This window comes from Vipera berus, assembly GCF_964194415.1.
Source record: "Vipera berus genome assembly, chromosome: 3".
In the NCBI taxonomy this organism is placed as follows: domain Eukaryota; kingdom Metazoa; phylum Chordata; class Lepidosauria; order Squamata; family Viperidae; genus Vipera; species Vipera berus.
In genome coordinates this window covers 190563105-190707283 of record NC_138204.1, presented here as the reverse complement: position 1 = coordinate 190707283, position 144179 = coordinate 190563105, and the positions used below count along the sequence as shown (strand labels likewise).

The following is a 144179-nucleotide window of genomic DNA, read 5'->3' as shown; positions in this document are numbered from 1 at the left end:
GATGCCGGCAGCAGGTGTTCCCTTAGATAATCCAGACCCAAGCCATTTAGGGCTTTATAGGTCATTACCAGCACCTTGAATCTTACCCGGAGGGCAACCGGAAGCCAATGCAGCTCACGGAGAAGAGGTGTTACACGGGAGTATCGGGAAACTCCCATAACAACTCGCGCGGCTGCATTCTGCACCAGTTGAAGCCTCCGAGTGGTCCTCAAGGGCAGCCCCATGTAGAGAGCATTGCAGTAGTCTAGCCGGGAGGTCACGAGCGCATGGATGACTGTGCGTAGGGCATCTCAGTCCAGATAGGGCCGCAACTGGCACACCAGGCAAAGCTGGGCAGAAGCCCCCCTGGTCACGGCTCCTATATGGTCTTCAAAATTGAGCCGTGAATCCAAGAGGACGCCCAAGTTGCGAGCCCTATCGATGGGGGGTAACACCTCACCCCCCATCATTAATGATTGAATGGCCTGGCTAACCCGAGATGCCGGTTTGTTTTACTTTGCTATTTGGCAAATCCACCATGTATGATAAAATGTCCCTTCACATTTCCGACATTGATTAGAAATAGCTTTATCTGGTGTCATATACCAATGTACATCATTTTATTAAAGTTCTCTCTTAACACCGTGTGAATTTCAGTCCTTTTAGCCACATTGTCTCCACACTTTGAGAATCACCATGCTAAGGATTGCTAATAAGAAAAAGCTTACAAAGAATGGTATGCTATTAGAAAACAATTTGCATTGGGGCAATATTTTCTGATGTAGTATTTGGAGATTTGGCAAACTATCATAGCATCCAAACAAAGATATATCCAAGAAATCAAAATAAACTCAATCATATTCAGCATGGATTTTCCACATCTGGATCCAGATGCTGCTTTCTAGCCAATGCAAGCAGCTCTCTTCTGCTATAATGTTGAGGAATAGGTTACTGTCTCTGAAATTGAATGGACATGGAATACGCAATAGCTGTTGACAAATGTGTCTTCCTAGAACTTGCCTATTCCCACTTTTTTAACCATCTCATAATCAGGCAATATCCAACAACAAGACTTTTTTTAAGTGCAATATCTCCTTCTTGTTGTCAATTAATTTCATAGAATGATTGTAATACTGGATTCATTTTCTGCTTGGCCCATCATTAGCTCACCACTTCCTGAGTGTTGAAACTATTGCTATCTTCCTAATCTCAGTCTATTTCAAATGCACCTCAAAAGATGTTTGCTAGCTTTGATTCACAATTGCTGTTTTCTGAGCCAAGTTGTCCAAGTTGTCTTAAGCCTTTTTGTGAACATGGTCTCCAGTGCTTTGTCCCCTTCTTGTAGTAGATCTAGTTGGCACATCTCCTTCCCTTCAGCAGCTAGTTTTTAGACTGCTATTTTTTCTGCTGCTGGATATTTGCTAGTTCATTTAATTATTATCTTGAGGTTGACCAATGATGTATTGAGATCAAGCAAATTGACCTAGTGGCCTGAGAAATTTCAAGTTAATGACTATCATTGTTGTTGTTGTTGTTGTTGTTGTTGTTGTTGTTATTATTATTATTATTATTATTATTATTATTATTATTATTATTATTATTATTATTATTATTATTATTATAAAACACAGGAATCTGGTATGCAACAAACCAAAATGCCAGCCTCCAGCATACAATGATGTCCAAGTAGGCCTATGAAATTTAAATAGCCCCAAAGATATTTATAGTAAACACAGATAAATGCATTATGCAGAGCTTATCTATAGTGAAAAGGTTGGGAAACCACTAAATTAACCCATTCAATGCTAATTATAATTAAAATTAGCTTTAAGCAATTAATATTGTCACCACCACTCAGTGTAAATTTTATTTCATATAAAATGTTTACAATTCGTCATAAGTGATCTGCAGTGGGTTGCACTTAAGAAATAGGTAGAGCTTTGATCACACTAATGTGGCCGCCACCTTTCCTTTTTTTAATCATATCCTACATCCTCCCCTGATCTGGGAGCAACCTCTTGAGATGCAGGAGAATTTTTGTTCAGCCACTTTTGCTGCTCACCTACATTGGGATCAAGTAAATTGACTTGGTGGACTGAGAAATTTCAACTTCCACAGAGAAATTTCTCTGGATAGCAGTTAAACAGCAACAACAACATTGTAGGCACATTTTTTAAATGAAATAGTTCCTTCTATAACTTGTAGGCTAAAGAAGAGTTAAGGGTTTAATTGTAATACAGTTCCATTTGCAAGGGGAAAAAAAAGAGTGTCACTCAACCTTTGCTTGCTTGCCTTTGGTGAGCTGTAATTATAGGTTGACCTGCTGACTTACATGATATACCTGAGAAAAATAAGAGGAGTTACACATATCAAAATATGCCTTTATCCTTTATGTGCTGCTCAGTGTGAGATGGCAGGAGAATCATTATTCCGTGTCAGCCTTTGTTGACAATCCTGTTTGGAGTTCAGGTAATGGAAAACTATCACACTGATTTGCTTCAGTTTAACCTAATCTTCCTGTCACACTACAGAGCTTTTCCATTATGCAGAGCTTATCTATAGTGATAGGTAAACGATTTGATGAATTCTGACGCAATCTTTAAAATAGCATTCTTTGAGACTTGACAATAGCAGGGATGGGAAGGGGGAGTGGAAATGGCATCTGTCAAATGTCTATGGTAATTTCATCTTGCAAAAGTAACATGTGTTTGTGTGTGTGTGCGCACGCATACACATTACCAGTTGCAGGAGAAGCTATTTTTCAGCTTCAGGATTAAAATTGGGTGGGTTTAACATTTCCTATGTTTTAGCCTGTTGGAGGCATTTTTTTCACTCCTGTCGCAGAATGCTGAACTACCCCCAATCCAGCAGGGTTCTTCTTTAGTTGCCTCCTGTGCAGTTGGGTGTCAGCCCATTGAGGTAGACCAGATGAGGAAATCAACTCCACAGGAAGTCCAAAATTTGACTTTATTGAGATAGGCTATACAGTAACAAAATCTTGCAAGTGTGCTAATGCTTTTCCTCCCCCTACCAGTGACTCAGGGAGAAATCATCTTAAACGCCTCCCTCTCTCTCTTCCCAGAATTTAAGGAAGGCTTCTGTCCTTTGTTTACCTAAGGGTTTCTGAATATTTGCTTCAAGGATATCTCCCTGTTTCTCCATAGGCAGTTTGAATAGCCAATCGACATAAGATAAGATTTTCCCAAGCAGCGCGATTTTTAATGCCAGACCTGAAGATGAAAATATTATGCCCAGAGATGGTGGGGCACAATCCAAAACAAAGCTTTTGTGTAGAAGTTTCATTCAAATGAACTAAGAGTGAGGTGCTTCCATCCATCCTGAGTTGAAGAATCAGGAACACTAGAACTGCCTTTTAGATTTTAAATTTTAATGTCTGTACTGCTATATGTTCATAGAAATTTACTACAGAAACATAAACTGGAATTTAAAATATTAATAAGTTACTTTAAAGCAATTGACAATCAAAAAGCCGTTTTTGAAGTATTTTTAACCTCTTAAGAAAATCTGTTTCTTTGGTCAACAGTCTTCAAAATCTGGGATAGCTACAGAGCAGGCTCTTTCACAAGAAAATCCATGGCATTTGAAGAGAATTTTTCTTAATGCCTTCAGAGACCAACAGAATCATATAGAAAGGGGTATTTTTTAGATCAGGGCTTTTCAACCTTTTCACTCATTGTACCACTTTTAGGATATGGCAAAATCTGAGTACCACAGTCGCCTAGCAAGGTGTCAAAAACCTGATCACCCCCCCCAAAAAAAGGAAAAAAGTGATGAAGTACAGGTAGTCCTCTATTTACAACAGTTCGCTTAGTGACTATTTGAAGTTACAATGGCACTGAAAAAAGTTCCCCCCCAAGCCACAGCCAAGCAAGACACCTGCCCGCCTGCCTGGCGGCGCTCTTCCTCCTGTCTGAGGTTTTCATTGTTGTGAGCATTTCTGTTGAGGATTGGCAGTGGGGGTGTGGTGGGGGTGTGGTGTTTGGTTTTTATTCCCCCCCAATTGCTGGGTGGTTGCAGCAGGTTTTGATCACTTCACATGACCCTGGGACACTGTGACCGTCATAAATATGAATCAGTTGCCAAGCATCTGAATGTAAATCACAAGCCCCTGGAGATGCTGCAACGTTCCAGTTGATCGGTGCTTCTTCTAGGCTCAGAAGCACCAGGATCAGCGTCAAATTCCAGCTGGAGCCTGACACTGATCCTGGTGCTTCCCCTGAGCCCTGACAGCCCTGAGGAAGTGCTGATCCTCACGCTTCCACTGAGCCCTGACAGCCCTGCAGCTCCAGCCATCTCTCGCTCAGGCTTGTGCGGTGCTGCCACTGGTTCAGCTCATTCCCCTCCCCCGCTACCACTTTTCTAGGATGGTCATGTACCACCTGCCAGGTGCCAATGTACCACTGGTGGTACCCGTACCACTGGTTGAAAAGCCCTGTCTTAGATAATCAAGATTCAAACTTTCTAGGTTTTAAAGGTAAAAGCAAACATTTGTATTTGACTCAAAATAAAGTGGCAGTTAATGTAACACTTTTATCATAGGAAATTGTCTTCTCTGTATGCTTAGCCCAACAGAGCTACAGTTGGTCTTCAGACCTTGATTGCTTACATAGGATGCTAGAGGTGAATTGTATCAGGACAAAGCACATATTCTTGGGACTCATTCTTCTTTATAATAATAGAATTCTTGAAGACAGTTCCACATATGTTAACAAAATATTACTGCTTTTCTTGCCAAGAGAAGAATAAACGATGGATACTAACTGACATTGTCAGATAAGAGGGTTTTTGGAGGGTTCATTATTATTAGGTCCTAATCTGAAATTAAGAACTGCCAGTAGAAATTGTTATGTATTGGGATTTGGAGAAACACCTATTCACTGAGTTATTGGGAACTACAATTCTCCAGCACATGTACTGAACTTTAACAGTTTAAGTGGGAACCATAATAGCGGGAATAATGGGTTCAATCTGATTAGTTGTATGAAGGTATATAAAGAATGCATGTACACCCTAACCCGTCAGTACAGTTATGGTTATCAATAAAGCTGCTGTTTCTCTGTACTCATCTGTCTGGCATCTTTCATGATCATTCGAACCTGAAACACAACAGTGGCGACGAAGGTGGGATCCTGCTTCGCCATTGAGCTGAAGTCATGAGGGGGTGGCTGTACGTGCTGGAGGAAAGAGGCATCTTTCCCCTCCCCCTCTCTGTCGGCTGGCTAGTTCAGCATGCTAGCGGCTACATGCTCAGAATTGCCGTCTGAGCCTGCGGAGCAGGATCCAAATGCAGGAGGAAGAAGATGCCAAAAGTTGGCCAGCCCCATGAATTTGACATCTGCCACCCCGAGCAGTGGCCGTCGCACCTTGGGCAAGTTGAGAACTACTTATAGGCGAACCAGATTGCAGAAGATGGCTTAAAAGCAGCACCTGTACTCTGCATCAGCGGGCCTGTGACGTTCAACTTGGCTGAAAGTTTATTCGCCCCAACACCAATTGAATCCGTATCGTTCGCCGATCTCAAACAGAAGCTGAATGGACACTTCAAACCCAGAATGTCGGAGATGGCCTGGCGATTCAGATTCGACCAGAGGGTGCAACGCCCCGGGGAAACTGCATCAGAGTTCATCACGGCCTTACGCCAGGCCGCACACCTCTGCAGGTTTTCCAACCTGGATGAACGCCTTCGAGACCGGCTAGTATGCGGCCTTCGAGACAAGGCACTGCAGCAGAGACTTTTTGCAAGACCTAACTTAACGCTACTCGATGCGCAAGATGAAATAATGGCTGATGAAGCAGCCAGAGGTGTGGTCCAAGTAGTACAGACATCCAAAACCATCAAACCTGAAGAAACAATTCACCATGAAGCAGCTAAGTACAATGAAATCACAGTTGAGGAAGAAGCCGAAGAAGACAAACTTCAGAAGCTAGCTGGGACACAAGAGCGAGGACTGGATCACAAAGAGAACAACCATAAGGTAGTTCAGTTCCCTCGATGTTTGGGTTGCGGCGGCAACCACGCATGTGTGAATTGCAGGTTCCGGAAGGCCACGTGTCGGGCCTGCGGACGAACGGGACACATTGAAGTTGTATGCCGAGCTCGCTCCAGAGAAGGTCATCTCAAGCAACAGTCGGAGAACTCGACAAGGAGAGGTACTGGCACCCAGAGTCCAACCAGTGTGTTGGCTTTTTTTGAAAGCCAGAGAACTATTTGCCAAACTGGGGCTCGCCGCCCACTAAAGCCTAAACTAAGACTTGAAATTAATTTACAAGGCATTCCATGCAAGATGGAACTAGACTCTTGCTCAGTGGTCTCAATTATCTTGTACGAGACCTTTAAATTTGTTTGTGACTGCAGTAAACGGCGGGTATACTGACCGATTTCCAGAACAACAAGGTTAAAATTAAGGGGGAGGCCACCTTGTCTGTAGGTTTTAAAAAGTTTCATGGGCACCTGGATGTTGTCGTGGTAGAGGGCCAATGAACCAGTTTAATAGGGTTAGATTGGTTTGAGGCATTAGGAATTTTGATTACTGGCATTAACCGAACACATGGAGGTAACATTGAATCTGTCTGCGGAGAATTTGCAGACGTGTTTGATTCAAAGCTAGGAATGTACACAGGGCTTCCCATTTCATTTAAATTAGACCTGAATGTTATGCCCATTAGGATCAAACCCAGAAGAGTCCCATTCGCGTTGAAACATAAAATTGAAGCGGAATTGGACAAACTAGTTGAACAAGGAGTGCTGCAGCCTGTAGAAGGGAGGGAATGGGAGACCCCTATAGTTACACCACTTAAGTCTAATGGGGAAATCTGTATATGTGTGGATTATAAACACACCCTAAATAAGGCCTTAAATAAGCATGCTTACCCGGTCCCAATGGTCGGCCTTGTTCTCGCTTCCCTTCAGGGTGGCGCCATTTTCACAAAGCTTGATTTGGCGCAAGCGTACCAGCAGCTGCCTGTTAGCGTGGCTACAGCAGCAGCTCAAACTATTGTTATACATAAGGAAGCATTCAGAGTGAATCGTTTGCAATTTGGCATAAGTGTGGCACCAGGGATATTTCAGGAAATCATGGAAAGAACGTTGAAGGGCATCCAGGGCATGTGCCCATACTTTGATAATGTTCTCATCGCTGGTGAAACAGAAGACGTTTTAGCCAATAGACTCAGGGCTGTACTGAGTAGGCTTCATTCCACAGGTCTCAAATTAAAAAGAGATAAATGCAGCATAGGAGTTGATTCTACAGAATTTCTGGGATTCCGTATAGATGCAAACAGAATCCACCCTGCAGAATCTAAGATTAGGGTAATTAAAATGGCCCCCAGTCCTAAGAATAAGGCTGAACTGCAAGCATTTTTAGGCTTATTAAACTTTTACCATACTTTCCTACCTCACAAAGCTGCTATTGCTGAGCCATTACATAGGCTGCTTGATAAAAAAGCTGTGTGGAAGTGGACTAGCCTGCATGAGAAAAGCTTCCAGGACCTTAAGGGTCTGCTGTCTGACAAATCAACTGTCACTCACTACATTGAATCCAAGCCTGTCTGCATCGCTTGTGATGCTTCTCCCTATGGCGTGGGAGCTGTATTGAGCCACTTAGAGAAAAACGGGAAGCAAGTTCACATAGCATATTATTCCAGAACTTTATCAGTGGCTGAAAGAAATTATGCACAAATAGATAAGGAAGCCTTAGCCATAGTAGCAAGGATAAAAAAATTTCACGATTATCTTTATGGTAGAAAATTCACTGCGTTCACTGATCACAAGCCCCTCTTGGGCTTGTTCACAACAGAAAAGCAAACGCCCCACGTATTATCACCTAGAATGCTCAGGTGGTCCATATTTTTGTCTGCTTATGATTTTAAAATGATTCACAAACCTGGAAAAGAAATGGGCCATGCTGATGGCCTAAGTAGGCTTCCCCTACCATTTATTGAGCCTGACCCAGCCCCTGCTGCACAAATACTGTCTATACAAGAGTTACCTGAATTCCCCCTCCATGCAGGGGACATAGCTGCTGAGACTGCTTCAGATAAGATTCTAAGCAGAGTCCTGTTTTGGGTATTCACGGGATGGCAAGACAGAAGCCCTGGTCACGGCTCCTATATGGTCTTCAAAATTGAGCCGTGAATCCAAGAGGACGCCCAAGTTGCGAGCCCTATCGATGGGGGGTAACACCTCACCCCCCATCATTAATGATTGAATGGCCTGGCTAACCCGAGATGCCGGTTTGTTTTACTTTGCTATTTGGCAAATCCACCATGTATGATAAAATGTCCCTTCACATTTCCGACATTGATTAGAAATAGCTTTATCTGGTGTCATATACCAATGTACATCATTTTATTAAAGTTCTCTCTTAACACCGTGTGAATTTCAGTCCTTTTAGCCACATTGTCTCCACACTTTGAGAATCACCATGCTAAGGATTGCTAATAAGAAAAAGCTTACAAAGAATGGTATGCTATTAGAAAACAATTTGCATTGGGGCAATATTTTCTGATGTAGTATTTGGAGATTTGGCAAACTATCATAGCATCCAAACAAAGATATATCCAAGAAATCAAAATAAACTCAATCATATTCAGCATGGATTTTCCACATCTGGATCCAGATGCTGCTTTCTAGCCAATGCAAGCAGCTCTCTTCTGCTATAATGTTGAGGAATAGGTTACTGTCTCTGAAATTGAATGGACATGGAATACGCAATAGCTGTTGACAAATGTGTCTTCCTAGAACTTGCCTATTCCCACTTTTTTAACCATCTCATAATCAGGCAATATCCAACAACAAGACTTTTTTTAAGTGCAATATCTCCTTCTTGTTGTCAATTAATTTCATAGAATGATTGTAATACTGGATTCATTTTCTGCTTGGCCCATCATTAGCTCACCACTTCCTGAGTGTTGAAACTATTGCTATCTTCCTAATCTCAGTCTATTTCAAATGCACCTCAAAAGATGTTTGCTAGCTTTGATTCACAATTGCTGTTTTCTGAGCCAAGTTGTCCAAGTTGTCTTAAGCCTTTTTGTGAACATGGTCTCCAGTGCTTTGTCCCCTTCTTGTAGTAGATCTAGTTGGCACATCTCCTTCCCTTCAGCAGCTAGTTTTTAGACTGCTATTTTTTCTGCTGCTGGATATTTGCTAGTTCATTTAATTATTATCTTGAGGTTGACCAATGATGTATTGAGATCAAGCAAATTGACCTAGTGGCCTGAGAAATTTCAAGTTAATGACTATCATTGTTGTTGTTGTTGTTGTTGTTGTTGTTGTTATTATTATTATTATTATTATTATTATTATTATTATTATTATTATTATTATTATTATTATTATTATTATTATTATTATTATAAAACACAGGAATCTGGTATGCAACAAACCAAAATGCCAGCCTCCAGCATACAATGATGTCCAAGTAGGCCTATGAAATTTAAATAGCCCCAAAGATATTTATAGTAAACACAATTCTCCAGCACATGTACTGAACTTTAACAGTTTAAGTGGGAACCATAATAGCGGGAATAATGGGTTCAATCTGATTAGTTGTATGAAGGTATATAAAGAATGCATGTACACCCTAACCCGTCAGTACAGTTATGGTTATCAATAAAGCTGCTGTTTCTCTGTACTCATCTGTCTGGCATCTTTCATGATCATTCGAACCTGAAACACAACAGTGGCGACGAAGGTGGGATCCTGCTTCGCCATTGAGCTGAAGTCATGAGGGGGTGGCTGTACGTGCTGGAGGAAAGAGGCATCTTTCCCCTCCCCCTCTCTGTCGGCTGGCTAGTTCAGCATGCTAGCGGCTACATGCTCAGAATTGCCGTCTGAGCCTGCGGAGCAGGATCCAAATGCAGGAGGAAGAAGATGCCAAAAGTTGGCCAGCCCCATGAATTTGACATCTGCCACCCCGAGCAGTGGCCGTCGCACCTTGGGCAAGTTGAGAACTACTTATAGGCGAACCAGATTGCAGAAGATGGCTTAAAAGCAGCACCTGTACTCTGCATCAGCGGGCCTGTGACGTTCAACTTGGCTGAAAGTTTATTCGCCCCAACACCAATTGAATCCGTATCGTTCGCCGATCTCAAACAGAAGCTGAATGGACACTTCAAACCCAGAATGTCGGAGATGGCCTGGCGATTCAGATTCGACCAGAGGGTGCAACGCCCCGGGGAAACTGCATCAGAGTTCATCACGGCCTTACGCCAGGCCGCACACCTCTGCAGGTTTTCCAACCTGGATGAACGCCTTCGAGACCGGCTAGTATGCGGCCTTCGAGACAAGGCACTGCAGCAGAGACTTTTTGCAAGACCTAACTTAACGCTACTCGATGCGCAAGATGAAATAATGGCTGATGAAGCAGCCAGAGGTGTGGTCCAAGTAGTACAGACATCCAAAACCATCAAACCTGAAGAAACAATTCACCATGAAGCAGCTAAGTACAATGAAATCACAGTTGAGGAAGAAGCCGAAGAAGACAAACTTCAGAAGCTAGCTGGGACACAAGAGCGAGGACTGGATCACAAAGAGAACAACCATAAGGTAGTTCAGTTCCCTCGATGTTTGGGTTGCGGCGGCAACCACGCATGTGTGAATTGCAGGTTCCGGAAGGCCACGTGTCGGGCCTGCGGACGAACGGGACACATTGAAGTTGTATGCCGAGCTCGCTCCAGAGAAGGTCATCTCAAGCAACAGTCGGAGAACTCGACAAGGAGAGGTACTGGCACCCAGAGTCCAACCAGTGTGTTGGCTTTTTTTGAAAGCCAGAGAACTATTTGCCAAACTGGGGCTCGCCGCCCACTAAAGCCTAAACTAAGACTTGAAATTAATTTACAAGGCATTCCATGCAAGATGGAACTAGACTCTTGCTCAGTGGTCTCAATTATCTTGTACGAGACCTTTAAATTTGTTTGTGACTGCAGTAAACGGCGGGTATACTGACCGATTTCCAGAACAACAAGGTTAAAATTAAGGGGGAGGCCACCTTGTCTGTAGGTTTTAAAAAGTTTCATGGGCACCTGGATGTTGTCGTGGTAGAGGGCCAATGAACCAGTTTAATAGGGTTAGATTGGTTTGAGGCATTAGGAATTTTGATTACTGGCATTAACCGAACACATGGAGGTAACATTGAATCTGTCTGCGGAGAATTTGCAGACGTGTTTGATTCAAAGCTAGGAATGTACACAGGGCTTCCCATTTCATTTAAATTAGACCTGAATGTTATGCCCATTAGGATCAAACCCAGAAGAGTCCCATTCGCGTTGAAACATAAAATTGAAGCGGAATTGGACAAACTAGTTGAACAAGGAGTGCTGCAGCCTGTAGAAGGGAGGGAATGGGAGACCCCTATAGTTACACCACTTAAGTCTAATGGGGAAATCTGTATATGTGTGGATTATAAACACACCCTAAATAAGGCCTTAAATAAGCATGCTTACCCGGTCCCAATGGTCGGCCTTGTTCTCGCTTCCCTTCAGGGTGGCGCCATTTTCACAAAGCTTGATTTGGCGCAAGCGTACCAGCAGCTGCCTGTTAGCGTGGCTACAGCAGCAGCTCAAACTATTGTTATACATAAGGAAGCATTCAGAGTGAATCGTTTGCAATTTGGCATAAGTGTGGCACCAGGGATATTTCAGGAAATCATGGAAAGAACGTTGAAGGGCATCCAGGGCATGTGCCCATACTTTGATAATGTTCTCATCGCTGGTGAAACAGAAGACGTTTTAGCCAATAGACTCAGGGCTGTACTGAGTAGGCTTCATTCCACAGGTCTCAAATTAAAAAGAGATAAATGCAGCATAGGAGTTGATTCTACAGAATTTCTGGGATTCCGTATAGATGCAAACAGAATCCACCCTGCAGAATCTAAGATTAGGGTAATTAAAATGGCCCCCAGTCCTAAGAATAAGGCTGAACTGCAAGCATTTTTAGGCTTATTAAACTTTTACCATACTTTCCTACCTCACAAAGCTGCTATTGCTGAGCCATTACATAGGCTGCTTGATAAAAAAGCTGTGTGGAAGTGGACTAGCCTGCATGAGAAAAGCTTCCAGGACCTTAAGGGTCTGCTGTCTGACAAATCAACTGTCACTCACTACATTGAATCCAAGCCTGTCTGCATCGCTTGTGATGCTTCTCCCTATGGCGTGGGAGCTGTATTGAGCCACTTAGAGAAAAACGGGAAGCAAGTTCACATAGCATATTATTCCAGAACTTTATCAGTGGCTGAAAGAAATTATGCACAAATAGATAAGGAAGCCTTAGCCATAGTAGCAAGGATAAAAAAATTTCACGATTATCTTTATGGTAGAAAATTCACTGCGTTCACTGATCACAAGCCCCTCTTGGGCTTGTTCACAACAGAAAAGCAAACGCCCCACGTATTATCACCTAGAATGCTCAGGTGGTCCATATTTTTGTCTGCTTATGATTTTAAAATGATTCACAAACCTGGAAAAGAAATGGGCCATGCTGATGGCCTAAGTAGGCTTCCCCTACCATTTATTGAGCCTGACCCAGCCCCTGCTGCACAAATACTGTCTATACAAGAGTTACCTGAATTCCCCCTCCATGCAGGGGACATAGCTGCTGAGACTGCTTCAGATAAGATTCTAAGCAGAGTCCTGTTTTGGGTATTCACGGGATGGCAAGACAGAAGCCCAGGCCCTGAGTTCCGAGCTTATTTCATAAGAAAGCAGGAGTTATCAGCTCACAAAGGATGTTTATTATGGGGAAATAGGATCATCATACCCTCAGTCTTGAGAAATAGGGTGCTTCAGTTCCTACATGAGGGACACCCTGGCATAGTGTGCATGAATGTGTTAGCTAGAAGCTACCTGTGGTGGCCTGGGTTAGACAAGGCTGTTGAGGAGCAGGTACATGGATGCTACATTTCTCAAAGATCTAGACTGGAAATGCCTCAGGCACCTGTCCATAAGTGGGAAGCAACACACATGCCCTGGTCCAGGGTCCATATTGATTACGCTGGTCCATTTCAAGGACAGCTCTTCTTATGTAATTGTAGTGGATAGCCACTCAAAATGGCTGGAAGTAGTTCCAGTCCCCAACATGACTACTGCTAGGACCATCCAGGTGCTGAGGAAACTTTTTGTTACACATGGGCTACCTGAAGTTGTGGTCTCAGATAATGGGGCTCAATTTACCGCTGCTGAGTTTCAGGCCTTCCTCAGAGCAAACATGATCAGACACGCCACATCCACGTTTTTCCACCTGTTGTCGAATGGACAAGCAGAACGAATGGTGAGAATGACCAAAGACGCATTTAAGCGCATCATCACAGGTGACTGGCACCACAGACTTGCAGATTTCTTACTTTGTCAACACTCCACACCTTGTACCGCCACAGGGAAAAGCCCTGCGGAACTGCGCTGGGGCAGATGCCTCATCACTAAACTGGACAGACTTCACCCTGACAGAGTGACATCTGATGCCACTCAACCCAAACCCTAAAGGGGGCTACAACTTGGTGACTTGGTCTGGGCCAGGAACTATGGACCGGGACACTTGTGGGTTCCTGGGAAGGTGGTTGACAAATCAGGCCCCCTATCTTATACAGTAGGGGTGGAGGGGGGGCGTCTGGTAAGATGGCACATGGATCAACTAAGAAAAAGATTTCCAGAATGGTCATTAAGTGATGGTGAGAGTAATAATTCCTTCCATAGTTCTCAAGCTGGCACACAGGCTATCCCTTATTCTTCCTTCCAGCGTCTTCAGCACACAGTTGAGTTTGAGACTGAGGAAGACCAAGAGGGCACAGAGATGCAACAAGAAATCCCTGATCAGTCGGATCAGCCAATCGTCAGTGACTACTGTGCTAATTCTGCTTCAAGACCTGACTCTGGGGTGGGCCTACCGGACAGGACCAGCCAGGGCAATTCTTTGGGGTCTCCAGCCAAGGAGAACAAAGATTCTCAGGGCTTGCCTAATAAGTTGGTAGACTACAAAGTGAGGGAACCACAGAGACGTTCCTCACAGCCTCATAGGCCACCTGCAGACCTCGCTGATTATGTGGTCAATTAAGAGAAAGAAGTATGTAATGAATCACCAAGTGGGGTGGCATGCCTCTTGTTTTTTGGATTTTGTTAATTTGTATGTGCATAGCATACTGTAAGGGGACTTACAGGAGAAGTCTATTCATAGACACATACTGGGTTATTATGTACTACTTGGTAATACAGGTCTACTGGCAGAACAGCAAAATGGGGCTGTCTTCAATCTTACTGGCAGCAACCCTTACATTGCACATCTGAGAATGTCACGTTGGAAACTACTACCTTGAGTGGGGTCAATCACTCAAACTAAATATTGGAGGGTTGGAGCAAGCACATAATCCCTGAAAATGGGTTATAAGGATATTTACCTTGAGTGGGGTCAATCAGTCAGAATCAAATGTTGGTGGTTGGGAGTGAGTTTTATAATCCTTAAATAAGGGTTGTAGGAGTATATGACCTCGAATGGGGCCAATCATTCAACCATGTATTGGTAGTTGGAGTGGAAGATGTAAACTTGTAATAAAATAGAGTTATACTGTTTAATCCTTAAAAGGGGGAGGGGTGTTATGTATTGGGATTTGGAGAAACACCTATTCACTGAGTTATTGGGAACTACAATTCTCCAGCACATGTACTGAACTCTAACAGTTTAAGCGGGAACCATAATAGCGGGAATAATGGGTTCAATCTGATTGGTTGTATGAAAGTATATAAAGAGTGCATGTACACCCTAACCCCTCAGTACAGTTATGGTTATCAATAAAGCTGTTGTTTCTCTGTACTCATCTGTCTGGCATCTTTCATGATCATTCGAACCTGAAACACAACAAAAATGAGCAATATTTGTTCAGTTTTAAAATCTATTTTATGCTGAATTATCATCAGATTTTTAACTTGCTGCATTTCAGAATATTTATGTGAATTTTACATTTTTGTTTGTTTAAGATTTATGTGCTGATTTTTACTTATTGAGGAACTTTTTGTTCAATGGAGTGTGTTTGCCATGTAGGTAAATAAATTATAGGGATTACAAAAAAAGTGAAAAGAATTGGGAAACCCCTAATAGGAATGGTAAGAACCAAAGTAATTGGTCCTTTACTGATATTCTCACTAGATGGGTATGAATCCATGACATTATGACTTTACAGCACAAAAATGGAACTCAGAAAATTCTCAGGAGCCTGCATTGAAGATAAAAGAATGATTCCGAGTATGGAATTAAAGAATAAAAATGAAAAAAAAAGGCAAAGGAAGAGTTTTAAAGTAAAGCAGATTGTGTTAAACCAAGTCATTCTCTTCTCTGACTGACAGGTATATGTCAACAGATCAGGCAGTATTTTAGAAATGATTTAGAAATTTAAGCATACGTGTAGCTGGATCAGAGGTAAAGAGTTTTAAAGTAACCTGCATGTGGTCATTTCTTGTATGTCAGATCCACAGTGCAGGAAATGATTAATTTCTCTAGAGTAATTTTCTGCAAAATGAAATGGTGATATCTTTTTTAAAACTGAAAATGTCAAGCTTGTACAAAGAATGTTCTTGGGAGCTGCATTTGATCATTTGTTAACTATTATGCTATAAAATGTAGAAAATTCATGTGTAATGCTGCAAGTCTCTAATCTGGTTTAAAAGGTCAGAAGCAGCCTAAAAGGACTTGACATTTTCCCTTTAAAAATCTGACTTCTGGACTCTGAGCTAACAGCATTTTGAGCATGAATGACCTAAAAGATAAATGCAAAAAGCTGATTTCAATTGAACTACTTAGAAAGCAGGGGATCTTCTAATTTATAAGATAGCATTCACAGGGCTTTTTGCCATTATGAACTCAATCGACTGAAAAAATGATTTCCTTGGTTATTCCACCAACTTTCTGAGCTTTTGTAAATTTTACACAGGAGGGGGTCAGTGATTGAAACTCAGGATGTGTAACACCATGCTAGGAAACTGGAAACATCAAGCATAAAGCTAAACAAACTAGCTTATACGGTATCCTTCTGGCAACACATCCTTATTTTAGGTACTTAAGGCTACAGCCCAGCGCACTCATTCCAAATGAATCCTACAAAGTAAACTGAGAAGTGTAGTGATATGTTGTCACCTTCTAGCAGTTTGTAAGAAGATGGACATTTTGGTTATGGAATGCCTTGCTTAGATACTTGTCAGGTGTTTATATTTGTTTGGTATATTACCAACTCATATATCTATTTAATAGATGAATGTGCTGCCCATCTCATCTACAGGTAACTTTTAGTTGCTGTTGATCCCTAAAATGTATATGTTTTAAGGTTCTAACACTCTTTCTACATATGAACTCAATTATATCAAAGATGCAGATTGGGTGATTTTTATTCTTATTTCTCAGTATTCACTTTTTAATAAATATATACAATCTTCTGGAGCCCTGGTGGCACAGTGGTTAGACTGCAGAACTGCAGACAAAACTCTGCCCACAGCCTTGAGTTCAATCCTTATGGGCTAAAGGTTGACTCATTCTTCCATCCTTCCAAGGTTGGTAAAATAAAGACCTCGAATGTTGGGAACAATAGGCTGACATTTGTAAACCATCCAGAGAGTGCTGTAAAGCATTATGGAGAGTTATATAAGTCTAACTGCTATTGCTCATCCAATTAGATATGTTCCAGCATCACTTTTTTTTTTAATCCCATTTATATCCCGCCCTTCTCTGAAGACTCAGGGCGGCTTACAATCTAAAGCACAAATCAATGTGCTTAGCAATAACTTGTGTGACTTCTGAAAATAATATTCTAGCATCTTTGGCAGACAACCAACTGGAGAAGACTCACCTAAACTGTTCTTATTTTTTTATGGCCCCAAGGAATAAAGTGGGTTAAAGATTACAGGTTTATATAGGTGTATAAGGTAATCTATTCCCATTACCTTGGGCTAGAAATCAGGTAAACATAGGATAACTAAACACATGTAGAAGAGATCAGTTATTGATTTAAGCCATGCCTGAAACTTCAGTGAAAGTCATGAAATGGACAATGTAGTCAAAAAATTAAATAGGACTGGGAGTTTGACAGAGGCACATAAAATTATAACATGCCAAATTTTGGGAGATAACAAGATTTAGGAAATGCTGACCTACAGTATATCATCTAGACATTTGGTCATTTATGCTGATGTTCTCTCCACTGCATTCTTTATACTATAGATGCTTTGCTCAGGTTGCTATCTTCCCATTCCAACCATATCTTGGAGGTGAGCAATAAAAATAAAGCAAAAAACCTTGAGCAGGACTAGAAATATGAAATTATGCAGGCTGTTTTCTCTTCCCAAATAAAAATGAATAGCAGATAGTATGCTTTTTATTTTTAAAGCTGTTAAACCTTTAAAAGCTGACGGCTGGAATATGGCACAGTGAGAGGCCATTTAGATGAGCGTTCCTCAGACATAATGACTACATCTACATCAGTCGCTTGGCATTGGAGAAGTAGTCATTTTAACAGAGCATTATCACAGGATCAATGTCTGTCAGGTCTCCTTCAGTGTTTATTTTTGATAAATGTCTCTGCTCTAGCACAGCATTTATCCAGCAGTTAGGGGCTATTATAGTGTGACAAGCTCCTATTCCATTGTCATAGTGTCAGATTCTTGAAAAAGATAATAGGCAGATTTTCTTTCTTTCTTTTAGAATGTTAAAGGGAAAAAATGACATGGTTTTCCCTTAATTTTAATAAATGATGATAGAGGTAATTATAAGATTTCTCCTCTCTCTCAACCTCAGATGTAATGTTCGTCAACATTACTGGTTGATTGACTAATTTTTATTAGCTATATTTAGCCTGAAATCCTAAACCCATTCTCAGGATGTAAATTTAATTGTACTCACTGGGACTTGTTTCGGATATGCGTAGGATTGTACTATTATATATTTTTTATCTGCCAAAACATGGAAGGGGCTTTATACAGTAGTTCAAAAATAATAGATTGCAATCAAAGTAGAATCTAAGAAATCAGGGGAAAAAGCCTCAGATACCAATTCTTCTGTACATATTTCAAAAGTGAAATAGATATGACATGTCCATACTTTGAGAAAACAACAATGCTTATTTTAAGTTAAATTTGAGTAGAAACAATGATATCACATGTTGACTTAACAATATAATTGATTTTTTCTTGTTTTAATAGGTGAAGAGGGTAATAATGAGGTTTTCAAGTTTAATTATTGCTTGTGATGAAGTAACATGAAGCAAACTTGAGAACAAGGGTGAAGCCTAGAATTGTTCCTTCCCAATGTAGACACAGTGGGACAGCCTTGCTAGTCTATGGTGGCAAAAAACCAGAAAGTGCCTCCTAGCATCTTTTCTGACATGCCTTTTGATAAAATTTGATAGTTGGAAAAGACATTAACAGATTCCTTTTTATTCATTTCCTCTAATAACAATTCCTATATCATGTTATCAATTTAAATAGAAATGCTTGCAAGATGATTTTAATTAAGCATTGCTTTTCAGTTGGTTAAGAATAACTTTCTACGTGCAATAGATTTTATTCTCTCTATATATAGGATTGCAATCTATGGTATGTATTAGTGCATTTTATATTATATTTTTAAGAGTACCTGCTCTTCAAATTTACCATTGTCCCATTGCATAAAATACACATGGTACACACACATACACTACTTATTTTAGGATGCAGTGGTTACAGAAGTGGCATACATAAATACTCTTTCAATGTAAAAATAAAGCAAATGTTTATATAGTGGATATTTTTGGAAAAAAAATCTATAATGAAATGGAATGCAACATATCCAACTGATGTAAAATTGACAGGGACAACAAATAGAGTTTATGCACTGACTGATGTGCCATCAAATTATTTTGACTACTAGGGACTGTATAGATTTTTTTCCCATGTGGATCTGTCCTCAACCTAGTTTTTGAGATCTTCCAACAGTACATTCTTTGCCGCTAAAAGTGAGTCCATCCTCTTTGCTCACAGTTGTCCTCTTCTCTTTCCTTCCATCTTTCCTAACATTACAGCCTTTTTCGGAGAGCAAATGTGAAAAGTAGGATAATTTAGGTCTGGTCATGTGTGTTTTGTTTGTTTTCTTGGATGTCAATGCTCATTTTGACTCCTGATTTTTTTTTCTTTCTGTATTGGAGGACCACTTCTCCCTCATGGCTAGGAGTGTGCAGGATGTAATAAAAAAAAGTCAAGATGATAGCTACAATGGTGTAACACACATAAGGAACAATCTGATTTTTCGACATACCTGCCCAAACTACTACCATTTCTACATTGGAAAATAGGTCGAGATGTCCAGTTTACAGTTATCCTATTTTGACTTTTTCTCTCACATCTAATTCTAGGACCTGGGATTTTGGCCAGAGTGCCTGTGATACCAGAAACATTTGAGAAAACAACATTTTTTATTATTCCAATTACCAGAGAAGATTAAAATAAAAATAGAAAAATTTAAAGGAGGAAATTATTTAAAGATAACTTTAAGCATCATTGAACAGGCTTTACTCTTCCTAAAATGTGGAAATATATCTTTCCAAGCAAGGCTTGGGAAATATGAAGAGCTTAATTTACCTGTGCACTGATGATGTTTCCTAGTTTGGGTAATGAAATGATAGCAAGAAGGAAACCAAGCTCAGAGAGCACCAAGGACTCCTTGTAGATGAGGGTGGCACTTGTTGTGACCTGCCCCCAATTACTCTACATGAAATCACTAGTATAAAAGAGAGAGGAGATGGATTATTGGCAAACTTGTGCAGGACATAGGGATATAATTCTTCATTTTTCTGTGAAGAGAAATCTGGTTGGTTATGTCACATATCTGACTTGCTGTATGCAATTAGGAGATCATACATTTTACTACTTCAACTCTTGATTGGATGGAAATGTATTTTAAAAGAAACTTTTCCATGAAAGATCACAGACTAGGCAAACAAGGGTTGTAAACTAATGCAAAAAGTATGACAAAGCAGAGTGTTTTTCATTTTCCACTTGACAATTCTAACTCCTTAAAGCATCACTATTCCCATTGAAAATAAAACTTGACAAAAATTCAGCACAACAGTAATTTTATGTTTTACAATAAAACAGCTGCCAAATTAGTTCTATTGGAAATGACCTGTGTCAAAGCTGTAAACGTGCCCTGCTGTGGCAGCCACAAATAACAGGACTGCTGCCCTCTCTAACACCCCCATCACATTACATTTTAACTATTTAATTTCCAGACTATTTCCTGAAGTTTTTGAGACTCTTCTTTTATTCGCCACTGAGTTTTCAGATGAAAGGCACAAATGATGGAGCTGGAAGTTTTTCAGAAATAGGAAAAAAATACTGCCTTTCCCTACCCCTCTATATAAACAGATCTGTAAGCTTTGCATTTTTTACCATCTGGCCCACAGTGTGAAATGACATTAGTAACATGTCAGGTTTATTCTCTTGTTGAAAAGAGGGAGAGAAAAAGAAAGAAAAACACATAATCCTAATCTACAATATGAAGAGTATTAAAATGAAACATCTGCCCTACAAAAAAAAAGCTGAAGATGAACTTTGCAGTCAGCTGCTAGGCTTTGTCAAATACATGATTACACTGCTGATGGCTATAAATTTCTAAGATGTTGACAAGTTCTCTACACTATCTTATTCAAATGTTTTTAAGCACATGGCTTCCTTCTTCTTCTTCTTTTTTTTACCTTGTCAGCTTAATTGTTACCAGCATTATTATTTTCCTTAAGTTAACTTTTATTTATCCCAAAGACAAAGAATGCTAGCCTAGCAAAGTGGTAGAGGAAGAAACCATGACAGACAGAAGACATAAGAATGAGAGTTTCTTAATTAAAAAAAAAGAAATCCCAATGGGAGTAAGTAGCAAGAACATTGGATAAAGGGTGATAAACATGCATCTCCTCCAAAGTATGCTATGATTTTCAATGAACCCTATGAAATATATTGCACAAGTTCTGATGCAGACCCCCAAATGAATATACTTAGAATATTAAAGACTGACTGGTCTAAAAAAGAGAACTGTTGGGGTTGGTGGAGGAATTATTTTATCACATGTCTTTTGCTACAGTAAAATATGATTTGTTTTCACTATCTCTGTCTCCAACTGCATTTCAATTCCTAGTCCTAAATCCAATACAAGGATTTCTTGCCCTCTCCTTTCACTGAATAGTACACCTTTACGCTGCTGTTGGGATGGGAGATGAAAAGACCTTGATTCTGTTTTCATTTTGGTGCTCCACCTCCACCTGGAGGTGGAAACAGCTTAGCCCCTCCAGTGATGATATTGTCAGTTCCTGGCACTAATTTCTTGAATAATGCCAAAAATGGAAACATTGGAAGATGCTATATGCACTGAGTTCAATTTCAACCTAAGCAGACAGGTTCCTACTATTTGAACTGTGCATATGTGCGTGTGCGCATGCATGCACACATGGTCAGACACACTGTTCTGGGGAAAAAATGTTCAAAGGATTTTGATACAAATTGTTTGGGCTTGACAGTTTATCAAAGGGATAAATTATGAGGAGCAACCACAATATTATACACTGATTTTTTTTTTGTTTCTCCTTGTGTGTGTTTGTGCCTGTTATTTATATAGGTATAGCAGAGAGAAAGGCTTGATACAAATTGTTTCAGTTGGAATGAGCCTTGCCAAAGAAAACAGACAGGCAGCTGTTTTCATTCCATATTTTTTTTGTTAAATATGGCTGCACCTGTGTAAACATAAACTTTATTTCTAAAAAATGCCCCTGCAGCTGCAAAAGCTTTTAGACCTTGCCAGACATGTTATTTTTATTAAAACATGCTACATACTAAATAGCTCTTGGCTTAGGTGCCATGCTTTAAAAAATGTATACCCTTAGAAATCTTGCACATTTTTAATGCTTATATGCACAGACATACACAGAGAAAATGTGCTTCATTGAACTCTGGTATAGGCTTAGCTTACTTCATTGTTTAATTTTTATTAACTTTTTATTGGTGCCTAAATCAGCTCTTATAAAAGAGTTTTCAATTACAGTACCATATTTTTTTAATAATCATAGCTCAGCAGGGAGATGGCAAAATCTCACCAGAATCCATGAGAATAATTCTGTCTAAAGACTTCACCACATTCTTCAGGGTTCACAGAAAAATATGTAGAAGATTTATCACTATAATTGTACACTAATTAACTGGAATAACAGAAATGCATTGATTATACCATTTTTATTTTCTTATATATCATTACTTCTACTCTATGTCCTATACCACCATCAAGGGTCTGCCTATCTCACAATTGCTATCTGGCAGCCATTAAGGCAGCAGGAATGCACACAGTTCTAAGAACCAGCATCTAAGCATTCTGGTTTTTATCTTCACATTTCACCCCAATTCCCTTTTGTTCCAAGCCCTTTTAGACTGTAATCTTGAGAGTGCAACTGTTTCTTTTAACAATCTGCAAGCCATACCTTTAAAAGGAAGAATCTGAAATATGAATACATAATTCTGCTTATTTTTGTTTAGTTATTACTTCATAATGTATATGAAAAGAGCATTATTTTTTCATTATTTTACAGAAATGTTTTGCCTGCTAAGAGTGAAATACATGACAATAGGCATATTTAGATTACAAATTTCCACTGATGTTATACCCCCAAAAGTAGTATTATCATAGATCATCCTGAAGAATTCTGGTTTAGTCAAGAATGATGGTTTAGTCAAGATGATAAAAATTTTTGTTATCAGTTCTTATTCTGTTAGAAAACTAACTTTTAGGATTAAGATACTGAATATGGAACTACAAATGATAAGCTAAGCAAATGGTTTGGAAAAGGATGCTTTACTAAATATACAAAAGAAACTGTCTAAAATTTTAAAAATTAAAAGGAATGAAATGAAAAACCAAGAAAGTAACCTGGATATTTTTTTTCTTATTGGAGCTACAAAAGAGGCTTGTTATAAAACCTAGAAGAAATCTGTGTAATGAGATAAAGAAGAATTGAAGAGAAATTAAAACCTACAACAATATTTTATTGAATTAAATATTAAGATTATTAGAAGGAAGGAATATAAGTTTGGCTTATCTGATTAAGGTTTTTGCATGTTCTGGCAACCCCTTGTGAACTTTTTTCTGACATCAAGGTTCAAAAGTTTGTTTTATAGATTTGTTTAACAAATGGGATATGAGGTGAAGAGATATGTTTGCAACCTTATAAAGAATAAAAAGGTATTAAATGTGTTTATATTTGCTGTGATGAAGTTTGGAAATTCTTTTATATAGTTCTTTTCTTTGTATTTATTATGTTCTTTCTTTTCTTTTTTCTTCTTTCCTGCTCTTACTCTTCTCTTTCTCCAAGTTAAGTTTGTATTAGTTTTTGCTATTGTAATTAAAGTTCTTAATAAAAATCATATTAAAAATAAATGTTAATATAAATGATCCCAAATCATTTTGTAAAATGAGTTTCTCTAATGTAGGCTTTTAAAAAGCAAATCAATGTAAAGCTTTTTTTAAGGAAAAAAAATTCATTTAAGCTTTTAATAGAGTTTTATATATATATATTTCTTCTATTTTTATAGAATATTCACTAGTATACCATTTTAGATCATCTGGTTTTTGATCAGCATATGATGACTTCTAACTAGTCTTATTTCCTGTTGCAAAGTCCAGTCAGATGCAAATGTCCAAATTCACAGTGATTAGAATCTGTGATAGAATTATTTTACAGCCATATGAATTTGGTTAAGTGTCTCAATTTTATCCACTGTTTTCTCAGATGAATAAGCCCTGGATAAGCTCTAGGCTTCTCTCTGTTATGTAACATTGTGATATAAAGGGGCAGCCTCCTTCAAGTTGTTGGGCTTGACTCTTGATGACTTCATGGACACTGTTGTGCAATTTTTTTGGCACAATATAGAAATGGGTTTGCTGTGGTTTTGTTTAGGACTTTTGATTTTCCACTTTAAGATTAATGTAACTGCACTTGACATAACTCATGTGAAACCCTTTGAAGAAGCACTATGCAAAGCTTTAGTTTATTATTATTTACTCTTTTGTCTTGAAAATATGGATTATGTGGTAAAGCATGATACCCTAAATATCCATGTCATGAAACTATCCCAGAAAGCAAATGAATGTACTATAAGTGATTCTTGGTGCTAATTATGCTGTTTCAGATAACCCTTAAGTTTTGGCAAGTTCCCATTGACAAGAGTTTTTAGAAATTTAAATTGTTTCTAAGTTACTTTTTAATCATAAGGATTCTGTAGAAATATATTACAGAAGTATAGCACTAGACCAGGGCTTTTCAACCAGTGGTACGGATACCACCTGTGGTACATTGGCACCTGGCAGGTGGTACACGACCATCCTAGAAAAGTGGTAGCGGGGGAGGGGAATGAGCTGAACTGGTGGCAGTACCGCACAAGCCTGAGCGAGAGATGGCTGGAGCTGCAGGGCTGTCAGGGCTCAGTGAAAGCGCCAGGATCAGCGCTTCTTCGGGGCTGTCAGGGCTCAGCAGAAGCACCAGGATCAGTGCCAGGCTCCAGCGCTGATCAACTGGAATGTTGCAGCATCTCCATGGTCTTGTGATTTACATTCAGATGCTTGGCAACCGATTCATATTTATGACGGTCACAGTGTTTCAGGGTCATGTGAAGTGACCAAAACCTGCTGCAACCACCCAGCAGACGGGGGGAATAAAAACCAAACACCACATCACCCCACCCCCACTGCCAATCCTCAACAGAAATGCTCACAACAATGAAAACCTCGGACAGGAGGAAGAGTGCCACCGGGCAGGCAGGCAGGTGTCTTGCTCGGCTGTGACTTGGGGGGGGACTTTTTTCAATGCCATTGTAACTTCAAACAGTCACTAAGCAAACTGTTGTAAGTTGAGGACTACCTGTACTTCATCACTTTTTTCCCTTTTTTTTGGTCATCAAGTTTTTGACACCTTGCTAGGCAACTGGTGGTATTCGAATGTTGCCATATCCTAAAAGTAGTACAATGGGTGAAAAGGTTGAAAAGCCCTGCACTAGACCTCAGTAATACTCATTAAAATATTTTAATAAACGTTTTTCAAGTCATTTCTTTCAATGATCACCTTGTTATAATGGTGGAGGAACATTACATGGCTATAAAGCTATTTTATAAGGAAAGTATAATAGCACTGTAAAAGTATAGCCTTACACTTCTATAATGCTAATAAAGAGCAAGGACATTTTTGCCGTGTTGCTTCTATTAACAATCCAGCTAAAATGGTGTTAAATGGAAATGGCTTTTTTCTTTACCATTTTATTACATTTCATAGGCTTCTCAGCAGGAAAAGCCCTTTAATGTAGGGGTCAGTGTCACCAGCATAGTCTCTGTTTTTAAAGCACTTTTCCTCCCCTTGTTCTCCCCTCTGAGTAAGAGTGGGAAGAGACTGCCCAAGCTTAGATCAGTGGGCTCTCTGCTTGTTCATCTCAGCTCAATATGGAAACAGAGAGTGAACCATAGTAATATAAAGTTCCAAAAGGATTGCAATACTGTTGAAGATAAAATCTAACTTCAAATCAAATATTTATTATGGTCATAGACCAGCATATAGATATAACTTCATGGACATATCCAGGCACATTTCTTGGCAACAAGAAGGATAGGATTTGTTTTCTGGGATGTTCCCAATCTATCTACAATCCTGGTTTTCTCTGGTAGTCTTCTGATGAAGTATTAATCAGAACTGAACTGAGACCTGATCAGTTAGGACCTGCCATTTGCTAAGGCAACTAATTTTATATCAATGTGTAAAATGAAAGAGATTCATTTAAAACATTTTCTGTTTCCAGACTATCCAGACTGCTTCTGCAGATGCTGTACTTTCCCCTAGTAATTCTGTGAGGAACTTTTCTATCTGTGGGCAGCTGTGGAAGCAGATGCTAGCTAGGGAAAATGAAGGGATTTGCACAAAATAAAAAAAAAACACATTTTGTTTTGAGTTCAAAGTAAAGCAGCCCCATCTGGAATTTTCCAGTGAACAATCTGAATTGAAGGTGTTCTGACTGCACAAAACTCAGAAGAACTTCGGTATTCTATCAAGATGAAAATTAGTATGGTCTGAGTATTCCAGTTGTAAATACTGGTCATAATATTCCAGTATGACCTGCTTGCTCCCTTTTGACAATTAAGTCACAAAAGTACGTAGGGTGCTGCAATCCTTATTGCTAGTTGTTACCCAGAACTGAAAGCAAATTGGGTATTGTGCTAAACTTTAATAATATATATTTTAAAACCCTGTATTATTACCACCTATAGGCCATAAAGCATAACCATAAAATACATATACCTGTAATTATTAATAAAGCTAAAAATGTATGGTTGGTCACATAATCATCCAGTTGTTTGGACTGGATTTGGCATTTTTGTCCACCTATCAAACCCTTCGCAAGGATCTGGGATAGGCAGATGTTGTTGTTTGATGGTATTAAATGTATAATCACAGGATGTAAACTGTTTCAAATAAAGCTGCCTTTTGCAACTGACTGATGGTAGATTTTGTCAATGCCTATGGTGTACATCTGGTAGTATTCCAGATGTTTTGGGATTGCATCTATTACTATTGGTACTATTTTTGCTTTCTTTTGCCATGATGTTTTATTTAAACTTGCAGGTCTTTGTGTTTTCTGATTTCATGATGTATTCTGTGCTTTTTGACTTTAGTGTGCTAGTAGGATGTGCAGGTATTTATAGTGATAGTCCTCATCAAGACTCTTGATGTTATTTCCAGAAGGCATCTTGATTATGAACAGTTTTAGTACTACCAGGTAGCAATTCTATTGAGGTCATCTGTGTAAAGGCAGTGGGCAAGCCTAGCAGGTGTTTTTGATGTTTGATAGCTATGGTTTGACTTGTTCATTATTGTTGTCAGAGGAATCTGTGCAATGACAAACAGTAATGGTGATAGTGAGTCTTCCTGAAAGATTTCTCTTTTAATATTTATATCTCCCAATCTATCACCATTGACCAACAGCTACATTTTCCATTGTGCTTTTGATCTTTCCACAAAGCTTCTCTATGTTTCTACTGACTCCTGCTATTTCTAGCCACTTGATTATCCAATCATGTGGCAGCGAGTCAAAAGTCTTCTTGTAATCAATCCATAAATCCAATTCAAGTTGTCTTCCTTCTCTTGTAGTTTTCCAAAATTGTCTTGTTAATTAAGAGTTGTTCTTTAGTTCCTTTGCAGTTTGGGCATGTTTTTTTCAGCTCAGGTGAAAAGAACTTAATTTTACCTGGATGCTTTGGACTGCATCATCTACAATATCAATTATTATTATTTTGAATTAAAAAATAAAACTCACATTGAAAATACAAAACAAGGTACTTGTTTATTTGCTATGAGGGAGTTAGTAGGACTTTGACATGAAAGTGTTAATCAAAAATAATATGACATTAGCTATGTTGGTCTATTCCTTTTAATTACCTCAGGATAGGCTGCATATAATTCAATAGGCACAAAATCCTATATTTTTCCACCTTCTGTCTTGCTCAGGTAATAGACAATGAAGCATTTGGCCCTGGTAGACAATTTAACAGGTGACACTGGTCTTCTCTCTGGCACTGCTGTTGCAAATTGAATCTGAATCACATGATAGAATCACAACCCTAATTGCTGAAGCTGCTGCTGGCAGAAAGCAGACTAAATGGCCCAGGCCTTTTCTTCTGGAAAAGGTCTGTTTCTTCTTCTTTGCTTGGGTCACTTCCAGGAATTTTCTACACTAGCGGAAATTGTCACCACAATGTTTCCTTGACTTTTAGCCATACAGGCTGGCAAACACAAATTTGTCCTTTGTTACACAAAGGGTTCAATCAATGAAGAACTCTAATATGCTTTTGTGGTCCTCAGAAATAGCTTCTCCTTATATTTATCCAGAAATGAGCTTTATCTATTGTCTCTGTGCTTAACAGGTTTGGTATAGAGCAGAGGTCCACAACCTTTTGGGCACCAGGGACTAGTTACGTGGAGAGAGGTTTTTCCATGGATCGGAGGAGGCGTGGTTTTGTGTGCTGCCTGCATCCCACAGATGGGGCTTTGTTTGTTTGTGAGGACAAGTTTCTGGCATGCTGTGGCCTGGTACCAGTCCATGGACCGGGGGTTGGGTGGTGTAAAGTGAAAGACTTAAGTAAAGGGACTGACATATACTGTAGGTGAATTCCATTGGAGAAGGATGTCTGGAAGGAAGAGATGTAAAGCTAAGTGGAGCTTGAACAAGCATTGGACTAGAACAGTGATGGCGAACCTTTTAGAGACCGAGTGCCCAAACTGCAACCCAAAACCAACTTATGTATCATTGTGTGCCAGGTGGGTGTGGCCTTTGGGTGGGTGTGGCCAATTGGGTGGGTGTGGCTGCGGTGGTAATGGCAGACTGGGTGGACTAAAAATTTCAATCAATCAATTCTGACTTTGTGAGATTTTTTTTTCTCTGCGAGAAGTTGAAATTGATTGATTGATTAAACCTTTTTTTTTGCACATGGCAGTGGAGGCCTAAAGCAAAAAGGTTTTATAAAACCCAGCTGGAGGCCTAGGACTGGGGCGATGGCGCGCATGCCCACAGAGAGGGCTCTGTGTGCCACCTGTGACACCCGTGCCATAGGTTCGCCACCACTGGACTAGAATATACCTTTTTTACACTGTGGTGGAAATAACTAGCAGAAGAAGAGTATAGGTAGGAAACTTCATGACTACTCTGATAGCCAAGGCCATCCTTCACAATTACATGGAATCTACTGTTTGTGCCTGTCCTCAGGCTGCTCAGCACCACCTCAAACCATATGGGTTATAGCCAGCTTACCTTATGTGCCATCAGAGCAACATCAGCATCTTGGCATGAAGCCACTCCCACCATGGAAGATCTGGAGACATCCCCTCAGTTTGCTCTATGGATGAGAACCCATGAATGAGGAAAGAGGGGTAAGATGCTTTCACTTCAATTCGAAAGCTCAAATGTTTGAGGGAAAGGGAGTATATGTGTTAAGGTAAAACTACTCATGGTGGTTTGATATTTCCTCTCTGCAATAGTAACCTGTGTGATGAAGCTGATGCACAAGGAATTCTGGTAGTTGGAGCAATAATCCATCAAACTGAAAAGTATGCTATCTAAAACCTGACAATAATTTTATTAGTTAAACTGATACATGTTGGAACACAGACATTCTTGTTCACTGCAAATAGTTGAGGCTTAGAACATAATGTATTAGAAAAGAAAAAGTAGCAATTGTACTCTGATGTTGAAGATCAATGTAAGAATAGTGAACATTTACTAGAAATGGCTGTTGCCTTATTCTCTACCACAAAAGGAAAAACCAAAAGCCATTTTTAGTTTAGAACTCCACATAAAAAATGCAGTCTCTTGTTCAGAGAAGCTTTGGACTATGTAGCTCCGATCACATGGGAAAATTCATGTTTTATTAAAGCTATTCCTAAAACATAAAACATTAGTTGATTATATGTAACCAAATGTTGCTAGATGTCCATGGGCAATTATACTAAAATATTAAAAACAATTTCATTGCTTGGGAGGAGAGATAAAAATATAAAGCTGTATAATTTTGATTTAGCTGCTTCAATTTCCATTTTTGGACATTAAAAATGTATACAGTATAAGAAATACCATCTTCATTGTAAAAGGATATGAAACTGCTTTCCCCCCTCCCCAATCCAGAATAGCAGGCCAATTTAATGTGGTGAGTTGCCAAATGTCACAAGGAATTTATGTTGCTTAACCTACTTAAACAAAGATAGAGTAAAGCCTCTTTTGCCTTCATGGGACAAATCCAGCAAAAATAGTTTTACATAGTTTTAGAGATATTTTATTTCAGGCAGAATGTCTGTGGATGTGCCTCAAAAAAGGCAACATGGCAGCCATAATCACGTGACTGAAGCTCCACCCTCTTTTTACCCATCTTGACTTTTTGACCCCTCCTTGCAGACTTCCCTGACTTCAGGCTATATTGGAATATTTCTTGAAATAGTAAGGAAAGTGAATTTGTTTCTGAGAGCCCTTATTAATCATGGGGCTTTCATTCTAGCCTAACAAAAGCAAGAAAAATGAAAGTCTGAAAAAAATACTTCATATATGCACAAAAACCCATCAGCCATTTGGCACATACATATAGTGACAAAATAAACCATAAACATTGGATAAGTGAACACCTTTACCTGGAAGTTGGGTCTCATCTATTCAGCAAGTATGGACAAAGTATACTGTGGTAATGGAGCCATGGACAATGGTAAATGAGTGCCATCTGTATTTTGAGTCTAAAACTTTTGTTTCTATCCAGGACATTTTTTTCTTCTGTATCATTATTGGCTGGGACAAGTAAGTATCCCAAAAGATATTATGGTTTGATAGTGTTAAAGATATTGTCGCAGGAAGTAAGGCAGAGGTGTCAAACTTGCAATGTCACATAACATGTTGCGATGTATTGCAACTTTTTTGCCATTGCTGGCAATGGGTGGGCGTGGTTTTGCTATGATGCATCTGGCCCGCAGGCCAGCAGTTTGACACCCCTGATGTAAAGTGTTCTAAATAAAGGGGCCTTTTGCAAGTAATGATGGTAATTTTGTCAATGACCATGATGTTGAAGTAATGTTCCAGATATTTTGGAATCACACTCAAGATAAGGCAAGGCAAGGCAAGGCAAGGCAAGGCAAGGCAAGGCAAGGCAAGGCAAGGCAAGGCAAGGCAAGGCAAGGCAAGGCAAGGCAAGGCAAGGCAAGGCAAGGCAAGGCAAGGCAAGGCAAGGCAAGGCAAGGCAAGGCAAGGCAAGGCAAGGCAAGGCAAGGCAAGGCAAGGCAAGGCAAGGCAAGGCAAGGCAAGGCAAGGCAAGGCAAGGCAAGGCAAGGCAAGGCAAGGCAAGGCAAGGCAAGGCAAGGCAAGGCAAGGCAAGGCAAGGCAAGGCAAGGCAAGGCAAGGCAAGGCAAGGCAAGGCAAGGCAAGGCAAGGCAAGGCAAGGCAAGGCAAGGCAAGGCAAGGCAAGGCAAGGCAAGGCAAGGCAAGGCAAGGCAAGGCAAGGCAAGGCAAGGCAAGGCAAGGCAAGGCAAGGCAAGGCAAGGCAAGGCAAGGCAAGGCAAGGCAAGGCAAGGCAAGGCAAGGCAAGGCAAGGCAAGGCAAGGCAAGGCAAGGCAAGGCAAGGCAAGGCAAGGCAAGGCAAGGCAAGGCAAGGCAAGGCAAGGCAAGGCAAGGCAAGGCAAGGCAAGGCAAGGCAAGGCAAGGCAAGGCAAGGCAAGGCAAGGCAAGGCAAGGCAAGGCAAGGCAAGGCAAGGCAAGGCAAGGCAAGGCAAGGCAAGGCAAGGCAAGGCAAGGCAAGGCAAGGCAAGGCAAGGCAAGGCAAGGCAAGGCAAGGCAAGGCAAGGCAAGGCAAGGCAAGGCAAGGCAAGGCAAGGCAAGGCAAGGCAAGGCAAGGCAAGGCAAGGCAAGGCAAGGCAAGGCAAGGCAAGGCAAGGCAAGGCAAGGCAAGGCAAGGCAAGGCAAGGCAAGGCAAGGCAAGGCAAGGCAAGGCAAGGCAAGGCAAGGCAAGGCAAGGCAAGGCAAGGCAAGGCAAGGCAAGGCAAGGCAAGGCAAGGCAAGGCAAGGCAAGGCAAGGCAAGGCAAGGCAAGGCAAGGCAAGGCAAGGCAAGGCAAGGCAAGGCAAGGCAAGGCAAGGCAAGGCAAGGCAAGGCAAGGCAAGGCAAGGCAAGGCAAGGCAAGGCAAGGCAAGGCAAGGCAAGGCAAGGCAAGGCAAGGCAAGGCAAGGCAAGGCAAGGCAAGGCAAGGCAAGGCAAGGCAAGGCAAGGCAAGGCAAGATAACCTTTATTGTCATTTTTTTACTGTGGGCACAACGACACACATCAAAAATGAAATTTAGTTGCCCGCTCTCCAAGTGAAACACATACATGACACACACCTAAACATACTATATACAACCTATGTATAGACCCACCCTCCTACATATAGACAACAAATAATTATTAAATACTGTCCATCTTGAATATATAATGGAAGGCGGAAGCTTGATAGTTCACAAGGTTACTGCTGTATGGAATGAAACTATGGCTGAATCTGGATGTTCTGCTATGGATACCATGAAGCCTCCTCCCAGAAGGTAACAAGGAAAACAGGTCATGAAGAGGATGTTTAGTGCCCCAGATAATCTTACGGACCCTGCTCAAGCTTATCACTATTGCTATTATGTTTGCTTTTTTTGTTGTTCTGCTTCAATTTGCAGGTATTTGTATTTTGTGATTTTCTTCACTTCTTTTCTGTTTTGTTGTCTCTAGATATAGAGATGTCCACTGTCTAAATTATTTTGTCTTTCTTATCAACAATTGTTAAGTCTTCGGTATTGCAGATGCTTGTCTGTTTGAATTCTAAAGTCCCGGAACACTTTAGCTTCTTCATTTTATAGTCATTTGTCAATTTCTTTCATTCTTCATTTTCTATTCATTTGTCTATTATATTATTATGTAACAAACAAAACAATAAACTAAGATCCTTACAAGAACAGTATATTTTTTCACTTTTGGAAATCAATAACTCTGGTGCAGGAGTCTCTTGGAAAGAAAAGAAACATCTTGCTTAATAAAGTCCAAATCATTCTTTAGGTTAGCTAATAGAAGCAGCCATGGTTACGAAATTAATCAGTCCCTCCTATTACAGCAAATTGGTGAAGATTCTATTGACATGTCTTCATCTACATGTCTCATCAGAGGTGTCCATGCCATTTAGCTATAATACCCCAGAGGGTTTATTCTTCACAGAATCTTATAATACTTCAATTAAGGGACACCAAGCTGCCAGCCAGACAGCCAAGCATTTATTTCTTGATGACTCCTTAAGTTGTGCCACAGGCCTATCATTAAGAGAATATTTTTCACAGCATGTTGCAAAGATCCTCGCGCCATTAAAAGGAATTGAAATAGCATCCAATTTGTTGTTTCCACCTAACAAAGATATTTTTCATTGCTGGAACAGCCATTAAAAACAATCTGTTTTATTGCCTTTTCAAAGATCACAGGAAGTACACACAGTGATTTATTTCAGGGATGACAATAGTATTAAAAGCAACATGAATTTGTAGGATTTGGAATAAATATTCAGAAAAACAAAACATTAGAGAAGTTTGGTTTTTATTAGGGTTCATTTATCATGTCTCCTGCTTAACGTACGTTTATTGACACCCATGACTGACACCCAAACCCAATTGATACTTATATGATGCAGACAAATTAAAATGGAGCACAATCTCTGGGAAATTCTGGAAACTGCCATTACTATTCATCAATTCCGTCTGAGCAGTACTGCAGGCATTTGATGAACTAGACTATGATCCATGAATTGTTATGTGATAATAAAGTTGTTAGTTATTAAGATGTCACAAGACTGTTATCTTTGTTGCAGAAGACTAATATAACCAGAGATTGTATTCTCCATAGCTCACATTTGCCCCTCTTCTGTTCCACTTCTCAAGATGACAATGTCATGTTGCCTCAGACTAAAGCTGCCTCTGTTGTCCACCTATGTAATTGATGTGAAAATTTCCTTTGGAATAAAAGATTAAAAAGGAAATGGGAAAAAGGATATACACAATATTACTGCTGGCTGCTCTCCTGTGAGTCCTCCTGCATCATATAAAATTCTCCTTCATAAACTGGTATTCCTTCTCTTTTGCCCCACTTTGATTGGTCAGCAGGGCTGATCACCCACTCCAGAAAACTGCAGGGCTCAACAAGAGAGAGATTCTTGAGGAAATAAGAATGCTGCAGGTAGCACTTTGCTTTGAAGTACCATACATTAATCACCAATTTGTCAATAAAAGAAATGTAAAATATGGTTTCATTTCTGATGCCTCCTAAATGGAGAGAAGCACAGCAGCCAGAAGCTGGCTGGGTATAATCCAGGTTGAAATGGAGGGTTCTGAACTGATTTAGGATTTACCCAATAAAGTGAGACTAGGAAGATTAGCTGGAGTGGAAAGGTTGCATGCAGAACAAAGGAAGAAATTAGGAATATTTTGAGAAAGGGTTAATAGGGAAAGCAAGGAAAGGGGACACCGTTGTTGTGTTGTAGTTATTAAACACTGTTTTTCTCATTCAAAAATTCCTGTACAGATGTTTTCCTCTAAATCAAGATTTGTATGTTGGGAGATAGCACATTGTGTTACCATGAGAAATGAAAACATCAGAGCAGATTGGTGACAGGGGTTGTTGTGATTCAGGGTCAGCCTGTGGGTTCAGCAGTTGGGTCGGACGATTCAGAGGAGGAGGAGGGGGGTGTTGGAGAGCTTGCTAAGGATAGCCTTGAGGCTCTGCAGAGCCTTCAGCCAGGCCCCTCCCATCTGGTTACAACGCAGACCCAGCTGTGTGAGCCTGACAGTGTGGATGAAGATGACCCACAGCTGGCCCTGTTCAAGGACACCCGACGCAGGAGGCAGTCAAGCAGGAGTAAACAGAGGAAGGCAATGGGGCACCTCGGAAGGAGGCAGAGAGAAGCCATGCCTTGAACTGTTTCAAAGGGGAATGTGTGGGAGGGCTGGTTTGCTGAAGGCAACCGTTTGAATAGCTCCTGTTTCATGGTTCGTGTTTTGTTTTGCTCTGTTTGCTTTTGTGTCCATAAATTTGGCAGGCTTAGTTCCAGCCTTTGCCTTCTTGTAAAGGGGTTCTCCCTGCCTTTTCTGCAGGGCCGGTAGTAGGCTGGTACAGAACAGGGGTATCCATAAGAGCTATTTCCGAAAAATACTTTAATGCATTAAAAACAAATGTATGTGCTTTTGAATTAGTATTAATTCCTGGCAACTGCGTGGACAAGTTGCTGTAGTTTGCTTGGCAAAATTTTGGAAGTGGTTTGCAATTGCCTTCTTCCTAAGGTTGAGAGAGAGCAATTGGACCTAGATGACCTAGCTGATTTATGTCTAAGGTGGGGTTTCTAATTAGCCATTTCTTCTTAACCACTACACCAAACTGGTTCTCAATATATTAATTAGGGAGCTATTTTTGAATACCAATTTTATAAAATGAATGTATAAAATTCCTTAGACTCTAACCAATTAAATTTTCAATACTCTGCAATCCTTTTCAAAGCCTTTTTTTTTTAAAAAAAATGCGACCTTATCCCCTTTTACTAAACAACCCTTTCATGCTGTTCAACAACTGATGCAATCCTGCAGCCAATAAAAATCACACACCCCTCTGTTAGAGTATGAGCTGGTTGAATTTAATGTCTGCTATATTCCTGTGTGCCATCTCTTATCTTCCCACTTACATAAACACAAGAGGAACCCATTCATATTTTTGCACGAGATGGTACCCATACATGGTTCTAGGTTCCTTTTCTATGACATTCCAACAGCAATACTGAGTTGATGGACAATGAAAAGTTTTCGAATAAGAATATTGCTTGATATGATAATATAGGTTATCATTTGAGATGAAAAGAATATCTGCATTCTAACTAAGTTGATTTCCCTTAATTTAAACCGTTGAATTACTCTTGTGCTAAACATGTTGGAATGTCAACATTTATGATGCTTTTCCTGGATATGTGCCAACTTAACATTAATTAAATGTTATTGTGATATTTATGCCATCAGTGACATTTAAAAGGATGCTAAGAGGATGCTATCAGATGATACTTACTTCAGCTATCAATAAAAAAATCCTTCATTTTTAGTCACCTTCAGATGAAAAGCCAATTTCCCTTCTATGATAGAAACCAATTTACACTCTCTGAAGAAATGGCCCCCAATTATACCTAAGGTATTGCCTTACACTAAAACAAAGTTAAACATAGATTGCACATAAAACTGATATTTTAAATTATCAGGCTGCCATAGAAGTAATCTGCAGTTCTGTGCTTCCTGCAGTGATTTTGATATATGAATTATGACATACTTCTCAATGAATTTCCTTTAGAAATGTCTTGTCTAAAAAGATACTTTAACTATACAGCCTTGTGGGAATTCTATGGGGCCAGAAAATCTCACTGGTATTCTGGTGGGAAAAATAATCGGACTGAATTGTTCAACTATTCAGAGCAGCAACCTGAACATACATTGGTTTAGTGCTTAAACTAGGGCAACCTATGAGCTTTTTCTTTTTCTATGTCCTCTCCCTGCCCATATAGATCTGTGATAGTAAATAAATTTGGATAATTAGTACTGATGAAGACACACCATTTTACATGGAATATCCTTGGAATACAAAATATGTGATTAGGGGTAATATTTTACATGGCTAAATAAACATTGTATCAGTCTTTTCTTATCTTATGTTTTCAATATTTATTGTACTTGCCAAAATCCAGTACATTTGAAGGGCAACAAGTTGTGGAAGGCTGGATTATATGAATGACAAAGCTAATATAATTTGGAGTTCTTGATCTCAAGGGGAACTAAGGCTAAGCATAGTCCAATGTGTCCCTTGAGGTTTAGAAAAGTAGATTTTAATCAACATGGTGCAATTATAAATAGCATTTCATGGCAAAAGAAACTAATGCAAAATAGGCAGCAGTTTTTTAAAAAGGAGTTATTAAAAAAACAATTGCAAATAGTTCCAAAGATGAAAAAATTCAACAAGAGAAGAACCAATATATAAGATAATATAGCTTGTATACATGCCACATAAAAAAGCTTAGTGAAGGTATGAAAAGGAAAAAACGACATGTATGGAAGATGGAAAGAGGGTCAATTAATTAAGGAAGGCTACATAGAAGTAGCTTGGAAAGGTAGATATGACATTAGGACAGCAAAATGGAAAATGATCTGAAGCATACTAACAACAAAAGAGCTTATTCAGCTAAGTTTCAAACAATAAATAAAATAAAAGGGCATAGCAATGGTATACTAGCAGCTCAATAAAGGAAAATACTAAAAGCTTCTTGAATAGTATTTATAATCATTTAGTCTTTTCCAACAACAAGTATTCCATTTGACAGTTGTAAACAGCAAGAAGGAGGAGAGAGACTAAAACTTGAGACTTGAAGAATGATGGTCAAGGAAAAACTATTTTCTCTGAATGAGTAAATCTTGTTACATCTCCAGGACTAAACGAATTACTGTGGAGAAATTGACAGTGTGAACATATGTATTAACTGAGAAATTTTGGAGAAATTGTGAAGTACCGGATAACTGGGAAACAGCAATGTTGTTTCTATCTTCAAAAATAGTAAAGGAAGATTCAGACTAGTCAATTTGATAACGGAAGATTCTAAAGCAGACAGTAATTGCCTCCCTGTAGAGAGTCAGTGAACAGGTCCTGAAGCAAATATTCAGAAATCTTGAGGTAAACAAAGAACACAGAAGCATTCTTTAAGTTCAGGGAATGGAGACAGAATTAAGAGACTCAGGTGACTCACTGGAGTATAAGAAGATGACACAAAAAGCAATAGCAGAGTTATAGGCAGTCCATACAGGCAGTCTTTAGATTGTAACAGCAATTGGGACCAGGATTACTATCACTAATTGGTTGTAAATGTGACATCATGTGCCCACATCCCTTAGTGACAACAATTCTGGAAGTCCTGGTTGCTATCATAGTTCCAGGACCATGTGGGTTGATAAGCAGGTGAGAGTTTCAGGCAAAAAACCTGAATCCTCTCAAGAGAGGATGATCAAATTAGAAACAGATAACCCTGAGAAAATTGGTGTGAAATATGAACACTCTCTCCAAATATCCAAAAGGATGTATACAAATGACAGTAAAAACTTGTCCTTAATTTTTTCAGAATTTACGACACAGAGTTATAGACAACTGGAAAGAAGATTCTGAATGTATAATAGAAAAGAACACATTAAGAGCAGTTGACAATGAAACAATTACTCAGACAGTGGGTGGGTTTCTCTTCATTGGAAGTGTTCAAGTGGAGAATAAACAGCCATCTAATAGAGATGGTTTAATTTGATTTTTGCATTAAGCAGGAATTGGACAATGATCTAAATGACTGGTTTTGACTATAAAACTCTGTAATTCAGTTTAGGAGCTTCTCAGAGGCATCTGAGTGGTTTCCAGTAAAATGCAGTTTTGGATGAAAAAGGTGTAGGAATATTTCATCAAAGTAATTATGACATTCTCTTTCTAAATTAACCTTTCAGATCATTAATGTCTTCAAACTGCCTTTCTAATTGCATTATTTTCTTTTTTCTTGTCTAATTTTTTTGGGTAATCTATCCAGAACAGATGCACCTATTTTGGCAGGATTTTTATATCACTCTATAGAGACAGAGAAATAAATCCACCAGGAAACATGCCTAATCTAAAATTTCTGGGAGGACATTAAAACAGGTAGGAGGAATCTTGTCTGCCCTCTTAAAGATAATTTAAAATTTAGGAGGGGGCAGAGAAAATGTTAGGTAATTGCTTCTGTATTGCCATTCTAGTCACAGGCCTGCTATAATGTTAATTTGTAATCTCCAAACGAGTTGCCTTACAGATAACTATAGATACAAATAAGATTATATGCATGAAGGTATGTAAAATGTTAAAATAATAATTTTTTGGAAAATTAGAAACAATTTATTCTCAGTTACAATCATTGATTTGCCCAAGGTTTTATAAATTTGACCAGCAAAATTTCATTCCAATAGGTCTTTTCTGATCAAGCTGGAGACAAGTTTAACTAATGATTTAAAGTTTAACTGATTCAAATCCTGCCTTTCCCTAACAATAATGTTCCTTTGTAAAGGCTGAGCTGCACTTTCTTCTCAATGAACCCAAATTAGGCTTGATTATTTTTGGATAATTTTTTATTTAACATAAGACCTGCCTCATCTTATATTTATACAAAATTACATTGCTGAAGAAAGAAAGGGTGATATATGCTTAAAAATGGATTGCAATTTTAAATCTTAGTATTTTGAATCTGGCAGATACTCAAATATTCCAGCAATTAAAAGAAGAAAATGATGCATACTCTGATTTATTGATGCTCAAGAGGATTTATTCCAAAAAAGAGTTCACTGTAATTTCAGCCTTATACCATAGACCAATCCTGAATTAAATCCTGAATGTATATGTGTTTTAAATATATGAATTTGGTATAGTGTTTTATTAATTGTGATATCTCTTTAGCAAATATGCATGAAAGCTAAGAATGTTTTGTGCAGGAAGCACCTATGTATTTTATAGTTTTCTGGCCAGGCTCTCTCTGCAAGGGACTAAAATGCTTTGTCCGCCTCACTAATGGTACAGTAAATTGCATTTTCTCATTTGGAACAATGTAATAGATTTCTCTACAGAGTGATATATCATGCAACAATTAGGAGCCCTGGGGAATTAGATGACCATTTAAAATTTTATCAGCTTGTTTCAATAAACTGTTAATGTGACCCTAATGTTTGGGAAGCACTTTAATATAATCAGATTTTAGTTGTTCAATCTACTGGCATTAATGGCTAACTCATTAATCATGGTCTTCTCATCGAAACCTTCGACTCTGTGCTACGTTCAGTGGGCCAGTTCTTGCAATAATAAAAACTACAGGCAATCTTGTATGAAGGAAACAACAACAACAAAAACTTCTTTCACAGGAAAATATTGTTTGACTGGGTCAGTTAGTAATTCATTAAGGATTCTGAGGGAGAAATTCCCCCTACACATATATTAGAAAATAACAAAATAAAGTGTATTCTCTAACATTTATTCCATAATTAGGCAATTAAATTGAAAGTATTAATATATCAGTCTTCTGTACCAACCAACATGGCTGAGGAGAGATGTTGAAAGGTAACTTATGGAGCGATTCATTTACGCATACACAGCACAATGCTACAACAAACAGCTTCTATGTAATTGGAAGCATTATTACCCAGCTGCACCTAGTTAGAATGCAGTATAGCAGGCTAACTCTGCCCACAGTTAGGAGTTCGATCCTGACCAGCTGAAGGTTGACTCAGCCTTCCATCCTTTCAAGGTCAATAAAATGGAGACCCAGACTGTTGGGGGCAATATGCTGACATTTGTAAACTGCTCAGAGAGTGCTCTAAAGCAATAATAATAATAATAATAATAATAATAATAATAATAATAATAATAATAATAATAATAATAATAATAATAATAATAATAATAATAATTTTATTTGTATACCGCCCTTCTCCCAAAGGACTCAGGGCAGTGAACAGGGCAAACATATAAAAATACAAGAATACAAATATTAAAAGAGATTAAACAAGGTGCCCAGAAACTAACAACAATAGGTTAAAATACATTAAAACAATATTAAAATCCAAACCCATCACCCATCAGGCCAGGCCAGCTTGTTCGAACAAGTAGGTCTTCAGATCGCGTCGGAAGGAGCGAAGGTCGGGCGCCATCCATTATGGAGCTATATATAAGTAAGTGCTATTGCTATTGCTATTATATTCCAAATTACTGTGCAGCCTTTTATGTACACTTGAGTCACAAATACTTCACATTCTTAAACACTTTTGGATATCATTAATTTACAACTTCAAACTTGGTTGTTTGCTTACAGATGTTTCATTAACCAACTAGGTAATATCATCAGTGCTGTTGAGTGTGGGGTTTTCTCCCTGTTCATGTAACAATTTAATATATAAAAATGCCATATATCACTGCCATACAAAATATTGCCATATGTCAAAAACATCTTAGAAATAACTTACTTCTAAAACCACACAGCATCACCATTGGACCTAAACCAACTAAAATCTTTGAAAATATCTTAAATAAACCTAAGGACCCAGTAGCCCAAGAAGAAAAATCAGAAATCATTTACAATTTACAGTGTAAGGACTGTAATAGCTGCTATGTAGGACAGACAGGCAGAATACTACCAGGAAGCATCCATGAACATGTCTAGCCAGGGCTTTTTTTCTCATAGAATGCTCATAACGGAGTTTTGGCAACTTTTTTGGATGGAACCTTGTAGGGTAGGCAAGGTGGGTTGTATGACATGTGTGAGTTCCAGCACCTTTTTCTTTTACAAAACAAGCACAGCATCTAGCAGTCAGAAAATACAATAAAAACCCCTTAATTTCACAATGCAACAACTAACTCAATCATAGTTTCAGCTGGGAAAAGAGCATCTCAGACCAAGAGAAATTTGATGCTAGGGAATTTCTGGAAGCCTTACACTCAGACAAATTAGCCATCAAGTTACATATGGAGATAAACCACATATACAAACCATTCAAAAGAGACAATAAAACATCCGAGAACAAAAATACCAGAACATATTTCTCTAGCAGCCAACACCCAGATAAACAGGGATTAATACCAGACAAACAATTAAATAGAAAACAATATGCTAATCAAGGAACTACGAAGAAGAAAATCATACCCTTACCAACACTGGCAGGATAAACTACTATATATGGTATATAAACAGGGAACAAACTCTACATTCAGGAACACTAATGATGTTACCTAGATGGATAATAAAAGAGAGCACCAAGGACTCCATATATGTGTATATTCAGTGGTGGGATTCAGCTGGTTCACACCACTTTGGCAGAAGCGCAAGCTAATTTTTTGTTGCCCAGACCCAGAATGGACTTCCGGAAGTAGCAACTGGTTGTTCACATATTTGAATCCCACCACTGTGTATATTTCATTTTGTTCTCAAATCTATCTTTTCTGTTGTATGGGATTCAGCATGAAACCATACATCCCCGGTCCACAAAAAACCCACCCTGCATGGAACTGACCCCTGGAGCCCAAAAGGCTGGCAGCCACTGTTCTAGACTACTGTATCTTTTGAGCCTAATGATGTCGGTGTACCAAATTTGTTAATTTCTTAACTTACTCGGTTAAGAAGTTTACTTGGCAGGATGGCTAACAGAAGAATGCTGCCAGTGTTTTCAGTGGTCAGCCTTCATTATAAACAAAATGGACAAGTGTACTTGTATTTACATGACTCTTATTAATATTAAATAGAGAAAACCCATTACATGATATTAGAACAAACTGACATTACATATATAATCTAATAAATAAAGTTAAAGGTACTAGGCTAAAAAGAAATTACATTGTATGTTGTAGGGAATATAGGAGGAAGGTATGTTGTATATATTTTCCCTCTTGTGTTATTTTATTTTTATTTTAAATAACTCAAGGGGGAGAACATATGCAACATACTGTACCTTCCTCCTACTTTCCATACAACAACCTTGCATGGTGATTTCTTTCTAGCCTAGTACCTCAGCGACTAGATGAAACTTTATTATTTCTTTATTTATAAATGGGCATCATTCTTTTACGTTGTATATATGGTATATTAAAATCATTAAATTAATGGAAAGCTAATTTAATTCAACAGAAAGCTCCTGTATCTGCTTGAAAAAATAAAAAAAAATTGTATCTAAATGATCATATAATTTCAGACTATTGTTCTGATAACCTCTTTAAGTTAGTATTTTAATGGGAATAACAGATTAGCTTGGTTTAAGTACTTTGATTACAGAAGCTTTTTTGGTGTCATAAGGCAGCCTTCTCTACCTGGCACCCATCAGATATACTGGGACTGAAAACACCAATTTCTAGCTATATATAACAGAAATATATATTAATGAAAAGGTAATTTAAATAATAAAGTAGTTGTCTTTATTCAAAAGTAGGGTCTAGCTATATGTAAAGGAAAATGGCCATTTTAACTGTTGCTGAAATACTAATATTTCTGCAAATAATAATGTACCCTTTATAACTCAGATGTCTTATATTGCAGACTATCATATTAATCTATTGGGTCTAATTTGGATTTTAGACATCTTTGACAGCAATGGAAGAATTCATTTTAAAAACTGATTTTGAAGAGCTTTAGATTCTTTAATGATACTGCAATCTAAATTATGTAATGCAATATATAAATTATTTAGAGTACTGTCAGCACTGACTAATGCATATTTAGTCTGCAAAGACAATTAAATAAACAACCAGTGTCAGGAAAAGTATTTTTATAGTGACCACTCACATGGTAAGCAGGCTTCAGAATTATAGGTGGGTTAAAGGCTAACTTAAATCCTTTTGATGCAATAACTCTACTTTGGATCCAATCCAATGTATTAAGTTAAGTCACTAGTAGTACATTACAAAACAAAACCCTAGGTATACTTTAGTCTTATTTTGTTAAAGTTGAAACTGGAAGTTCTAAATGAATTGGTACTTGATATGGAGATGGGCAGCATATAAATTTAATAAATACATTTTCATTAAATTAAAGCTGGTCTCACTGATAAAGCAGATATAACAGAATGTTACTCTTTAGATAGGAAATCAACTTGATAAAAATAGAATGGACTTCAAAATTCAGAGTAAATTATGTATCTAACAAATCAACTGAAATGGGCCAGCTAAATTTAAGGACTGACATGCCTCACATTTATGAACCCAGAGCTCAAAATGAACATGTTGTTTGATGCATCAACTTAAGAGAAAGCATCTTGGGGAAAAAACAAACCTCAAACGATTCAAGCAATTGCAAGAAGACAACAAACTAGTATCTTTGACTCAATTCTATTTGAATCACAGTATCTAAAGATGGAGTTATATATGAGAAATATTATCTACGAAAGAAACATCTGAGTAAATCTGAGAAGGATTGTTAGATCAAAACCATAACAGCAATTGCTGGATGGCAATTTGAAGATGCAATGTTGGTAGACTGAAATACCATTCTTTAGAACTGCCTGGAATTTTGGGAATGATACTCCCAACACACCTAGAGAATACCAAGATAGAGAAGGATATTTTATATGATTTCTTTTGGCATGTTTCAAGTTCTGCAGATACAGGAGTGCATGATACAACTGAAGAAGCAAAAAGGTTAGTGAAAAGATGAATGTGAAAGTAGAGATGGACAGTGCTCCTGGGAAAAGAAGGAATTTTAATTTAACCTGCACTCTTCTTCTACTTTAAAAGAAAACTCTCCTCTGTATCAATGGCATGAGTGGGCTTCGAAGAGCGAACCAATATGATATATGACTTGAGTGCAATACATGACAGCTTTAGTGCACATTATCTGCAGTCCATCATGGAATAATGTGTCACATTAGCTGCTGGAACCTTCCTGGCTTGATTTAGGTGACTTCATCTGTAATTATTTGACTACTTTGAACTGCTTTGGTCAACTGACTCCTGGATTACTCTGCTAATGAATCTAGTTTGTTGTATGAGCATAAAAAAACATTTAGTTAAGCATAGAAAATCTAAATTATGACAGGAATGATATTCAAAATTTCAGAATAATATGTTTTGAAAACTCCTTTTTTCTAAATGAGAATATTTAATATTAATAAAAATAGATTTGAGAAGCAGCAAATGCAGCAGCAGTATGTCAAAACTGTATAAAATACATAGGTTTTTTTCCTGCAGTTTTAGCCTTGCGTACAAACAAGTTATAATACTCATTAGCTGTTAGGTGAAGAGTAGACATAAATTTCCATAGCATTGAAATTGACAAAAGATTGAACTCCACAATAGTGCCAAAGGGAGCGGATTAACAACATAATAAAAAATTAATGAAGGCTGAAGGGGAAAAAATCTTGTTTAAGTAAAATGACTTTACTAGAAGGTCTATATTTGCCAACTTCTGGTATTTTATTTGTTTAAGCATCATGTTCACTGTTTTTTTTTATTAGAATGCAATGTCACATTTTCAAGTCATTCCCTTTTTCTCACCCCATCCCATATCAGAAGTAGCGTAAAGGTGTCTTTAGCAGATCTGCCTTTATGCTAGTGTTTATCCAACATATATTTTGCAACAGACATGATCTAGCACACTTCACTGACAGCGCTGGGATGTGCATAAGTTTATTGGTCATTTACCTGCCCCCTTAATTCTGATTGCTAGACACTGTTTTATGGAATCCTTTTGATCTGGATGTAGGAGAAACTGAACATCTGATATCATCAGGGGCTTTTGCTGGCAGAGTTCCCAAATAGCTCTTTGTACCTTTGTAATTGACTTCATTTTGGCAGTAACACAAAGTGCCATTGTGATGATTGCCAAGCACACACCAATCTCAACTGCTTAATTTTAACATGCATGCTCCCTGTAGCTGTTTCCTGGCAACTTTCAGGTACTGCTGGCCATAATGTCAGAAGTCCTTGGTCACTACCAAGACTGCTATTTCCTTGCAAATAATTATGCCAGGCAGAAGCATCAGAACAGCCCTCTTTCGTATCATCCTATGTTCCCCTATCCATGGGATACTCATGTTCAAAAAAAGTTCTAATGATAGATAAGAGGTATGGACTACAGACTATGCATCTCCTCTTATTTTCTGTCACTTATTAATTAGGCACCTGTAGTTCTAAGTGTAACAGAGTGAGCGCCTGTTACTTGTCCCAGCTTCTGCCAACCTAGCAGTTCGAAAGCATGTAAAAAATGCAAGTAGAAAAATAGGGACCACTACGGTGGGAAGGTAACAGCGTTCCGTGCGCCTTTGGCGTCTAGTCATGCCGGCCACATGACCACCCAGAGCTGAATACAGGGTATAAACTTTGACCAACTTAAGCTAAAATATGCTAACCAACTAAAAAAAGACACTTTAGATTCTATCGCACTTTAACTCCTCTTAACATAACTAAATAACTAAATAATAATAACTAATTAATAATACATCATATAATACTAATACTTATTCATATACTAAATGAAACTTTCTAGTCCCATATTTATTCTGAATATAATCAATCCATCTTCTCCATTCCAAAATATATCTCTGTTGCGAGTGTTCTTTCAAATATGCTGAAATCTTTGCCATTTCCGCCAGGTTTGAAACTTTTAAAGTCCACTCTTCTATAGTAGGCAGTTTTTCCCAGATATCCGTCGCTATGGGCTCCTGAAAATTCTGGGCCCATTTTATCATGCAATCTTTAACAAGTTCCATTTCTGAATCTATTTCTATCAGTGCATTATATATCCTCCTTATATGCGCTGGACTTTGATCTCTTATTTGTTTAACCAAATTTTCATCGATTGTCGAAATACCAATTTTCTGATCCTCCTTCCATCTAGCTTGTAACTGACCATACTGAAACCAAGTCTGCACTATTCTTTCTTCTTTTAAAATACTGAATGGCTTTAATTGCCATACATTCCTTTCCATTCTAAGAATATCTTTATATGTAGTCACATCATGTTTAAATCCCACACTTATATTTTCTATTGCATGTTTAGGTATTGCCCAGATTGGTATTTTATAATTTAGCTTATGTCAATTGATTGCATTGTTAAATTGTTCAAAGTTCTATGAAATCTGTTACTTTTTCTTCTTAAATTAATTAATCTAAACCTACACACTGGAATGATAGAGAACAGATCTTGATTTTTTTCTCTTATGATATCCCCTCAGATATTTGAAAAGAACTTTCAACTTCTTCCTATCTTGTCTTCTCAAGGATAAACATGCCTTATCCTTCCTATCTTTCTTTATAGGATTTAGTTTATCCTTCTTTGAATAAGCTTTTATTTCTTTGACTCCTGAAAAGTTTAAATGATTGATCAAATAAAAATAAATTAGTACATCCTATGATTTGGAAACCATACTCTATTCATATAGATTAAAACTCTATTTGCATTCTTTGCAGCTGCATCACACTTCTGGCTTATTCAGATTACAATGAACTATGATTCCATGATGTTTTGCACAAGTACTTTTACTTTGTTTCATATGGCATAACAGAATATAGCATTAATTTGGTATTCATGCTGCTGCTTCTTACTGAGAGATCCTTGTGAGGTTTACCAGCTGGAAAGTACAGATTATTTATCCATGACAGTAACATTGCCCAGGGTGCATCATGAGGAGGCTAGTCTACATTGCACCCCTGCACAAGTACTAATACCAAGCCATAAATTCATTATTATACACCTTTGCATTCAATTTCAGTTCCAGTAAAAAACTACATTTGCCTCTATAAAATGCATATATAAATTTTATTTCTCACTTCTATAGTATTAGACATTCTGACCAATTCTGGGCCAGCTACAAATTTGATAAGCATACTCTTTCCCATTCTTCATCAAACTTATTATTAAAATAGTGAGCAGAAAGTTGAATCACTTGGTACCATCTATATAAAACAACCCCTTCATGGATTACTGCCTTGTCGTGGCGAAGGGGCTTGCGTAATTCAATGAAGCTATGAGCTATGCCGTGAAGGGCCACCCAAGACGGAAAGGTCATAGCAGAGAGTTCTGACAAAACGTGATCCACTGGAGAAGGAAATGGCAACCCACTCCAGTATCTTTGCCATGAAAACCCTATGGACAGTACCAAAAGGCAAAACGATATGACGCTGGAAGATGAGCCCCTCAGGTCGGAAGGCGTCCAATATGCTACTGGGGAAGAGCAGAGGGCTAGTACTAGTAGCGCCAGAAAGAATGAAGCGACTGGGCCAAAGCCGAAAGGACGCTCAGCTGTGGATATGTCTGGTGGTGAAAGGAAAGTCCGATGCTGTAAAGATTCTTTCTCCATAGGAACCTGGAATGTAAGATCCATGAATCAAGGAAAGCTGGACGTGGTCAAACAAGAGATGACAAGACTAAACATTGACATCTTAGGTATCAGCGAACTAAAATGGACAGGAATGGGTGAATTTAATTCAGACGACCATCAGGTATACTACTGCGGGCAAGAATCCCTCAGAAGAAATGGAGTAGCCTTCATAGTCAATAAAAAAGTAGGAAAAGCAATACTGGGATACAACCCTCAAAATGACAGAATGATCTCAGTTCGAATCCAAGGCAAACCATTCAATATCACAGTAGTCCAAGTCTATGCCCCAACCACCAGTGCTGAAGAGGATGAAATTGACCGGTTCTATGAAGCCCTACAGCACCTTATAGAACTAACACCCAAAAATGATGTCCTTATCATCATGGGAGATTGGAATGCTAAAGTAGGAAGCCAAAAGATAACTGGAATAACAGGCAAGTTTGGCCTTGGAGTACAAAATGAAGCAGGGCACAGGCTGATAGAATTTTGTCAAGAGAATACGATGGTCATAGCAAACACTCTTTTCCAACAACCCAAGAGACGGCTTTACACATGGACATCACCAGACGGTCAACACAGAAATCAGATTGACTATATGCTCTGCAGCCAAAGATGGAGAAGCTCTATACAGTCAGTAAAAACAAGACCAGGAGCTGACTGTGGCTCAGACCATGAGCTTCTTGTTGCAAAGTTTAGGCTTAAATTAAAGAAAGTAGGGAAAAGCGCTAGGCCAGTCAGGTATGAATTAAATCATATCCCTGTTGAATATACAGTAGAGGTGACAAATAGATTTAAGGAATTAGATCTGATAGACAGAGTGCCTGAAGAACTATGGACAGAGGTTCGCAACATTGTACAACAGGTAGCAACCAAAACCATCCCAAAGAAAAAGAAATGCAAGAAAGCAAAATGGCTGTCTGAGGAAGCTTTGCAAATAGCTGAGGAAAGGAGGGAAGTGAAAGGCAAGGGAGAAAAAGAAAGATACGCCCAATTAAATGCAGAATTCCAAAGAATAGCTAGAAGAGATAAGAATGCCTTCTTAAATGAACAATGCAAAGAAATAGAAAAAAACAATAGAATAGGGAGGACCAGAGATCTTTTCAAGAAAATTGGAGAGATGAAGGGAACGTTTCATGCAAAAATGGGCATGATAAAGGACCAAAATGGCAGGGACCTAACAGAGGCAGAAGAGATTAAGAAGAGGTGGCAAAATTACACAGAAGAACTATACAAGAATGAGCTTAATGTCCCTGATAATCACAATGAGGTGGTCACTGAGCTCGAGCCAGACATCCTAGAATGTGAAGTGAAGTGGGCCTTAGAAAAGCTGAGCAACAACAAAGCTAGTGGAGGTGACAGTATTCCAGCTGAGCTATTCAAAATCTTAAAAGACGATGCAGTAAAAGTGCTTCACTCAATTTGCCAGCAAATTTGGAAAACTCAACAGTGGCCACAGGATTGGAAAAGATCAGTTTACATTCCAATTCCAAAGAAAGGCAGTGCCAAAGAATGTTCAAACTATCGCACCATTGCACTCATTTCTCATGCTAGTAAAGTTATGCTTAAAATTCTACAAGCTAGACTCCAGCAGTATGTGGATCGAGAACTACCAGAAGTACAGGCAGGATTTCGAAGAGGCAGAGGAACTAGAGATCAAATTGCTAACATACGCTGGATCATGGAGAAAGCTAGAGAGTTCCAGAAAAACATCTACTTCTGCTTCATTGACTATGCTAAAGCCTTTGATTGTGTGGATCATAACAAACTCTGGCAAGTCCTTAAAGAGATGGGCATACCAGACCATCTTATTTGTCTCTTGAGAAACCTATATGCAGGCCAAGAAGCAACAGTGAGAACTGGACACGGAACCACTGATTGGTTCAAAATTGGGAAAGGAGTCCGGCAAGGCTGTATACTGTCGCCTTGCCTATTTAACTTATATGCAGAGCACATCATGAGAAAGGCAGGGCTAGATGAATCAAAAGTTGGAATTAAGATTGCCGGAAGAAACATCAACAACCTAAGATATGCAGATGATACCACTCTAATGGCAGAAAGTGAAGAGGAACTAAAGAGCCTCTTGTTGCGAGTGAAGAAGGAGAGTGCAAAACTTGGGTTGAAACTAAACATTAAGAAAACCAAGATCATGGCATCTGGCCCTCTCAATTCCTGGCAAATAGATGGGGAAGAAATGGAGGTAGTGACAGATTTTATTTTCCTGGGCTCCAAGATCACTGCAGATGGGGACTGTAGCCAAGAAATAAAAAGACGCTTGCTCCTGGGGAGGAAAGCCATGGCAAATCTAGACAGCACACTAAAAAGCAGAGACATCACCCTGTCAACAAAAGTGCGTATAGTCAAGGCTATGGTCTTCCCAGTTGCAATGTATGGCAGTGAAAGCTGGACCATAAGAAAGGCTGAACGCCAAAGAATTGAAGCCTTTGAACTATGGTGCTGGAGAAGACTCCTGCGAGTCCCTTGGACTGCAAGGCGATCAAACCGGTCAGTCCTAGAGGAGATCAACCCTGACTGCTCTTTAGAAGGCCAGATCCTGAAGCTAAAACTCAAATACTTTGGCCATCTAATGAGAAGGAAGGACTCACTGGAGAAGAGCCTAATGCTGGGAAAGATTGAGGGCAATAGAAGAAGGGGACGACAGAGAATGAGGTGGCTGGATGGAGTCACTGAAGCAGTAGGCGTGAGCTTAAATGGACTCCAGAAGATGGTAGAGGACAGGAAGGCCTGGAGGAACATTGTCCATAGGGTCGCGATGGGTCGGACACGACTTCGCAACTAACAACAACAACAAATATAAAACAAAGCAAGTTAGCTTCAGAAACTGTAGCATCTGATTCAGGTAAAATTAGACTTTAACTATATCCTTGAAACAACGAAATCAGTGGGTCATGATGTAACATTAATAAGGTCTTGATAATAGTGATATACAGCCTTTAAGCTGTATGAGATACTGCAATAATGCATTGTTGATCTATTAATTACACTTCAACAAATAGGCAGACAGCAATTTTATACAACTCTTGTGATGAAGTGCAATTTGCACCATTTAATAAATTTACCAAACCTATATATTATCACATCTTGTAATTCTTGGTGATCCATGGCAATTAAAAAGTACAGCAATTCAAAGGTGCATAGTAAAATGTAACAACATTGATTAATCAAGTAGTGCAAATTTCATAAAAAAAGAACCCTGGCAAGATCCCTAACATTGAAATGCCCTCTGAAAGAATTCAGTTTTAACTAGCTTCTGGAAAGCTGCTACCATGGATCCATTCTTACCACCAAGGGAAAACCATTCCAGAGGACCAGGGCTTGGATGTAGAAATGGCTTTGGATCCCCATCGAATCCAGAAGTGGGCATTCCCAGCAACTTCCTCATAAGTATTCCTCAGATGAGTCAAATCTGATTGGAAGAAACAACCCTGATCATAGCTAGGTATTAATACAAAGAATAGAATAGAATAGAATAGAATAGAATAGAATAGAATAGAATAGAATAGAATAGAATAGAATAGAATAGAATAGAATAGAATAGAATAGAATAGAATAGAATAGAATAGAATAGAATAGAATAGAATAGAATAGAATAATAACTTTATTGTCACTTTGAATGTACACTAATCTGCATACATTAAAATGAAATTTCATTGTATACAGCTCAAAGGGTCACCACCTCTTATATACACTACATAAATATAACAAAAATAAATAAATACAGAATCATGCATATACCCACATATATTATATGACATAGAAACAACATTCTGGTTATGTATACATGTGCATGGCGAGAAAAATGAATATTGCGAGCTTACCAAACAGATGGCATAGGGAACAAAGCTATTACAGAATTGGGTAGTCCGGGTAGAAATATTTCGAACCCTCCTCCCAGAGGGGAGTAACAGAAACAGACTGTGTGTGAGGTCTCTAACAATGCTTTGAGCTCTAAGTACATAGATAGTGCTTATAAGCAGCATCCTGAATACCAGGAAGCAAGCTTCCTATGATCTTCTCAGCTGTCCTTACCATTCTCTGTATGGACTTTCTATCTGAGGCACTGCTGCCACCAAACCATACAGCGATGCAATTTTTTAAAGACATAAAGAACTAAATAGGTGAAACTAGCACTTGGTCTTAGAATAAAGCTTCTGCTGTTTGCTAGAGTCTCATAGATGCACTAAAACTTCTTGAGCTTATACGGAGATATTTTCAGCAATAATTTTATAAAGATATTAATAATAAACAATTACTTATAAAACCAATAATGAAAATTTTGTATAATATCATTGTATTGTACTACTATTTACAATTACAGCAACTAAAATCTATGAACTACAACACAGACCACTTTATAATAGCATCGAGTTCATTTCACTTCTATTATGAGGTAAGACCCACTGATGAATGAAGGCAAATATACGTGTCCGAGGATTCTGTTTCAGGATCCAATATGAGTCGATCACTGGGACTGGAGGTTGGTTTTTCCAAGCTCTCAGATTCGTGCTGGAGCCCATCCTCAGGGAACTTCTCTATCTCCAGAATGTGGTTGGAGACATCGTGGAGATTGAGAAGATCCCTGATGATGGGCTCTAGCATGAGTCCGAAAGCTTGGAAGAACCAACCTCTGGTCCTGATGACCGACTGAGATTGAATCCTGCAAGATCCACTGAGGTTAGTGGAACTTTCTCCCAAGTACAGAACAGAATTAAGTGTCAGCATCTTTCAACAGTAGAAAACCTGTTAAATCTACTTTTAAAGAAACAAAACAAAATAAAGGGGGGGAAATGTATGGTGCTCAAATATAAATAAAATCTGCCCCAATTCATGAGGAAATGTTAGAGCACTCAACATCTATGTTCTCAATAAGTAAATAACACATTCTTTGGCTACATTATGACCAGATTATATCTATTAGTTACTGCTGTGCACCATGTAAATCTCCAGATTCCCCTGGGAGATGAGAAAATCATTTCAGACTTCAATAACTAACAATCAGTTATTGCTCTGGGCAATAATAAAGCGGAATGCAATTACCTAAAGTGAAGTTAGTAGTGTAACAAATGAAATACAGATTTCTTCCTTTCTTTCTCTCTCAAAGTAAATGTAGCATCTCCTCATCACACACAACTGCATAGTGTCATAGTGGCCTTTAAAATGCATTATTTGAACACTCTGCTTGACTCCTTGAAATATATGTGATTAAAACTTACAGAAACAAAGATAGTCTTTATACCATTACTATTGTGGTTAGTAAATGGGTTGAAAGACAAAGAGCTATAAAAGCGGAACAAAAAAACAACATTCCTCTAGTAAAGCAGGCATCTTTAAAATCTATGTATTTCTGCATACCCTTCTTTATAAAAGTCATAGTATTTTTTTAAACATATACACATGCACAAATGAATACATGCTTAGGATGCAAATAATTATAGAATAATTACTATGGATTGAAAAGACATTATAGTGCTTAAATATAATTTTTATATATAAAAATTAAGACTGATGCCAGAGTTTTTTTTCTTTCCTTCTCTCTTTGTTTCATGATTTTAGATTGTATATCTGAAGGCAGAAACTATCTTACTACTAATCTAAACAAACCACTCTGGAATCTTTTTAGTTAAAGGTCAATGTAAAATTAACAAATCTGATTTTCATTTCCTAAGGGAGATAAAAATATAAATATTACCTTTGGAGGTAAAAAGTTATATGGAAGACTAATTGTAGCTTTTTGTTGTCAATAAACTTGCTTCAGGAATTTGTCCTATTCAATGTTTGCTAAATGGTATTTTCGTTTATGTCAGTGCTTTGAATTTGTCTACAAAACCAATTTTTTAAGTACTGGCATGAGGAGACACAAAAAATAAATTAAATGCATCTTCCAGTGAAGCAAGTACTATGAAGAATTAAGTAGGACAAATTCTTACTCTGTCTGGTACATTGACAGTATAAACAATGCAAACAATAGTAGTAATCAAAACATAGTTTCATGTTGAGATGAAACTTTCTAGAGCCTCAGTTGTGGGGAGTTTATGATTTTTCCATTTTTGTATTTGTGATCATAATTATGTCCCTGAGGCAGCAAGAGCTGGGACTTGTCATTTCCCATTTCCCTTTCCAAAACAAGATTGTCTTTTATATAAAAATCCAAAAGTTGATGCCAGAACAATAATAACTGTAAACAAAATATGTTATTATCTTTAAAATCAAGAATGCATAATTTAGTGGCATTGTTGAATAAATAATGAAAAAAACCTCATATACTCTAGACAATTCAGGGTAAAGCCAAAAGGCAATGTTTAATGAAATATTGACTCACATTGTCAACAAAATGATAGCGGACAACTATATGGATGACAGCATTTAGTAAAATTCTATAAAATCAATAGGGTGAAAGCAAGGGATGGGGAGAAAGACTCAATGGCTCAGTCTTCAGATAGTGGAATATGAAGCTATTTGTCCTTATTCCCAACATGAGAGAGGTTTAAGTGATAGTGCACAACTTTTCTGATGGCCAACTTTATTTTCAGAAGGTTCCCTAGTGAGGAGATGCTTACCTAATAAAATTATTATAAACTACTTCAAGTTATTCATAGTCATTCAGTATTTATTACACAAATTTATATGGCCATGCAACTCATACAGTGACTCTGTGAGGCTTACATTATCACTATATCTTTTCATTGAATCGGGTTAACAGAATATGGATAGAAAAGCAGAGACTTGAGTTCATAAGTTGTGTCTAAATGTGCAAAGCTCTGTTGCATGTATACCCTTTAGTTGGTTAGTTTTTTTGGTTTTTGGTTTCCAATTAAATGTCTTTTTTATCTTGATATATTTATCTATAATTTGCTCAGCATAGTTGTGAAGTCAGAGAGCTTCAGAAATGAAATCATAAATATCCTTTAAAATAATGACTATACCAATCAGTATAACCTAGTCCCGTGAAGTAGAGCAAGGTACAAAAGGTATTCTGAAAAGAGTACATGTTTTTATTTATGTATTGTATTGTCTGTTTTCACAGCTGAAAGGGGAAAAATAGGCTTCAAGAATGTTTGGGGCAACTCTGAATGTAAGGCAGATTGTTGTGTTTGGGATAACAATGTCTCCAAGGGTGAAGGTTTTTTAAATATTTATATACATGTCAGGAAATAAAGGGGGTACTTGGGGACACAATCCCAAAGGATGTGAAAATCTGCTTGTTGTCCCTGAAGACTATAGCCATGGAGACTGAAGCTGGTGTTTGTTTGCATGGTAATAGAAAATGGACTTAGCTTTACTACTGCTGTGACTGCTACTGCCACTGCTGCTACAACCCGTGTAACAGCAGCTGCTGGAATCTCTGCAGACAACTGCTTGTATCATAAGCTTTTTTGTTACTACACAAGTAATGCATTTCACAATTGCTCCTATCAAGAGTCCTCAATTTGGGCCTGCCAAGTATTCATTTATTTACTGGACTTAAATATCAATGCATAGTAAATATTTTTTATTCTCTTGAGGTTTAACCATTTTTTTCACCAACTAGACACATCTTACAAAACACTTTCCTTTATGAAGGTTAGGCTAAAAGCTCAAAATGGGCATGCTTATCTATCTAAATGTCCCCTTGAACTGGGGTACAACACCCTCACTGCTACACCACCCTGCCAAGCCCAACTTCTGCTGACTTCATGGATGCACACCTCATTTTCTTGGCAACAAACAGGGTATTGCCCTGCTATTGCCTCCTTAGAGTTGGGAGAAATTGTCTGGCCTTAGATCACAGAGATGGCTTCCAGCCTAAGCCATAACTTGAACACAGGTTCTGCTGGTTTCTAGCTAAGTGCCATACCCACTACACCAAACTGTAGTGACTCATGACTCCCAAGTAATAACTCAGTCCAACACTCTACTTCTCCAGTACTGGATACAGGTAGTCCTCGAGTTAGAACAATTGAGCCCAATGTTTATGTTGCTAAGTGAAACATTTGTTAAGTGAATCGTCACATTCATTAAGTTAGTAACATGGTTGTTCAGTGAATCCGGATTCCCCATTGACTTTCCTTGTCAGGTTGCAAAAGGGTATCCCTGATCCCAGGACACTGCAACCATCAAAAATATGAACCAGTTGCCAAACATATAAATTTTGATCATGGGGATGTTGCAACGGTCATAAGTGTGAAGCACAGTCAGAAGTCACTTTTTTCAGGGCCGTTGTAACTTTGAACGATCACTAAATTAACTGTTGTAAATCGAGGATATCTGTACTATAGTTCCCATCCTCATCAGCTGATAGGCTGGTTGTACGGGAGGATCAAACACATCTGCGGATCGGACAATAGGCAACCGCCGAAAAAGGTCTTAGAAGCAGAAGAGGAAAGTGAGATGGGGAATGGGGGCTGCCGCTCTTCCTCAACCAGCGGCGCTACCTCCTAGAGCAGCCTTCGCCTCCCGCGGGCAGCCAAGAGAGGCGGGCCGTTTCCGCCTAACGAGGGAGGCGTAATCTCCGCCACCGAAGAGCAGCGGAGGCAGAGCTGATATGCTTGACTCAGAGGTACCGAGGCAATAACCACTACGACTGGGAGAGCGGCGGCTGTGGGGAACGGGTAGGGACGCAGAATAAACCGCTCTCCTTTTAGCTTGAGAATTTTGTGGGCGCGCACGCCTGGCAAGCTCAAAGGAACAAGCTCAATAATCACAGCTCATTTCGAGGAAGAGACAGGGCGGATCATTCCGTTAGTCAAACTTCGTACTTCCTCTCTGATTGGTAGGGGAAGAAGCTCTTAGGTCGTTATTGGTTAGAACTTGCTGTCCATCTAAATAGCGTCTCAGCTCATACGTATTTTCTTTGGAAGGGGAGTTGTTCAGACAGAGATAGAGCCGCCATATTGATTTCGGGCAATTTCAATTGGGCAATGAGAGGGAAAGAGGAAGAACTGGCAAAGGAGATTCAGTTCTCCACTGATTTAAATCTTTGCATTCCCTTGTTTAGCGTCAAGTCTTCCATAAAGTGAAACGAAATACGTTTTTTAAAATATTTAAAATGGCAATTATTCCTTCTGCCATCTCTCTGATTGTTTTTCATATGGGTTTTCTTGCCAACCTCGCTTAATTGGAGGGATCGCTTTCCTAAAGACGGATTACTTTGGGAAATTTTGCGGTGTTCGCCCGTAATTTTAGCAATCGCTAGCCAGGAATAAGATAGTCCCAACTTTGGGTCCGCGGATGGAGGGGAAAAGTAATCCTGATTATATCTAGTGACCAAAGTAGATAGCGCTAAATGGTAAGAAATGATGGAAATTGGGAAAATGCAACTCAGTGTTTTTCAAACGTGGCAACTTTATTTATTTATTTTTATTTATTTTAATTCCATTTATATCCCGCCCTTCTCCGAAGACTCAGGGCGGCTTACAAGCTTTGCAGTAGCCTTCATTCTATGTATATGCCTGCTTATTAGGGCTTTCACACACACCCCAAGCGGCATTATTACAAAGTCAGCTTAATTGCCCCCAACAATCTGGGTGATGTGTACATTACAACTCCCATAATTCCCCAATCAGCTTGCTTGCCAGATTATTCTGGGAGTTGAAGTCCACAGATATTAAAATTGCCAAGTTTGAAAAATAGTGATATAACTCATGGGATATATTAATCATTTGCTACATGCTTGGATATTCCAGAAGTGCAAATATCTCTTGAATAGGGATCACCGAAGGTATAGTTCCCAAAACATCTGCAAACCAAGATTAGGTTATAGGTAGGAATTATCTGACTTGCTTTTTTTTTTCTCTTAAGGACTGTAAAGTTTTGTTCCACATCTATCCCCTTACCCTTGATTTTGATAAGAGAGGGCACACCAGAGGGGTTAATTTCTATTTGTGCTGATGATCTTGGGTTTATAACTAGCTGATGTTAATAACAAAATATTTTCTTAGAGCTGGTATCTGTAAATATGGATATTTTTGGCCAGGATGATTGGGTTTGTGAGACTAAATCCCTTTTTTTCAGTCACAGATAGAGATAACAATGGGTCAAACAGTGAAGATCACAGATGTTAAATTGTTTTCTCATTACCTCCCTTTCCCATCAAATTACACACTTTGCTGTTCATTAGGACATTAGGACTGATGGTAGGCCTTTGGTGGTCTCTGAGCTTGCTTGTTTTGCTGATGTTTCATTACCCAAACTAAGTAATATCATCAGTGCTAGGACCGGTGTTGACAGAATATGTTTGCAGAGTTCTAGAATGGTAAAGTTCAATTTAATTGGACCCTTGAAAATATAGATCCAAGATTGCTAAGCACATTGATTTGTGCTTCTTAGATTGTAAGCCGCCCTGAGTCTTCAGAGAAGGGCGGGATATAAATAGGATTTAAAAAAAAAAGATATTGACATTAAACTGGCAGGAATAGCCAACACCCCAGAAGACAAGCTCAGGATCCAAAAAGATCTGGACAGACTTGAACAATGGGCCCTATCCAACAAAATGAAATTCAATGTGGAGAAAATCAAGTTTTACACCTGGCAAGGAAAAACCAAAGGTACAAGTACAGGTTAGGCGAAACCTGGCTCAAAAACAGTAACTCTGAGAGGAACCTTGGAGTGCTTAGTGGATGATCACTGAAATAGTCGCCAGTGTGTGACAACAGCCAAAAAAACTAATATGATCCTTGGTTGTAGAAACAGAGGCATAGAATCAAAATCACGTGAAGTATTAGTACCACTTTATAAAGCCTTAGTAAGACCACACCTGGAATACTGCAGTTTTGGTCAGCAGATTACAAAAAAGATGTTGAGACTTTGGAAAAAGTGCAAGGAAGAGCAACTAAGGCCTGGAGGCTAAAACGTGAAGAACAGTTGCAGGATTTGGGTTTGGCTAGTCTAGAGGGGACATGATAGCAGTATTCCAAAATTTGAGAGGCTGCCACAAAGAGGAGGGGGTCAGTTTATTTTCCAAATAACCAGATGGCAGGACAAGAAACAATGGATGGAAACTAATCAAAGAGAGAAGCAACCTGGAATTAAGGAGAAACTTCTGAACAACCACTGGAATAGCTTGCCATCAGAAGTTGTGGGTGCTTCATCACTGGAGGTTTTTAAGAAGACGCTGGACAGTCACTTGTCTGAAATGATATAGAGTCTACTGCTTGAGCAGGGGGTTGGAGTAGAAGACTTCCAAGGTCACTTCTAGCTGCACTCTATTCTGATTCCGATTTTGCTGTTTATGGCAGCAACAGATAATCTTGTAAATCATTAGACAGGCTTTGACCCCAAAGTGGATGGCATCTCACATTTTTGTTTTGAGCCATGGTTTTCTGACAAATCAGTGATATAAGGGTTTATATACATCATCCTAAACTATAAACCTCAATAGTTGGGCTTCTACAGTGTGCTAAATCAAAGACAAATGAACTTTTGTATAGCTGTATTTTTTGTATGAATTTAGTCTGGTTCTTCTCTCTATTGCCTATTCCAGTGATGGCAAACCTTTTAGAGACCGAGTGCCCAAACTGCAACCCAAAACCCACTTATTTATCGCAAAGTGCCAGGGCTGCATCAGCATTGTGGTACTCTCAGGGGGATGGGGGGGCGGGGCATGGCTGTAGTGGTCACGGCAGACTGGGTGAGCGTGGCCGGGGCCAGGGTGGCGGGGGCCAGTCCTTTGCCATCTCTGGGGCATCCCCAGGGGGCGAACGCCACTTGCTCGCTCACTTCCTGCCGTGTCGCTTCCAAACACCACGTGCTCACTACTCTGGTGAACTCTGCTGGGGCAACGGCATGCGTGCCCACAGAGAGGGCTCTGAGTGCTGCCTCTGGCACGCGTGCCATAGGTTTGCCACCACTGGCCTATTCAGTCACCTGTCATGGAAAAAAATCACTTTTTGAAGAGGCCAGAGCACTTGGAACCAGCTGTATATTATCTCCTCCTGTTCTAGATCATCTTCCTAAAGATACTTTTCAATGGTGCTATTGCAGCTCCAGGAAGTACTCTTTTAAAAATGTTCTATATTCTTATGGATATTGGGTGATCCATCAAGAGTTTTTTGTTTTTAGTTTGCCAGTAGGGGTAGTGGGCTAGGCAGTTTTTGGGCTCAGGAAGGAGCAGGCTCACATTTTTACCTTTATACTATATCTTGTAATACAGTCACGAGTATGAGAAGTAGTGTCACTAAACTCCCCTTGATACTAAGAAAATTGTGCCTGTAAATAGCTGTTATACTACTGAATCCAAGCTTGCGTTGGCAGCTGTTCTGCTATCTAAATGTATGCAAGCATATTAAAAATCAGCCTGGTGGCAAATTGTAAAGGGAACTGCTGTTGCTTGGTGAAATCTGGGAACATTTCATTGGAAGCCAATGAGAAATAAAAATTTAAAATCAAAGTAGAACAAGGAGACTCAATATTGTTACTCTGTATTTATATATGCCAAGCCAAAAGGATCATATTGTGAGACCCTAAAGAGGAAAACAATGAATTTAAACATGAGCAATGCCTTAGAGGTGCAGAGATAATGAGATTTGGGCTTTTAAAAGAGAATAAGACCTCTGTGCATGTGTTTTTTCAGTACAAATATTCAACTGCCCAAGCAAGTTTTGTCTGTACTTTTTAGAAACAGGTCAGGGGTTTCAAAATTGATGAGTTCATAGTGGTGACCATGATAGAGTGAAGTAATTTCTAAATCTAGCTGATGTTTCTAAACCTGTATCCAGGGCTTTTTTCCTCACAGAACACTCAGAACGGAGTTCCGGCACCTTTTTTGGATGGAACCTTGTAGGGTAGGCAAAGTGGGTTGTATGACATGTGTGAGTTCCGGCACCTTTTTCTTTTACAAAAAAAGCACTGCCTGTATCTATTCCTTTTCAAAACTGGAAAACGTAAATGCCACACGTATGTATCATATTTGTTTGCTTTTACTAATATTTCATACTTTCTCTGTCTAACATATACATATGTAACACATTTGGTAGTTATTGTTGGCTGAGCTTCTTTGGCTAGGTTTGTTTTTTTGTTCCTGTCTATTTAGAATATTTCTCCACTTTGAGAAAAGCAGAAAACCAGGGTCAGTAACCTTCACACATGAAAAATTAAAAATAAAGAGCAGGGCAAACATGGAATGAATATGTATAGAGGAATTAATATTTCTTATGTTAGTGTCCATTGAATTTTTAAATTTTAAATAAATGAGTTTTTGTTAAGATTACTTGGAGTTAATGTGACTCTTTATTGAGGAATATTGTTATAAATCCACAAATTCAGTCAGATACAAAAATCTTTAAGAATGTACATTGTGAAAATTCTCAATACTTTGTTATTGTATTGTTTTTTATTTTGGGGTGATTCCATTATTCCATTTTTTATTTTATTAGTCCATTTAATAAAAAAATGAAAGAACAGTAAAAATACACTAAAAAGAATACATTATGTGTAAAATTAATAAAAATGAACTACAAAAAATAAAAAAAAACCTCCATGAACTTGAACTGATAACCGTTGGCATATGATAAATGCTGTATAGTTGCTTATTCTTTTCTCTTTGTAATAAGAATGCCCCAAGAGTCTAATAACAGGTTCAGTTTACAAATACTTCATGCTGTCTTTGGCTGGGCCTTGTTTCTTTTTCCAGAGCAGATGATCTTGGCAAACTGTAAATTGAAGCCAGAGCTGCAACAATTTTTCAACACATTAGCAGCAAATTTAGTGCTTATGATGAAGAGATAGCAATCACATTAGGTTCAACAGTGGTGAGAAGAATGGCGTGAACTGTAAAAGTTCTGCAGAAATCTTAATCAGTTTGTTTCAGCTCCATGTGGTAGCATTTGCCATTTTACTTCTCAAGCAAAACATGCCAGCTTGTACGTTAGCTTTGTGATACACACTAAGAAGAGTCAATCGTTAACTTTTACAGTTCTAGCTTCAGCAGGTTATGAATATTGAACTGTGTAATCTGTAGTTTATTGTGACTCTGTTGTCCTAAGGCCAGGATTCTTGGCTTTTTTTCAGGGGGAAGTTTGCCTTTGGTCTTGGAATGCTTGCACTTCCAAAAATAGAAAAAAAAGGAAACTAGATTTTGATTTCGTGCCGTTTGATTAAAATTAAATGTAGAAACTACATTTCTTCAGCCATTTCTTTCATAGTTTACCTCTTCAGTTTACATGGTAGCTTTTGGAAGTCTCAGTGGGCTGTATCAAAGGCTTTTAAAAGGCCTGAATGCAACCTTGGAGACTTGGATTGTGCATCATTGCATGTTTTGAGTGCTTTAATTCTGCATTTTTATAGAATACATGAATGAAATGATCCTATTTATTGGATCATCTACATTTTAAAATATTGAAAGTGAGCTGTTTCCCATGTAACAAGTTCAGAACTGAAAATGTATGTTGCTATCTAAACAGTGTATATATATTTACATTTTAGAACTAGCAGCCAGTTTAAGCAGTATTGCCAATTACTATTTGAAAGGCCAGAGTTATATATTGTCCCAAAGCAGACATAGAAATCGTGTACTAAAGCCTAATGTACTTGATGGTTAGATATATCCATCATCAATATCAAATGCACTTTCCTGGTACCTTATGCAATAAATACAGTTGCAAGAAAAAGTATGTGAACCCTTTGGGATTATGTGGTTTTTTGCATGAATTGGCCATAAAATGCGCTCTAAACGTCATGTAAGTCACAACAATAGAAAAACACAGTCTGCTTAAAATAATACTACACAAACATTAGCTGTTGTCATGTTTTAATTGAAGATAAGATGGAAACATTCACAGTGCAGGGTGGAAAAAGTATGTGAACCTTTGGACTTAATAACTGGTTGACCTTCCTTTGGCAGCAATAACCTCAACCAAACGTTTCCTGTAGTTGCAGATCAGACCTGCACAATGATCTGCAGTAATTTTGGACCACTCCTCTGCACAAAACTATTTCAGTGTAGCAATATTCTTGGGATGTCTGGTGTGAATCGCTCTCATAAGGTCATGCCACAGCATTTCAATCGGGTTGAGGTCAGGACTCTGACTGGGCCACTCCAGAAGGTGTATTCTGTTCTGTTGAAACCATTGTTTTGTTGAATTACTTGTATGCTTTGGGTCATTGTCCTGTTGCATCACCCATCCTCTGCGGATCTTCAGTTGGCGGACAGATGGTCGTACGTTTTCCTGCAAAATGTCCTGATAAACTCTGGAATTCATTTTCCCATCAATGACAACAATCCGTCCAGGCCCTGAGGCTCCCTCCGCCATGTTTTACAGTGGGGATGAGGTTTTGATGTTGGTGTGCTGTGCCATTTTTTCTCCACACATAGTGTTGTGTTTTTTCCCCAAACAACTCAATTTTGGTTTCATCTGTCCACGTTTGAAGTTTGCAAAAGAGCACCTGGATGTTCCACAGCACTACTGGCAAAATATACTGTGGAAAGTATATCAAGGAAAGCTGGACGTGGTCAAACAAGAAATGACAAGACTGAACATCGACATCTTAGGTATCAGCGAACTAAAATGGACAGGAATGGGTGAATTTAATTCAGATGACCATCAGGTATACTACTGCGGGCAAGAATCCCTCAGAAGAAATGGAGTAGCCTTCATAGTCAATAAAAGAGTAGGAAAAGCAATACTGGGATACAATCCTCAAAATGACAGAATGATCTCAGTTCGAATCCAAGGCAAACCATTCAATATCACAGTAGTCCAAGTCTGTGCCCCAACCACCGGTGCTCAAGAGGATGAAATTGACCAGTTCTATGAAGCCCTATAGCACCTTATAGAACTAACACCAAAAAATGATGTTCTTATCATCATGGGGGATTGGAATGCTAAAGTAGGAAGCCAAAAGATAACCGGAATAACAGGCAAGTTTGGCCTTGGAGTGCAAAATGAAGCAGGGCACAGGCTGATAGAATTCTGTCAAGAGAATACGATGGTCATAGCAAACACTCTTTTCCAACAACCCAAGAGATGGCTCTACACATGGACATCACCAGATGGTCAACACAGAAATCAGATTGACTATATGCTTTGCAGCCAATGATGGAGAAGCTCTATACAGTCAGTAAAAACAAGACCAGGAGCTGACTGTGGCTCAGACCATGAGCTTCTCCTTGCAAAGTTTAGGCTTAAACTGAAGAAAGTAGGGAAAAGCACTAGGCCACTGAGGTATGAATTATGTCATATCCCTGTTGAATATACAGTAGAGGTGACAAATAGATTTAAGGAATTAGATCTGATAGACAGAGTGCCTGAAGAACTATGGACAGAGGTTCGCGACATTGTACAAGAGGTAGCAACCAAAACCATCCGAAAGAAAAAGAAATGCAAGAAAGCAAAATGGCTGTCTGAGGAAGCTTTGCAAATAGCTGAGGAAAGGAGGAAAGCGAAAGGCAAGGGAGAAAAAGAAAGATACGCCCAATTGAATGCAGAATTCCAGAGAATAGCTAGAAGAGATAAGAATGCCTTCTTAAATGAACAGTGCAAAGAAATAGAAGAAAACAATAGAATAGGGAGGACCAGAGATCTTTTCAAGAAAATTGGAGAGATGAAGGGAACGTTTCATACAAAAATGGGCATGATAAAGGACCAAAATGGCAGGGACCTAACAGAGGCAGAAGAGATTAAGAAGAGGTGGCAAAATTACACAGAAGAACTATACAAGAGTGAGCTTAACGTCCCTGATAATCACAATGAGGTGGTCACTGACCTCGAGCCAGACATCCTAGAATGTGAATTGAAGTGGGCCTTAGAAAAGCTGAGCAACAACAAAGCTAGTGGAGGTGACAGTATTCCAGCTGAGCTATTCAAAATCTTAAAAGACAATGCAGTAAAAGTGCTACACTTTATACCGCCCTTTGGGAGAAGGGCGGTATAAAAATCCAATAAATGAAAATGAAAATGAAATGAAATTTGCCAGCAAATTTGGAAAACTCAACAGTGGCCACAGGATTGGAAAAGATCAGTTTACATTCCAATTCCAAAGAAAGGCAGTGCCAAAGAATGTTCAAACTATCGCACCATTGCACTCATTTCTCATGCTAGTAAAGTCATGCTTAAAATCCTACAAGCTAGACTTCAGCAGTATGTGGATCGAGAACTACCAGAAGTACAGGCAGGATTTCGAAGAGGCAGAGGAACTAGAGATCAAATTGCCAACATACGCTGGATCATGGAGAAAGCTAGGGAGTTCCAGAAAAACATCTACTTCTGCTTCATTGACTATGCTAAAGCCTTTGATTGTGTAGATCATAACAAACTGTGGCAAGTTCTTAAAGAGATGGGAGTACCAGACCATCTTATTTGTCTCTTGAGAAACCTATATGTGGGTCAAGAAGCAACAGTGAGAACTGGGCATGGAACCACTGATTGGTTCAAAATTGGGAAAGGAGTCCGGCAAGGCTGTATACTGTCGCCCTGCCTATTTAACTTATATGCAGAGCACATCATGAGAAAGGCAGGGCTAGATGAATCAAAAGTTGGAATTAAGATTGCCGGAAGAAATATCAACAACCTTAGATACGCAGATGATACCACTCTAATGGCAGAAAGTGAAGAAGAACTAAAGAGCCTCTTGTTGCGGGTGAAGAAGGAGAGTGCAAAACTTGGGTTGAAACTTAACATTAAGAAAACCAAGATCATGGCATCTGGCCCTCTCAATTTCTGGCAAATAGATGGGGAAGAAATGGAGGTAGTGATAGATTTTATTTTCCTGGGATCCAAGATCACTGCAGATGGGGACTGTAGCCAAGAAATTAAAAGACGCTTGCTCCTTGGGAGGAAAGCCATGGCAAATCTAGACAGCACACTAAAAAGCAGAGACATCACCCTGTCAACAAAAGTGCGTATAGTCAAGGCTATGGTCTTCCCAGTTGCAATGTATGGCAGTGAAAGTTGGACCATAAGAAAGGCTGAGCGCCAAAGAATTGAGGCCTTTGAACTATGGTGCTGGAGAAGACTCCTGCGAGTCCGTTGGACTGCAAGGCGATCAAACCGGTCAGTCCTGTTGTTGTTGTTGTTAGTTGCGAAGTCGTGTCCGACCCATCGCGACCCTATGGACAATGTTCCTCCAGGCCTTCCTGTCCTCTACCATCTTCTGGAGTCCATTTAAGCTCACGCCTACTGCTTCAGTGACTCCATCCAGCCACCTCATTCTCTGTCGTCCCCTTCTTCTATTGCCCTCAATCTTTCCCAGCATTAGGCTCTTCTCCAGTGAGTCCTTCCTTCTCATTAGGTGGCCAAAGTATTTGAGTTTTAGCTTCAGGATCTGGCCTTCTAAAGAGCAGTCAGGGTTGATCTCCTCTAGGACTGACCGGTTTGATCCGGCAATCTTAATTCCAACTTTTGATTCATCTAGCCGTGCCTTTCTCATGATGTGCTCTGCATATAAGTTAAATAGGCAAGGCGACAGTATACAGCCTTGCCGGACTCCTTTCCCAATTTTGAACCAATCAGTGGTTCCGTGTCCAGTTCTCACTGTTGCTTCTTGGCCCGCATATAGGTTTCTCAAGAGACAAATAAGATGGTCTGGTACGCCCATCTCTTTAAGGACTTGCCACAGTTTGTTATGATCCACACAATCAAAGGCTTTAGCATAGTCAATGAAGCAGAAGTAGATGTTTTTCTGGAACTCTCTAGCTTTCTCCATGATCCAGCATATGTTAGCAATTTGATCTCTAGTTCCTCTGCCTCTTCGAAATCCTGCCTGTACTTCTGGTAGTTCTCGATCCACATACTGCTGGAGTCTAGCTTGTAGAATTTTAAGCATAACTTTACTAGCGTGAGAAATGAGTGCAATGGTGCGATAGTTTGAACATTCTTTGGTCAGTCCTAGAGGAGATCAATCCTGACTGCTCTTTAGAAGGCCAGATCCTGAAGCTAAAACTCAAATACTTTGGCCACCTAATGAGAAAGAAGGACTCACTGAAGAAGAGCCTAATGCTGGGAAAGATCGAGGGCAATAGAAGAAGGGGACAACAGAGAATGAGGTGGCTGGATGGAGTCACTGAAGCAGTAGGCGTGAGCTTAGATGGACTCCAGAAGATGGTAGAGGACAGGAAGGCCTGGAGGAATGTTGTCCATAGGGTCGCGATGGGTCGGACACGACTTCGCAGCTAACAACAACAACAACAACAATAACTGTCTCAGTAGTATTGATAAAAATCCGCTTTCCCTTCAGGTTAGGGCTTTGATTGTGGATCTTTGCTGTTAGAGATATTTCAGACTGATAATGTTGGGCCAGATAGCTATGGCTTTTAGGATCTTTCCCCACTGTTATATCCACTCAAACCTGAATCAGCAAAGCCTAATGGTGTGAATTTTTCTGTTCCTACTACCAGTACCTCCTCTCTCTGTATTGTTTTGGTTCCAAGGACTAGTAATCATCTGATTTTTTTCCCCAATGTATTGAGTAAAAAAAACAACTAAGCTGTTTTTCATGTGTTGAAAGTTACCATTGGACCATGGAAAACTAGCACTATTAGAATATAAGAAAATCTAAGGATGGTTTAGGTCATCTTCTTATGGCTACGGACAAACAATGGAGATCAGGCTGGAAAAGAGGACGTTGCTAGAGCATGTTTGTGGTTATTTTCCTTTCTAAATACCACCTCTCCTTCCTATGGGATTTTAATGTCTGTTTCAACAACAAAGAAAGTGTAAGCTGCTCTTACTTTCCTACCTCATTTTTACTTTGCAAAAGGGGCCTTTCTCGTGTCATGAAACATGTATTATATGGGCTTGTTTGACTTTCATATTTCAAAGCAAAATGCTTTGTTGCTGTTTATCAGTCTAGTTTGTATATAGCCAGGTTTGGCAAATAACAGCTTTAGCAATAAGACTCTTGTGCTGTTTTGCCTAGAGTAAAGGGCAACTGTTGTTTTCCATAGAATTGTGATGTTTTGGAATAAGAGATAATCTTCTAAAATAAAGCACATCTGGCAATCCAGTCTGTTATCTGCAATGAATCCATCAGCTCTGAGTTGGACAGTTGCCATGGAACAGTTGTGAACTGAAAAAGTGTTCTGTGAACTGACATATGGCCACACCTGAGCTTTACTGCACATATATACAGCCTTCACATCAGAATGAATTCTCCCAAATTATGCACAGCCTTCCATAGTATGGCATGTGCTCTTTCCTCCTGTGCTTAAACTTTTTGAACTGTAGAAAGCTCAACGAAAGGAAACACATTTTGCCCTTTCTATATAAATAAAATAAACTGTGATTTAATTCAAGCTTATGGTGCTTTCAAACACAGCTCATGTAGGGTTTTTTGACAACAAAAATATTTTGCTATTGCTATTCATGGATTTTTTTAAAAAAATTCTGAGTCTAGTTTATCATACTGGAGCATCCCTTCTGAGTATAGAGTAGATCAGGTCTTTCTTAATTTCCGAATCCAGATAAGATTAGATAGCGAAAGAAATTAAATTATTAAATTACTGTATATACTTGAGTATAAGCCGACTCGAGTATAAGCCGAGACCCCTAATTTTACCCCAAAAAACTGAAAAAAGTTATTGACTTGAGTATAAGCCGAGTATAAGTATAAGCTTGGCCCCTTCTTAGCAACATATCTATATTCTGTGCCACGACGAGCCGCTCGTTGACTCTGGCAGCATCCCGGAGCTGGCTCGGCCGCGGTTCGCAGGGTCCGCTCATCAGGCTGCCAGGCTTCCTGGCAGCACATCCCGCAGGGAAGGTCTGCTAGGGAGGCGGCAGTCAAGCGTTTCCCTCGTGTGTGTGTGTGTGTGTGTGTGTGTGTGTGTGTGTGTGTGAGACCTGCGGGAACGGCTGGTAGAGGTGGCGGCAGTCCGGCGTTTCCCCCCCTCATGCATGCGTGCATGTGTCAGACCCGCGGGAATGGCTGGTAAGGAAGCGGCGTCCCCCCCTCCTGTGTGTCGGGCCCACGGAGCTTGACACACAGAGAAACGCAAATGCCGGACTGCTGCGACCTTTACTAGCCATTCCTGCGGGTCTGACACACACACACACACACACACACACACACACACGAGGGGGAGAAACAACGCTGGACTGCCGCCACCTCTGCCAGCCCTGCAAGCCTCGGCGGCAGAGGCTTGCAGGGCTGGCAGAGGTGGCGGCAGTCCAGCGTTGTTTCTCCCCCTCATGCATGCTTGTGTGTGTCAGACCCACGGGAATGGCTGGTAGGGAAGCGGCATTCCGGCATTCCCCCCCTTCCTGTGTGTCGAGCCCACGGGGCTTGACACACAGAGAAACGCAAATGCCAGACTGCCGCCACCTTTACTAGCCATTCCTGCGGGTCTGACACACACACACACACACACACACACACACACACGCACGAGGGGGAGAAACAACCTCATTTCCATTCAAAGGAATTGGATTTCTGTTGTGCCTTAATTATTTCTGGACTGAAAGCGTGGTGACTTTCATAGTGGGGAGCGCTATCTGTCTCTTCCCCTCCTCATTCCCCCCACTCCTCTGTAGGGCAGCTACAGGTTTCTTTGTTTTCTGTAATTCAGTGACCAAGGCCTTTCGGGGGCAAAAGGCCTCTTTCCGTTGAGGTGGGGGCTGGTTTCTGAAGGAGGCTGCAGCCCCCTGAGAGTTGAAGACCCCCCCCCTGCCCGCCCGCCCTCTCTGGGGGCGCCCTGGGGGCTTCCCTGGCAAGGAAGCCCGGCTGCCCATTCGCGGCCACCCGGGTTGCCCCCCCAGCTTCGGCAGAGATCAGTCCGGCTGGGGGGGTGGACGTCGGGCTCGGCTCGTTGCGGCTGGACCGGTGTGCCCACGTGGGCCCCGGGATGCACCCCCGGCGACTCCGCCCCCTCCCCTCCGGGCCGGGCTTCTCTCCGCCCGTCCGCCCGCCGGCGGGCTGGCTGGCTGCGTTGCGCGACTGAGCTCCGCCCGGCGCCGTACTGCAGCGCCGCCGCTGGTCCTGAGTGAGGCAGCGGGCGAGCGAGCAAGCGCGCTCCGCAGGGCAGGCTCTCTCTGCCGGGACGCGGGCGGCGGCGGCTGGCTGTGGCTTCGGGGCGGCGCTGAGCTGCGCGGCCGCCCTCCCGCCCTGCCTGCCCCCCGGCCGGTGCCTTCGCCCCGCAAGCCCCCCCGACTTGCCCGGAGGAAGCGGCGGCGCGGCGCTGCGGGCCGGGAGGGGAGGGGGGCGCGGGCTGGCTGGCTGGGCTGCTGCGCGACTGAGCTCCGCCCGGCGCCGGACTGCAGCGCCGCCGCTGGTCCCGGGCGAGGCAGCGGGCGAGCGAGCGAGCGCGCTCCGCAGGGCAGGCTCTCTCCGCCGGGACGCGGGCGGCAGCGGCTGGCTGTGGCTTCGGGGCGGCGCTGAGCTGCGCGGCCGCCCTCCCGCCCTGCCTGCCCCCCGGCCGGTGGCTTCGCCCCGCAAGCCCCCCCGACTTGCCTGGAGGAAGCGGCGGCAGCGGCGCGGCGCTGCGGGCCGGGAGGGGAGGGGGGTGCGGCGGGGGCTGCCCCTCCTGCCGAGGAGCCGAGCCCGGCGGCGTGTGTGTGTGTGTGTGTGTGTGTCAGACCCGCAGGAATGGCTAGTAAAGGTGGTGGCAGTCCGGCATTTGCGTTTCTCTGTGTGTCAAGCCCCGTGGGCTCGACACACAGGAAGGGGGGGAATGCCGGAATGCCGCTTCCCTACCAGCCATTCCCGTGGGTCTGACACACACACGCACGCACGAGGGGGAGAAACAACGCTGGACTGCCGCCACCTCTACCAGCTCTGCAAGGCTCTGCCGCTCCCTTCTCTCAGCAGCCTGGCCCGAACGAAGGGACAGTTCTTTTTTTTTGTTCACTGGAGTATAAGCCGAAGTGGATTTTTTCAGCCCAAAAAGTGGGCTGAAAAATTCGGCTTATACTCAAGTATATACGGTAAATTAATTATCTTCGAATTCCAAGCAATCTTTGGGACTGGAGGATATGCTCCTTTTTTGCTGAATTTTTCTTGAAGTAATGCTCTCTCATGTTCCATTAAGATCCAATGGAAAGGCAGAAAATCTGTCTCCCTTCTCATAACAGTGGCTGAATATACTACTGTAGAAAGATTAGCCTATTTGAAATAGACAAGACATCAAGAGCTAGAATTCAAGGATCATCATTTTTTTTAAAAAATGTTCTGAATGATTTTAACATGTTCTTGTAAATCCTTACAAAATGTTCATGCTATCTATATCTAAATTTTGGCAGTTTTGGAGGCCTATATAGGCTGCATTTTTAAAAAAGCCTGTCATGTCCTGATAGAATTATATTTGTTGGTGAAATAATTTTTACTTTCCTCTGTATCTTTTTGGGTTCCTCCTATTCTGCTTTGGAAGGTTTGGTGACTCTCCAGAGCAGACTTGAAGAACGTAAGTGGGATGGAAGAAGGAGAAGAGTGAAGGGAAGATAGGTACAAACAAAGTCAGATTGCATAATCTTAAATGTAGTAATATTGTTGTAACAACTCTGCTTTAGAACGTTGAATGATCTTTGGATCTAGGTCAATGGTATGCAACCTAAAACATTCAAAGAGCCACTTGGATCCGTTTCCCACCAAAAAGAAAACACTGGGAGCCGCAAGACCCTTTTGACATCTAAAAAGAAGATAACACTGCATATATTGTTTTTTTACCTTTATGCTATGTATAAAAAAACTATAGTGTGCTGCATTTATGAACTCAGTGAACTGCTACAAAGAAAACAAATTTTTATTTCTGCATGCAACAAAAGTATTTTGAACTCCAAAAAAAAAAAAGACGCTGGTTACTTTCAAATAAAATACTCAAATGTCTGTTTGAGTCCTCCTCATATTTATGGAATAAAAAGCTGGTGCAAACTATAAAAACTACAAACAGAAAAATAGAAAAGAAAAAAATTGCGGGAAAAAAACAGAAAAGGACAAGAGAAAGAGGGGGAAAAAACCTTTCTCCTTCATCCCAATAGGTAAAAACAATTTTAGTAGCTTATCTACCATCTTTAAGTACAGCATAATTAGCCCATTCCTCACCTCTTAATTAAAAAAAATCAAAATATTTCATTAAATGTTCTTTACTAAAAGTCCAATAAGGACAACCACATATATTCATATTTTTTTTCTCTCTCTCTCCCTCCCTCTCTCTTTCTGCCCTTGGTCTGCCAGTCCTCTTCCCCCACTCAGTGTGTTTGTGTGTTGTGTGTTTGTGTGTGAGTGAGAGAAACACACACACAGAGACAGAGAGGCATTTGCACTTCCCTTCTCTCTCTCTTTCTCCCTCCGTCTCCCTCCCTCCCTCTCTCTCTCTCCCCTCTTTCTCCCTCTCTCCGATCTTCTGCTCACCTGGCAAGCTGGCTTCACGCTGTTCTGGACAAGCTGGCACACATTGGGCTGGCTCTCCTGCCCTTGAGAGCTGCTGTTTTTTGCTGCTTCCTGTTTCCTGCTTCCTGTGGAAATGCAGCAATAAGGAGCCCCGCCCAATAAACTTGTCAGCTTCTCAGAGGACAGTGGAGTTTCACACACACACACACACACACACACGGAGAGAGAGAGAGAAGGGAAGTGCAAGTGCCTCTCTCTGTCTCTCTCTCTCTGCAAACTGGGAGCCGCAGGAGAAACCTGAAAAAGCCGCATGCGGCTCCAGAGCCGCAGGTTGCCTACCCCTAATCTAGGTGGTCTTTGATAGTCTTCATCACTAGGGTAGAAGAATTCCAATTACCTCTGGAAATTTTTACTTTCGTATATAGAGAATGCCACATCTAACAGTGACAGACGTCTTGGCTTTGCCAGTTTAGCTTTTAATAATAATTGCACATGTTATTTTCTTTATTTGTGTTCAGGCTGTTTACATAATATGATCACCCTACTGAATATGTTGTCACCTAGCATTTTGCCAGGGTAGACTGTACATCAAAGTAGAGAACAGAACATACTAGACTGAGACCAGCCAGTTACATTCAGACATCTTGTAATTATTTCACCCAAAAGTTAAGGTATTCAAGCTAGTCAACTATTCTATATATTGGATCACTTCATAGGCAGTAAAAAAAGTTAGTGGTGGTGGAGCTCTTTTTCCTTTCCTAACAAGCATTGTTAGCAAGAGGTAACATTGTTAGCAAGGGGTTAGCAAAGAACAGTTACCTCCATGCCTTTGCTAATGAATTTTATGATTGGCAGGATGCTGAATTGAATACAGCATTGATCTGATCAGGTTGGATTAATGAACATGGAGGACAATACATTAAGTCCACATCACCTATCAACTTAATTGTAAATGCTTGAAATAACAAATCTGGCTACAATTTTTTTTTAAATTTTGGTGACAAAGTTCTTCCAATGTGTAATGGTCTGTGAGAATAACCTTGGGAGACAGGAAGAAAAGGAGACGCTCCCTAGGCTACAGTAAGACAAGAGATGTCTCAGCCTGTAGAAGGAATGGGAACAAGGGAAGCATCTCAGAAGGGACTCTCCCTAGTTCTCTGGAAAGCAAGGGTGAGAAACAGGAGAAGTGCTTTAAAACTTGCAAGTTATGTAACCTTACAATAAAGGTAGTGTTAGATTCATGGTTTTGATTTCTTGTTTAGGCTACTATCTACTATCAAGATAAATGAAGTGAAAAGGATGGGATGGGATAACAAGGACTCCCCCAATAGAACTATTTCCTTTTTAAAATCAAATTACCTCCTAAAACGAAAGGATCGAGACTTTAAAAAAAAGTCTTAATGGCTTTTCTCAGAAAGGAGGTAGGTATTTTTATGGTAATTAATTATTTTACTAGTGTTAGACTTCTGGTTTGGCCACGCGTCTGCCGTGGATGTTGGAAGGTGAGCTCCGTCTTCCACGTCCAATTTCATACTGCTGAGGGACCCTGGAGAGGGTCGAAAGTCACCCTGTAGGGTTGACAAGCAAGAAGGGGACCCAGCTTGATTGCAGGAGGGCAGTAGCCCTTCCGCTCAATCCGGGGCAGTCCTCCAAACCGGTGAATTGAAAGACCAGCCATAGAAATATGGCCTGTCACTAGGCTGCTGACAGCCGAAGTCAAACTTACCACCCGGCACCTATAAAGCAGCGCAGATGAGACTAGGTGAGATCTGAACCTCTCTTCAATCCTAACTATTTTTTCTACCTGTATAAGCTGCCCAAGGTATCTTTCCTCCTGTGGAGAGAGGGAAGGGAAATTCTATCCCACCTTCTAAAAACAGTGGCAACTTGACTATCCAGGGGAGTTTAAAACGCTGAAAGAATAACCGGATTTTAACTGGATTTCTATCTTTCTAAAATTCGAGGACTAAAAGATTTCTTATTCTTATTGAAGATTTAGGTTTTTACTTACAAAAAAGAAGTACAATTGGAAAAAGGATTATAAAAATTTTGGACTTAAGAAAAATCTTAAACGGTATGGCGACATCTTGTGGCTAAACCTGATATTACAACTAGTTATTGCCTAGAAGAGACTTGGCTTGAAGCCCAGACAATAGATAAAACTTTTGCAACCTTGGAAGATATCAGCTGTGAGAAGAGCAGCTGTGTTCTATGCTCAGCGACAAAATTATTTTTATTCTCTGATTATAAAGCTTTTAATTTAACACACCACTAGAACATGGATGAAGATCAGGAACAGATTCGCTTTATGTTGAAAGCAATTTATGAAACTATTCTTACCGCTTCTGATGAAATAAGAAGCTACAGAAAAGAACAAGATGTCAGCCTAGATATACAAACCCAAACTTAGATTACAACTAAAGATCAACTACACAGAATATAATAGAAGAAGTGGAACAATCAAATACTATGATAGAAGAGTCAACTGATCAACAAACATAGTTAATGGAAAACTCAGAAAAGGGACTGACAACACTGAAAATGGAAAAGACTTTCTAACCAGAAGAAACCTGATGATCAAGAAGAAATACAGACCCAAGGGAAAATACCGTATATACTTGAGTATAAGCCGACTCGAGTATAAGCCGAGACCCCTAATTTTACCCCCAAAAACTGGAAAAAGTTCTTGACTCAAGTATAAGCCGAGGCTGGGATCCGCCGAGTGGCTTTCAGCACTGGAGAAAATGCAAAATCGCTTGAGACCAAACTCGAAGGAATCAGCTGCCGGTGGAAGCGAGGCGATCCGTGCGGTCCCGTGACAGCCAGTCGGGCAAGCAACGCGAAGAGCGGCAGGGCTTTATTTTTGCACCGTGGAGCTCCCCCTCCCCCTCCTCCCAAACTCCCCCTCTCTCCCCCTTCCCCCCACTTCCCAGAGCTGAATACAGGGTATTAACCGGCGGCGGAGGCTTGCAGAACGGCGGATCGAGCCTCTGTCGCTGGCGGCTGGATCCGCGCTCCGCAAGCCTCTGCCGCCGGCTGGATCCGCGCCCCGCAAGCCTCTGCCGCCGGCGGAGGCTGGATCCGCGCTCCGCAAGCCTCTGCCGCCGGCAGAGGCTGGATCCGTGCTCCACAAGCCTCTGCCGCCGGCTGGATCCGCGCCCCACAAGCCTCTGCCGCCGGCAGAGGCTTGCGGAGCGCGGATCCAGCCTCCGCCGGCGGCAGAGGCTTGCGGAGCGCGGATCCAGTGTGGGGGAAAAGCCCTTTAGCAGGATTTGCCTGCATGCCGGCGGAGGCTGGATCCGCGCTCCGCAAGCCTCTGCCGCCGGCGGAGGCTGGATCCGTGCTCCACAAGCCTCTGCCGCCGGCTGGATCCACGCCCTGCCGCCGGCAGAGGCTTGCGGAGCGCGGATCCAGCCTTCGCCGGTGGCAGAGGCTTGCGGAGCGCGGATCCAGTGGGGGGGGAAAAGCCCTTTAGCAGGATTTGCCTGCATGCCGGCGGAGGCTGGATCCGCGCTCCGCAAGCCTCTGCCGCCAGCGGAGGCTGGATCCGCGCTCCGCAAGCCTTTGCCGCCGGCTGGATCCACGCCCTGCCGCCGGCAGAGGCTTGCGGAGCGCGGATCCAGCCTCCGCCGGCGGCAGAGGCTTGCGGAGTGCGGATCCAGCCTCCGCCGGCATGCAGGCAAATCCTGCTAAAGGGCTTTTCCCCCCCACTGGATCCACGCTCCGCAAGCCTCTGCCGCCAGCTGGATCCGCGCCCTGCCGCCGGCAGAGGCTTGCGGAGCGCGGATCCAGCCTCCGGCGGCGGCAGAGGCTTGCGGAGCGCGGATCCAGTGGGGGGGAAAAGCCCTTTAGCAGGATTTGCCTGCATGCCGGCGGAGGGTGGATCCGCGCTCCGCAAGCCTCTGCCGCCGGCTGGATCCGCGCCCTGCCGCCGGCAGAGGCTTGCGGAGCGCGGATCCAGTGGGGGGGAAAAGCCCTTTAGCAGGATTTGCCTGCATGTCTCAAGTGCTACCTAATGTGCTTTCAGCCTCAGTCGGCCACTCCACATTGTAATCACGAAGGTAGCTCTCTAACGGGAAGGGAAGGGAAGGAAAGGAAAGGAAAGGGAAGGGAAGGAAAGGAAAGGAAAGGAAAGGAAAGGAAAGGAAAGGAAAGCCCACCATCTGTCCTCTGCCGCTCGCTCTCGCCGCTCCAGCCCTGGCGAGCCAAAGAGACGAAAGGCCCCGAGCGATAGGAAGGGGATCTCTGCCCTAGAGCGGGAGGGGGGAGGGAAAGGGGGGGAGGAAAGGCCCGATCGCTTTGTGTTGAGCTGGTTCAGCTCAGCCGGACTAGGCGGGGCTGCGGCTCCCAGCTGATGCCGCTGCCGCCATCCAAGTCCGGCCGGCAAGAACTTTTTTTCTCCCCGCCCCGCAGTGACGAGTAAAGCGCGACTTACTTCCTCCTCCATGCCCACGTCGCCTTCTCGCCCAACAATCCCAAGTAAGGGGCGGCCTCAGAAAGGGGCTCTAACTTTCCCCTACCGCTCGAACTTATCTTGGAGAGGAAGGCAAAATCGGGAGAGGGAAGAAGAGCGAGGACTGGAGCAGCGCTTGCCCGGCTTCTCTCCCCTGCAGGGAGCGGCGGGGTCGGTTCCGCCTCCACCATGTTCTCTCTCTAGAGCCTTGTCCCACCCGCAAAACGCCAGCGCCACCGCCGCCCCCTTCCTAGCCAGCCCTCAGCCGCTTCACAAGCACCCGTTGCCGGCCCAGTTCTATCAGACCCGCGCGGCGCCGCACGTACTCCGTTTACATGGCCCCCGTACTTCCCCCACACGTCCCTTCTCCCGCCTCCTTCCCATAACGGCCTCTACCTACCGGACGGCGCCTCAGCTCCCCGTGTCCGCCGCCGCCGCCGCCGCCACCCTGACCAAACCCTCTCTGCCTGCGCGTGCCCTCCCTCCCTCCCTCCCTCCCTCCTTCCTCTCTGTCTCTAGCTGGGCGAGGCTTCCAGCCGTCGCCGTGACGCTGCACGCCCATCTTCTCTCTGATTTCCCTGGCCCAGTCCAGTGATGCTTGAGAGGAAAAAAAAAGGGAGCGAGGGGGCGAGGGAAAGGCGAGAATGACCGCTTTGTGTTACCTGCCATGAAACCAGTCCTTGCAGGCGTCGCACTCTATCATGAAGCGGGTTACATCGTAGGGCAGCCAGGCAGCGGAAAGAAGTAGGCAGGCAGGGCGCGGAGGTCCGGAGACCTGCCGACGTTTGGGGAGGTTTGGGGAGGTGCGCGCGCACCTCCCCAAACCTCCCCAAACTTCGGCAGGTCTCCGGACGGCGGCGGCTTGGGAGAGGTGCGCGCGATCCCGGAAGCACCGAAGCCTCGGCCGCGCGCAAGTCCTCGGTAAGTTCTTCTTTTTTTGTTCACTGGAGTATAAGCCGAAGTGGATTTTTTCAGCCCAAAAAGTGGGCTGAAAAATTCGGCTTATACTCAAGTATATACGGTAAACATTTCAGGACAAATATGTTGAGATGGAAAAATAGAGAGACGATTTCTTAGTCCTTACAAAAAAATGTTGACTGGATGGCCTCTTTTATCTCAAACAATATATATAATAACAGAGGGAGATCTATTTGATGACTTAAAAGTACGGATAGGGAAGGCGAGTTGGCAAAGAAAGCAAGCTAGAATAATGTTGAAGAAAATTGGGGTTTTGACTTAGTGAGGATTAAAATAGAATATACTCAAATATACATGATGTGTACTTTGAATACTAGATTTTGTTATGAACTGAGATTAAAAAAAACCTGATCATTTAAAATTCGGGAGTATAAATATCAAAAGTTAAATTTGAATATTGATTTGTTTATAAAGGTTGAACGTAAAAGTAATTAAGATATATATAAGCTAAAAATCTATTGATAAATGTAATAAATGTGTTTTTACTTAGCTGATATAGTAAGAACTGTACTAACTTAAAAATGAGATAGACATTAAGAGAAAAATAGAGGAAGTATTTGATGTTGAAGCAAGAGAAACTTTGGTTACTAAAATTAAGACATTTGGAAATTAATAGAAAATAAGAATGTTATACTGTATTATTAATTAGATGATGTAAGATGGTGAGAAATTGAATATATTCAAATAGATAAGATGTGTATCCTGAATATTAGACTTTGTGATGAATTGTGATAAAGGGAACTTTGGTTACTTCAAATTTGGAAATTATAAATGTTAAACGTTAAATTTAAATATTAATGGGAAACTAAAAATTGGGAAAAACTAATTAGGACATTGTCTATAAAGACTGAATGTTAAAATAACCAGGATATGTATAAGCTAAAAAATATTGATAAATGTGAGAATCTTATTTTTATTTAATTGATATAATAAGAATTGTATTAGCTTAAACATGAGACAGTAAATACTAAGGGGAAAAGAGAGGAAATATTCAATGTGGTAGTTTGAGACTTTTGCTAAAGATACTTGTATGTCATTGAATTATCAATTAACTCAGCCACCACATTGCTTTTTAAATACTTAAATGTAAAATTAGAAAATCAATAAAATATTTCAAAAATATTTTACTAGTGTTTTCTTAGGCAACTGCTTCCAGAATGTTTATCAGCCTGAGAAAAGACCCTTACAACAGGGTTAGATCTGCTGGAAATCAATGAAAACAGTCACGCTATCCAATATGCTGATATTTACTCAATTCTTGTCACTCTTATTCCCCAGTACCCTGACTGCCTTGAACACAAGAATTGGGAAATACAGTAGTGACATTATGCTCTACATAGAATATCATTCACATATTTAATTAAAGTTGAAAATTCATGGAAGGATTTCAGAATATGGCAGCAGGAGAAGCCTCCTTCCCTTACAGGCACAATTATATCCTCAGATGTTTAGCGTAATTATTGATGTAAGCCTTCCTAAGCATATTTGCAGGCATAGCAAGTCTTTGGAAGAATACTTACTTTTTTATGTGGCAGATGTTGAAAACTATAATACTATAATACATTGCAAAAGAGAAGAGGACAGCTGAATAACATTTATGAAACATATTTTTAGTGAGTGGAAAATATTTGTGTTGTTGATGTGCAAGTTCTGTATATAATTACACACATATGTGAGCACACATGTTTATTCAGTTATTTTCATTTCCATTAATACATGTTCTTATTTATGGCTAATAGTGTGATCCAGATTGGTCATTCTATGAACAGATGGCACCCCTTCCATTTAGGAACACTAGGATTCAACAGAGGCGGGAATCAGACTAAGTAATGTAATTTCCCTTGCCACTCCTGTTGCTCTGGAGAATCCCTGGTCTTGCTGAAGTTTTCGGTAGAGCACATTGGGGCAAAGAAGGATGAAGGAATCTTAAAATTGTTTCTATCAGATCCTGCTCACACTTTCTTTATTTTGAGATTAAAGGTAAAGGTTCCCCCGCACATGCATGCTAGTCGTTTCCAACTCTAGGGGCCGGTGCTCATCTCTGTTTCAAAGCCGAAGAGCCAGCGCTTGTCCAAGGACGTCTCCATGGTCATGTGGCTGGCATGACTAGACGCCAAAGGCGCACGGAACGTTGTTACCTTCCCACCATAGTGGTCCCTATTTTTCTACTTGCATTTTTACGTGCTTTCGAACTGCTAGGTTGGCAGAAGCTGGGACGAGTAACAGGCGCTCACTCTGTTACGCGGCACTCGGGATTCAACCCGCCAAACTGCTGACCTTCTGATCGACAAGCTCAGCGTCCTAACCCACTGAGCCACCGCATCCCTATTTTTTTTTTTTTGAGATTTTGAGATTACTAGTTTTTAATTCTGATTTCTGTAACTGTTGTCTCCTTTGTGAATGATTAACTCCTATTGGTAGTTGGTTTGTTTACATCCTACATGGACTATGTAATACTTCACATAGGTTAAACATCCCAAATGATCAGTAAATATAACTGCATTCTTTACAAAATGATTTACATTTGTATGAAGGCAGTGTTGTTACTTGAGAGGATGAAAGGCTATATCTATGTATATAATATCAGAGATGGTGACTGGTAATTTCAAATAATGTTTTTATGGTTCTCTGACTTCTATACTTGCTGAAAGTAGCTTAGCTTCCTGCCATTTGAGACAGCAAATCCAAGTTTAGTATGCCCTAGAACAGAAAAACAATATGTAAAAGTTAAGAAGCCAAGAAACCTCATGAAAGACTTGGTAACTTCATCAGTGCTGATGAGTGTCAGTTTGTTCCCTGTTTATATGCAGTAGCTTGTCTTGCCAGGATTGGTGGAGGTGTGTTTTTTTCCTTGGTAGTTCCTTGATTATGGTATTATATTCTGCTTCATTAATTGTCTGGTATTGCTCCCAACCTATTTAGGTGTTGGCTGTGGAGAGGATATGTTCTGATCTTTTAATTGTCTCTTTTGAATGCTGTGTAAATATGGTTTATTTTTATGTGTCTAATGATTATTAATTTGTCTAAATGACATCTTGCAAGAATTCCCTAGAAGTTTTGGATTTATTTTGGTCTAGAAGTTCATAGCTTCTCAGCTAAAGCTGTGGTTAAATGTGTCCATGTATTATGAGATGGAGTTTTCATTGGATCATCTGACTGTTATTTGTGTTCAAGTATGTGCCCTACTAGTCTTCTGTCTGTCTACATCACCTTTTGCATCGCCATAGTACACAAACTAAATAAAGCTCTCCAAAACATCTTACATAAACCAAAATAGCAAGTAGTCCAATAAGAAAAAAAAAACGAGTCCTATACAACATGTGTAAGGACTGTAACAATCACTATGTAGGAAAACAATGTGGTGACAGTGTCTTGCACTTCCTTCTGTTAAGTACCCACAAGAATTTTTTACTGTTATATTTTAAATTAATGAAACCAGAAACTTGGAGGCTATTCATGAATCACTAAATTTTCCCTTGTTGTATCAGCCTATCACCCTGTTTTCAAAGGTGATCACACAAGATGGCTCAGGGAAGGGTGTCTTATCGTTAAGGCATTATAATGTTTGCTCTCAGTATCTAATAAACATCAGAACACTATCTCTAAACAGGGAGGCCTGATCTATCTAGATTCCTAATAAGCATGAATAGAGTTACTGCTGTTGAATTTGTCTCTTTTGTAAGTCATCAAAGTTATTGATTACTGTAATATCTCAGGGAAATGAATTCCATGAACAAATGAGTTCTGTAAATTAATTATATGTTTCGTGCATTTCTGTAAGTTAATAAACATAGCTGATTGCTCAACCTCATCTTGAAAATCTCTAAGGAAAGACATTCCACAGCTCAACAATTATTCTATTGCTGAATTGTGTAAAGTCGGAATTTTTTTCTCCGTTTTTCTGAACTAAATTTTGAACTTCTATAGGAGTTGGAATAATGGTTTGTCCATTTTCACAGTCTAAGCATGTGTTCTCTTCCTCCTTCTCCCCTTTGCCTCCCTTGTTTACTTTGCCACCCATTCTCACAGGCTCTAGATGGCTAACAATATACTCCAAACATAACAAATATCCCAGAAAGCCTGCAATTCATATAAATATATATATTAAAAAATCTCACCAAGAAATATAAATGGTTATGACTCCATATTCAAATCACAGAAAACACTTCTCCTCTATAACATAGGTCTTCAGCATTTTCCTGAGGCCTCAGAAGGATGGGGATGGTCTAATTTGTACAGGGAGGGAGGGGAGCTGATGGAAATGCCTGCTTTTGTGATCCCATCATGTGGCAGTCCCGTAAGGACAAGATCTATAGGAAGTTTATTGCATTTTAACTGATTAAATGGACAAATGAATATAGGAAAAGGCAGTTCTTCAAATAATTGGGACTTCACCATGAAAGATCATAAAGATAGTCATCACATTGACTTGCATCTGGAAATCAATTGATTACCAATGCAGCTCCCCAAGCAGCCAAGTCACCTGAGTACTGTATATAAGCTTCCATTATTCATTCTTCCTGTGATGTCTACAGAAACTTATAAATTCCTCCTTCCTTTCTTCCACAATAAACTGACTAAGGATGGTCTTGTGGTGGAATGTAGTTTGGATTCCCAAGAGAGAGGAGCTGCATTTCAGAGGGCCAATAGATAGCAAAGTTTAGATAGTTTGGTTGGGAGAAAAGGGGCTAAGATAGCTCTCCTTAGTAATTCTCAGAGTGTATCTTTACTGATGTAAGTATAGATGTCTGTCTATAGGGGACAAACAATTAAGGAAACTGCTTGGAAGTAACTCTTCATGTGTTTCTTGGTTTTTGGTGCCTAACAGAACTAGAACCCAATTCTCTCTGATATCATTCCAACATCTTAACCTCTGCGCCATAGTGGCTCTCAAAATATAGACAATTGAACACTTACAGTAATTAAATACAGTATATAACATTTGTTGCTGCATCACTACTTAAAATCTTAGTTCATTTTATTAGCTACAAATTCTTAATTTTGTTTCTTTCTAATGAAGAACTACCTTTTAAAATTTCATTATCTTCATGATCAAAACATTTATTAATATTTTATCATCTTCTGCAGTTGAAGAAGCGAAATGTATTAAACAAGATCCACTAATTTCATGATTTTTTTTTTATGCCTGTAGATATAGCAATTCTGGTTTGACGTTGCTGTGGAACTGGCTCCATCTTTTGTGTTTGATTTCGCCCCACTGGGGACCCTGGATAGGAGAGAAAGTTGACCCATAGATGCGGCAAGCAAGGAGGGGGCCCTCATTGATCATGGGAGGGCAGTGGCCCTTCCATTTGATCCAAGCAAGCCCTCCAAACCAGTGGGGGAAAGACTGGCTACATTCGTGTAGCCAGTCAGAAGCTGCTGACAACAAGACAATAAGCACCAACGAGCAACTTTCCAGCAATGTGAATGAAACTGGGAGAGACCCTATCCTCTCTTTACAATTCTAAGACTTTTCCCTGGAAAAAATTACCCAAAGCACCCTCCCCAATGAGAGAGGGATAGGGAATTTCCACCCCATTCTCTCAGGAAAAGAAAAGTGGTGAATTAATTGCTTGGGGGAAAACAGAAAATTACAAGATTAACTTGGAATTAATATACATATATGGCTTTAAAATTTGGGGCTAATTGTTGATTACTGCAATGCTCTCTACATGGGGCTGCCCTTGAAGACCACCCGAAGACTTCAGCTGGTGCAGAATGCGGCCACGCGGGTTGTGATGGGAGCATCCCGATACTCCCATATTACACCCCTCCTGCATGAGCTACATTGGTTACCGGTTGCTCTCCGGGTGAGATTTAAGGTGCTGGTTCTTACCTATAAAGCCCTTCATGGCTTAGGCCTGGGATACCTGCAGGACTGTCTGCTGCCAGGAACGACTTCCCATCGCCCTGTGCGCTCACACAGAGAGGGCCTCCTCAGGGTGCCGTCGGCCAGACAATGTTGGCTGGCGACCCCCAGTGGGAGGGCCTTCTCTGTGGGGGCACCTGCCCTGCGGAATCAGCTCCCCGTGGAGCTCCGGATGGCCCCTGACCTCCGGTCCTTCCGTCGTGCCCTTAAGACACTTCTTTTCCAACAGGGCGACCTGGCCTGATGATAAGGGGTTTTAATATGGTTTTAACGCTTTATTGGTTTTAGTTGGGGCTAGGTATAGTTTAATTTCCTCTTAATATTTGTATCCTATTTGTATTTTATTGTTGTTAGCTGCCCTGAGTCCTTCGGGAGATAGGGCGGCATATAAGTCCCAATAAATAAATAAATAAATTATTAATTAGATGTTTGAATATGGTGGAGAATAGATAATTACTAGAAATAGAAGTATTATAACTAGAAAGACAAGATTTGTATTTAGAATATATATAAAAAGATTTTTGTATGAGAAGGGAAACAGGAAAATGCTAAGAAGTTTGAATAAGCAAAGCTTTTGGCTACCCAAATATAACTTACTTTGGAATTATAAACAATAGAGACATTTTGAACACTGATGGGAAATTAAAAATTTTTAAAAAGAAAGAAAACAGGATACTGATTAAATATATGGATATTAAGTGCAAATGCAATTAAGTAATGTTTTGGTTAGAAAAGATATCTTAAACTGACATTATTGATACTATCAGAAAAATGTAACAAAGATGTTGATACTCAATTACACATTTACTAATAACAATAAGAAATGTATTTGCCTAGCGTAAGTATTATCAGAAGAAGAGAGGAAACATTTGATGGTGTAATATTGGATCTAGACTGAAGTAGTTAATATATACCACTGAATTACTAATGGACACAGACAGCATGTTGTATATTAAGTATTTGACTGTAAAATTAGAAAATTAGTAAAATATTTATATAAAAAAGAATGTCCCTTTGGATATTATTATTCTTATTAATCATTTACTGCATATAGAACCATAAATGAATGAAAATGGTATGTTTGATTTATAGCTTGTATATTTGCATCTGTGTGTGAATATGTATATATGTACATCTATCTATCTCTCTGTATAATAAATGAATTCTGAGATAGTGAGATTAGGAAATAAACTTCCTTAAAATGTAAAAACAATAGGTCTTTTATAACCAGTGAGTTCAAATATGTTGCCTAAGAGAATGTGTGTGTGTTAGTTTTTTAAAGGTAACCAGTCTTCATCTTTTAATTTATAATGCTTAAAGAAGCAAATGTGTTTCCTTTATATATCTTTAAGGATCCTAATGTTAGACCATTCCGAGCTGGAATTGATCATTCAGATCTCATTGAATATAAAGAGTACACTGTAAATAGTGACATAAAAACTAGCTGTATTCACATGCTGCAGAAACCAGAACACCTTGAATATTTTGATTAAATTTTACCCCTACTAATGTCTCAATTGACATTCTGAAGAAAAATTGTACACATGTACAATAACATGTGGAGATGTTTCCAGTTAAACCAGGATGTTGTGCATCCTGAGTCCTCTTTGGTATTCTGTACATATGTAGGCTTTTCCTCTGCAGTTATTAAGACAGCAACATTGGCAGAGGGATTATCTGAAACACTATGTTTCTCATTGTACCTCCTCTTTGGAATAGCATCCACCACAAAGACCAGTGTGGGCTCCCATTTGACCTGCCTTCAAGCATTCTTTAAAAAGGCTTTCCCCCCAATTTTTTGGTTAAGATAGATGGATGGGCCCTTTTGATGAACTGAAGGAGGATGGGAAAAGATGGATTCATTCCCTTGTTTAGTAGTTTTATATAGTTTAGTTCTTATTAATGGAATTGTTGCTTGTTTAATTTTGTTACTCAGAGCTCAGAGATGCCTAGAATTGGATGGTTTAGTGATTTAATAAATAATAAAGAAATGAATAAAATGAAATGTACAAATAAATGAAGTGTTCCACAAATTGAACCCTGGAATGCGGCTTTTGTGGAAAGAGAATGCCTATGTGGAATTAGAACTATACATTTAAAGACATACTGGATCAATTGGAATCTCAACAGCTCTTAGTGTCCCAAAGGTGCTTTTCAAAAGGCAACTGGACTTTCTTTGTTTTTCCCCCTGAAGATGTTTCTCTTCTCATCCAAGAAGCTTCTTTAGTTCATTCCACTGTGGAACTCAGATTGTCCCCTTCTGCATTAAGGGAATGTATGACTGGCCACAATCCAGTATTAAATGCTTGGGAGTCCTCACTATGGGACTTACAGTATGTCTAAAATACTCAATCTGGAAGAAATAGGCTTTTTTAAAAGTAAAGTACTGGCCAATATATTTAGCATTATGTTTAAGTAGGATGGTCATATAATTATGGAAATCATTTTATTGCTGATTAGCAGTTCATCAGTTTATTCCTTGATTACACTAATAAATTGGAATATTACCTAAATCCTTCATATAGACTTTTTGAGCTAGTGTAAGAAGTGTGAGATAAACAACTTAATAAAAGTGTCATCAGGGATATATTTAAACATGTTTCATTTAAGGATGGGATATAATTACTGCTGAGAGTTGATTGAAGAAGAAAAGTACATGTGCATACATAATGGCTGGCTAATACTGGATGAAAATTGGGTAGATTTCTAAGGCTTGATACAGGATCTAACACATTTTACTTATAGCACACAAGTAATATAACATTACTTACACTACAGAAGTAAAAGAAATGTGAAGCAATATCGAGAAAAAATAAAGGAAAAGAAAATAGCTACAAAAGGTGTGCAAAGAGATACAAATGGAAAAAAGAAAGATCAGTTCATTTTTTTCTATTTTCAACAAAAAATTCATAGGAGGTTTCTAGTCTTTAATAAAAATACTTGTTCTCTTATATCTGATCAATCTTGCCACTTTGTACCTTATACTGTATAAGATTTTCTATAAATATAGAGTTCTTGCAATATTACTCAGGTAAGACTTCTGGTAAATGTTGGTTAAAACATTTTAAAACAGTGCAAATTTAACAAAACAGATGGTTTACATATAAACAAGGCATTGCCAATTTCTATCAAGGTCCGTCAGTACACAATGCCTGAATATTTTTCCCCCTAAATGTAGATTCAGAAATAGAATTCCTTATTCCATAGTGTTATGAATAAGTTTCTTTAAAATGTAGATATACAGAAAGAGTCAAATGAACCTCTACTGCACTGTTACACACAGAGACCGGGTAGTGCTTGCCCAATTAAAAAATCAAACATATTTCCAAATACGTCATTGACAAATACTTGGAATCTAGGAATGTTTCTAATAGTGTTGGTTCAGCAGAAAATGGGGTTGTGATATGGAGGAACAAATACTACATTCAGTTTTGCTACTGCTGGAACGTTTAAAGTTGATGGTAAAGTTCTTAGTGTTTTATTGCTTTAGCTTCACATAATACTTTGGATACTTTATCATTTAATAATTTTGGTTCTTAAGAGACAGAAATGATGCTTTTATAGGTTATAATTTATAAATATAAATTCAGTGTGAACTCTTCTTTGAGGGAAATCCAGCTTTTGTCAATTTTATCAATTGGTTTTCCAAATATTTGAATGAGGCTTTGGACGTAACCACAAAGTTACAAAGTGATGTTCTGTTTCAAAAATTACAGCAGGCTTAGTGTGTCTGTCTGTGCCTGCCTTTCTCTCTCTTTCTCTCTGTATTAGAAATATATATCTTGGTGTTGCTTCATACAAGTAATGCATGTACAGTATCTAGACCTCAGGGTGAGGGTTTTTTGTGTCTGTGTGATGGGGTGGAGGGAAATGGGATCTGTTGTAACTCAATCACCTTCACTATTCTGTTCCCCCTTTGGGCCCCCAAGGCTTTTAGTCCCTTATGGAAGGTTAGGAGAGTTGGGGCCAACTTCACATTGGGGGGCAATATGTGTGTGCCACATGCATGTAAAAAATTAGTTTATGATATAAATCAGAGCTTTATAAACCTGAAGCAGGCTTGATGCTTGGGATCAGAAAATGGTTTTTTTTTTATAAACTAGAAACAAAAATAAGCTGGAGGGGAGTTCTTTGTAAGTACACTACTCTTTGTTAGTTGAGATCCTACAGGTGAATAAGACCAAATCCTAATACTGGATATCCAGTCAGATATGGTAATGTGAACTTTTAAAATGTTTTTAGAAGATTATTTAGTTTACCTCTTAGAGGACAAACCAGCTTATTCTTTCAGGACCTCCACCCTGAATTAGTAACCCTTTCATCTCTCTTGGCCTCATGTGTTGAAAACCTACAGAACACTTTCATTAAAAATGCTCCTGCACACAAATTGACTTTTTTTTATTTGTTTGTTTGTTATTGTGATGAGAAATGAGTGGTTAGAAATGTTAAGGTGGAGACAATGTGCCCTATCTGAACTTCTACGCTGTTTCACTATGAAAAAGGGTTCCAGCTCTTCTACCCTGCTGCTTAGAAATTAGAAAGCCAGGTGTGGGGCAGGGAATGGTACTTCTCTTTGCGAAGGCATTTGGATGCAATATTTCAGTCCCAAGCCAATTATGACACCATAATTTCCACTTTATGCTGCCAGAACAAAGAAAAAGAAGTTCTGAGTGTTTCATCACCGGAGGTTTTTAAGTAGAGACTGGGCAGCTACTTGTTTCAAATTGTATAAGGTCTTCTGCTTGAGCAGAGAGTTGGACTAGAAGACCTCCAAGGTCCCTTCCAGCTCTATTTTGATTGATGAAAAAAATTTACCTCTGCTGTATTTGCCATCAGTAGGACTTTCTCATGTTCATACAGTAGAAAAGAGGATTGAACTCATGTCTTCTTTAAAAGAAGAAAGGAAAGGAAAAAAGAAGGAAGCTGGGTTATTTGTATAAAGAAGAGATAGTTTCCTTTGTAAAATATTTCATGAGCTGGTATGATGATTAGAACAAAATTGTTTCTCAACAGGATGAATAAATAATCAACATTCTTTTCCTTATGAATCCATATTTTAGTTAACAGGCTTATAGCAACTTGCAGGATTATTTTTTTTAATCAGGGAAAGGTGATGAGCTTTGGTCCCCTGGGAATTCAATTGTGAAAACAATCTTGGTTTTGTACATGCTAATTGTTAGGCATATGGTGCTAGCCTACAATGTTGGGTTGAAAATATATTAACCACAATGCTATGGCTTTAAGAAGTTAATTGGCCAATGGGTGTGTAAGTGTTCTCATGGCCATAAGAGGAAGCTAGGAACGTAGCTTCTCTCTCTCTCTGAATTCACTGCTTTCTACTGTTACTGTTTTTGCTTTGCTGTTGGTTTACTACTGTTGTAAACCTGAACTGTGTATTGACCTCTGGACCGGTAAGAAGACTTTGTAGTTTGGATTACTCCTTGGACTGTTGCTATTGTGTATGACTTGGACTGTTTATTTTTGACTGTGCATTTTTGTTTTTACACCACCTCAAAGTAAAATACTTTTTGCTTTAAGAACTCAGTGTATTTCTGTGTGTGACTTTTACTGCTCTCAGTGCCCTTCCTTATCTGTGCAACTCTTTGGTAGCACAAGGAGACCCTGCACAACAAATTCCTTAACACTGGTTATGGGCCCAGGCCTGTACTGAGAGTTAGTACACACAATATTCCTAGCTGAGTTTGTATTTGGTGTAAAATGGCACAGGAACTGTTGTCAGGCATCTCCTGGATAACCCGGTTGGATGGGACAAACTATGTTTCCTGGTCCACAAAATGCTGCTTGCTTTTGCGCAAGGAAGGACTATGGGCTGTTGTAAATAACCCACCAGATACTACTGCTTGGGATCCAGATGACGAAGAGGATGCAAAGAAGTTAGACAACTTTAAACGTAGCAATGAGAAAGCTCTTTGCATTATTGGACTAACACTGAATGACCAGCAGCTTGTCCATATTCGTGGTGAGGAGTCTGCTGCTAGGTGTTGGGATGTTTTGCGAAGGCTTTATGTTCGTGACAGTGTGGGTGCACATATACACCTTACGCGTAAGCTGTTTAGGGCTCGTCTGCAGAAGAATGGAGATATGCTGACCCATTTAAATTACATGAAAGCAATTTTTCAAGAGCTTCATGAAAAGGAGCTGATTTTTTCAGAGTTGCATCAGGTCTACATTATTCTGTCATCTTTGGATGAGAGTTATGATGGATATGTTTCTTCTTTGGAAGTCCTGACCAGAGAGGAACTGACATTGACTAACATTACTGGGAGACTGCTGGAAGAGTCCAGAAGGAGGCGTGACAGAGACCAGCTGAGAGAGATACAGCCACAAGAGGAGCAGCAATTCACCACTGCTTACAACGTCAAGAAATGTTATTCTTGTGGGGCTAGAGGGCATATAGCCAAATTCTGTAGAAAGGGTAAAAAACAGAATGTGAATAGCAGTGGGAAGGCTAAGAAGGGCATTGGTTTGGCTATTTCTGGTGAATCAACATCCAGAAATAATGAATTGTGGGTTGTTGATAGTGGGGCTTCACAATGCATTACTAAAGTGAAAAAGAGGTTTGTTAATATGAAAAACAGCAACCAATATGTTTCACTGGCCAATGGTTGGAGGATGAAGGCCTCTGGTGAAGGTAATTCCTATTGTCCATGCATTGATGAACAGTTACCTATGTTATATATACCTAAGCTAAGATTCAACCTGTTATCTGTAAGGGAATTGGTTAAAGTTGGGTTTGTGGTAACATTCAGAGGGGAGCAATGCACTATTGAGAGGAATGGAACCTGTGTAACTGCTAATTTGAAAAATGGTTTATTCGTTCTCACAAGTAACCAGGTTAGTACAGTTAAAGCTAACTCAATATGTGAGAACAAGAAGCCACATGATGAGTGTATACATTTATTGCATAGGCGGTTAGGGCATGTGAACTTTAACTCACTACGTAAAACAGTTGAGTTAGTAGAGGGAATTACACTGAAGCCATGTAGTAAGTATTTGAATTGCAATGCCTGTAATCAGGAAAAGAGCAAGGTAACTCCTGCAAACAGGTTAAACGGCTTCAAAACAACTGTTCCTTTGGAAGTTGTGTTTGCTGATTTAATTGGACCCATGAAACCAAGTTTAGGAGGGTCATGTTATATTTTAAGTATATTGGACCACTACTCTAGATATGGTTTTTGTTATCTGCTTAAGTCAAAGGCAGACACTTTCCAACAATTTGCAAACTGGCTGAAGTTCGTGGAGAGAAAAACAAAGAGAAAGGTTCAGTGCATAATTACTGATAATGGTACTGAATTTACAAATAAGCGTTTTGTTGATATGTTAGAATCAGCTGGCATTGAGCATAAACGTTCAGCCCCTTATAGGCCTCAACATAATGCATTTGTTGAGAGACGTGGGCAAACGTTACAAGCCATGATGAGAACCATGTTAAAAGATTCTGGCTTAACAGATAGACTGTGGGGGGAGGCAGCAAAATGTGCAAACCATGTTCTGAATTTAGTTATTAATACTTCTACTGGTAAAATACCATATACAATATGGCATGGTAGAAGACCAAACCTTGATTACCTGCACACGTTTGGCACCCCAGCTTGGGTCCACATTCCTGCACAACTCAGGAGTAAAGGCCAACATAGGGCTAGGCAATTATACTTCGTAGGTTATGAAGCTAACCATAGATCCTATCGTTTCTGGGAACGAGGCACAACTAATGTATATAACAGTGCTAGTGCAAAATTCCTTGAGCACGTTGGTTGGGATAGGTTAGAGCAAGTAACTGTTAATACTGATCCTCTAGTGTTTGAGGACTCCTCTGATAACGTAACTAGTAATGATAATGCATCTCCTGTAAATATAAAAGATGAAGAGGAGATAGGGGAGATAAAAGAGGAATCAGAGGAAGGAAAGGAGACAGAAATTCAAAGCCCTGTAATTCCTTGGCGTTCAACGCGCATCAGACATCCACCTGATCGCTATGAAGCAAGTATAGTATGTCAAGTTAGTGTAGTACCTTCTAACTATGATGAGATCAGGATGTATCCTGAAAAGGAACAGGCATCATGGAAAGCTGCAATGAACAGGGAGTTGAAGTCTTAGACAGAAACACATAAGCTTGTCTACAATGGAGGCTGAATTTTCATGTCTATCAGTGTTATGTACAGAACTGCTAGTGTACAAACAATTATTGTTAGATATGGGTTTAAATGTAAATGATCCATTTATTGTGTATGAGGACAATCAAGCTGCGATAAAGATGGCTAATAATGCTGCAGTAAGAACAAGATCTAAACATACTGATCTTCGTTATTTGAATGTCAGACAATGTATCAAAGATAAATTAATACAGCTAGAGTACAGTATTGTTCATCTGATGTAAATATTGCAAACCATTTTACGAAGGTACAAAGTGCTGTGAAACACAATGCTAATTGTGAAAGAATGTGCATAAGATTGTAAGAGTTATATATTATTCTACCCAAAGGGGAGAATGTTAGGCATATGGTGCTAGCCTACAATGTTGGGTTGAAAATATATTAACCACAATGCTATGGCTTTAAGAAGTTAATTGGCCAATGGGTGTGTAAGTGTTCTCATGGCCATAAGAGGAAGCTAGGAACGTAGCTTCTCTCTCTCTCTGAATTCACTGCTTTCTACTGTTACTGTTTTTGCTTTGCTGTTGGTTTACTACTGTTGTAAACCTGAACTGTGTATTGACCTCTGGACCGGTAAGAAGACTTTGTAGTTTGGATTACTCCTTGGACTGTTGCTATTGTGTATGACTTGGACTGTTTATTTTTGACTGTGCATTTTTGTTTTTACACCACCTCAAAGTAAAATACTTTTTGCTTTAAGAACTCAGTGTATTTCTGTGTGTGACTTTTACTGCTCTCAGTGCCCTTCCTTATCTGTGCAACTCTTTGGTAGCACAAGGAGACCCTGCACACTAAATTCCATAACACTAATATAGATCTGTTATTCCCTTTCCACATCTATTGCAAGACATTTTAAATTGTGGCTGATCTTTTATGCAAATAGCTGTCTTATTAGACATTGTGGCTGCATGTGCTAATGTCTCTATGGGTTTCTTGGGAGTTTGCTATCTAACTATCAAAGCAGTTGAAAGGAATGATGATCACTGAGCAGCTCTGAAGAACAAAGAAAAGTCACAGCAGTTTTAGAGGTCTTGGTAGCCACAAAATCAGTGACAGTTTGAAGCACACACACATCTAAGTGTTTCATCTTACTAGACCAAACTTCTTTTTTTAAAAAATAACATTGGCATTATCTTCCATTAAGTATTTTACTGGGAGTTCAAACATTTTTTTCATTGCTGACGTTTTGTGGCAAATATTAAATTGCAATAAGCATTTTTTTAAAAAAGTTAGCTTTTACAGTCTTACCTGGATGTAATATCTATTCATCTAATTGTCTTTGTTTTTATTTCTTTTGTCCCTCATATTTGAATTGAAGGTAGGATATGGAGAGAACAAACAAAAAGAATGTATGTTGTTTATCTGTAGTTCCATTTTTTTTGTATGTGTGTGTATAGGTAGACAGACAGACAAACAGAATCAGCAAGGGCAATTGTAAATGTTCCATATAGGATTTATGAATAAGTTTATTAATGATGCTAAGCAATTCAAATAAAAGGGGAAAAATTTATTAATATCTGTAGTGTATCTTTGAAGAGTTAACAGATAATTAGAGCAGGGGTGTCAAACTGCATCCCACGGGCTGGTTGCATCATATGGAGGCCATGCCCACCCAGCTTCAGCAATGCAAAAAAAGTCATGATACGTCGCAACACGTCACGTGATGCGGTGAATTTGACACCCGTGCTTTAGAGTAGTGTTGAAATGCCTTGTTGATGCAGGCATTCATCTGATATTCTATGGTTTATAGGTTGCGAATGGCACTAAATATTACAGTTCAAGTTGATTCCTTCTTGATTTGCTAATATTACACACACACACACACACACACACACACACACACACACACACACACTGTTGTTTAAAACTTCACAAGATTTCTGCCTCCCATCACTACAAGAGAAGGAGAGTTAATAAGTCATGGACTTTTATAAATGTGCTTTTCTTCTTAAGGAGGATGAAAGATGTAGGTGACTGGTAAAACATAAAAGCTAGCACTTGTTGCTTGCATCATTGAGAAAAAGAAGAGTATGAAGTTTTGTTGATCTGAATCAAAACAAGAAAGTAATTTTAAGTGGTAGTAATCAGGCATTTATATGGATTATTTTCTCCGTAACTAAATTCTGTTCTATATATGATATTTTCCCTGTATGTATATAATGTATTGCTTGATTTGATATGTTGATGCATATAAAATGGCCGTGGAGTTTCTTAAGCATGTTTTAATCTTTGATTACAGAGTTCATAAAGACAGAAAAATGGGTAAAAAGGATGCTTCAAAAATACCTATGGATCAATACAGAAAACAAATAGGTAAAAGTTTTCTTGGATTTTGCATTTATCCCATCTCATCTTATGTAAAGTTTTGCACTAATACTGTTTCTTAATGAAAACAGAGTGAATATTAAAATATTTTTCCTTTTTAAAAAATTCATAGGAAAACAGAATTGTTTTTATGTTTCTATAGTGTTGCCTATACCATGGGTGGGTTACAAAAATGGTAAATATGAATATCTGAATGAATATAGACTGCAGAATCGAATTTAAATATATATTTAAATTAAATATTTAATAATAACTAATAAAAAGCCACCTCAAAATGCATTATCAGGAAATTCAGGTATTAGGATAATTTTACGGTCAGTTGGGGTAAAGTACAACTGATTCAGTGTAAAAAAATAATCAAACTAATCCCCGATAAGGGCAGTTTGGAAGCTGTTGAGGACAGCAAAAAAAATGAGTGATTATTTCATTATGCAGCCAATCTTTCAAATTCCAGTATGAATTGAAAAAGAAAAGAAATATTAAGGAAAAACAAAAATAACAAAAATTTAAAATGAATTTCTATTAATCAGTCAAAGAGTCAAAGTCAGAGTATATTTTATGACTCTTTTCTGTCTTCTCTGTTTGGGCTATAAAATCATTTTTTAAATTTTATAGCAAAAGAATAAAATGGTGCAGGAAAAGAAGAGCACAGCATTTTCTTTTGATCTAACATTACATGTTCAGGAGCTCAGCAACTAGAGGATTGAATCTATAGAGTTATAATGGCTGCTGTGTGATTTATCTTTGGTTTGCTGTGAATAATGGATATAAGAGAAAGTGGTCCATAGTTTGCTCCTAGATGTACCTTTTCAACTGAAAAGCAGAATTGAGATCTAGGAAAAATGTTTCAAGCCACTGTGAAGTTTTCTGATGTCCATTTTTAATGTCAGATTTCATTGGAAACTCTGTAGACATCGATATGAATGTTCAAAAAGTCATCGTGACTTCTGTACTAACATGTATTTAAACTTCACCCAAACTGATTTTTCGTATTTGCATGTTTGCGCATTGGATAGCCAATCCCACCTTGAATTTATTACATGTTGCTTATTATCATATTGCATACAAAAGGTACCACAAACGTCAGTGAACCTGACAACTTTTTTACTGCCTTTAAATAAGTTGTTAAGCTTTTGAAATTGAAAATAGATTTGAACTCTATAACCATTTCTCTTCTGATAGGCATTTCAAGTTCAGATGTTCCCTTTACCACTCTTTACACATCAGACCATGTCTAATTTGGGGGAAGCGATTTTAGCACTCCACTCAAGAGTTTGCACCTATAATTCAATGAAAGTAAAATTTCTTGTTCCCTAGCTTAAAGACTGATATAGTTGCTATCATTAAGCTTTCCTAAATCAGAACTGTACTCTGTGCATATGGTGAAGTAGACTAAGAGCAACAAAAAATTCAGTCAATAAAACATTCTCTACTCTCTTGGAAACACATTCATATCTACTGTATATTTCATGAATTGACATGAGATGTTGGGGTACTTATCTATATTAGTATAAAGTGAAATCTGCATTGATGATGAAAAATAACGAATTTTTAGGCTAGAATATTTTGTTTACACTCACTGCTTACCCTGGAGAAGTAAATTGTCTTAATCCCTAATGCCTCGAATGCTGGAACAGCATGGTCCAAGGACATAAAGTACCTGATGGCAACACTAGATGCTAAGTGTTCAGGATACTACTCTTTCAAGGCAACTGGGACAGTTGGAGAAATGCCCACTAGCCAATTACAATATGCTCTGAAGAAGACTGTTCTGGGTGACTGGTAACTGAATTGTAATTTTGCAAACGATCATAAGCTGTCAAAGTTGGCCTTCAAAGCACATCTTGGCGTATTTTACCGATGAAATTACCAGCAAAAATCTTGGATAAATCTTTCCAGTCACTGTAGGCTGAGTGTCATGGCTTTGTATATATCTGTTTATGTATCATCACTCTAACATCTTAACTCAGCAGCAGACACAAACTGAATATAGATAATTGCCTCTGTGAGCAGCTGTGGAAAAGACAACTCTGAGAACTGCTACAACTGTGGAAATCCTTTGAAAGAAAGGATGTGTGCTATACAAGCAGACGTATAAAAAAGCTTCCTTTCTTAAGAGCATTAAAACAGCCATATCTTTTTCCCACACTTGCACAGTTGCTTCATAATCTGTTACTGTTTGTCTGTGCATTCAATTAATGAGTCAGTTTTACCAGTGTTTCAAAGAGATGTGTTTGAGCTTCTGCACGAACCTTTTGAAAGGATTTGCATAGCCCTAATGCTTGCTAAAAACAGGATTGACTATTAAGCCCATATAATAAATATGGACTGTTTTCTAAAAAAGAGAAAATAATTGTCATATACTATTGATAAGAGAATAAAAATATAACAAACTGAAAAAGGTTTGCATGATACCATGCTAATGCTGTGAGTATCTGATGCAGATTTCTAGAAAACTTCCCTTGTAATGGAATTTTACAATAGAGGAGTTTGGAACACTTAATAATTTTTAATAATTGAATTATTTGATAAACTTTAGGGCAGAAAATTGTAATTAATCACTGAATGAATTAATCATTAAAAAGTGTTCAATGGATGTCCAATTTTGCCATAAACCAATATTGTGATTTAATTACTTGGGAAATTGATGCAAAAGTTTCAGAATACATGCAGTAAACATTAATGGAATAATCTACACAAATTTTTAAATATATAAGTCATCTTCATAATAAGAAATCATTTTCATAAGATATAGATTAAAATACTGCCTACTGTCCCAGTTAAATAGGTATATCATTTATTGGGCTGCTAGTTACGTTTTATGGTTTTTATGATATTTATGATATTCTGCTGCCATTCTTATGACTGCCAGTTGAATAATGTTACCAAACCTAGACTGGATTTCCAGTTTAAAACAATGAAATTGTCATCCATTTGTCACAAGAATATTTATACTGTACATAAAAATAATGGTGTTTTTAACATCTCTTATTTGAATATAGTTAGTTTTTGTTTTCTCAGTTTGATTAAAAAATACTTAGTGCTGCAATCCTTTTTATAATTACATCAAACTCAGTTGGGCTCATTTCCAAGGATATAGGGCTGCAAGCAAGTATTTAAGACAACAAAGGGCAGCAATTGCAAGGATGATGAAAAGGATATGCTCAGCTTTTTCAAATATGCACCACAATATCGTGTGAATTACAAGTAGGTGCTTACTTGTAACGGAAATCTTCACATTCTTCATTTATAGGCAGACTACATAGACAGGATTGTTTGAATTCAGGCTAAAACAGTTTAAGAGCAGGACCTTGTATCTGCAGGGTTACAGTATTTTCAGTATATGGAATAACTGGCATGGAGTTACAAGAATCCTCTTTCTCCCTGTCTTTGAATGCAGTGCTCTATGCAAACAGAATACCAAGAACACTGGGCGCTATCTAACAAAATGAAATTCATTGGTGAAAAAAGTAAGGTTCTACATTTAGGCAAGAAAAACCAAATGTACAGGTGTAGTATAGGGAGTACCTTGCTCAATAGTAGTAACTGTAACTGTAACTGTAACTGTGAGAGGGATCTTGGAGTCCTAGTGGACAATCACTTAAATATGAGCCAGCAATGTGCTGCAGCTGCCAAAAAAGCCAGCACAGTGCTAGGCTGCATTAACAGAGGAATAGAACCAAGATCACATGAAGTATTAATACCACTTTATAATGCCTTGGTAAGGCCACACTTGGAACACTGCATCCAGTTTTGGTCACCACGATGTAAACAAGATGTTGAGACTCTGGAAAGAGTACAGAGAAGAGAAACAAAGTTGATTAGGGGACTGGAGGCGAAGACATATAAGGAACGGCTGCTGGAATTGGGTATGTCTACTTTAATGAAGAGAAGGACTAGGGGGGACATGATAGCAGTGTTCCAATATCTCAGGGGCTGCCACAAAGAAGAAGGAGTCAAGCTATTCTCCAAAGTGCTCGAAGGCAGGACAAGAAGCAACGGATGGAAACTAATCAAGGAGAGAAGCAACCTAGAACTAAGGAGAAACTTCCTGACAGTTAGAACAATTAATCAGTGGAACAACCTGCCTCCAGAAGTGGTGAATGCTCCAACACTGGAAGTTTTTAAGAAGAGACTGGACAGCCATTTGTCTGAAATGGTATAGGGTTTCCTGCCTGAGCAGGGGGTTGGACAAGATGACCTCCAAGGTCCCTTCCATCTGAAAAAATGGGAATTTGGGACACTTCTTCATTCTTCATCTACCTTTTCTGTTCCCGGTGGTCAAAAGTCAGGAAAAGAACCAAGATATGTTTTTATGAAACCGTCACTGCTGATGAAACAAGAGCCCCAGTATTCTGATACACGTATTATTTTAAGGGAATGGATGCTATATTCATCATGACCAATAGTGTAGTTCAAAAGAATTCACAACAGAATGATTAATACTTTTATTTTGTTGAATTAAATAAGAAATACATGCCGAATGACTGTATAGTCATGATTAAATTTTGCCAAGCATTTCTTGAACTGCTGCATCTATCAAAATGATACAGCAGAAATGGGCTTGTTTCCAAGCAGCACTTTATAACAATACTGTATTTTTAACCTGTCAACTACCTCAGTGTCATGGCTGTGTCTTCAGTACAGTTATGAACAATAATATATAGTTTTGAGTTATAGAACAAAAACATCCTCTTGTTCATTTGTCAATACAATGATTGATAAAACTGTACTAATGTCACAGAATAAAGATAAATTTCCCCATCAATGCCCTTTGTTGTCAAGAATCTAAAATCTATTACTAAAACAATTATTATATTGCCTCAAAGTGGATTCTACAATACCTGTTGTAAAAAAAGGGCTATCCAGTTGAATACATTATTTGATGAAAAACTAAAAGATGTTCTTATTGAGTCAGATCCTTGATTCACCTAATGCATTATTTTCAACACTGACAGAAATTTCCAGGCTTCCAGAAGAGTTTTTCTAGTTCTTTTTGGTAATGTTAGAAATTGAATTTAGAATCTTCTGATACAAAATAAACACTTTACTGTTTGATGCAGATGGAGTTCCTAGATTAAAGATAATAACCAGTGTTTTCTGCATGAGGGTATGAAAGAGAGAGGAAGAAAAGAGGAAAGCAAGGAATGGAGAATGTATTGGGGAGAGGACTGTCTGTGTCTAACAAAAGGTTTATATAAAAGAATAGTGGATTGTTGCTAGGAAGTAATAATAAGGGTGTGATAAGTTTAGGTTCATATTGTGACTAAATGTTTTGTTTCCAATCCACAAATAGCTTTCCTATAATAAGAATATCAGTGGACTACCTGAGAGAAACTTAACAATAATTCCATTCTCATCTGTGAAATTACAAGAACTTTCTATTGCCTTCAGATAAGGAGATTGGCATTTCCACATGTAAATTACATTTTTCTCCCCCTCTTTTGACATACCATATACAGAGATCCCATCCATTTATTGGAAATTGTTGTGTAATTCTCTCTCTCCATTATTTTTTATTTTAAAACTTTGTTCTGTGCCTTGCCTTGATTGATGTTGATCGGTTCAATTTCAGAAAGTGATCTCTCTCTTCTCTCTCTCTCTCTCTCTCTCTCTCTCTCTCTCACACACACACACACACACACACACACACACACATACACAGACACACACACACACACACAGAGGATACATTGGTTTTCAAGCCTAGAAAGTTTTGCAATTGTGCAAAATAAAATTTTTATTAAACAAATAAAAAATATGAGATTTATTTATTTAATATTGGGTTGTGAGGGAAATATTTTTACAATATATTGATCTTATAGTTACATTTAATTATTTTTCATCTGTGGAAATTCTGTGTATAAGGGCTGAATGTGAAGTAATGCCTCCCATATTATAAATCATCAACAGATGGCAGTACTGACATGCTAGAAGCTCTGACATGTTCCTTAGCATCTTTTTTTTTACTTCAGTTAGTGAACAATTGCTGTAAGAAAAAGTTGTGTTGCTGTTGTTTCTGAAATGGAAGCTTGCAATAAGTACTCATTGGTATGGTTTAAGCAACCTACCATGATTGATTTTTGAGTGCCGAAAGAGTCTCACCAATTGAAATTCACTGCCGAATGCAAATTGTTTATAGTATTGATTATGTTGTTTTAAGTGTATCACTGGGCCAGATGAAGATGGTGAATTGGAAAGAGCTTCTTTAGGTGATCCAGGACAACATGGATGACCCATGACACAACTGACAAGTTTTATGTGAAAAAGGTCGAACTGATTAAGGTCAATTGGTGGATCTTTCAAAAGAAAATTGTTGTCAAGGAATTTTCACAGAAATGTTCTACTAATGTTGGAAGTTTTGTACAAGATGAGTTCCTCCCATGGCAGAAATGAAAGCTTCAATAGTTGAAATTTGTCAGCAATTGTCGTGCTATGAAAATGAAAGTGAGGAATATCTTCAAAGCATCATGATAGCTGATTAAATATTGCCTTGTGATTATAACCCCCAAACAAAGTTGTCAGCCCATGGAGTATCATCACAATGTTTTACCTGTGGGAGAGGAAGAATTGCAAATCCAGTAACAAACTCTAGTTTAAATCGTGATAGCAATAGCACTTAGACTTATATACCACTTCACAGTGCTTTACAGCCCTGTCTAAGCAGTTTACAGAGTCAGCATGTGGCCCCCAACAATCTGGGTCTTCATTTTACCGACCTCGGAAGGATGGAAGGATATGTCAACCTTGAGCCATTCAGAATCAAACTCCTAGAGTGAGCAGTGAGTTAGCCTGCAATATTGCATTCTAAACACTGTGCCACCACAACTCAAAAATAAACTATATTCCCAATTTTAAACTTCAGACTGTGTTCTTTCAGCTGGTTTGTTTGCCTGCATGGACCTACATAAGCAAACAAGAAGCTTCCATTATGACTGTATAAGTCAGGATTTTAAACTCATATATAAACATAGCTGGAGAGCTGATTTTGTCCAGGTGCTAGACTTCTGTAGTTTTGGTCATGTTTTTTTGTTTTGTTGAGGAATGGGAGTCTCTGTGTTGAGGGAGATGGTTTCCTAGGAACATCTTTGAGACCCCCACTTGCAAGTTTCTGGTTAAGAAGTTCCTGGATGAAAAGTTACATCTTAGGGTTCCAACTGGTTTTGCGTAATTTGCTTTGACTCCTCCTTTTTCAGAATCCCGGCAGTTGGTCTGAAATGGATGTAATAATCTCCCTTCTTGGATGGATTGTTTGGATTTGTTCTACCAAAATCTATTTTGGTTCTGTTTAAGGGGCGGTTGTACTTCTTGGTACCATGCGCCATATGGTGGCATCCTTATACTAAAATAAATCAGGCTTCAACACCAAAAAACTATACTTTCATACTATGAAAGGAATAGAAATCAAATGGAAAAAGGCATAATATAGTGCTGAATCTGGAGGAGAAAACAAATCTTCCCTACAATTTGTTTGAATTAATTAGTATTTCACTGAAAAAACCTCAAAGGTGATTCTTGTTTGTTAATTTCAACTTCTATTTCCCACTGAACTAAATCAGAGCTTTTCCTGGGTATTTCTGAAACCACAGCAAGCAAATCCATTAATGTTGTTTTCTTTATTATGCTTACTGTTTCAAATGAACATGAATTTTGTCTCATTGAATTTTTCTCTTTTCACATCCTGAAGATGTGCACTATAGTCAGCTTCCCATCTATCTGTTGGCAGAACTAAAATTTAAAAGATGCATTTCTTGAACCATTTTTAGAAGCAAAAATGAAAATGTTTAGATGAAATGGGACTTTTATCTGCCACTGTTTTCCCCTAAAAGTTAAATTAGATTTGCTCTAATAATAAAATTTAATTAACTTGCTCAGTTTTTCAGCAACAAAACTCATGAAACAATAAAGCTCACAATTCAGCAACAAAGCTCATCAATGAAGTTTTTCAGCAGCAGAATTTTTATGTTCGTTAAACAGTAGTGAAATTAAGCACCTTATAACTATTACAATTTTAAGAATATAATTCCTATAAAAGCAAGCACTAACCTCTATAATGTCAAGATCAGAGAAAACAATTTTCTTCTTTATTCTATGTTGGTCAGACTACATATAGAATACCTCATCCAGTTTTGGACTTCTGGAGAAGCAATGGTGGATTGAAGATAGCTCTGCTTTCAGTAGAGCAGAACAAAGGAGCTGGTGAATGGATCAGCACCTCAAAATTCCTCTCTGGATATGGTGAGGATCTGGATCTCCCACAAGTGAGCCATACAGAGGTTTTCCACAAAGAAGGCCATAACACAATGGTCTCTGGTGGATATTAGAATTCTGAGAGCCAAGAAAAGTTAGCTTTGTCCAAGCCATGATTTGGAGTCTTCAGACGGATGCTGGGTTTGCCCATTTCTTTTCTTAATCACTTCTGGAAATTGCTTGTTAATTGCTTTTTAGATTTTAAAAATCTTCAAAGTGACAAGTTTTATTGCACTAGATTACTTTCCTTCAATTCTCAGTGAAAGAAGTTTCATGTAAGTTTAACCTGAAGCAAAAGGGTAGCCTTAACACTGATTTTGGAAACTTATATATAAACTAAGGAGACAGATGAATTGGAAATATGATTTTGAAATTAATTAAAAGAATCCTTCCTGTCGCTTGTTTAAAATCCCATTAAAATATATGAATATTTCGAATCCAAGTATAAGAAATCTTCCTGTGGAAAATGTGGATTAGAGAAAACCTGATAAGAGGAGACTTTGAAAGCTGAATACTAAAGACAATGAGTAAGAACTATAGAAACCCACTAATGCGGAATGGAGAAAATATTTTAACTTTGGAAGAATTCAAGGATATTTGGAAACAAATGCACTTAAAATTTCTCTTAAGATTATCTGCTACCATAAAAAATGGATTTAAAAGAGGAGAGGATACAATTGAGAGGCAGGCTGTTTTGGATGTGGATTTAAAAATGTCAAGTTACAAGAATGAAATGGAGAAAGATGTTACACTGCATTTACAAACCGAATGATTTCTTAATAACTAAAAGAGATACTTGAACAACTTTCTTATCTTGGACTTACAAAATACACATCTTAAATTAATGATGGAGTTTTTGAGCAGAATCAAAGAGAAAATGAAAACAAGTCAACTTTTGGGACAGTATTTAAAGAGACTATAGATTTCCTTCTAAATTTCTGAACACAAAAGGAAGGCGTTTAAAGTTGACTTATCTGATCAAGTTTGAAATAGAGATGTATTCTTTCTAATGGCAATTAATGGATTTTTCTTGACCAGGACTGAATGACCAGGTTTTAACAATTTGTTTATAGGAAGAAGAGGTGTTTTTTTTTTTGTATTTTAAGAAAAAGTGATAGTGTTATAGTGTTAAAAATAAAACAAAGTAAATTAAAGTTGGCTATTTGATTAAGGTTAAAATGTAGAGGTTATTGCTGGTAACTCAGGACTTTTGCTGATTAGGACTAAATGATGAGGCTTTAAAATTGGATCAGAGATGAGATATGAGAAGAAGATAACTTTTATCACAATATTAGAGAAGATAAGTTCTGAAATTGTACTTGCTTTGATGGGGAATGTAATTTCTTTAAATAATTTTCTTGTTTTTCTTTTTTATTGTTTACAATTTCTTTACTTTTCCCTCTTTTTTTAAAAAAAAATATTTTTTCTTTCTTTTACTTTATATTTTCTTTAGTTTGCTTTAGTTTTTTTAATCTTTATATCTGCAAAAATTAATAAAAATATATAAAGAACACTGTATCCATCTGAACAACACATTTGAAAATTCACAACTTGAATAAATGGAAATAAAAGATGATGAAGGGCCAGGAAGGAAAAAACTTAGGATGAATGGTTGGGGGTATTGAATATATTCAACTTAAAGAAAAAGACATTATAATTGTCTTTCAGTATTGAAAGGCAGTTCATGTGGAAGACAGGGCAGACTTGTTCAGCATTTATGGAGAACTGGCTGAGAAACATATTTACATTACAAGGAAGTATGTTTCAGATGGACAGTGGAAGAATTTGTAATGATCAGAGCTGTTTAGCAATGGAAGAGATGGCCTTCAAAGGTGATGGACATTTAGCTAAAGTCTTTGAGGCAGGATGTCAGGAATCAATTAGTAGTGGATTCCTTACATTGGACCTTTTTCTTATAACCATTATATTTTATAATTCTGAGTAAAATTATCATTTTGTGCAGTTCAGAAGTTCTTCTGGAGGTTAAAGACCAAAAATATCTTCTTAACAGATACTGTAAAATCTCTTGAAATGATTAAACTTGTTCCAGCCAACCAAACCAGCCCAGTATAAATTTGAGGTCAGCCAAAACGAAAATTAATAAACAGTGGAATAATTTAAAATTACAAATGGGCGAGGCAAAATAGCCCCCATGGAAAGAAAACAACTTGTTAAAATTGCTGGAATCAGTAGTTGAAGATTGTTCCTTGACTTCATTCCATCACATCTTCTTGGCTGTGCCATGTGTGCTCTATATTAAATGGAAAGAATTTATAGGTAGATATTTCCCAGTGGCTTTCTGACAATTTTTTGTTGAAAATCCCTTCCCCTACTGAAGTCTAAAGCCCCAATAGTTAAACAGAAAGGCTTTGGAGTGGCATTTAACACCTAGATAAACAGATGTGGAGTAATATTTAAATTTTATTCTGCATTCTGCACACACTGACATTTTCATGGCTGTCACTTTTCCATGATCTGAGATACGTTAAAATTTGCAAAGGTAGCATTCCATCCATCATTTTCAACACTTGCTTATTCTGTGTTTTTTTTAAACATGTCCAGTACAAATCATTCTCACAGTCCAAAGCTGCAGTTCCTTTCTTGACTGATATTTTAGTTAATATTTCTCCATACAGTTGGAGACATTGTTTTGCATTGTTCTGCTCATGCTCCATCTGGTTATAAGTATGTACAGCCTCTATTCTTTTATGTAAACTGATATTAGTGTCATTTATTTTATGGTTGAACTGTTAAGACCTGTCAACTGACATTTATTTTGAAAGAAAGTATTTTAGAATTACAAGTTCCCTGAAGATGATATAGTGCAGAAATTATGAGTGATTCAGAAAGATTGAGATGATATAGTAGTTTGCAGTGAGAGGGAAAAAAATCTGTAAGCACAAAGCCAAACAATCCCAGTGAAGAGGAAAAAATATGGAGGACAGCTGTGGAAGCCAATGTAGCTGCAGAAAAAAAGTTCCTTAATATGTGAGGACAAGAAACAGATGTCTTTAGGCAGAAGCTAGATAGCCATTAGTCTACAATGCTTCCATTTGAATTTTTGTATTGAGCTGTATATTAGGCTTTGCTGAAATGGCCTCATGTACTGTAATTCTACAATTCTTCTTTTCTATTATTCCTCACAGTAAATTTAGCATGAGATAAAATAGATGCGAGAGTAAATGTATTTCATATGAGCTCAGTGAAACTTCTTTGGGAAAATATTAGCAATATTTCTCCAGTTAAGTGCCACCTACACTCAATATCTTGTTTTTGTTTCTGAATCCAACTAGAAATGGATTATAATGGTAATTGATACCAAAATACAGGGGCATATAATATGATATAGGAGCCTTCATTCAGAGAGCTGATTTATTTGAGCTGGCCACAAAGACTACCGATCATAAAATAGGAAATGGGTGTCTCTGGAGGTGTCATATCAGAATGGCAGCCATGACTGTGCAAAGCCTATTGGACTTAACTCAGTAGACTAGGGTGCATCAGGAAACATGACAAACTAAATCTACTTTATTGTAAAACTGCATTAACAGAACCTTGCAAATCTAAAAGTACAATTCTCCTTCGCAGCTTGAGTCATTAGGGTCCAATCTGAACCTCTTGGCCCACCCACTACCCAGCTGCAGGCTATGCTGTCTCTTATTTGACTGTTTCCTAGGCATCATCTCTCACTTCTTCTCCCATTACAAAATAATAATAATAATAATAATAATAATAATAATAATAATAATAATAATAATAATAATAATAATAATAATAATGTTGGAAGGGACCTTCGAGGTCATCTAGTCCAACCCCCTGCTCAGGCAGGAAACCCTATACCATTTCAGACAAATGGCTGTCCAGTCTCTTCTTAAAAACTTCCAGTGTTGGAGCATTCACAGCTTCTGGAGGCAGGTTGTTCCACTGGTTAATTGTTCTAACTGTCAGGAAGTCACATGTAAACAGAAAGAAATAAGCCCAATATTTAAAACTGCTTGAATGCAGAAAATGGTGGAAAGCTTCACATAGTATACACAATGATGATATTCGTGGGCCTTTTGGACCTCTTTTCCCTCTTGCTCTCTTTTAGTATGCAGTATATAGAACAGGAGTTACAGGTAGTCCTTGACTTATAATCACAGTTGGTACCAAAATTTTGGTTACTAAGCAATGCAGTCATTAAAACAAGTCATCACATGACTGGACCTGATTTTACAACCATTTTTACCGCTATCATTAAATGAATCACACAGTTATTAAGTCAGTCATATCATTAAGCAAATCCAGCTTTCCCCATTAAGTTTGCTTGTTGGCAAGGCCCTAAGTAGGGATGCTTTAACCATTGTAAATGCAAGTCAGTTGCCAAGCTCTCAAATTTCGATTATGTGACCGTAGAGGTGATGCAACAAGTGTAGTTTTGTGAATGGGCCATAAATCCCTTGTTTCAGCACTGTTGTTAAATGAATGTTTGTATGTCAGGTGCTATCTTTAAGCATGGATACAAGTGTGATTGCCTTGCAGAATCTCCACGCTAGCAGCAGACATACTTGGCCCTCAGGAAAAGATTTAGATGAGTATGATCCATGATAGTTTGCTTTGATTTGCATGTACTTTGTATCAATTTGGCTGTCTGTATTTGTACAACTTTTCCAATCTGATGCTCTTCAAATATATTAGAGCGAACAGCTCCCAGAATTCCCAGTACCAAAACTGGGAGATATCAGTTTGGGGAATATATATAGCATATAGAAAAGGATTGCTTTATGGATTTAAAATTACAGCTTAACTTGTGCAAGCAGATCTCTCAGCTGAAACTGCAGGGGGAAAGGAACTAATTGAAGGTATACATATTGCTATACCCAAGAAAGGCTTTTATTCAGGGAAAGAAACCCTTGGTGATAGCATAAAAGAAACTTATTCACTTTAATGCATCCTTCTTGTTGGCTTAAAGCTGAAATACAGTTACTTGAAAATTAATTTACCTCTCATGAATGACTGGCTGGATTATCTTTGTGGCATAAAATGTAATGATATGTCAGCCCTGAGCTCAGAATGCCTTGTGCCTGCTATTAAAAAAAGTTGTTCCTGAGCACTTAATGTTGTGTTAAATGATGATGTGTCCTTTGCAAATGTATTATTAGTGTCAAGCTGTTCCATCTCTCAAGATTGAGAAATGGCCAATGATTTGAGCTACCATTAAACCTGAATAAAAAAAAGAAAGAAAGAAAAGGGCTGTGCGCTGGGAAGGAGGTTCATGCACACTTGAAGTACTTACGCTCTGACTATATTCAATGCATATCAAAATGTTTCAGTTAGCAATAGACTCCAAAAACATCTTTAATCACAGCAATTGAAACTGTATTAAAGCAAATCTCTCTTCCTCTTTTATAAAGGAAAAATCTCCACATATCTATGGGTGTTAATAGTAAGATCCAATAAAAAGGGCACTGTGATATTGCTGATGAAGTTATAGTTTGATAGGTTTGCTATTAATTTAAATGCTAGTGTAGCTGGAGTCCTTTTATTTGAAGTGTGAAGTTTCATATTACTAACACAATTAGCTTTGTGAATATATTAACATCCCATCTCCATAGGTTTCCCAAGAATGCTTTGTAATAGTGCCTAGCCCTATGGTATTAGCCAGAGGAAAACAGGGACCTGATGCAATAATGATGATGATGATGATGATGATGATGATGATGATGATGATGATGATGATGATGATGATGTTGGAAGGGACCTTGGAGGTCATCTAGTCCAACCCCTCTGCTCGGGCAGGAAACCCTATACCATTTCAGACAAATGGCTGTCCAGTCTCTTCTTAAAAACTTCCAGTGTTGGAGCATTCACCACTTCGGGAGGCAGTCAATGCTTTCTCTATCAGAGTCAATGCTTTCTCTATCAGAGTCCTGAGAAAACTTCCCAAAATATGATTTATGTATCAACTCTTCTTGGACAACTCATTTCATTTTAATGTAAAGGTATTCATGTCAGCATAGATAAATGTGAAAATAGATTATAATTAACATGTCAATTAACTGCAAAATAGCATAATGTTTCTTATATGAGGGTCAGTTGAAGTTGTCCATATCTAGGACAATCCCATATATTTAGCACAAACATCAAATGTTGAATTCCCTTCCATGCAAATATGTTTATCAACTTCATGGCATTGAGACTCCCATATGGTGGGCATAGAAACCTATATTGATACCTACATAATTTTCTGCCCTATTATGATTTAATTTCACACAGGCCTTCTTCATTTTCCCTTTTTTTCTTTTTGAAAAATAGAAAGTTGTGATGCAAAACACTCATCTCTAATATCATCCTTGTTTCTAAAAATGACTCCAGTTTTTACTAAGCATTCTTATTAAATAACAATTACAACTGTAACCCAATGCTTTATGTCCACTTGTTCTGGAAACAAACAAAAAAACAAGTTGTTCAATTAGCCCCAACTTTAGTTGTCTTCTCATAGCCTTGGTGGAGCAGTGGGCTAATGCCTCCTTAAGTAACACCAGCTGCCTGCAATTAGTGCAGGTTCGCATCCCACCAGGCTCAAGGTTGACTCAGCCTTCCATCCTTCCGAGGTAGGTAAAATGAGGACCCAGATTGTTGGGGGCAATAAGCTGACTTTGTAATAATGCCGCTTGGGGGGGGGCGAAAGCCCTAATAAGCAGGCATATACATAGAATGAAGGCTATTGCTAAGCACATTTGATTTGTGCTTAGATTGTAAGCCGCCCTGAGTCTTCGGAGAAGGGCGGGATATAAATGGGATTAAAATAAAAAAAATAAAAAAATAGTGGTCGAGAGTTGATAGAAGATGTTGGTTTGGGTTATATGTTTTTGTATTTTTGATTTTTATTATTATGCAATATCACACTGTTAAATGTTATGAGCCACTGAGAATCTATTCATGATTGTGGCAGGACACAAAATTAATAAATGCATAAATAGGAAGTTGTATGGAGAGTATAATGGGATATGATAGCAACTATGGATGGATTATTTTCTGGTAAATTGCTGTTAAGGCATCAATAATTTCTAGTATAATATCTTTTTTGTAAATGATAAACCTTGTTTCACTCACTAAACCAAATAGGAAAGAAGAATTTATTTGATAGCCTGGCAGTGATACAAACTACCCCAAACCCATTAAATATAATTTAAACATTTTTTCTTTTTAAAAATATACGTCAAATATTAAGGGCATATAACTATATATTGGGAATGCAGGATATATTTTCTACAGTAATGATAAATTCAGAAATGTGTCTTTTTAGATTACCTCCTTCTCTGTAAATTTGTGTTGTGTACTGTGAATACTTTTAACGATACCATATCCAATAAATAAAATAATTAGGTAAAATTACACTAGGAAAAGAGCTCATAATAAATTCAGACAGCAAGAATGTGGTGCACCATGGATAAAAATGTGATTGCTTTCAACTTTGATGTGTTTCATGAAAGAGAGACATTGAAAATAAAACCAGAAACCCCCCCCCCACTATTTTAGCAAAGAGATCTGCAAATTAAACCACACTTAAAAGGGAAGTGCACACTGAATAAATTAGTAAGTAGGAATTGGTGTTGTAGGTATCAAATTATCCCTAACATTTAGAGACAAAGAAGTAACAGCTGACCTCCCATTGCTGGAAACACAAAAGCTGACTGAGCATTGGTGCTACATTATCTTCTATTCCAGCACCATATGTGTGTTTATTTTGTTTTCTGGAGTGGCAGGATTATATCCATTTAATAAAAGGTTAAAAAAAGATAAAATGATTTACCTCACAGGACAAGATACATAGAAAACTTAAAGGATTGTAACAGGACTGCTTAATGTACAAAAATCATGAGATTTTTTTAAAAGTCCTTAATAAAAATTAAATATTAGACAGTGTAAGCTGCACTGGGTAGGAAACTGTGTATTTTTTATTATTGTGATACAAGCACAAAAATATTCAGGACAGCAGTTTCTTGGCAGATATACGGTAAATTGGAGAAAAAGTGCTGAAAGGAGTTTTAAATCTGTAATGTTGATTTCTTTTACTGTATGTCAGTTTTTGGCATGCTGTAAATAACTCATTTTCAGATACTTTGTGTAATTAAATTTAGATTGTACATTTCTTATTTCAAATATTTTGACTCTTTCTTGTTTGTAATTTAATTGTGACATAATTGGTGTGGTCTGTATAAATGGGCAATAAATTTATGGATTTTGTTTGGGAGATTGAGCAATGAATAGAACTTGGTAATCATCCCAGGAGGAATTATCTTGGACATGCATGTGAGAGTTAAAGAACTGAAATTAGTTTTGTTTTTGAATGAAAGACGATTAGATATTTACAGGCACCCATAAAAGACAATGAATTGAGGAACAAGTTAGAAGCAAGTCCGTTTGCAGGTGAAAAGAAATGTTTTTGAATTTGAACCAGCTGTATTTTCTATGAAAGAGAGTCTGATAGCATAATGTGCTTCCACATACCGGTATATACTTTATGATACTCAAGAAATAGGAATGCATTAATTTTTATACTTACAAATACAAGCAAGGAGCAGCTTTGGCTGAGGATAATAATGAAGATGAGTATCAAAAAGACTGGGCTGGACCAAGGCAGAAGCTCAAGTGTAAACCAAGGAAGTCCTGAAGCTTACATTTTCATTAAACAGTCACCAGATGTTAATTGGCTAGTTATGCTTGGATTGCAGTTTAACACAAAGCACAAAGTGGAAGACTTGGTAAGATGTAAAGGAGAAAAAGCATCCTGATAAAGTAGTTTTAGGTAATTACTTAAGGCAGTCATAAGCCAAATAAAATTCTAGGATATTTCAAGAGTAGACTGATGTAGCGACTCTGGCTAAAATGTAGAACAGGTTTAGTCCCTACATAGAGAGACCACAATGTGAATAATCATAGCAAGCTAATAAGTGAAAATTTGAGAGTGATTCCAGTCAGCGATGGAAGTATTTGCCCTTGATTATATTCCTTAACTGTGCAACATATGGGGTGGACAGAGTATGCTTAGTTTGCATTTATTTATTATATTCATTTATATAGTTGACCAGTTGCAAGTCTGGGCAGCGATCAGCAGATTAAAAACCAACAAAGCATTTGAAAGCCCATTTTGAATTAGTACTTGAATCAAAATGCATTTATCATTCAAAACGTGCAATTCTTCAAATTTGTTGTATGTGTTTGTATTTGAACATGTCTATATAAGGGACACGGTGGCTCAGTGGGTTAGGACGCTGAGCTTGTTGATCAGATGGTCGGCAGTTTGGCGGGTCGAATCCCGAGTGCCGCGTAACAGAGTGAGCGCCTGTTACTCGTCCCAGCTTCTGCCAATCTAGCAGTTCAAAAGCACGTAAAAATGCAAGTAGAAAAATAGGGACCATTACCGTGGGAAGGTAACAGCGTTCCGTGCGCCTTTGGCGTCTAGTCATGCCGGCCACATGACCACGGAGACGTCCTTGGACAAGTGCTGGCTCTTTGGCTTTGAAACGAAGATGAGCACCGGCCCCTAGAGTCGGAAACGACTAGCACGCATGTGCGGGGGAACCTTTACCTTTATATAGACAAAATTGCAAATATTTATATAAATTAATTAACAAAAATGAATGAGAAAAAATGACTAACCAGAAAAGCTTGTCATTGTCACCATTTTAACTTTTTTGATTCCTCTTCTGGATGTCCCTGTTCACACTTAAAAGAGTTGAAGCTGACTCAGTATCATATGCAGCTAGACAGATCCTATTTTTCTATTTCTACTTGATTTAGCAGTGTGTGGCTTTGATAGTTTTGCAGTCTAGCCAGTGCACACTGGAGGAGATGAGGGAATGGAAAATTCAGGGGAACTACTGATTGAAGCATGGTTTGAGAGGTGAGGTTATCTGTTATTGTTCTAGACAACATAATAGCATGTGGTTTAGTAGTTATACACTGGTAGTCCTTAACTTGTGACTGGTTACTTAGCCACCATTCAAAGTTCCGATGGATCTACTTGGCAAGGTACTTGCAACCCAGATTAGAAGTTCTGATGGTGACCCCTCACTTGCAGTCCCATGACAGCACTTTTGGAACTATCAACCAGGCCATATTTATGGCCATTTGCAGTGGCTCACAATCACATGAGCATGATTTATGACAATTTTGCCAGTTTTTTTTTTTTTACAAAACTGGCCCATAAGCAACTAGGGATTTGCTTAACGACTTTGGCATTCACTTAACAAACACTACAAAAAAGTTATAAAAACACATCAACCTAAGATCCTAAATGACCATGGGTAGGCTCTCCATTATGGTTACAACTCAAGGACTACCTATACATTTAACTACTATCACTTCCATTTATCTGATTAGCTAAGGTGAATGAAAAGGATCACAAATTTAGTTGGATACCTCTGCAGATCATCAAGTGAGAAACACTGATCTAGCAAATGTATTGTTTGAAGAACTTTCAAAGGAGTTTGAATTGGTGGTATAAGCTGAATATTTCAGTTTGCAATCTTTTGGATTCATCTGGTAGTTTTACCATACAGGTGGCTATCTTGGATTTTTTTTAAAAAATGAATGGGTCAATTATTTAAAGGAAATTACTATTTTTCTTTTATCTTTTATTATCCCTTGTAAATTTTTACACACAGTTGATTCAAACTTGTATTCTCTCCTATGTATTCTCTTCTGATTTTAATACTTAGAAAGGAGACTGAGAAACTTAATCACAGATGCTTTATTTTTGAGATTTATCAGCTGTAGATTCGTTGTAAAAATAGATTGTTTACAGTAAAGGTGGTTTTCAGTTCTTAATAACTACGTTTGCAGTAAATGTAGATTCAGGTTGTTAACACTGACTTTAAATTCAGTCTGCATATATTGCCAATTATAAATTGATTGACAGTCAGATTTAAGAAATAATAATAGAGAACATAAAATTTATTTCAGTAGAATTCCTGAAACCACTTACTGATATGTTGCCCTGATTAATGGACTCTTTCGGGATACTTGGACATAGTTATGCAGCACATCAATAACCTCTTCTTGAAAGCAACTGATTCTTCTTAAGACATAATGATACCGATTAAAATCTTGTATTACTTCTCAGATGGATCTGATGTGCATCCAATGCACGTAATTGTCCTTTAACCTTGTGCTTCAGCCCAAACTATTTTTATCTGCATTTAAATTTATTGCTGCAGAAATGATTCCTATATATCATTGCTTTGCACTGCATAATTGCTTTGAAGATGAATGATTTATTGGAAGAAGAAGGTACTTTGTTTTATATCTTTCTACTTAATGGAAAAAGAAGGTATATTGCTGTAAGGCTGATTCAAATAGCCCTCCTAATAATGTCTTTATTTCGTGAAAGAGAAAAATAATTCTTGATGATTATAGATATGCAGATCAGGATGATGATAAACCAGGTGGCAGTTATTTATTTTTTAATTTATTATAATGTTTACAGTATATGTTGCCCTTCAAACTAAACATTGATTTCAAGAAGGCTTAAAAACCTGTATCTAAAAAATGTGAACTAAAACAATAACTTAAACTAAGTATTTAAACCATGGGCTTCTTGACAACAAAATTAAAGTTCATTAAAAAGCAGGTCCCCCTCAAATCTTGCGATGCTACGTGATTCTCATGGTGATGGTCTTCCTGGGAGGGATGAGCAATGAATTTCTGGAAGAATGGCCAAGAACTCCCAGACTGATCCAAGGTGTGAAAGTTATCCCAGTTGATCCAATAAAGCAAGTAGGCATCTATACTGAGAAGCAGGTAAAGGAAGATGTTGAAAATGGATGATCTTTAGTGATAATAGGAAAAACCACATAGATAGGCCAGGTAAGCTGGCTGACAATATGCTGCTACATGATATCATCCAACAATATCATTGGATGGCACTACTGAAGAGCAGCAGAGGAACTTGTGGTATTTATAACACAGCTAGAGAAAAGCTTTTGGAGTATCTAGTTGCTGATGATGCTATGCGGGAAAAGAACATCAGAAGCTGCAGAGATAGAATTACTGTAGGGATGTGGAATGTAAGAAGCATGAACACGGGAAAGCTCAGACAGTGAAAGATAAAATGAATCAGCTACCCATTGGCATATTGGGCATTAGTGAATTGAAATGGACTGCATTTGGAAACTTTCATTGAGAAAATCATACTGTTTACTACTTGGGATACAAAGAAGAAAGAAGGAATAGTGTTGCTTTTATAGGAAAGATATAACAAGTAGAGTACTTAGATGGGATCAATGGTGAAATAATATAATTTACACCTGATGGACTACCCTTTCATAAGATGGTTACTGAGTTCATGTTTATGCTTCAATCACTGAAGCATGAGAGGCTGACAGGTTTAATGGTTAAGTTCAATATGGCATTGAAAGAACATACCAGCTTGTTGTCCTTATTGCAGTTGTGGTGCTGATATGCAAACTATTAAACATATTGTGCAAGTTTGCCCGCAATGTGTGTTCTCCAGTTCCCTAGAAGATCTGCACAAAGCAACACCAGGATAGCTGAATTGGACATCCAGTTATGAGGCCTTTGATCATGCTGCGTTTTGTGTATATATGCTTACTCAACTTTTGACATGCTTTCATCATATACTAAATAAGTAATAAACTAGTTGTCCTTGTTGTGTCTGGAGACTGGAATGCCAGTTGGAAATAATGAGAAAAGATAACTGGACACTATGGCTTTGGACTAACTGCCAGTTTCTGCAAATTCAATTATTTTTTCATTGATGGAGATCCAAAGGAACTGTGGAATTAAATCAAGGAAATTGTTAAGAATGACTACTAAAAGACTCTAACCAAAGTATGCCAGCAAATCTGAAGAACAGCCAACTGTGAACAGTTTAGAACAGGTTAACCTATATATCTATATCAAAGAAAGGAGACATAACAGATTGAAAACTATCACACGATATCCTTCATTTCATATGCTAGCAAAATAATGCTTAGGAACAGCCAAAATAAATTACAGCCCTAGGTAAAAAGGGAGATACCAGAAGTTCAAGCTGTTTTTTAAAAAAAGGCTGAAGAGAAAGGAACTAGCAATCAGGAAAAACACCGCACACTAGCATTTGATAGGGTAGATTTGCAGAAATGACATTTAAATTTGTGGAGTAGGGCACAATTTTTTAAAAATGTAAGAATTCTGAAGAGTAGATTCATGGGAAAATCTTTTTTTTAATGACAAATGGCTCTATGCAGCATCAAAACATATTATGAAATAGATTTTTCATATACCTTTTACTATCCCATTTCTTGCCCCAAATGGTAATAGTTTCATAAAAACTTGAGTCTAACAAATACGTGGCATGGTACTTATTTTCAATATATTTGCCTATGATTGTACCCTAAACAACAACCTTATAAAGTGTAGCTTTCAACTAATCTGACTCTGCTAAGGCAGAGAAGCAAACTGCTATAATGCAGTTGACATTATTTCAAAGTTGACAAAACCTATCATTACTAAGGAGGAATGCATCTTATTTTAAGGACTGAATATGGGAATAGGGATAATCATCTTTTATATACAATACAGTTATTTCCAAAGAGTAGACTTTTTCATGAGAAAGCATGCTATTCTCTGGATGAATGGTTGGTTCAGGAATTCTGGGAGTTGAAGTCCACAAGTCATAAAATTACCATAGTTGCTCTCCCCTACTGTGGAGTTATATTACCCCTGCCCAAGATTTGTTTGACTCCCATCCTAATGACAACTTGGTTGTTTCCATGGGTCTTGGAAAAAGAGTGATTGTGGTCTATCCATGGTTTTGAGGTTTTTTATTGGTATCGTAGATACTTCCAGTCTGCTGTAATTTTTTTCTATATATGTTGTTCTTTAATTGTAAGTGACCCAAAGTTATTAAGAAATTAGGTGACCTCAAAATGTAATTTAATGAATTAACCTCACTGTATGGAAACATTATATACATTTTGACTATTGTGTGATTTTTTTCATTAAATAATTGCTCTGTTTGTATGCCTGTTTCTCTTTCTGTGTGCATATACTGGATTTAGTATGACAATGTGGTATGTTATGGCAGCAGGGTTTTAGAATAATCACTTGTACATGACCATCCCAAGCACAAAATAATAAATTGTTCATATCATTTAACCATGTAACCCCCTTTTAAGCAAACGTCTCAGTGTCATTGAGCTACCAACTCCATACTAGTTCTCTGTGGCTATTAAAGATAGCAACTCCCTCTTCTTCTGGGTATGCCACAGTCATTTAACAATTGTCTCTCATTTCTCTGGAGGATATTCAATAATACATTTTTCCCCTTCTTTAACAGGAAAACAAGATTATAAGAAAAACAAACCAATGTTAAAAGCAGCAAAACTGAAAGCAGAGGCCAAAAAAACTGCACCAGGCATAAAGGTATGGGTAGTATATATTTAGGGACGCAGTGGGTTAGGATGCTGAGCTTGTCCATCAGAAGGTCAACAGTTTGGTGGGTCGAATCCCGAGTGCCGTGTAACAGAGTGAGTTCCTGTTACTCATCCCAGCTTCTGCCAACCTAGCAGTTCAAAAGCACGTAAAAATGCAAGTAGAAAAATATGGACCACTGCGGTGGGAAGGTAACAGCGTTCCGTGTGCCTTTGGCATCTAGTCATGCCGGCCACAGGACCATGGAGACGTCCTCGGACAAGCACTGGCTCTTCAGCTTTGAAACGGAGATGAGCACCGGCCCCTAGAGTCGGAAACGACTAGCACGCATGTGCGGGGGAACCTTTACCTTTACCTTTTAGTATATATTTACATCATCATCTAATAAATATAGAGGATTTTTTAACCAGAAAAAAACTGTTGGATGAATATTGTTCTTTAGAGATTGTTTATGACATTGATGTTTTGGTTGAGAATTAGTTTATGGCACTGCTAATTAAACTGAATGCCAAAATCTAATGAATAGAATAGAATAGAATAGAATAGAATAGAATAGAACAGAACCTTGGAGGTCTTCTAGTCCAGCCCCCTACTGAAGCAGGAGAACCATCTCAGACAAGTGACTGTCCAGTCTCTTCTTAAAAACCACCAGTGATGGAGCACCCACAATTTCTGAAGGCAAACTGTTCCACTGGAAAATTGTCCTCACTGTTAGGAAATTTCTCCTTAATTCCAGGTTGCTTCTCTCTTTGATCAGTTTCTAATCAACCATTTCTTGTCCTGCCTTCTGGTGCTTTGGAGAATATTTGACCTTTGTGGCAGCCTCTCAAATACTGGAATACTGCTATCATGTCACCCCAATTTCTTCTTTTCTTAGACTAGCTAAATCCAAGTCCTACAGCCGTTCCTCATATGTTTTAATCTCCAGGCCTTTGATCATATTACTTGGGACAATATTTATTTGATCTACTATAGCTCATAAGCTACTTTAAAACAAGGATGCTTATCAATTTTGTGATATGTTTCAGAATTGGTTTTCCCATTGACTTTGCTTGTCAGAAGGTTGCAAAAGGTGTTCACATGAACCTGAGAAACTGCAACCGTCATAAATGTGAGTCAGTTGTCAACCATCCAATATAAATCATGTGACCACGACGCTGCAATGGTCATAAGTGTGAAAAATGGTCATAAGTCACTTATTTCAGTGCTGTTGTAACTTTAAATGATCACTAAGCAAATTATTGTAAATTGAGGACTACCTGTAAATATGGTATTAAAATCCTAAAATCAGTTTGCTAGTTTAGGAGAGCTTTGCATTCAACCCCAACAAATGTTCACAGAGCAAGTATTGCACAGGCTCTTGTTAGCTATGTGGTGACGAATATAAAGATGGTATGCAGGTCCAATAAACCATTTATACTTACCGGTAGATTTCATTACATTGGAAAGAACAACCTGTAGGTAGTATAGAAACAGACAAATAAAGGATGAGAACAATTTCATAAAGAAAGGAAATGCCAGCTATTACTAGGTTGGATGATCTGTTATTGTTCAAAATGGAACAATACATTACATTCATTACGTCTCAGAAAATACTCAATAAAACATTCTTTCAACATTTACTTTGTTTACTGTGGTGATTGGATTGCCATTAGGAATGTAGGTGTAAGAGATGACCAGGCTAAGCCCAAAGGAGGGGTCAAATGGGTAATCAGTCATGAGTCCCTTTGTGCTCACAAAAGATCTAAGTCCAGCCCATAGTGAATTCCTTATCTACCACCAAATTGCTTTGACCATTAGCAGTTCAGATTCTTGTAGAGAGCTTAAGCTTAAGCTTACAATAAATCTTTATACCCATTTGAACTGCCTGGATCTCCTGCTTTCCCTGGAGCTTGAAGTAGGTTTGCAAAAGTTTGCAAAAGTTTTGTTTTTTCCCCCCTAAGAGTAGGGCCCTTAACTTTTCTAAATCAACCCCTGTGTGGTACTTTTGATTTCATCTCTAGCATGTTAATTAGTTTACTCTGGTATATTTTGATTGCCTGCCATTTTAATGTAGGCTTGAAAATAAAAAAGTTTCATTTAGTCATTGCCATTTAATACTTGGTTAATTTCCCCAAAGAGTGATTTTTATCTGTGTTGATAATGTCAATGTAGCAACTTGTGAGCAATAAATATCCACTATTTTTTATTCTTCCTGAAGAAGGATGACTGTTTGATTGCTGTATTTATATGCTTTTTGATACATATTACAAGCTATTCATGTGTTGATAGTTTCAGTATTAAAATGCTATTTTCATGGGTATTGTTTTTAGCTATTTAACAAAAATCACACCTGCATCCAAACCATGGCCATCATTCATAATTTCTCCAAGTTTAGAAGTGAACAGGACCTCAGTTTCATGCGATGTCTGACAATATACTTTGTTAAACACCTAATCTCCTTTAACATAATGACTTTATCTACATATTGAATTAAGCCCAAATGTACTTTGTTTATTTTTTGCATAATATGTTGGCTAAACCCAGATACTTGTAATTTATAGCGAAAGCTGTGGTTGAGTAACCATGGCTTAATGTGATATGGGAGATCAGCCAATAGATTTTCTTAAACTTCTAAGAATGCTTAACATTATCCAGTGATCTGAGAAACGTTTGGGTATTTTCCTCCAACAGTGTTGAACTTCTCCCATAATTTCTATAACTAGAGGATATCAGCTTGACAAAGGCTGTTGCAAAGGATCAGGAACATCCTTAGGAAACTTCATAAAGGTAAAGGTAAAGGTTCCCCCGCACATGCGTGCTAGTCGTTTCCGACTCTAGGGGCCGGTGCTCATCTCCATTTCAAAGCCAAAGAGCCAGCGCTTGTCCGAGGACGTCTCCGTGGTCATGTGGCTGGCATGACTAGACGCCAAAGGTGCACGGAGCGCTGTTACCTTCCCACCATAGTGGTCCCTATTTTTCTACTTGCATTTTTACGTGCTTTTGAACTGCTAGGATGGCAGAAACCGGGACAAGTAACAGGCACTCACTCTGTTATGCGGCACTCGGGATTCGAACCGCCAAACTGCCCACCTTCTGATCGACAAGCTCAGCGAAACTTCATAGGAAACATTAAATGGTTAAGATTTACTGCTAACATCTGAGAACAGAAAATATATAATTGCGCTCATATGTATAAACCTTTATTGAAATTTGAAATGGAAGAACAACAAGTGAAAGACTGTATGATAAGATGGACTGAGTGAACATAACTTATTGATTGAACACTATGAAAATATGTGGGTAAAAGGATTAACATTTATATTATGTTATAACTTAAAAGATAATTTTTGAACCAAGTTGTACCATTGGTATATGACTCCAGAAAAATTGTCTAGACCATGTAAAGGTACTTTAGATTTAAGTTGGAAATGTAGATAACATGAAGAGACATTTTATCACCCCTAGTGGACTTATAAAAAAGGCAGAAATTTTGGGGTGCAATTACATATAATGATACAAAGAATTTTAGCAATCAACAGTGAATAAAACAAAAACTTTTTATTTGCTGGATTAATAACAGTCAGTTAGAAAAGAACCATGAGAAATTATATTTACATAAGATTACTGCTGTGAAACTGTTATATGTGCAAAAATGGAAAGACTCTGAAATACATGTTGGATGGTTGGGTCTGTGAAGATGACAGAACTAGCAGAGATGGCAAAATTAACTTATTTGATTAGAGAAAGATCAATAATATTTATTAGTAACTGGAAAACCCTTATGGACTTTGCTGAAAAAAACAGAAAAATAAGTTTGTGATTTATGGTTTCAAGATTTAAAAAGATAGCTTAGAGAAAGAAGGAAATTATGAAGTAGCCATAGAGAGAAAAAATAAAATATAAAGGTACAGAAAGCAAGGGGGGGCATGCTACGAGGTGAGGTCAACAGGGATAAACAAGCTGATTTTAAGACAATTTTGTATAGCATTGCTATTTTTTTTACTAAGAAAGTCTGATAAGCTTCTAGGATTCAGTTTAAAAACACAAGTGGAAAAGGAATGGCATTTCCTATAATTTTCAGATGAGTTCAGTGCACGATGGGATTTTGGTGAGGTTTAATATAATGAGAGAAATACATAACAACCAAGCCATTAATCAGTTGGGTCCAATTTTGGAGCTAGTTTAGCCTAGGGAGAAAGCTAGCTACCAGGAAAAATGAAATAGGAAAAGCAGGCACAGTAGAAAGTATAATATCCAGGGAGATGGTAGGATCTCATTATCTGCTCCTGAGCAGAAGAAGCTTGCGGTTGTGTGCCATTCATGCATTGTGATTTCTTGAGGTGCTAGATGAATCTGCCATTGAAACAGACATAGGAATATGAATAAAATAAATCCAATTCTAGACTACCACTGCATTTTTTAGTTTAGATTTATGAGTAGCTTCCTGTTTGGTTTCCTAGAATAATTTTGGAGATGATCTATGTTTTTAATTCTATTAGATGAAACCAGAAGATGGTACGGAAGCTTAAAACAACCTTATATTTTTTACAAAAATATGGAGATTGGGAGTAGAAGAATACCAATAATATAAATAGGGTGGTTTTTTTAAGAGTTCATGAGTCAAATGATTTGTCTGGAAAAGAAAATTTGGGCTATCTGCAGAATGATAATCCACAGAGAAACCTTAACCCAAGAAAGCTATAACTGAAAAGTATGTAAAGGATATATACTGAATTTATGCATCTAAAATATTGCAAAAATATGACATGGATTCTTCTAAATGTGAATAAAATATGTTCCAGAAGAACATATCAGATCAGCCAGTAGATCTCCCCATTCTCTGAGGTTGACAGGAAATTTAACTCTTTAGAACAACATTTCTCCTTTTAAGTTTGGTTATTTTTTTAATGATCATGAAAAGAAAATCATTGCCTTGGGAAAATCGTTCAGTCCATTCTGATCTATGTAATGCAGAAGAAATCTGCTTCCAAATCCCATTTATCTCTTTTCTCTGTAGTCTCTTGTTACTTTATCTAAAGCTTTATTGTTAACATGATATTTTATTTTATTTAAAAATGTATATTGTGTCTTCTCTAGTAGTACATGTTGCAAATTTGAGACCCAAGCGATAATTATACTCTGCATAAAACTCATATATTTCAACAAGTTTTACGTACCTTTTATGGATTTCAGTTGTTTGCATATGCAGTAGGCAAGTTGCTTTTTAAAGCTGAAAGCATTTAAAGAGCTATATACTTTTATGACTGGATGGCATGAAATATTAAATGACCCTAAAGTCTTCTGTGAATTCTGCCCCTCACAAATTAAAATAATTTGATTGCAAACTTTTTTCAGTAGGAAACTTTCTAGGCTAAATAATTACCTAATCAAAACTACCATATGTATGTATATATTCTTGAAAAAGTACCTTGGGGACAACCATGACCTGGATGACTGAGAATCTCCATAGACATCCTGCAGGATGAATACCTAGATCTTTTTTTGACTCTAAGCCTAAGTGGGATTGATTGTTCTAAAGTCATCCAGCTGGTTTCCATGCCTAAATGAGAAATAGAACTTGGTTCTACTCATTCCAGTCTAGTGTTGTAACCAGTACACCACATAGCCTCTTATATGTATGCATATGTGAAATCACAGTGGTGTCCACCAATGGAAAATATTGTTGACCTCTAATATAACTGCTATATATAACCTCTCTGTAGACCTTAAGCAAGACTGAAACCACAATGAGAGTGTTCCTGATTCCAGTCAAAAATGCCCCTTGCTACCATAAAGACTGGCAATAATAAGAGCTTTTATTTCAGTTTAAAACAGCATCCTCTGACAAATTGTGTGTCCAGAGGAAGGTGAGAAATGAGTTACATTAAGATTGTGGCAAGACGAACTAAATTCCCCATCTGACATGTTTCTCCAGATCTCTGTGAAATATTTCAGGTGTGTTTATGATATGTCTAGTCTAGAACAGGGTGGAAGCCATAATCTGAAATAGCTTTGTGCTGAACTATAACACCTCAAATCCCCCATCACTCACTGTATTTTCAAGGGCTACTAACCAATGTTCCAGCTTTCCTAACAAAGTTCATAGCTTCAGCCTAGAAAATATTGGCAAAAGGTAGCTGTTTCAAAATAAAATTGTGTTAAGGTAGAGACCCTGAAGTTAAAAGTGAAAACAAAAACTCCCTCATTTATGTAGATCTACAGATAGTTAACTTGACAGCAATACAGAAATGGTTTGCCATTGCCTTCTTTCTGGATTGTTTATTAAAAAAAATATTACTGCAATCTATATCCCTTAAATTTCCTCATGATCTCCTATCCAGGTAGATAGCGCCATGTGTTCTGATTCTCTTGGGTATGAGATTAAAAACAAAAACATCCAATGCACTACTTTAAATTGCTGGATTATGGTCTGTATTAAAAACCATTTGGCTATTACTGATTATAATGTTTATATTTATAAATTTAAATATCAGCACTTACTTAACTTAAAATGATGCCTAACTTTGTTTTCTTTTTATTACAGGAAGTCACCCTTGTCCTTGCAGCTATATTAGTATTTTTATTGGCATGTTATGCTTTCTTTTATCTTAACCTTTCTGAAGAAGACGACCTAGGTCTGGAAAAGGATGGAAATTAGCCAAATTGTTTTTGAAGATTTATTCTAGAAAAAACATTAGTCTTGTTGACTTCAGCCATGAAAAGCTGCTTATCATGAAAGTGAACAAAATGGGAATAAGTTCCTGCAACTCAGAAATTAATAATACACTTGAGACTGTCTCAGCCAGCCTTATGGATGCTGATGAGGTTCTTCTCCTTTTCAAAATGTAGTTTATTGGCTAAACCTGATCTTTTTCCTCATTTCTTTTTAAAACTGGAAATATTACATTCCAGAAAACAATTTTCTACACTCATTAGTGTTAGTATGTGGGTGAAAAGAATTTGATTTCCTTAGAGCTTGGCAAAAAATACAAATTACAGATATGACTCAAACACAAACCAATATAATCTGTGATATCTGTAGACATATTTCTATTACTTCCAGGTTTCACTAATTGTTGTGGGAGTGATCGGGCACATTCTTAATTCTTATCTCCAACATTCATTAAACTAGACATACCCAATTCCAGCAACCGTTCTTTATATTTTTTAGTCTCCAGTCCTCTGATCATCTTTGTTGCTCTTCTGTGTGTATGTGTGTGTGTGCGCATGCTCTAAATGGTATGTGTGTCATGCACAATATTTTGTGGATTCAAAACTGTATATACAGGTGGTCCTTGACTTACAATTGTAACTGAGTACAGAATTATGGTCTTAAGTCAGGCCAGTTGTGGGTCATCATGTGCCTGCAGCCCATTTTATGACCTTTTTTTTGCAGGGGCCATTAAATGAATGCTGCTGTTGGCAAAGTGGAGGCAAATGTCAATTTCAAGCAAAAACTGTTGTAAATCACCATGTGATTACAGGATGCTACAAACAGCTGTAAATGCACACCAGTTGCCAAGCACCCAAATGTGATCATGTGACCATGGGGAAGCAGCCATTGGGACTTCAAAACCAGGTCATATGTAACACTGGGGAGGTCCATCATATCTTCTAATGGTCACTAAATGTCTGGTGGTAAGTTGAGGATTACCTGTAACATATTTTGCTTTGCAAATTAAATTGATTTGCTGGGAAGCGAGTGTCTTACTACACCATTTTAAGAGTTTCCTCTTTGTAGGACCAATGTATCAAAACTACATTTCATATATTTTTGTTTTTGATAGGATAGCAAATGACATACTTATATTCCACTTCAATAGGAATATTTTTAAAGTTTCTTTTTTGTAGAACACAATCACTGATTTTAATATTATGTAAAAAAACATACAGGCTACTTTGAGTTAAAAGTTTCTTTTAGAAAAAAAAACAACAACTGGGGATTCTGTTAGAGCAACTTTTTTTGCATTGCCGAAGCTGGGGTGGGCACGGCTCCCGCATGATGCAACCGACTCGCAGGTGGGCAGTTTGACATCCCTGTATTAGAGCAATAGTTACAGTAAACCAAAACCAAGAAGATATCAGAGATGTGTGATATATGTATTTGAATGTATTTCCTAACACCAAATTAAACAATGTTTGAATATTGCTGTTTGTGAGAAAAACCAGAATCAAGAACTAGGAAAATTTATTCCAAATCCTCTAGTAAAAATGAGATGGGTACTATGCAAAATGGACTCACAGAAAGGGCAACATCAAGCTACCATTGACTCATGTTCTACTACATCTTTTTTATGGAAAGTTTCACCTTAGTAAGGAATAAAACATTCACATTGTCAAGAGAAGTTGAAAGAAGAGATTACTCATTTTTAATTTCAACATATCTATAGGATAGCTACATTGAATCTCTGCTCAGAAAAAGTCCTTCCCATTTCGTTGCCACTTTGGTGCAAATTTATTTTCAGCATCCTCCTGACTCCTCTATAGCTGGGTATCAGCAGTCATCTTTTTTGTTCATTGCCAACTGTTCAGAGCACATGTGTTCTGTCAGAAATGGCACCTGGATGATAGAAACACTAGATTCACATATGCTCTGAAGCAAAGTTCCTTCCTCTTGGGCTAACTGAAAGCATGTAAATAGAAAGTTCACTCAGTGTTGATTTTAATTAGAACACTGCTTCATTAACATAAGGATGAAAAATATATTTTAATCATATCATGCAATATCAGCAAGAAATATAAAATGTACCATAGCTTTAAAACAGTTTTCGTCTCTTCTCAATACTGGCTCTGAAATATTTTTGATACCGAAAGCAACAGAGTTTCTTTATACTTTATTGCAAGGTGTTATTCCAGTTATGCTATATCATGACTGTCCTCTTCATAACCTTCATTCCAAAGAAATATTTTAAAATATATATGAATAAATTGTTTAATTGGTCTTTTTCTGTTCAGAAATATTGGATAGAAAGATTATGATGAGGTCCACAAATGCTTACACTAACCATTCAAATAGCCTTGGGGTGCTAACATGAGCCTAATCATTGATCAGAATTAGGAAGTTTAATAAATAAGGTTTCGGTTGGACTTAGTTTCTTAGCATGGGACTACAATACTTCTTAGTTCTATCTACAAGCTAAATGAGAGAATGCTGATTATTCCAAACTTAAAGTGAAAAGGTGTGGAGTATATATGGAGATTTGCACAATCATGTTATGACTAAGCAAATGATAATACTTTGAAAAAAGGAAAAAAAAGTGGTACTGGAAATGTTTTTCTGATATGTTGGTAGTAAATTCTGCTGCTATTATACAGAATGAACTATTTAATTCATTCTAATAAATCAGTTGACTGGCAAATGTTCCCCTCCCAATGTAGCAGTGAATTTACTGAAGGGTCCACTTTTATGGGTCTGTAATCGGTCTGTAATCACCCTGCACAATCTCTTCCTTTTGTAAGTCAATTTATGGGAATTATGTACGTAATTGGTCACTTTGAGGGGTCAAGGAGGGATGTTTATTTACTAGTTCGGTCTAGAACATAGCACATAGACTAATAGAGATGGAAGGGACCTTGGACATCTTCTAATCCAACCCCCTGCTTGAACAGGAGACCCAATTTCATTTCAGACAAATTATTGTCCAATCTGTTTTTGAAAGCCTTCTGTAATGGAGCACCTACAACCTCTGAAAGCAAGCTATTCCATTGGTTAATTGCCCTCACCTTTAGGAAATTTCTCCTTAGTTCTAGGTTGCTTCTCTCCTTGGTTAGTTTCTAACCATTGTTTCTTGTCTTGTGATTTGGTGCTTTGTAAAATTGTTTGACCCCTTGTCTTTGTAGTAGTCCCTCAAAAATTGGAACAGTGCTATCATGTCCCCCTGGTCCTTCCTTTCATTAGACTAGACATACCCAGTTCCTGTAACCATTCTTCATATGTTTTAACCTCCAGCCTCCTAATCATTTTTGTTGCTCTTCTCTGCACTCTTTCCAGAGTCTCAACACCCATTTTGTATTGTGACCAGAACTGGTTGTGGTATTCCAAGTGTGGTCTTAGTAAGGCTTTGTAAAGACGTTCTAGAACTTCACTGGATCTTGAGTCTATCCCCCTACTAGAAAGTCTGTGAGTTTGTATGATTAGACTGCAGTTGGATAGGAACATTTTTAATGCAAATCTTATTAATGGATCCAATATTTGATATTTGTATAGTAAATGCATTTTATGGATATTCTTTTTTTCCTGAGAAGAGGGGAAAAAAATTCACATGGCACATCATTATACCTCACTGAACAACAGCTTCTCCTCATGTTTATTAATAATCCAAATTGGTGAGGAGACAGCCAAAATGTTAGGTGCTAGTATCCCTCAAACAGATGTCTCGGCATTACTTTGTCACGTGCTTAAATGAATAAGAATACATAATTCTGAACAGCTATACTGTAGGCACCATTTATTTATTTTAATAGTTTCCAATTCTGTAAATATCAATAATGGCTTTTGCCAGTTTTTGGAAGCAACAGCGACTCTGCTCTCTAATTACTGGGATTAAACAAGTAGCTAGGCATTTCCTAAGAACATACATGTGCAAAATGTTGGAATTACTACATAATTGTACTACATTCTATTTGCAAATTAATTGAAAGACTATATATCATTGTTAAAAATACAGGATTATTATTCTCACTAACACATTGTGTACTTTCTACTTTAAAAAAAAATCTCTGGATTCAAGAATAAAGATGAAAATAAAGTGATCGATGATATAATCCCAGATGATGGGCCTCTCAAATCAGAAGGTAGTCAACATGCTACTCCAGAGTAGCTGAGCATATTTGGGAATACTAATAGTGCTTATGAGTGGCTAAATTAAAATCTATGGGAAATCTAGTGATTGATTTCTTTCTATGCAGGAAAAGAAAATCAAAGCTGCAAAAATAAAATTGTAGTGGAGACATGGAATGTAAGAAGCATGAATGAATCAACTACATTGATTTCTTAGTTATTAGTGAATTGAAACAGATAGAGTTAGACACTTTCAGAAGATCATACTGTTTACTATTTCGGACATGAAAAACAAGAAGGGACAGCATTGCTTTCATAGGAAGGATATAGAAAGGACAATGCTTTTTTACAATGTAAACAATGACTGAATAAGGTCAATTAGACTTTGTTGAAAACTGCAAGCAACATAATGACTATCCAAGTTTATGCTCTAACCACTGAGGCAAAAGGTTGGCAATGTCTTGTGAATGAAAACTGGAATGCAAAGTTAGAAAGAATGAAGAGGAAAAAGTAGTTCAACTAGAAATAGGCATAGGAGATTAAAATTAAGCAGGAGAATGACTTGCCAGTTTATACCAATGTAATTATTGTTTCATATTTAACACAGTCTACAAACACCAAAATGATATCCACGTACATGGACATCACCCAATAGAGTACACCAGATTCAAAAGTGATATATTTTAATTCTAACAAAAGTATGACTTCAAATCTGGAGAAGAATGACAAACGGGGAAGAAGAGGACAACCAGTAGTAAGAACTCAATGATTGCAATGATGGATATTGCATATTAGAAGAACTTAAAGGCCTGAGTTGGACAAATCATCTACTTACATCTAATCCACGATGTGATATTTCCTGATAGTCTCCAATACAAATAGTAACCAGGAATAAGTCTGCTTACGTTTTTAAGATCAGCCAAGTGTAATTTTCTTCAACCAGGTGCCCTCTAGATTCAATGGACAGTAGTATTCTCAAGCCACAGCTAATATGTTCATAGATGTTAGACAATGCAGCTCAATGCATTCTGGCACCAGACTGGGAAATGCAGTAAACCCCTGGTCTTGGACCACCATTGTATATCAAACAATGTTTTCACAATGATATGATGTTGTGCATAACCAATATTATACACTCAGATAAGGAAATTGTGGTTAATGAAAGTAATCAAAGCTCCATTTTTAGCCATGTATCAGCATCTGCATTAGGTTTTGCCAAGGAAATTCAAAATGGAGTTCTACATAGGTTCTAGAGGAAAAGTGTAGTTTAACCAAGCTTCTTATCATAAAAGAAGGCCAAATAGAAGCTGTGTCTAAATGAATGTGCCTTAGCTTTGTTAATGGAAGCTCTCTGACAAATACATTGTCAAAGTGAATACATCTCTGCAGATCAGGTTTCGGAAGATACTGAATTCTCAAGTGACACATGGGAAAGACAAAACTGCCCTATTATGTTGAAATCTCCTCTCAGGGTATTGCCTTAAATTTTAGATTCATTATTAGTCTTTAATGAGGATACAGCCGAGCCCTGGAACGCCTGTATTTTATTTATCACAACTTGTGTCATTTGTGGGAGAGACCAGGCAGCACAAACATAAAGAATTGCCAGAGAACAGCAGCTTGAGAATAGTGAAGATTAATGAACAGATAAAGACACATATGATTGCCTGTCTTTCCAGCACAGGCAGCTACCAGCTCATTAAGCCAGTGAGAACTCTTGAGACAGTTGTTACAAACAGCCTTGCTTTGATGAGGGACCGGTGGCATCTCTGTCCACATTTATAAAAAGGCTTCTTGTATGACAGCCAGGGAAGCAGCTTTAAAAACTGCACATTTTGTCAGATTGTCTGTGTTTAAAAGTTGAGCCTAAGGAATTGCTTTTTTTAAACCTTGCCTATCTTTTAAACTGGAGATGGGGATGGGAATTCTGTGTTTAAACTTTATTGCGACCAATTACAAATAAAATGAAGCAGCAATTTTCCTCTGTTGGGTAAGCACATTTACTATCCATCCCAAAATGTTATTAAGCTACAGGATTTGTACATTGGTGATTAAATGTTTCACTTTATTTTAAAACATAGCTATAGTTAAAGAGCCACTTTGGAATAGTGGTTAAAGCAGCAGACTAGAAACTGGGAGACTGTGAGTTATAGTCCTGCTTTAGGTACAAAGCCAGCTGTGGGACCTTGGGCCAGTCACTTCCTTTTAACCCTTTCTTTTAATTCTACTTTTATTATTTTTATAAATAACTCAAGGTGACAAACATACCTAATATTTATTCCTCCTATTTTTTTCCCCTACAACAACACCCTGTGAGGTATGTCATGCTGAGGGAGAGTGACTGCTCAAAAGTCTTCCCTGGTTTTCATCCCTAACATGGGCCTAGAAATCTAGTTTCTAGCCTGGTGGTAAACCAGGCAAAACAAACCACTTCCAGAATATTGCCAAGAAAACTGCAGGGACTTGTTCAGGCAGTCACCAGAAGTCAACACTGACTTAAATGTTTTTAGAATTTCCTGATGGAAGAACATGGGACAGCTACATAAGAACTGCATGGACAGGCTCACCAGGTGGGCTCCTGAACGTTGGCTTCCACCAAAAGAAAGAAGCACCTTGTTAGAGGCCACCTGGCCCAAATGAGACTAGGCCCCCAAAGGGCACATTCCTCATATCTGGGTTTTTGGATATATTTCCCATTCCATCCTTGTCAGTTTTCCCAACCTCGCACCTCCAAAAAGGAAACTAAAATTACCAAAATTTCAGCAGCCGGCTGGATGATGCCACCCAGGCAGTACGGCCAATAAATATACAGATATGTTTTGCAAGACCAATATTAAAAGTGAGAGACAATTTGGTGCAGTTGTTAAGGCACAAGGCTAGAAACTAGGTGACTCTGAGTTCTACTTCTACCCTGGGCACGAAGCTGGATGACAGTTACTCTCTCAGCCCTAGGAAGTAGGCAGTGGCAAATCACTTAGAAAAACAGGTCAAGAAAAATGCAGGCACTGGGCAGATATAAACACTGAATTGAAGGCACAAAAAAATGAAATGAAATGGCACATGACCTGTTAAGATATCCCAAACTTGAATAATCATCAAGAGTAAAGAAAACACCCCATGACCAGGCTTTACAATCTTATATCTGTATCCTACCACTGCAAACCTAAAAATGTAACTTGTCACTAGGTTATTTTTATTTTATTTTTTTTATTTTAATTCCATTTATATCCCGCCCTTCTCCGAAGACTCAGGGCGGCTTACAAGCTTAGCAGTAGCCTTCATTCTATGTATATGCCTGCTTATTAGGGCTTTCACACACACCCCCAAGCGGCATTATTACAAAGTCAGCTTAATTGCCCCCAACAATCTGGGTCCTCATTTTACCTACCTCGGAAGGATGGAAGGCTGAGTCAACCTTGAGCCTGGTGGGACGCGAACCTGCACTAATTGCAGGCAGCTGGTGTTACTTAAGGAGGCATTAGCCCACTGCTCCACCAAGGCTCAAGGTTATCATGAAGCTGATAGAATAAATGAATTCCTTAGTGCAGCTGTTGGTAAGACAGCAAGAACAATAAAAGAATCTCTTGACAACATAAAAATAAGCTTCAAATAATTGCTCTCCATGGGATTCTGCAATTTGGGAAAGTGAGGTATAAATCAAATAAATGGATAAATAAGGATACTCCGGTATCACTGAATCAAGGTAACACTTCGTTTTCTGGATATAACTGCACAGGTGGTGAGTTGAATGATCTCCCTAATATCTCTCACCTTGAGAAGTTTCATCTTTGTTTTCTGTTTTTTGTTTCTGTTCTTACAATTTCAGAAATAGAATGGAAATTTCCCAGTGCCAAAAAACAACTTACAAGCTAAGGAAAATTTCCAATAAATTGGAATACCATATAAAAAACTTATATTTTCCATCTCTAACTGACAAGTGATTTATTGTACGCATAGAATAAATACATTCAAATGTGCGTTATTTATATCACTTACAAAAATTCAGTTTTCCCTCTAAAAGGTCAGTACAAAATTTTAATTTAATTTTTAACACACATTAAAGTTCAAACATTATTTGCTGGAGCATCTGCGTTTGTTGCTTGGTGTAAATAGCAAATATCTCACACATGTTCAAGTTGTAAAGCAATGAATCACTAAATGTTACTGACTCAACTGCAGATTCCCTTGTACATCTGCTGGCAAATACTTAAGAGACTCCAAAGGTGATGCTTACATAAGCTTTTTCTTCCCTTATTCCCTTTATTTATTTATTTTAAATCATGAAAAGTTACACTGAACTTGTTACAGATTAACTTGCTCAAAATTTTTGATGTAAGCTGTTGCTGAGATGCTTATCTCTGATACAAACAATGAAATCCCACTCTTCTTTTTAGAAAAAAAAAATCAATTTTTTTCATAAACTTTCTCAAGCCAACCTAGAAAACAGATCTTACTGTGCCATCCATCACATGATTTATATACTTTTATTATTTAGGAATAACTAATCTAGCTGTTCAAAATGGAAACTTGCTAGTTTTATGCTTCACGTTCTTTTGTTCTAAGTGTCAAACATATGTAGCATCTGATCCTGGAAAGAATTTAATCTCATGTTGAGTTATAAGTGACATGTCATTAATCTAAATCTTTATCACATTCTCACCAGAGGTGAAATAACAATCCCCCCAATTTACAGCTTCCCCATCAACTTACTGAATATTTAGGGGAAAAAATATGTGAGACTTTTTTTAGACTTCGATGCCACCAATAATTTTTTTAAGATATATATATATATATCATGTATAGATGCTGATAACAATCTCTAATCTTGCCAAAGACTGTTATCTAAATCCTTGTCTAAATATAGGTCCTAGATTTCTTTTAGCCTTGAGGTAGATTCACCATAATTTATTTCATATAAAATATAGTTTTGAAATTATGCCTTTAGGTTCTGTGAAATAAAAGTCTCCCCTCAAAAAAGTGATGTCTATTTGCAATCTCCATCACTTTATTTTTTAAACAAAGTTAAAAAAAAACAGTAACATGGCCCTTTTTCTTCTAATTGTTCAGTTCGCTCTTAACTGAAAGGTGAATTTTATAAAAGTTTTTTATTCTATAGAAAAACTTTATTTTTCCATGGTTTCCACTGTATGGCTTTTATGACATTTGGATATGGAGGAGAAATATCCAGAATATGTCTCCAAAGCGTCTTTTTTCCATATTTTGTATACTTTTGTTGTTCTTTGAGACAAAAGAAGTATCAACACTGCACATTCTTTCCTTTATTTTCTTTTTCCTCTTCTATCATCAGCACTCACCCAAAATACAAAAAATACTTCAAGAATGACAGTTTGATATAATACTAGGTAGCTCCAAGTCTGTCATTCCAGTGTTTAGATTAGAATTAGTCCAGCTCAGTCACTTGGTTACATTGCATAGAGTGTGATTTAAAATATACAAAGTTAGTAAACTGTAAAATAGCTGAATCAAATAGTAGTTTGAAGGGGAATATTCCTCTTTGCTCTGAGTCAGGTCTTTGCTATAATCAATAATGAGGGAAGCTTAAAGCTGTAGTTAAAATATCCAGTTTATGATCCACCCCAACTTATGTCCTTCAAAAGTGTTAGGTGTGACTCCCAAGACTCTGTCCTTACCTTTGGTAGTTATGGTGGTCACCAGTCCTTGCCACAACAAATCAAGTGCAGGTCATCCCTCTTTCTAACCCAGTGTTTCTCAACCTTGGCAAGTTTAAGAGGAGTGGACTTCAACTCCCCAAATTCCCATGCTGGCTGGAAATTCTGGGAGTTTGGAATTCTCTTAAACAAGGTTCTAACCCTTCCTGTAAAAGAGGATGCTACAAACAGCTCCATCATGCAACATGAAGCCCATCCATGCTAAGCATCCAGCCTCTACATCAGTGATTCTCAACCTAGGCAACATTATGATGGCTAGAAAATTCTGAGAGTTGAAGTCCACATATCTTTAAGTTGCCTAGGTTGAGAAATATTGCTCTGCACCCTGGAAAGCAGAGTGAGAATTTTCATTTAATGAGGATTCAATTCTACAAATCAATAGTCCTCTGCAATAGAATCATGTTTATCTCACTCTGTGTTGGATATTCCCTTTTATTTCAGAGGAATGCCAGAGGGGGATAAAAAATCTCGAGAGAAGATGAAAATTAATTCCCAAATTTATTACAGGGAGGGATATTTTAATGCTACATTCCTGTGGTTCCTGAGAGGATATCCCAGGAGGTAGAAAATTTGTTTTGTTTCTCTTTAACCACAACTATTCACTCTGCCAGCATGAAAAGCATCACACCTAGGATCTTTCACTTGTTCTTATTATTAATATCCAACAAAAGAAACAGTCTGATTGTAAGTTTATTATTATTATTATTCGAAGGTGCTTTTCTAGCCTGGGTGGATATACATAACAATAGCTATTTTGTCTTGCCCATAAGTTGTGGAAAAATAAATGGGCTATTCCAAAATTGTGTTTCCGCACATGGACACATTTCTGGAAAACAGCTAACCTTTAATTAACATTCTGCTCATTCGCGGCTCTGGGAGCTGCCGAAAAATTTTGGGAAGACAAAATCCAGAGGTATAAATATTATAGAGGCAAAGTGATTAGCGGCCAGCCAGCCAGCCGCAATCGCCCATTTGTTCACTAACTGTTCTACAGAACTGCTGTCCCTGAGCTGCAAACAACTGGATGGCCATTCTGTGGCTGTAGAGAGTTTTTTCTGGCTCTCAGTAAGAGCCGAGTGTAGGAGCAGTTCAGGAGGAAGGCGAGAGATCTCATCGTCATCTTTGAATCTCTTTCAGCATGCCCCAATTTAACTCCAGGAAAATAGCACAAGGATACAATGGAATAAGCATTCCAGAAAATGAAATATAAGAAGTAAACTTTCAGCTTTGAGTTGGGGATAGATGGGGGGAAGAGGGAATACTGGGGGGGGGTCTCTCGGTCCGGTGGGAAAGTATCTGAAAGGGTCGTTTTAGACCCCCGAGGGCTCCATTTGAGCCCCCGGGGAAGCCTAGGGTGAGGATAGTTTTCTCTAGATAGCTTTTTTTTAAAGCAACACTACAGGAATGCAGACACTCAGGGTTTGAGAACAACAAGGTCACAGAAGCAATAACTATCACAAAGTGACTGCTAATAATGTATATTTTTCCTTTTTTAACTACCATTTTCACTGCTGTCCCACTTCTAAGTAGTACAGTGGTGAAGGTAATTAATTAATGTAGGAGAAAGGTTGAATAATAGCACAGGCCTTCTCATTGGCTGCTGGCATCAGCCACCATTCTGATCACAAATCCCTACCATTGTTGTCAACTTGCTGGAAAATTAGCCTTTAATTAACTTAGGGAGCTATGGAATTCTTGCTATGCAAGACTTATTTGTATCTTTCAAAATCTCATTCTTTTTACATGGAATAAGACACTCCAAATATCCAGAGAGTAGACTGTAGAAAAACTCAGCCAGCCAGCCAGCCAGAATCATTACTCTGGGTTTAGGAGCAAGAAGAATTAAATATCCTGTCCACTTAACCATACAGTATCTGCATGATAACAAGAAGAGGACACTGGTTTTAACTTTTTCAAGTTTAAACTTAATCTGAGCTACCTCCAACCTCAAGAATGTCAAAGAGTGACAGATGTAATGATATGGCCTTTTCCCACTGTTGAGATGAATGCTATTAATCTTCTTCAGTTACCAGGAAACTATACCAATAGGAGATATGTTGCCCCTATTCCTGAGCCCTATCCTTCATCTATTGTCACTGCTACATTATTGCCAGACACCTATATTTCCAAAGTATAAGGTGACAAAGCCGAACAGATTTTATATACCTTGAGGCTGCTTTTGGAAACTCAGATTAAGATCTGTAGTGAGCTTACTTAATGCTGGTATAGGTAAAGGTGGATTAAGTTTTCTGGCTCATGGACTGGAGAGGAAATGAGAAATTTGGCAGAATATCATGGCAGAAAAAAATTATTAGAACATGTTCATGCTGTGATTAGGTACAGGTGGGCATATGACAAGAATATGGTCCTGAACATTCCTTTGCATTATTCCAATTCTTTTCATATGGTTTGATGGGGAGAAAACTTTTGCAAAGACAAATGTTGAGAAAAAAAATCAATAAAATGTTCATGGATAGGCTGAGTTTACTTTAGCTATGGAAAGGCCAAGGGCTATCTGCAATTATCCTGCTATGATGCAAATTATATCATTTGGGCCATCCTAGCTTCTCACTTTTCACTCAAAATCCAGAGAAAGATGTGAAGCATTTTTTTCCCTTGGACTTTTTTATATCCAATTCAATAACAGCAAAAGAATTTCTAAAGTTCTAAGAAAAAGTTGAAGGGTGATCTCAATACAGTACTGTTTAATACAATTATAACTTGAGACTGTTTCTGCCCCTTGACGTTAGCAGCTTATAGCTGGAACACTGGAGCACCTTTTTAATCTCCATCTGATTTGTCTCTTCCTATTCATGTTATTGGTGAATTAACATTTCGGTATACAATTTCCTTCTTGAGTGGATTGTTCTTCCTTTTAAAAAGCAGCTGAAACATCTAGTCATAGGTTTAACTAACTCAGTTTTCTGTTTCCATTAGAGAAAAATTCAATAAGCCTGCAAGGACAAGAATATAAAACCCCAAAAGTAATATATTGTTTCTGAATCTGAATGATTCTAGTTCTATCATATAATAGGGTTTGTCGGATCTTCCATGAATTTATCTAATCTTTTTCATAAGAGATATAAGACTAGCAGCCATTACCATATTTTGTGCTGTCAAGTTCTGTAAGTGAATGGTAAAGCAGAGAAAACCTTTCACTTTATTTTGAATCTATTCCCAGTGTGGCTGGCCACTTATGTATCATCAAAAGAACAGACAACCGACACCCACTTGCATAACATGCACAAACTAATTTATTTGTATATTTTAATTAAAAATGTATCTCACATCAAAGGTGGTGATGAGATTAGGGCTTGTGTCCATCTGGATTACATGGTTGAAGTACAGTTTCAAGGCCCTTTTTTATGGTTTCTTGAATCAGAAGGAGGGCAATGGTCTTTGTCAGTCCTTGAAAAATAGGTACCTTGTTCTGCTGGCCACCAGCTTCTAGAAGCAGTAGCATTACTGAAGATTGGGCTTTGTCAGAAATGAGCTTATCCAATGTCTTACTTTGAGCTCTGAGTGTGTGGCCTTTAAAGCAGGCTGCTTCTTGATGGGGGAAGGAGGTAGGGAGTGGCAAGAGGACATTATGTTCTCATTGAAAGGGATGGTGCCTGTGTTGTGAAGGGGTAAGACCCAAGGGATGGTAGCTCATTCCTGCCATAACAGCACGCTGATGGGTAGAGCCTGACAGCACCCATCAATCTCTCCTTTAACAGCCTGAACTTTTGCCATTTCAATTCCTAAGAGAAGCACAGCAAACTGTGATGGGCTGTCAGTAAGGTAAAAGTCCTTGTTGTCAGAGCTTTTCCTGAGAGGGTTCTCTACTGTTATACATTTTTCAGCCAAGAGCAAGTGTCCTCCTTTTAAATGCTTATATTATTATTATGGTTGACTGCACAGTCAACCTGATGTTTTGACTGGATTTGGCCTTTTTATTCACCTATTGAGTTCTTCCCAAGGACCTGGGATAGGCAGAATGTTGTCTGATGATGATTAAAGGTATGCAGAATGTAAGCTGTTCCAGTAAAGCTATTTTCATAATTAACTTATGCCAATGGCAAAAATCAAGGGTTCAAACAGTGTTCCAGATGTTTTGCAATTGCATCCAAGGTGCCTATATAAGTATTGATTTCTTTGATTTCTTTTGCCACAGTCATTCTACTTCTATTTGCAGGTCTTTGCATTTTGTGATTTTCTCCAATTCTTTCTCTTGTAGTCTATTGTCTCCAGATACTGCCGTGTCCACTATCTTTTTTTTGTCTTTTTTAAATCAACAATTGTTAAATTTGGCAAGTGCTTGTCTGTTTGAATTCTAAAGTCCCAGAGCACTTTAGTTTCTTTGTTTTCTGTTATTCTATCTATTTTGTGGCTTGTCATACTGTTGTTTGTGTTAGTCTGGGCAATCTTTGCAGCAGCTGATTAGATGGACGACAGTTTCTTCTGCTTCTTTGTAGTAGTGACATTTGCAGTCTATTGCTGCCTTCTCAGTTCTGGCTTTGTATGCATTTCTTCTTAAGGCTTGGTGTTGTGCAGCCAGAATTAGTCCTCCTAGATTCACGGCTCACCTTGGAAGACCATATAGGAGCTGTGACTAGGGGGGCTTTCGCCCAGGTTCGCCTGGTGCGCCAGTTGCGGCCCTATCTAAGCCGGGATGATTTATGCACGGTCACTCATGCGCTCGTGACCTCTCGTCTGGACTACTGCAACGCTCTCTACATGGGGCTGCCCTTGAGGACCACCCGGAAGCTCCAACTGGTACAGAATGCAGCCACGAGAGTTGTGTTGGGAGTCTCCCGATACTCCCACGTTACACATTTGCTCCGTGAGCTGCATTGGTTACCAGTTGCCTTCCGGGTGAGATTCAAGGTACTAGTAATGGTGTTCAAAGCCCTACATGGCAGGGGGCCGGAGTACCTCAGGGAACACCTGCTGCCGGCATCAATCTCCCTGCGCCCTGTGCGTTCCCACAGAGAGGGTCTCCTCAGGGTGCCACCGATCAGAGAATGTCAATTGGTGGCCCCCAGGGGGAGATCCTTCTCTGTGGGTGCTCCGGAACTATGGAATCAGTTACCGGTAGAGCTCCGGATGGCGCCCGATCTGCGCTCCTTTCGTCGCGATCTCAAGACGTTTTTGTTTGTACAAGCCAGCCTAGCCTGATGGGGGATTGGTGGGTTTTTTTATTCTTGTATTCTTAATATTATCTTTGGGGTTTTATAATTGTAATACATCAATTGTTTTAAAATCGGGCAATTATTTAATTTTCTTTTAATATTTGTAACTTTGTATTTTATTCTTGCCCTGTGAACCGCCCTGAGTCCTCAGGGAGAAGGGCGGTATAGAAATATTATTAAATTAAATTATTAAATTAAATTAAATTAAATTCTTGTTAGCCATTGCCAGGTCTTATTATTATCTGCTTTGTCTGCTAGATGGTTTGTGTGTGTGTGTGTTTGTGTGTGTGTGTCTGTGTGTGTGTGTGTCTGTGTCTCTGTGTGTGTGTTGGCCATGTAATGTCCATGTCTTTTTTCCATTCTTTATTTGTTCTTTTTGTAAGCTAGTTTGGTGTCTCTGGTATATAGTAAGCCTTTGTGGTATATCAGCTTCAATGCATCTTGTTCGATGTTCTTCAGATATTCTTCCAAAGCCCTTTTTAATTCTTCAACTATCTGATATACTGGCCACGTTCTTCTTAAACTATGCTTTTTGGTAAGTAGAGTCTGTCAATGCTGCTACATAGATGAAGGGCATGATTCATTGTCATTATTTTTCTGGTCTTCCTATCCTGAGATTTTAGTTCTGCTTGAGCCCAGTCTGCTATTTCAGCTGTGTGTTTAATAACTGGAATTGGCCAAGATTAATCCCGAGTGCCGCGTAACAGAGTGAGCGCCTGTTACTCGTCCCAGCTTCTGCCAACCTAGCAGTTCGAAAGCACGTAAAAAGGCAAGTAGAAAAATAGGGACCACTACGGTGGGAAGGTAACAGCGTTCCGTGCGCCTTTGGCGTCTAGTCATGCCGGCCACATGACCACGGAGACGTCCTCGGACAAGCGCTGGCTCTTCGGCTTTGAAACGGAGATGAGCACCGGCCCCTAGAGTCGGAAACGACTAGCACGCATGTGCGGGGGAACCTTTACCTTTTACCTTTACCTTTAATTGCCTTATGGTATTTTCTCCATTGAGTTTGGACTTTAAGAACATCTTCATTCTCACAATGTATTCATTTATAACTTTCTTCTTGACTTCAGTGTGCTTGATGTTGTAGGCTTGAAAGATGCCCAAGAATTTGTAGAAATTGTCTTTATCCAGATTCTTGATGTTGATTTGCTAGCCTCTGTTTTTTTTGTTGTTTTTTTAAATATTTCTGATTCTGGATATTGGTCTTTCCAGAACTGGTGCACTCTTTTCAGATATCCTCTTCTCATTGGATTTGATTTTAATAGCAGATTATTATTTCTTTGTTATAAATTTTCATATATTTCCAACAGGTAAACAACTTTTGTTTCAGTAGTCCTACAGCTGCTGCCCTGGTTGCTCAGACAACAGTTCTGAGTCTAATAGTCCATTTGTCACCAGATGTCCAGGAACTCTAACATGTAATGCAGTCCTTATTGACCTGAGCACAACCAAGCTGGTATGGATTTCCGTAAATGACATCTCACCATATTTTTTATGGGAGATACATTGTTCATCTGACTTCTGTGGTGAGTCCTGTCCAATATGGTTGAACCTCTAGCATAACTCTCATGCTTCTCAGAGCATACGAACCCACAACCCTCTCAAGATTCTGCCTCACTGGGGCATTATTATTATTATCATTATTTTATTTGTCCATGAAGTAAATAATAATGTGCTCAGAGAATGAGAAGCATGCAGTGATGAACAATTCAGTTGCTTCCTAATGTGCACCATGTGTATTTGCATTCATGTTTATACTGGATTGCTTGGCATATTGGTACATTTAGGGTGTGACTAATGAGCAAAGGAAAAAATCCAATTAAAGTATTGCTAATCAATTGAATATATGGTTCGAATCACATCTGAAATCACATACACGCTCATAGTATTTCTGTGGATTGACTAGAACGCAGTGCAGCAGTGATGTTTATATGTTACTTATATGTAAGGGTGTAGGTCTATACATATGTTGTATATAGTATATTTAAATGTGTGTTATGTAAGCAACTAAATTTCATTTTTAGTATGTGCCAATTGCCCACAGTAAAAAATGACAATAAAGGTTATCTATCTATCTATCTATCTATGACCTGCAAAACAAAACCCTTCTGAGCTCCTAATTACGGTATTATATATCTGCTACTCTGTAAGAAAACTATCATTATACTTACTTAATTAAATCTGGTGTCTTTATTTGAGTATCACCTTAGTTTTAGCACTAAAAAAGAAAAAGCAAACACCAAAGTCCAATGAAAATTGCCACATTCTCCTTCTCCTCTTCCTCTTTTTTCATACTTTCTTTTCCTTTATCTACACTTGTTTGTTTACGATAATTGTATTCTTTTCTTTAAATACTTGTTCTAAATTTCAGCCTCAAAAGATTCCGATGGGTTTGCTTACAAGAAGAATTGGTAACTGGTTCCAGTTTCTCATATGAGATTCATACTGAGGGGTTTCCTAGTCAAGATCAAATATTTGTTTGCTTAAACCTCTGACTTTCAGAACACCACTTCTTCTGCAATTCTCTTGATTATAATTCTGTTGACTCTGTTGATGTCATTATATCATCAGCAAAATTTTCTTGACCTTGTCTTGGTCATATAGTAGAGCATATTTAGAAATGCAAAGCCCTTCATAAAGGTAAAGGTTCCCCCGCACATGCGTGCTAGTCATTTCTCTTAAAGAAGAAAAGGCAATATATGAATTGGTGCAGGGATTGCACGGCTGACAGATAGGCTGGAGTCCAAGATGAGTTGCAAAAACTGAAAGGTACAGAGAGGCTTAAAATGGTTTAAACTCGATATTTCCTTTTATCTCTGCCTCTACTTTTCTTTCTTTACTACTACTTACTCCTGTCCTGCCTTCTGCAAAAAGAGCAGGATGATGGATATGTATCTGTGCAAGGAATCCCTCTGAATATCCAGCCCAGGAGTTATCATGAATAACCTCAAACAGTTTAAAATATATGCCTTTGCTATTATTTCTATTAAAGTTAATATAACTGCTGCTATTCTCTGGAATCTCCTTATTATTTCTGGGGTCTTCACTTATAAGGTTGCTCTCCATATTTAATAGCACTACTAAGGTTGAGGGGGACCTAATTAAGATGTTTTCTGAGAGGGCTACACATGAGCCTTCTCAGATGATTACATTCAAAGTTGATTTGATTGAATATTTGAATCGTACTGACTTTCTAAATCAGAATTGACTTTCTAAATCAGAATTAACTTGAATGGTTAAATTGAATCAGTTTTCTGAGCCAATCCTATGATTTGATGTTTGTTTGTTTGTTTTACATATACAGAAAGGCTTCATTTCTGACTCAAATCAACTTTCTGAATTGGATTGACCCAATGTGACTATTTGATTCAGAAATCCAAATTGGATGATTCAAAGCCCCTTTAATGTTTTAATGAGATTTATATGCTGCTGAGGAAATCTGTAGTAGCACCAAGCATCTCCATTCCTTCAGAAGACTTGTAGGGAAGGGAGGCAGAGAAGAAGGCAGGAATCTGCTAATTGAGGAAAGCAGTTTGTGGGTCAGAGGCTACATAACATGGAACACTTCCTGTAAATAGGGTGAAAAGACTGGCTAAAGAGGCAAGTCCTTTAAAAGGAATTTATTACATTGATCCCATTTCCTTTTCTTTCTGCATAAATATAATAATGTAATACCCACTTCTTCAGGGCTTCTCATGACATATTGCTACACCATGTGAGAAGACTGGGTCAATACTTAGAATATCCCTAGAGCCTGTGAGCAAAAGATTCATGCAGAGGCAAATATAATTCAAGGCCCTTTAATAAGCCTTCATGTTATTGTAGGAAAGTCCTGCAACAGTAACATCTGTAGCAATTTTAGCTTTATATTTTGTTGTTGTTGTTAGTTGCGAAGTCGTGTCCGACCCATCGCGACCCTATGGACAATGTTCCTCCAGGCCTTCCTGTCCTCTACCATCTTCTGGAGTCCATTTAAGCTCACGCCTACTGCTTCAATGACTCCATCCAGCCACCTCATTCTCTGTCGTCCCCTTCTTCTATTGCCCTCAATCTTTCCCAGCATTAGGCTCTTCTCCAGTGAGTCCTTCCTTCTCATTAAGTGGCCAAAGTATTTGAGTTTTAGCTTCAGGATCTGGCCTTCTAAAGAGCAGTCAGGGTTGATCTCCTCTAGGACTGACCGGTTTGATCGCCTTGCAGTCCAAGGAACTCGCAGGAGTCTTCTCCAGCACCATAGTTCAAAGGCTTCAATTCTTTGGCGCTCAGCCTTTCTTATGGTCCAGCTTTCACTGCCATACATTGCAACTGGGAAGACCATAGCCTTGACTATATGCACTTTTGTTGACAGGGTGATGTCTCTGCTTTTTAGTGTGCTGTCTAGATTTGTCATGGCTTTCCTCCCGAGGAGCAAGCGTCTTTTAATTTCTTGGCTACAGTCCCCATCTGCAGTGATCTTGGATCCCAGGAAAATAAAATCTGTCACTACCTCCATTTCTTCCCCATCTATTTGCCAGGAATTGAGAGGGCCAGATACCATGATCTTGGTTTTCTTAATGTTTAGTTTCAACCCAAATTTTGCACTCTCCTTCTTCACCCGCAACAAGAGGCTCTTTAGTTCTTCTTCACTTTCTGCCATTAGAGTGGTATCATCTGCATATCTTAGGTTGTTGATGTTTCTTCCGGCAATCTTAATTCCAACTTTTGATTAATCTAGCCCTGCCTTTCTCATGATGTGCTCTGCATATAAGTTAAATAGGCAAGGCGACAGTATACAGCCTTGCCGGACTCCTTTCCCAATTTTGAACCAATCAGTACTGTAGTTCCGTGTCCAGTTCTCACTGTTGCTTCTTGGCCCGCATATAGATTTCTCAAGAGACAAATAAGATGGTCTGGTATGCCCATCTCTTTAAGGACTTGCCAGAGTTTGTTATGATCCACACAATCAAAGGCTTTAGCATAGTCAATGAAGCAGAAGTAGATGTTTTTCTGGAACTCTCTAGCTTTCTCCATGATCCAGCGTATGTTAGCAATTTGATCTCTAGTTCCTCTGCCTCTTCGAAATCCTGCTTGTACTTCTGGTAGTTCTCGATCCACATACTGCTGGAGTCTAGCTTGTAGAATTTTAAGCATAACTTTACTAGCATGAGAAATGAGTGCAATGGTGCGATAGTTTGAACATTCTTTGGCACTGCCTTTCTTTGTAATTGGAATGTAAACTGATCTTTTCCAATCCTGTGGCCACTGTTGAGTTTTCCAGATTTGCTGGCAAATTGAGTGTAGCACTTTTACTGCATCGTCTTTTAAGATTTTGAATAGCTCAGCTGGAATACTGTCACCTCCACTAGCTTTGTTGTTGCTCAGCTTTTCTAAGGCCCACTTCACTTCACATTCTAGGATGTCTGGCTCGAGGTCAGTGACCACCTCGTGATTATCAGGGACGTTAAGCTCATTCTTGTATAGTTCTTCTGTGTAATTTTGCCACCTCTTCTTAATCTCTTCTGCCTCTGTTAGGTCCCTGCCATTTTGGTCCTTTATCATGCCCATTTTTGCATGAAATGTTCCTTTCATCTCTCCAATTTTCTTGAAAAGATCTCTGGTCCTCCCTATTCTATTGTTTTCTTCTATTTCTTTGCATTGTTCATTTAAGAAGGCATTCTTATCTCTTCTAGCTATTCTTTGGAATTCTGCATTTAATTGGGCATATCTTTCTTTTTCTCCCTTGCCTTTCGCTTCCCTCCTTTCCTCAGCTATTTGCAAAGCTTCCTCAGACAGCCATTTTGCTTTCTTACATTTCTTTTTCTTTAGGATGGTTTTGGTTGCTACCTGTTGTACAATGTTGCGAACCTCTGTCCATAGTTCTTCAGGCACTCTGTCTATCAGATCTAATTCCTTAAATCTATTTGTCACCTCTACTGTATATTCAACAGGGATATGATTTAATTCATACCTGACTGGCCTAGCGCTTTTCCCTACTTTCTTTAATTTAAGCCTAAACTTTGCAACAAGAAGCTCATGGTCTGAGCCACAGTCAGCTCCTGGTCTTGTTTTTACTGACTGTATAGAGCTTCTCCATCTTTGGCTGCAGAGCATATAGTCAATCTGATTTCTGTGTTGACCGTCTGGTGATGTCCATGTGTAAAGCCGTCTCTTGGGTTGTTGGAAAAGAGTGTTTGCTATGACCATCGTGTTCTCTTGACAAAATTCTATCAGCCTGTGCCCTGCTTCATTTTGTACTCCAAGGCCAAACTTGCCTGTTATTCCGGTTATCTTTTGGCTTCCTACTTTAGCATTCCAATCCCCCATGATGATAAGCACATCATTTTGGGTGTTAGTTCTATAAGGTGCTGTAGGGCTTCATAGAACC

General features: G+C 38.7%; 1 protein-coding gene across 3 annotated transcripts; it reads left to right on the top strand.

Annotated features, from left to right (window-relative positions):
- Nucleotides 1–55963: 55963 nt before the first annotated feature.
- Nucleotides 55964–125158, top strand: TRIQK (triple QxxK/R motif containing). Of its 3 annotated transcripts, none has more exons than XM_081325169.1 (4): nt 55964–56021; nt 93433–93506; nt 116095–116180; nt 122716–125158. In XM_081325169.1, exons 2-4 carry the CDS (start codon nt 93452–93454, stop codon nt 122827–122829), a joined length of 255 nt encoding a protein of 84 aa, XP_081181295.1. In that variant the 5' UTR covers nt 55964–56021; nt 93433–93451; the 3' UTR covers nt 122830–125158. The 3 variants fall into 3 exon arrangements, with proteins under 3 accessions (XP_081181295.1, XP_081181293.1, XP_081181294.1); XM_081325167.1 differs by having other exon boundaries at nt 55973–56073; XM_081325168.1 differs by lacking the exon at nt 55964–56021 and adding an exon at nt 73012–73137.
- Nucleotides 125159–144179: the final 19021 nt, after the last annotated feature.

What these genes read in the sequence shown, in the direction of transcription:
- TRIQK (XM_081325169.1), top strand. Translation starts at nt 93,452, where the DNA reads ATGGGTAAAAAGGATGCTTCAAAAATACCTATGGATCAATACAGAAAA. An exon ending in TCAATACAGAAAACAAATAG is followed by an intron (nt 93,507 to 116,094) that starts GTAAAAGTTTTC and finishes CTTCTTTAACAG; the next exon opens with GAAAACAAGATTATAAGAAA. An exon ending in AAACTGCACCAGGCATAAAG is followed by an intron (nt 116,181 to 122,715) that starts GTATGGGTAGTA and finishes TTTTTATTACAG; the next exon opens with GAAGTCACCCTTGTCCTTGC.